The following is a 144,179-nucleotide window of genomic DNA, read 5'->3' on the forward strand; positions in this document are numbered from 1 at the left end:
GTAACTGGAAACGAATGCTTCAACATAGAAGAACGAAATTTGGGGAACCAAGTGGGCTTAGTGTTCTGATCATTACCAGAAAGTATTATCCAGTTTGGGTGAAAAAATATTTGCTGAGATTTCTGGAGACTTGTAATTTTTGGAAGCTTGGCAACCCCTTTCCATGAAAGTGTTTCTCGCCAGTCATTGCTTAGGGCTACATCAAGAGGAAACAAAACATAGAGATAGACCGTGAAACTGCTTTACTGTGTCAAGTTTCAAGAAGCTAGCACAAACCGTGTTTGATTTAGAGTTCCAAATAAATCTATCAATAGAGGAGAAAACAGAGAGAAAGGCCAAAATTCAAACTGCTACTGGAAACGAACGCTTCAACACAGAAGAATGAAATTTGGGGAACCAAGTGGGCTTAGTGTACTGATCATTACCTGAAAGTGTCATCCACATTGGGTGAAAAAATATTTGCTGAGATTTCTGGAGACCCGTAATTTTTGGAAAATTGGCAACCTCTTTCAATGTAAGTGTTTCTCGCCAGTTACTGCATAGGGCTACATCAAGAGGAAACAAAACATAAAGATAGAACGTGAAACTGCTTTACTGTGTCAAGTTTCAAGAAGCTAGCACAAACCGTGTTTGATTTAGAGTTCTAAATACATCTGTCAATATAGGAGAAAACAGAGTGAAACGACAAAATGCAAACTGATAGTGGAAACGAACGTTTCAACATAGAAGAACGAAATTTGGGGAACCAAGTGGGCTTAGTGTACTGATCATTACTGAAAGTATCATCCAGTTTGGGTGAAAAAATATTTGCTGAGATTTCTGGAGACTCGTAATTTTTGGAAGCTTGCAACCCCTTTCAATGAAAGTGTTTCTCGCCAGTCACTGCTTAGGGCTACATGAAAAGGAAAAAAAAACATAGAGTCAGAATGTGAAACTGCTTTACTGTGTCAAGTTTCAAGAAACTAGCACAAACCGTGTTTGATATAGAGTTCCAAATACATCTATCAATATAGGAGAAAACAGAGTGAAACGCCAAAATGCAAACTGATAGTGGAAACGAACGCTTCAACATAGAAGAACGAAATTTGGGGAACCAAGTGGGCTTAGTGTTCAGATCATTACCTGAAAGTATCATCCAGTTTGGTTGAAAAAATATTTGCTGAGATTTCTGGACACTCTTAATTTTTGGAGACTTGCAACCCCTTTCAATGAAAGTGTTTCTCGCCACTCACTGCTTAGCGCTACATGAAAAGGAATAATACATAGAGTTAGAATGTGAAACTGCTTTAATGTGTCAAGTTTCAAGAAACTAGCACAAACCGTGTTTGATTTAGAGTTCCAAATACATCTGTCAATATAGGAGAAAACAGAGTGGAACGCCAAATGCAAACTGATAGTGGAAACGAACGATTCAACATAGAAGAACGATATTTGGGGAACCAAGTGGGCTTAGTGTACTGATCATTACCTGAAAGTATCATTCAGTTTTGGTGAAAAAATATTTGCTGAGATTTCTGGGGACTCGTAATTTTTGGAAGCTTGGCAACCCCTTTCCATGAAAGTGTTTCTCGCCAGTCACTGCTTAGGGCTACATGAAAAGGAAACAAAACATAGAGATAGACCATGAAACTGCTTTACTGTGTCAAGTTTTTAGAAGCTACCACAAACCGTGTTTGATTTAGAGTTCCAAATACATCTATCAATATAGGAGAAAACAGAGTGAAACGACAAAATGCAAACTGTTACTGGAAATGAACGCTTCAACATTGAAGAACGAAATTTGGGGAACGAAGTGGGCTTCGTGTTCTGATCATTACCTGACAGTACCATCCAGTTTTGGTGAAAAAATATTTGATGAGATTTCTGGAGACTCGTAATTTTTGGAATCTTTGCAACCCCTTTCCATGAAAGTGTTTCTCGCAAGACACTGCTTAGGGCTACATGAAAAGGAAACAAAACATAGATTTAGAATGTGAAACTGCTTTACTGTGTCAAGTTTCAAGAAGCTACCACTAACCGTGTTTGACTTAGAGTTCCAAATACATCTATCAATATAGGAGAAAACAGAGTGAAATGCCAGAATGCAAACTGTTACTGGAAACGAACGCTTCAACATAGAAGAACGAAATTTGGGGAACCAAGTGGGCTTCGTGTTCTGATAATTACCTGAAAGTATCATCCAGTTTTGGTGAAAAAATATTTGCTGAGATTTCTGGAGACTCGTAATTTTTGGAAGCTTGGCAACCCCTTTCCATGAAAGTTTTCTCGCAAGACACTGCTTAGGGCTACAAGAAAAGGAAACAAAACATAGATTTAAAATGTGAAACTGCTTTACTGTGTCAAGTTTCAAGAAGCTACCACAAACCGTGTTTGATTTAGAGTTCCAAATACATCTATCAATATAGGAGAAAACAGAGTGAAATGCCAGAATGCAAACTGTTACTGGAAACGAACGCTTCAACATAGAAGAACGAAATTTGGGGAACCATGTGGGCTTAGTGTACTGATCATTACCTGAAAGTGTCATCCAGTTTGGGTGAAAAAATATTTGCTGAGATTTCTGGAGACACGTAATTTTTGGAAAATTGGCAACCCCTTTCCATGAAAGTGTTTCTCGCCAGTCACTGCTTAGGCCTACATCAAGAGGAAACAAAACATAGAGATAGAACATGAAACTGCTTTACTGTGTTAATTTTCAAGAAGCTAGCACAAACCGTGTTTGATTTAGAGTTCCAAATACATCTATCATTATAGGAGAAAACAGAGTGAAACGCCAAAATTCAAACTGTTACTGGAAACGAACGCTTCAACATAGAAGAACGAAATTTGGGGAACCAAGTGGGCTTAGTGTACTGATCTTTACCTGAAAGTATCATCCAGTTTGGGTGAAAAAATATTTGCTGAGATTTCTGGAGACTCGTAATTTTTGGAAGCTTGGCAACCACTTTCAATGAAAGTGTTTCTCCCCAGTCACTGCTTTGGGCTATATCAAGAGGAAACAAAACATAGAGATAGACCGTGAAACTGTTTTACTGTGTCAAGTTTGAAGAAGCTAGCACAAACCATGTTTGATTTAGAGTTCCAAATACATCTATCAATATAGGAGAAAACAGAGAGAAAGACCAAAATTCAAACTGCTACTGGAAACGAACGCGTCAACACAGAAGAACGAATTTTGGGGAACCAAGTGGGCTTAGTGTACTGATCATTACCTGAAAGTATCATCCAGTTTTGGTGAAAAAATATTTGCTGAGATTTCTGGAGACTCGTAATTTTTGGAAGCTTGGCAACCCCTTTCCATGACAGTGTTTCTCGCAAGACACTGCTTAGGGCTACAAGAAAAGGAAACAAAACATAGATTTAAAATGTGAAACTGCTTTACTGTGTCAAGTTTCAAGAAGCTACCACAAACCGTGTTTGATTTAGAGTTCCAAATACATCTATCAATATAGGAGAAAACAGAGTGAAATGCCAGAATGCAAACTGTTACTGGAAACGGACGCTTCAACATAGAAGAACGAAATTTGGGGAACCATGTGGGCTTAGTGTACTGATCATTACCTGAAAGTGTCATCCAGTTTGGGTGAAAAAATATTTGCTGAGATTTCTGGAGACCCGTAATTTTTGGAAAATTGGCAACCTCTTTCCATGAAAGTGTTTCTCGCCAGTCACTGCTTAGGGCTACATCAAGAGGAAACAAAACATAGAGATAGAACGTGAAACTGCTTTACTGTGTCAAGTTTCAAGAAGCTAGCACAAACCGTGTTTGATTTAGAATTCCAAATACATCTATCAATATAGGAGAAAACAGAGTGAAACGCCAAAATGCAATCTGATAGTGGAAACGAACGCTTCAACATAGAAGAACGAAATTTGGGGAACCAAGTGGGCTTAGTGTACTGATCTTTATCTGAAAGTATCATCCAGTATGGGTGAAAAAATATTTGCTGAGATTTCTGGAGACTCGTAATTTTTGGAAGCTTGGCAACCCCTTTCCATGAAAGTTTTCTCGCAAGACACTGCTTAGGGCTACAAGAAAAGGAAACAAAACATAGATTTAAAATGTGAAACTGCTTTACTGTGTCAAGTTTCAAGATGCTACCACAAACCGTGTTTGATTTAGAGTTCCAAATACATGTATCAATATAGGAGAAAACAGAGTGAAACACCAAAATGCAAACTGTTACTGGAAACAAACGCTTCAACATAGAAGAACGAAATTTGGGGAACCAAGTGGGCTTCGTGTTCTGATCATTACCTGAAAGTATCATGCAGTTTTGGTGAAAAAATATTTGCTGAGATTTCTGGAGACTCGTAAATTTTGGAAGCTGGCAACCCCTTTCCATGAAAGTGTTTCTCGCAAGACACTGCTTAGGGCTACATGAAAAGGAAACAAAACATAGATTTAGAATGTGAAACTGCTTTACTGTTTCAAGTTTCAAGAAGCTAGCACAAACCGTGTTTGATTTAGAGTTCCAAATACATCTATCAATATAGGAGAAAACAGAGTGAAATGCCAGAATGCAAACTATTACTGGAAACGAACGCTTCAACATAGAAGAACGAAATTTGGGGAACCAAGTGGGCTTAGTGTTCTGATCATTACCTGAAAGTATCATCCAGTTTGGGTGAAAAAATATTGGCTGAGATTTCTGGAGTCTCATAATTTTTGGAAGCTTGGCAACCCCTTTCCATGAAAGTGTTTCTCGCCAGTCACTGCTTAGGGCTACATCAAGAGGAAACAAAACATAGAGATAGAACGTGAAACTGCTTTACTGTGTCAAGTTTCAAGAAGCTAGCTCAAACCGTGTTTGATTTAGGGTTCCAAATACATCTATCAATATAGGAGAAAACAGAGTGAAATGCCAGAATGCAAACTGTTACTGGAAACGAACGCTTCAACATAGAAGAACGAAATTTGGGGAACCAAGTTTGCTTAGTGTTGTGATCATTACCTGAAAGTATCATCCAGTTTGGGTGAAAAAATATTTGCTGAGATTTCTGGAGACTCGTAATTTTTGGAAGCTTCACAACCCCTTTCCATGAAAGTGTTTCTCGCCAGTCACTGCTTAGGGCTATATCAAGAGGAAACAAAACATGGAGATAGACCGTGAAACTGCTTTACTGTGTTACGTTTCAAGAAGCTAGCACAAACCGTGTTTGATTTAGAGTTCCTAATATATCTATCAATATAGGAGAAAACAGAGAGAAAGGCCAAAATTCAAACTGCTACTGGAAACGAACGCTTCAACACAGAAGAACGAAATTTGGGGAACCAAGTGGGCTTAGTGTGCTGATCATTACCTGAAAGTGTCATCCAGTTTAGGTGAAAAAATATTTGCTGAGATTTCTGGAGACACGTAATTTTTGGAAAATTGGCAACCTCTTTCCATGAAAGTGTTTCTGGTCAGTCACTGCTTAGGCCTACATCAAGAGGAAACAAAACATAGAGATAGAACGTGAAACTGCTTTACTGTGTCAACTTTCAAGAAGCTAGCACAAACCCTGTTTGATTTAGAGTTCCAAATACATCTATCTTTATAGGAGAAAACAGAGTGAAACGCCAAAATTCAAACTGTAACTGGAAACGAATGCTTCAACATAGAAGAACGAAATTTGGGGAACCAAGTGGGCTTAGTGTTCTGATCATTACCAGAAAGTATTATCCAGTTTGGGTGAAAAAATATTTGCTGAGATTTCTGGAGACTTGTAATTTTTGGAAGCTTGGCAACCCCTTTCCATGAAAGTGTTTCTCGCCAGTCATTGCTTAGGGCTACATCAAGAGGAAACAAAACATAGAGATAGACCGTGAAACTGCTTTACTGTGTCAAGTTTCAAGAAGCTAGCACAAACCGTGTTTGATTTAGAGTTCCAAATAAATCTATCAATAGAGGAGAAAACAGAGAGAAAGGCCAAAATTCAAACTGCTACTGGAAATGAACGCTTCCACACAGAAGAATGAAATTTGGGGAACCAAGTGGGCTTAGTGTACTGATCATTACCTGAAAGTGTCATCCACATTGGGTGAAAAAATATTTGCTGAGATTTCTGGAGACCCGTAATTTTTGGAAAATTGGCAACCTCTTTCAATATAAGTGTTTCTCGCCAGTTACTGCTTAGGGCTACATCAAGAGGAAACAAAACATAAAGATAGAACGTGAAACTGCTTTACTGTGTCAAGTTTCAAGAAGCTAGCACAAACCGTGTTTGATTTAGAGTTCTAAATACATCTGTCAATATAGGAGAAAACAGAGTGAAACGACAAAATGCAAACTGATAGTGGAAACGAACGCTTCAAATTGAGGAACGAAATTTGGGGAACCAAGTGGGCTTAGTGTACTGATCATTACTGAAAGTATCATCCAGTTTGGGTGAAAAAATATTTGCTGAGATTTCTGGAGACTCGTAATTTTTGGAAAATTGGCAACCTCTTTCCATGAAAGTGTTTCTGGTCAGTCACTGCTTAGGCCTACATCAAGAGGAAACAAAACATAGAGATAGAACGTGAAACTGCTTTACTGTGTCAACTTTCAAGAAGCTAGCACGAACCCTGTTTGATTTAGAGTTCCAAATACATCTATCTTTATAGGAGAAAACAGAGTGAAACGCCAAAATTCAAACTGTAACTGGAAACGAATGCTTCAACATAGAAGAACGAAATTTGGGGAACCAAGTGGGCTTAGTGTTCTGATCATTACCAGAAAGTATTATCCAGTTTGGGTGAAAAAATATTTGCTGAGATTTCTGGAGACTTGTAATTTTTGGAAGCTTGGCAACCCCTTTCCATGAAAGTGTTTCTCGCCAGTCATTGCTTAGGGCTACATCAAGAGGAAACAAAACATAGAGATAGACCGTGAAACTGCTTTACTGTGTCAAGTTTCAAGAAGCTAGCACAAACCGTGTTTGATTTAGAGTTCCAAATACATCTATCAATATAGGAGAATACAGAGTAAAATGCCAAAATTCAAACTGCTACTGGAAACGAACGCTTCCACACAGAAGAATGATTTTTGGGGAACCAAGTGGGCTTAGTGTACTGATCATTACCTGAAAGTGTCATCCACATTGGGTGAAAAAATATTTGCTGAGATTTCTGGAGACCCGTAATTTTTGGAAAATTGGCAACCTCTTTCAATGTAAGTGTTTCTCACAAGTTACTGCTTAGGGCTACATCAAGAGGAAACAAAACATAAAGATAGAACGTGAAACTGCTTTACTGTGTCAAGTTTCAAGAAGCTAGCACAAACCGTGTTTGATTTAGAGTTCTAAATACATCTATCAATATAGGAGAAAACAGAGTGAAACGCCAGAATTCAAACTGTAACTGGAAACGAACGCTTCAAATTGAGGAACGAAATTTGGGGAACCAAGTGGGCTTAGTGTACTGATCATTACTGAAAGTATCATCCAGTTTGGGTGAAAAAATATTTGCTGAGATTTCTGGAGACTCGTAATTTTTGGAAGCTTGCAACCCCTTTCAATGAAAGTGTTTCTCGCCAGTCACTGCTTAGGGCTACATGAAAAGGAAAAAAAAACATAGAGTCAGAATGTGAAACTGCTTTACTGTGTCAAGTTTCAAGAAACTAGCACAAACCGTGTTTGATATAGAGTTCCAAATACATCTATCAATATAGGAGAAAACAGAGTGAAACGCCAAAATGCAAACTGATAGTGGAAACGAACGCTTCAACATAGAAGAACGAAATTTGGGGAACCAAGTGGGCTTAGTGTTGTGATCATTACCTGAAAGTATCATCCAGTTTGGGTGAAAAAATATTTGCTGAGATTTCTGGAGACTCGTAATTTTTGGAAGCTTCACAACCCATTTCAATGAAAGTGTTTCTCGCCAGTCACTGCTTAGGGCTACATGAAAAGGAAAAAAAAACATAGAGTCAGAATGTGAAACTGCTTTACTGTGTCAAGTTTCAAGAAACTAGCACAAACCGTGTTTGATATAGAGTTCCAAATACATCTATCAATATAGGAGAAAACAGAGTGAAACGCCAAAATGCAAACTGATAGTGGAAACGAACGCTTCAACATAGAAGAACGAAATTTGGGGAACCAAGTGGGCTTAGTGTTCAGATCATTACCTGAAAGTATCATCCAGTTTGGTTGAAAAAATATTTGCTGAGATTTCTGGACACTCTTAATTTTTGGAGACTTGCAACCCCTTTCAATGAAAGTGTTTCTCGCCACTCACTGCTTAGCGCTACATGAAAAGGAATAATACATAGAGTTAGAATGTGAAACTGCTTTAATGTGTCAAGTTTCAAGAAACTAGCACAAACCGTGTTTGATTTAGAGTTCCAAATACATCTGTCAATATAGGAGAAAACAGAGTGGAACGCCAAATGCAAACTGATAGTGGAAACGAACGATTCAACATAGAAGAACGATATTTGGGGAACCAAGTGGGCTTAGTGTACTGATCATTACCTGAAAGTATCATTCAGTTTTGGTGAAAAAATATTTGCTGAGATTTCTGGGGACTCGTAATTTTTGGAAGCTTGGCAACCCCTTTCCATGAAAGTGTTTCTCGCCAGTCACTGCTTAGGGCTACATGAAAAGGAAACAAAACATAGAGATAGACCATGTAACTGCTTTACTGTGTCAAGTTTTTAGAAGCTACCACAAACCGTGTTTGATTTAGAGTTCCAAATACATCTATCAATATAGGAGAAAACAGAGTGAAACGACAAAATGCAAACTGTTACTGGAAATGAACGCTTCAACATTGAAGAACGAAATTTGGGGAACGAAGTGGGCTTCGTGTTCTGATCATTACCTGACAGTATCATCCAGTTTTGGTGAAAAAATATTTGCTGAGATTTCTGGAGACTCGTAATTTTTGGAAGCTTTGCAACCCCTTTCCATGAAAGTGTTTCTCGCAAGACACTGCTTAGGGCTACATGAAAAGGAAACAAAACATAGATTTAGAATGTGAAACTGCTTTACTGTGTCAAGTTTCAAGAAGCTACCACTAACCGTGTTTGATTTAGAGTTCCAAATACATCTATCAATATAGGAGAAAACAGAGTGAAATGCCAGAATGCAAACTGTGACTGGAAACGAACGCTTCAACATAGAAGAACGAAATTTGGGGAACCAAGTGGGCTTCGTGTTCTGATAATTACCTGAAAGTATCATCCAGTTTTGGTGAAAAAATATTTGCTGAGATTTCTGGAGACTCGTAATTTTTGGAAGCTTGGCAACCCCTTTCCATGAAAGTTTCCTCGCAAGACACTGCTTAGGGCTACAAGAAAAGGAAACAAAACATAGATTTAAAATGTGAAACTGCTTTACTGTGTCAAGTTTCAAGAAGCTACCACAAACCGTGTTTGATTTAGAGTTCCAAATACATCTATCAATATAGGAGAAAACAGAGTGAAACACCAAAATGCAAACTGTTACTGGAAACAAACGCTTCAACATAGAAGAACGAAATTTGGGGAACCAAGTGGGCTTCGTGTTCTGATCATTACCTGAAAGTATCATCCAGTTTTGGTGAAAAAATATTTGCTGAGATTTCTGGAGACTCGTAAATTTTGGAAGCTGGCAACCCCTTTCCATGAAAGTGTTTCTCGCAAGACACTGCTTAGGGCTACATGAAAAGGAAACAAAACATAGATTTAGAATGTGAAACTGCTTTACTGTGTCAAGTTTCAAGAAGCTAGCACAAACCGTGTTTGATTTAGAGTTCCAAATACATCTATCAATATAGGAGAAAACAGAGTGAAATGCCAGAATGCAAACTATTACTGGAAACGAACGCTTCAACATAGAAGAACGAAATTTGGGGAACCAAGTGGGCTTAGTGTTCTGATCATTACCTGAAAGTATCATCCAGTTTGGGTGAAAAAATATTGGCTGAGATTTCTGGAGTCTCATAATTTTTGGAAGCTTGGCAACCCCTTTCCATGAAAGTGTTTCTCACCAGTCACTGCTTAGGGCTACATCAAGAGGAAACAAAACATAGAGATAGAACGTGAAACTGCTTTACTGTGTCAAGTTTCAAGAAGCTAGCTCAAACCGTGTTTGATTTAGGGTTCCAAATACATCTATCAATATAGGAGAAAACAGAGTGAAATGCCAGAATGCAAACTGTTACTGGAAACGAACGCTTCAACATAGAAGAACGAAATTTGGGGAACCAAGTTTGCTTAGTGTTGTGATCATTACCTGAAAGTATCATCCAGTTTGGGTGAAAAAATATTTGCTGAGATTTCTGGAGACTCGTAATTTTTGGAAGCTTCACAACCCCTTTCCATGAAAGTGTTTCTCGCCAGTCACTGCTTAGGGCTATATCAAGAGGAAACAAAACATGGAGATAGACCGTGAAACTGCTTTACTGTGTTACGTTTCAAGAAGCTAGCACAAACCGTGTTTGATTTAGAGTTCCTAATATATCTATCAATATAGGAGAAAACAGAGAGAAAGGCCAAAATTCAAACTGCTACTGGAAACGAACGCTTCAACACAGAAGAACGAAATTTGGGGAACCAAGTGGGCTTAGTGTGCTGATCATTACCTGAAAGTGTCATCCAGTTTAGGTGAAAAAATATTTGCTGAGATTTCTGGAGACACGTAATTTTTGGAAAATTGGCAACCTCTTTCCATGAAAGTGTTTCTGGTCAGTCACTGCTTAGGCCTACATCAAGAGGAAACAAAACATAGAGATAGAACGTGAAACTGCTTTACTGTGTCAACTTTCAAGAAGCTAGCACAAACCCTGTTTGATTTAGAGTTCCAAATACATCTATCTTTATAGGAGAAAACAGAGTGAAACGCCAAAATTCAAACTGTAACTGGAAACGAATGCTTCAACATAGAAGAACGAAATTTGGGGAACCAAGTGGGCTTAGTGTTCTGATCATTACCAGAAAGTATTATCCAGTTTGGGTGAAAAAATATTTGCTGAGATTTCTGGAGACTTGTAATTTTTGGAAGCTTGGCAACCCCTTTCCATGAAAGTGTTTCTCGCCAGTCATTGCTTAGGGCTACATCAAGAGGAAACAAAACATAGAGATAGACCGTGAAACTGCTTTACTGTGTCAAGTTTCAAGAAGCTAGCACAAACCGTGTTTGATTTAGAGTTCCAAATAAATCTATCAATAGAGGAGAAAACAGAGAGAAAGGCCAAAATTCAAACTGCTACTGGAAACGAACGCTTCCACACAGAAGAATGAAATTTGGGGAACCAAGTGGGCTTAGTGTACTGATCATTACCTGAAAGTGTCATCCACATTGGGTGAAAAAATATTTGCTGAGATTTCTGGAGACCCGTAATTTTTGGAAAATTGGCAACCTCTTTCAATGTAAGTGTTTCTCGCCAGTTACTGCTTAGGGCTACATCAAGAGGAAACAAAACATAAAGATAGAACGTGAAACTGCTTTACTGTGTCAAGTTTCAAGAAGCTAGCACAAACCGTGTTTGATTTAGAGTTCTAAATACATCTGTCAATATAGGAGAAAACAGAGTGAAACGACAAAATGCAAACTGATATTGGAAACGAACGCTTCAAATTGAGGAACGAAATTTGGGGAACCAAGTGGGCTTAGTGTACTGATCATTACTGAAAGTATCATCCAGTTTGGGTGAAAAAATATTTGCTGAGATTTCTGGAGACTCGTAATTTTTGGAAAATTGGCAACCTCTTTCCATGAAAGTGTTTCTGGTCAGTCACTGCTTAGGCCTACATCAAGAGGAAACAAAACATAGAGATAGAACGTGAAACTGCTTTACTGTGTCAACTTTCAAGAAGCTAGCACAAACCCTGTTTGATTTAGAGTTCCAAATACATCTATCTTTATAGGAGAAAACAGAGTGAAACGCCAAAATTCAAACTGTAACTGGAAACGAATGCTTCAACATAGAAGAACGAAATTTGGGGAACCAAGTGGGCTTAGTGTTCTGATCATTACCAGAAAGTATTATCCAGTTTGGGTGAAAAAATATTTGCTGAGATTTCTGGAGACTTGTAATTTTTGGAAGCTTGGCAACCCCTTTCCATGAAAGTGTTTCTCGCCAGTCATTGCTTAGGGCTACATCAAGAGGAAACAAAACATAGAGATAGACCGTGAAACTGCTTTACTGTGTCAAGTTTCAAGAAGCTAGCACAAACCGTGTTTGATTTAGAGTTCCAAATAAATCTATCAATAGAGGAGAAAACAGAGAGAAAGGCCAAAATTCAAACTGCTACTGGAAACGAACGCTTCCACACAGAAGAATGAAATTTGGGGAACCAAGTGGGCTTAGTGTACTGATCATTACCTGAAAGTGTCATCCACATTGGGTGAAAAAATATTTGCTGAGATTTCTGGAGACCCGTAATTTTTGGAAAATTGGCAACCTCTTTCAATGTAAGTGTTTCTCGCCAGTTACTGCTTAGGGCTACATCAAGAGGAAACAAAACATAAAGATAGAACGTGAAACTGCTTTACTGTGTCAAGTTTCAAGAAGCTAGCACAAACCGTGTTTGATTTAGAGTTCTAAATACATCTGTCAATATAGGAGAAAACAGAGTGAAACGACAAAATGCAAACTGATAGTGGAAACGAACGCTTCAAATTGAGGAACGAAATTTGGGGAACCAAGTGGGCTTAGTGTACTGATCATTACTGAAAGTATCATCCAGTTTGGGTGAAAAAATATTTGCTGAGATTTCTGGAGACTCGTAATTTTTGGAAGCTTGCAACCCCTTTCAATGAAAGTGTTTCTCGCCAGTCACTGCTTAGGGCTACATGAAAAGGAAAAAAAAACATAGAGTCAGAATGTGAAACTGCTTTACTGTGTCAAGTTTCAAGAAACTAGCACAAACCGTGTTTGATATAGAGTTCCAAATACATCTATCAATATAGGAGAAAACAGAGTGAAACGCCAAAATGCAAACTGATACTGGAAACGAACGCTTCAACATAGAAGAACGAAATTTGGGGAACCAAGTGGGCTTAGTGTTGTGATCATTACCTGAAAGTATCATCCAGTTTGGGTGAAAAAATATTTGCTGAGATTTCTGGAGACTCGTAATTTTTGGAAGCTTCACAACCCCTTTCCATGAAAGTGTTTCTCGCCAGTCACTGCTTAGGGCTATATCAAGAGGAAACAAAACATGGAGATAGACCGTGAAACTGCTTTACTGTGTTACGTTTCAAGAAGCTAGCACAAACCGTGTTTGATTTAGAGTTCCTAATATATCTATCAATATAGGAGAAAACAGAGAGAAAGGCCAAAATTCAAACTGCTACTGGAAACGAACGCTTCAACACAGAAGAACGAAATTTGGGGAACCAAGTGGGCTTAGTGTGCTGATCATTACCTGAAAGTGTCATCCAGTTTGGGTGAAAAAATATTTGCTGAGATTTCTGGAGACACGTAATTTTTGGAAAATTGGCAACCTCTTTCCATGAAAGTGTTTCTGGTCAGTCACTGCTTAGGCCTACATCAAGAGGAAACAAAACATAGAGATAGAACGTGAAACTGCTTTACTGTGTCAACTTTCAAGAAGCTAGCACAAACCCTGTTTGATTTAGAGTTCCAAATACATCTATCTTTATAGGAGAAAACAGAGTGAAACGCCAAAATTCAAACTGTAACTGGAAACGAATGCTTCAACATAGAAGAACCAAATTTGGGGAACCAAGTGGGCTTAGTGTTCTGATCATTACCAGAAAGTATTATCCAGTTTGGGTGAAAAAATATTTGCTGAGATTTCTGGAGACTTGTAATTTTTGGAAGCTTGGCAACCCCTTTCCATGAAAGTGTTTCTCGCCAGTCATTGCTTAGGGCTACATCAAGAGGAAACAAAACATAGAGATAGACCGTGAAACTGCTTTACTGTGTCAAGTTTCAAGAAGCTAGCACAAACCGTGTTTGATTTAGAGTTCCAAATAAATCTATCAATAGAGGAGAAAACAGAGAGAAAGGCCAAAATTCAAACTGCTACTGGAAACGAACGCTTCAACACAGAAGAATGAAATTTGGGGAACCAAGTTGGCTTAGTGTACTGATCATTACCTGAAAGTGTCATCCACATTGGGTGAAAAAATATTTGCTGAGATTTCTGGAGACCCGTAATTTTTGGAAAATTGGCAACCTCTTTCAATGTAAGTGTTTCTCGCCAGTTACTGCTTAGGGCTACATCAAGAGGAAACAAAACATAAAGATAGAACGTGAAACTGCTTTACTGTGTCAAGTTTCAAGAAGCTAGCACAAACCGTGTTTGATTTAGAGTTCTAAATACATCTGTCAATATAGGAGAAAACAGAGTGAAACGACAAAATGCAAACTGATAGTGGAAACGAACGTTTCAACATAGAAGAACGAAATTTGGGGAACCAAGTGGGCTTAGTGTACTGATCATTACTGAAAGTATCATCCAGTTTGGGTGAAAAAATATTTGCTGAGATTTCTGGAGACTCGTAATTTTTGGAAGCTTGCAACCCCTTTCAATGAAAGTGTTTCTCGCCAGTCACTGCTTAGGGCTACATGAAAAGGAAAAAAAACATAGAGTCAGAATGTGAAACTGCTTTACTGTGTCAAGTTTCAAGAAACTAGCACAAACCGTGTTTGATATAGAGTTCCAAATACATCTATCAATATAGGAGAAAACAGAGTGAAACGCCAAAATGCAAACTGATAGTGGAAACGAACGCTTCAACATAGAAGAACGAAATTTGGGGAACCAAGTGGGCTTAGTGTTCAGATCATTACCTGAAAGTATCATCCAGTTTGGTTGAAAAAATATTTGCTGATATTTCTGGACACTCTTAATTTTTGGAGACTTGCAACCCCTTTCAATGAAAGTGTTTCTCGCCACTCACTGCTTAGCGCTACATGAAAAGGAATAATACATAGAGTTAGAATGTGAAACTGCTTTAATGTGTCAAGTTTCAAGAAACTAGCACAAACCGTGTTTGATTTAGAGTTCCAAATACATCTGTCAATATAGGAGAAAACAGAGTGGAACGCCAAATGCAAACTGATAGTGGAAACGAACGATTCAACATAGAAGAACAATATTTGGGGAACCAAGTGGGCTTAGTGTACTGATCATTACCTGAAAGTATCATTCAGTTTTGGTGAAAAAATATTTGCTGAGATTTCTGGGGACTCGTAATTTTTGGAAGCTTGGCAACCCCTTTCCATGAAAGTGTTTCTCGCCAGTCACTGCTTAGGGCTACATGAAAAGGAAACAAAACATAGAGATAGACCATGAAACTGCTTTACTGTGTCAAGTTTTTAGAAGCTACCACAAACCGTGTTTGATTTAGAGTTCCAAATACATCTATCAATATAGGAGAAAACAGAGTGAAACGACAAAATGCAAACTGTTACTGGAAATGAACGCTTCAACATTGAAGAACGAAATTTGGGGAACGAAGTGGGCTTCGTGTTCTGATCATTACCTGACAGTATCATCCAGTTTTGGTGAAAAAATATTTGCTGAGATTTCTGGAGACTCGTAATTTTTGGAATCTTTGCAACCCCTTTCCATGAAAGTGTTTCTCGCAAGACACTGCTTAGGGCTACATGAAAAGGAAACAAAACATAGATTTAGAATGTGAAACTGCTTTACTGTGTCAAGTTTCAAGAAGCTACCACTAACCGTGTTTGACTTAGAGTTCCAAATACATCTATCAATATAGGAGAAAACAGAGTGAAATGCCAGAATGCAAACTGTTACTGGAAACGAACGCTTCAACATAGAAGAACGAAATTTGGGGAACCAAGTGGGCTTCGTGTTCTGATAATTACCTGAAAGTATCATCCAGTTTTGGTGAAAAAATATTTGCTGAGATTTCTGGAGACTCGTAATTTTTGGAAGCTTGGCAACCCCTTTCCATGAAAGTTTTCTCGCAAGACACTGCTTAGGGCTACAAGAAAAGGAAACAAAACATAGATTTAAAATGTGAAACTGCTTTACTGTGTCAAGTTTCAAGAAGCTACCACAAACCGTGTTTGATTTAGAGTTCCAAACACATCTATCAATATAGGAGAAAACAGAGTGAAATGCCAGAATGCAAACTGTTACTGGAAACGAACGCTTCAACATAGAAGAACGAAATTTGGGGAACCATGTGGGCTTAGTGTACTGATCATTACCTGAAAGTGTCATCCAGTTTGGGTGAAAAAATATTTGCTGAGATTTCTGGAGACACGTAATTTTTGGAAAATTGGCAACCTCTTTCCATGAAAGTGTTTCTCGCCAGTCACTGCTTAGGCCTACATCAAGAGGAAACAAAACATAGAGATAGAACATGAAACTGCTTTACTGTGTTAAGTTTCAAGAAGCTAGCACAAACCGTGTTTGATTTAGAGTTCCAAATACATCTATCATTATAGGAGAAAACAGAGTGAAACGCCAAAATTCAAACTGTTACTGGAAACGAACGCTTCAACATAGAAGAACGAAATTTGGGGAACCAAGTGGGCTTAGTGTACTGATCTTTACCTGAAAGTATCATCCAGTTTGGGTGAAAAAATATTTGCTGAGATTTCTGGAGACTCGTAATTTTTGGAAGCTTGGCAACCACTTTCAATGAAAGTGTTTCTCCCCAGTCACTGCTTTGGGCTATATCAAGAGGAAACAAAACATAGAGATAGACCGTGAAACTGCTTTACTGTGTCAAGTTTGAAGAAGCTAGCACAAACCATGTTTGATTTAGAGTTCCAAATACATCTATCAATATAGGAGAAAACAGAGAGAAAGACCAAAATTCAAACTGCTACTGGAAACGAACGCGTCAACACAGAAGAACGAATTTTGGGGAACCAAGTGGGCTTAGTGTACTGATCATTACCTGAAAGTATCATCCAGTTTTGGTGAAAAAATATTTGCTGAGATTTCTGGAGACTCGTAATTTTTGGAAGCTTGGCAACCCCTTTCCATGACAGTGTTTCTCGCAAGACACTGCTTAGGGCTACAAGAAAAGGAAACAAAACATAGATTTAAAATGTGAAACTGCTTTACTGTGTCAAGTTTCAAGAAGCTACCACAAACCGTGTTTGATTTAGAGTTCCAAATACATCTATCAATATAGGAGAAAACAGAGTGAAATGCCAGAATGCAATCTGTTACTGGAAACGGACGCTTCAACATAGAAGAACGAAATTTGGGGAACCATGTGGGCTTAGTGTACTGATCATTACCTGAAAGTGTCATCCAGTTTGGGTGAAAAAATATTTGCTGAGATTTCTGGAGACCCGTAATTTTTGGAAAATTGGCAACCTCTTTCCATGAAAGTGTTTCTCGCCAGTCACTGCTTAGGGCTACATCAAGAGGAAACAAAACATAGAGATAGAACGTGAAACTGCTTTACTGTGTCAAGTTTCAAGAAGCTAGCACAAACCGTGTTTGATTTAGAATTCCAAATACATCTATCAATATAGGAGAAAACAGAGTGAAACGCCAAAATGCAATCTGATAGTGGAAACGAACGCTTCAACATAGAAGAACGAAATTTGGGGAACCAAGTGGGCTTAGTGTACTGATCTTTATCTGAAAGTATCATCCAGTATGGGTGAAAAAATATTTGCTGAGATTTCTGGAGACTCGTAATTTTTGGAAGCTTGGCAACCACTTTCAATGAAAGTGTTTCTCGCCAGTCACTGCTTTGGTCTATATCAAGAGGAAACAAAACATAGAGATAGACCGTGAAACTGCTTTACTGTGTCAAGTTTGAAGAAGCTAGCACAAACCATGTTTGATTTAGAGTTCCAAATACATCTATCAATATAGGAGAAAACAGAGAGAAAGACCAAAATTCAAACTGCTACTGGAAACGAACGCGTCAACACAGAAGAACGAAATTTGGGGAACCAAGTGGGCTTAGTGTAGTGATCATTACCTGAAAGTGTCATCCAGTTTGGGTGAAAAAATATTTGCTGAGATTTCTGGAGACCCGTAATTTTTGGAAAATTGGCAACCTCTTTCCATGAAAGTGTTTCTCGCCAGTCACTGCTTAGGGCTATATCAAGAGGAAACAAAACATAGAGATAGACCGTGAAACTGCTTTACTGTGTCAAGTTTCAAGAAGCTAGCACAAACCGTGTTTGATTTAGAGTTCCAAATACATCTATCAATATAGGAGAAAACAGAGTGAAACGCCAAAATGCAAACTGATAGTGGAAACGAACGCTTCAACATAGAAGAACGAAATTTGGGGAACCAAGTGGGCTTAGTGTACTGATCATTACTGAAAGTATCATCCAGTTTGGGTGAAAAAATATTTGCTGAGATTTCTGGAGACTCATAATTTTTGGAAGCTTGGCAACCCCTTTCAATGAAAGTGTTTCTCGCCACTCACTGCTTAGGGCTACATGAAAAGGAAATAAAACATAGAGTTAGAATGTGAAACTGATTTAATGTGTCATGTTTCAAGAAACTAGCACAAACCGTGTTTGATTTAGAGTTCCAAATACATCTATCAATATAGGAGAAAACAGAGTGAAATGCCAAATGCAAACTGATAGTGGAAACGAACGCTTCAACATAGAAGAATGAAATTTGGGGAACCAAGTGGGCTTAGTGTACTGATCAATACCTGAAAGTATCATCCAGGTTGGGTGAAAAAATATTTGCTGAGATTTCTGGAGACTCGTAATTTTTGGAAGCTTGAAACCCCTTTCAATGAAAGTGTTTCTCGCCACTCACTGCTTAGGGCTACATGAAAAGGAAACAAAACATAGAGTTAGAATGTGAAACTCCTTTACTGTGTCAAGTTTCAAGAAGCTAGCACAAACCGTGTTTGATTTAGAGTTCCAAATACATCTATCAATATAGGAGAAAACAGAGTGAAACGCCAAAATGCAAACTGTTACTGGAAACGAACGCTTCAATATAGAAGAACGAAATTTGGGGAACCAAGTGGGCTTAGTGTTCTGATCATTACTGAAAGTATCATCCAGTTTGGGTGAAAAAATATTTGCTGAGATTTCTGGAGACTCGTAATTTTTGGAAGCTTGGCAACCCCTTTCCATGAAACTGTTTCTCGCCAGTCACTGCTTAGGGCTACATGAAAAGGAAACAAAACATAGAGTTAGAATGTGAAACTGCTTTACTGTGTCAAGTTTCAAGAAGCTACCACAAACCTTGTTTGATTTAGAGTTCCAAATACATCTATCAATATAGGAGAAAACAGAGTGAAACACCAAAATGCAAACTGTTACTGGAAACAAACGCTTCAACATAGAAGAACGAAATTTGGGGAACCAAGTGGGCTTCGTGTTCTGATCATTACCTGAAAGTATCATCCAGTTTTGGTGAAAAAATATTTGCTGAGATTTCTGGAGACTCGTAAATTTTGGAAGCTGGCAACCCCTTTCCATGAATGTGTTTCTCGAAAGACACTGCTTAGGGCTACATGAAAAGGAAACAAAACATAGATTTAGAATGTGAAACTGCTTTACTGTGTCAAGTTTGAAGAAGCTAGCACAAACCGTGTTTGATTTAGAGTTCCAAATACATCTATCAATATAGGAGAAAACAGAGTGAAATGCCAGAATGCAAACTATTACTGGAAACGAACGCTTCAACATAGAAGAACGAAATTTGGGGAACCAAGTGGGCTTAGTGTTCTGATCATTACCTGAAAGTATCATCCAGTTTGGGTGAAAAAATATTTGCTGAGATTTCTGGAGACACGTAATTTTTGGAAAATTGGCAACCACTTTCCATGAAAGTGTTTCTCGCCAGTCACTGCTTAGGCCTACATCAAGAGGAAACAAAACATAGAGATAGAACATGAAACTGCTTTACTGTGTTAAGTTTCAAGAAGCTAGCACAAACCGTGTTTGATTTAGAGTTCCAAATACATCTATCATTATAGGAGAAAACAGAGTGAAACGCCAAAATTCAAACTGTTACTGGAAACGAACGCTTCAACATAGAAGAACGAAATTTGGGGAACCAAGTGGGCTTAGTGTACTGATCTTTACCTGAAAGTATCATCCAGTTTGGGTGAAAAAATATTTGCTGAGATTTCTGGAGACTCGTAATTTTTGGAAGCTTGGCAACCACTTTCAATGAAAGTGTTTCTCCCCAGTCACTGCTTTGGGCTATATCAAGAGGAAACAAAACATAGAGATAGACCGTGAAACTGCTTTACTGTGTCAAGTTTGAAGAAGCTAGCACAAACCATGTTTGATTTAGAGTTCCAAATACATCTATCAATATAGGAGAAAACAGAGAGAAAGACCAAAATTCAAACTGCTACTGGAAACGAACGCGTCAACACAGAAGAACGAATTTTGGGGAACCAAGTGGGCTTAGTGTACTGATCATTACCTGAAAGTATCATCCAGTTTTGGTGAAAAAATATTTGCTGAGATTTCTGGAGACTCGTAATTTTTGGAAGCTTGGCAACCCCTTTCCATGACAGTGTTTCTCGCAAGACACTGCTTAGGGCTACAAGAAAAGGAAACAAAACATAGATTTAAAATGTGAAACTGCTTTACTGTGTCAAGTTTCAAGAAGCTACCACAAACCGTGTTTGATTTAGAGTTCCAAATACATCTATCAATATAGGAGAAAACAGAGTGAAATGCCAGAATGCAATCTGTTACTGGAAACGGACGCTTCAACATAGAAGAACGAAATTTGGGGAACCATGTGGGCTTAGTGTACTGATCATTACCTGAAAGTGTCATCCAGTTTGGGTGAAAAAATATTTGCTGAGATTTCTGGAGACCCGTAATTTTTGGAAAATTGGCAACCTCTTTCCATGAAAGTGTTTCTCGCCAGTCACTGCTTAGGGCTACATCAAGAGGAAACAAAACATAGAGATAGAACGTGAAACTGCTTTACTGTGTCAAGTTTCAAGAAGCTAGCACAAACCGTGTTTGATTTAGAATTCCAAATACATCTATCAATATAGGAGAAAACAGAGTGAAACGCCAAAATGCAATCTGATAGTGGAAACGAACGCTTCAACATAGAAGAACGAAATTTGGGGAACCAAGTGGGCTTAGTGTACTGATCTTTATCTGAAAGTATCATCCAGTATGGGTGAAAAAATATTTGCTGAGATTTCTGGAGACTCGTAATTTTTGGAAGCTTGGCAACCACTTTCAATGAAAGTGTTTCTCGCCAGTCACTGCTTTGGTCTATATCAAGAGGAAACAAAACATAGAGATAGACCGTGAAACTGCTTTACTGTGTCAAGTTTGAAGAAGCTAGCACAAACCATGTTTGATTTAGAGTTCCAAATACATCTATCAATATAGGAGAAAACAGAGAGAAAGACCAAAATTCAAACTGCTACTGGAAACGAACGCGTCAACACAGAAGAACGAAATTTGGGGAACCAAGTGGGCTTAGTGTAGTGATCATTACCTGAAAGTGTCATCCAGTTTGGGTGAAAAAATATTTGCTGAGATTTCTGGAGACCCGTAATTTTTGGAAAATTGGCAACCTCTTTCCATGAAAGTGTTTCTCGCCAGTCACTGCTTAGGGCTATATCAAGAGGAAACAAAACATAGAGATAGACCGTGAAACTGCTTTACTGTGTCAAGTTTCAAGAAGCTAGCACAAACCGTGTTTGATTTAGAGTTCCAAATACATCTATCAATATAAGAGAAAACAGAGTGAAACACCAAAATGCAAACTGTTACTGGAAACGAACGCTTCAACATAGAAGAACGAAATTTGGGGAACCAAGTGGGCTTAGTGTACTGATCATTACTGAAAGTATCATCCAGTTTGGGTGAAAAAATATTTGCTGAGATTTCTGGAGACTCATAATTTTTGGAAGCTTGGCAACCCCTTTCAATGAAAGTGTTTCTCGCCACTCACTGCTTAGGGCTACATGAAAAGGAAATAAAACATAGAGTTAGAATGTGAAACTGATTTAATGTGTCATGTTTCAAGAAACTAGCACAAACCGTGTTTGATTTAGAGTTCCAAATACATCTATCAATATAGGAGAAAACAGAGTGAAATGCCAAATGCAAACTGATAGTGGAAACGAACGCTTCAACATAGAAGAATGAAATTTGGGGAACCAAGTGGGCTTAGTGTACTGATCAATACCTGAAAGTATCATCCAGGTTGGGTGAAAAAATATTTGCTGAGATTTCTGGAGACTCGTAATTTTTGGAAGCTTGAAACCCCTTTCAATGAAAGTGTTTCTCGCCACTCACTGCTTAGGGCTACATGAAAAGGAAACAAAACATAGAGTTAGAATGTGAAACTCCTTTACTGTGTCAAGTTTCAAGAAGCTAGCACAAACCGTGTTTGATTTAGAGTTCCAAATACATCTATCAATATAGGAGAAAACAGAGTGAAACGCCAAAATGCAAACTGTTACTGGAAACGAACGCTTCAATATAGAAGAACGAAATTTGGGGAACCAAGTGGGCTTAGTGTTCTGATCATTACTGAAAGTATCATCCAGTTTGGGTGAAAAAATATTTGCTGAGATTTCTGGAGACTCGTAATTTTTGGAAGCTTGGCAACCCCTTTCCATGAAACTGTTTCTCGCCAGTCACTGCTTAGGGCTACATGAAAAGGAAACAAAACATAGAGTTAGAATGTGAAACTGCTTTACTGTGTCAAGTTTCAAGAAGCTACCACAAACCTTGTTTGATTTAGAGTTCCAAATACATCTATCAATATAGGAGAAAACAGAGTGAAACACCAAAATGCAAACTGTTACTGGAAACAAACGCTTCAACATAGAAGAACGAAATTTGGGGAACCAAGTGGGCTTCGTGTTCTGATCATTACCTGAAAGTATCATCCAGTTTTGGTGAAAAAATATTTGCTGAGATTTCTGGAGACTCGTAAATTTTGGAAGCTGGCAACCCCTTTCCATGAATGTGTTTCTCGAAAGACACTGCTTAGGGCTACATGAAAAGGAAACAAAACATAGATTTAGAATGTGAAACTGCTTTACTGTGTCAAGTTTGAAGAAGCTAGCACAAACCGTGTTTGATTTAGAGTTCCAAATACATCTATCAATATAGGAGAAAACAGAGTGAAATGCCAGAATGCAAACTATTACTGGAAACGAACGCTTCAACATAGAAGAACGAAATTTGGGGAACCAAGTGGGCTTAGTGTTCTGATCATTACCTGAAAGTATCATCCAGTTTGGGTGAAAAAATATTGGCTGAGATTTCTGGAGTCTCATAATTTTTGGAAGCTTGGCAACCCCTTTCCATGAAAGTGTTTCTCGCCAGTCACTGCTTAGGGCTACATCAAGAGGAAACAAAACATAGAGATAGAACGTGAAACTGCTTTACTGTGTCAAGTTTCAAGAAGCTAGCTCAAACCGTGTTTGATTTAGGGTTCCAAATACATCTATCAATATAGGAGAAAACAGAGTGAAATGCCAGAATGCAAACTGTTACTGGAAACGAACGCTTCAACATAGAAGAACGAAATTTGGGGAACCAAGTGGGCTTAGTGTTGTGATCATTACCTGAAAGTATCATCCAGTTTGGGTGAAAAAATATTTGCTGAGATTTCTGGAGACTCGTAATTTTTGGAAGCTTCACAACCCCTTTCCATGAAAGTGTTTCTCGCCAGTCACTGCTTAGGGGTATATCAAGAGGAAACAAAACATGGAGATAGACCGTGAAACTGCTTTACTGTGTCACGTTTCAAGAAGCTAGCACAAACCGTGTTTGATTTAGAGTTCCTAATATATCTATCAATATAGGAGAAAACAGAGAGAAAGGCCAAAATTCAAACTGCTACTGGAAACGAATGCTTCAACACAGAAGAACGAAATTTGGGGAACCAAGTGGGCTTAGTGTGCTGATCATTACTTGAAAGTGTCATCCAGTTTGGGTGGAAAAATATTTGCTGAGATTTCTGGAGACCCGTAATTTTTGAAAAATTGGCAACCTCTTTCCATGAAAGTGTTTCTTGCCAGTCACTGCTTAGGGCTAAATCAAGAGGAAACAAAACATATAGATAGAACCTGATACTGGTTTACTGTGTCAAGTTTCAAGAAGCTAGCATAAACCGTGTTTGATTTAGAGTTCCAAATACATCTATCAATATAGGAGAAAACAGAGTGAAACGCCAAAATGCAAACTGTTACTGGAAACGAACGCTTCAACATAGAAGAACGAAATTTGGGGAACCAAGTGGGCTTCGTGTTCTGATCATTACCTGAAAGTATCATCCAGTTTTGGTGAAAAAATATTTGCTGAGATTTCTGGAGACTCGTAATTTTTGGAAGCTTGGCAACCCCTTTCCATGAAAGTGTTTTTCGCAAGACACTGCTTAGGGCTACATGAAAAGGAAACAAAACATAGATTTAGAATGTGAAACTGCTTTACTGTGTCAAGTTTCAAGAAGCTACCACAAACCGTGTTTGATTTAGAGTTCCAAATACATCTATCAATATAGGAGAAAACAGAGTGAAATGCCAGAATGCAAACTATTACTGGAAACGAACGCTTCAACATAGAAGAACGAAATTTGGGGAACCAAGTGGGCTTAGTGTTCTGATCATTACCTGAAAGTATCATCCAGTTTGGGTGAAAAAATATTGGCTGAGATTTCTGGAGTCTCATAATTTTTGGAAGCTTGGCAACCCCTTTCCATGAAAGTGTTTCTCGCCAGTCACTGCTTAGGGCTACATCAAGAGGAAACAAAACATAGAGATAGAACGTGAAACTGCTTTACTGTGTCAAGTTTCAAGAAGCTAGCTCAAACCGTGTTTGATTTAGGGTTCCAAATACATCTATCAATATAGGAGAAAACAGAGTGAAATGCCAGAATGCAAACTGTTACTGGAAACGAACGCTTCAACATAGAAGAACGAAATTTGGGGAACCAAGTGGGCTTAGTGTTGTGATCATTACCTGAAAGTATCATCCAGTTTGGGTGAAAAAATATTTGCTGAGATTTCTGGAGACTCGTAATTTTTGGAAGCTTCACAACCCCTTTCCATGAAAGTGTTTCTCGCCAGTCACTGCTTAGGGGTATATCAAGAGGAAACAAAACATGGAGATAGACCGTGAAACTGCTTTACTGTGTCACGTTTCAAGAAGCTAGCACAAACCGTGTTTGATTTAGAGTTCCTAATATATCTATCAATATAGGAGAAAACAGAGAGAAAGGCCAAAATTCAAACTGCTACTGGAAACGAATGCTTCAACACAGAAGAACGAAATTTGGGGAACCAAGTGGGCTTAGTGTGCTGATCATTACTTGAAAGTGTCATCCAGTTTGGGTGGAAAAATATTTGCTGAGATTTCTGGAGACCCGTAATTTTTGAAAAATTGGCAACCTCTTTCCATGAAAGTGTTTCTTGCCAGTCACTGCTTAGGGCTAAATCAAGAGGAAACAAAACATATAGATAGAACCTGATACTGGTTTACTGTGTCAAGTTTCAAGAAGCTAGCATAAACCGTGTTTGATTTAGAGTTCCAAATACATCTATCAATATAGGAGAAAACAGAGTGAAACGCCAAAATGCAAACTGTTACTGGAAACGAACGCTTCAACATAGAAGAGCGAAATTTGGGGAACCAAGTGGGCTTCGTGTTCTGATCATTACCTGAAAGTATCATCCAGTTTTGGTGAAAAAATATTTGCTGAGATTTCTGGAGACTCGTAATTTTTGGAAGCTTGGCAACCCCTTTCCATGAAAGTGTTTTTCGCAAGACACTGCTTAGGGCTACATGAAAAGGAAACAAAACATAGATTTAGAATGTGAAACTGCTTTACTGTGTCAAGTTTCAAGAAGCTACCACAAACCGTGTTTGATTTAGAGTTCCAAATACATCTATCAATATAGGAGAAAACAGAGTGAAATGCCAGAATGCAAACTGTTACTGGAAACGAACGCTTCAACATAGAAGAACAAAATTTGGGGAACCATGTGGGCTTAGTGTACTGATCATTACCTGAAAGTGTCATCCAGTTCGGGTGAAAAAATATTTGCTGAGATTTCTGGAGACACGTAATTTTTGGAAAATTGGCAACCTCTTTCAATGAAAGTGTTTCTCGTCAGTCACTGCTTAGGGCTACATCAAGAGGAAACAAAAGATAGAGATAGAACGTGAAACTGCTTTACTGTGTCAAGTTTCAAGAAGCTAGCACAAACCCTGTTTGATTTAGAGTTCCAAATACATCTATCATTATAGCAGAAAACAGAGTGAAACGCCAAAATTCAAACTCTTACTGGAAACGAACGCTTCAACATAGAAGAACAAAATTTGGGGAACCAAGTGGGCTTAGTGTTCTGATCATTACTTGAAAGTATTATCCAGTTTGGGTGAAAAAATATTTGCTGAGATTTCTGGAGAATCGTAATTTTTGGAAGCTTGGCAACCCCTTTCCATGAAAGTGTTTCTCGCAAGACACTGCTTAGGGCTATATGAAAAGGAAACAAAACATAGATTTAGAATGTGAAACTGCTTTACTGTGTCAAGTTTCAAGAAGCTAGGACAAACCGTGTTTGATTTAGAGTTCCAAATACATCTATCAATATAAGAGAAAACAGAGTGAAACACCAAAATGCAAACTGTTACTGGAAACGAACGCTTCAACATAGAAGAACGAAATTTAGGGAACCAATTGGGCTTAGTGTTCTGATCATGACCTGAAAGTATCATCCAGTTTGGGTGAAAAAATATTTGTTGAGATTTCTGGAGACTCGTAATTTTGGGAAGCTTCGCAACCCCTTTCAATGAAAGTGTTTCTCCCCAGTCACTGCTTAGGGCTATATCAAGAGGAAACAAAACATAGAGATATACCGTGAAACTGCTTTACTGTGTCAAGTTTCAAGAAGCTAGCACAAAACGTGTTTGATTTAGAGTTCCAAATACATCTATCAATATAGGAGAAAACAGAGTGAATCGCCAAAATGCAAACTGATAGTGGAAACGAACACTTCAACATAGAAGAACGAAATTTGGGGAACCAAGGGGGCTTAGTGTTCTGATCATTACCTGAAAGTATCATCCAGATTGGGTGAAAAAATATTTGCAGAGGTTTCTGGAGACTCGTAATTTTTGGAAGCTTGGCAACCCCTTTCCATGAAAGTGTTTCTCGCCAGTCACTGCTTAGGGCTACATCAAGAGGAAACAAAATATAGAGATAGAACGTGAAACTGCTTTACTGTGTCACGTTTCAAGAAGCTAGCACAAACCGTGTTTGATTTAGAGTTCCATATACATCTATCAATATAGGAGAAAACAGAGTGAAACGCCAAAATTCAAACTGTTACTGGAAACGAACGTTTCAACATAGAAGAACGAAATTTGGGGAACCAAGTGGGCTTAGTGTACTGATCATTACCTAAAAGTATCATCAAGTTTGGTTGAAAAAATATTTGCTGAGATTTCTGGAGACTCGTAATTTTTGGAAGCTTGCAAACCCTTTCAATGAAAGTGTTTCTTGCCAGTCACTGCTTAGGGCTACATGAAAAGGAAACAAAACATAGAGTTAGAATGGAAAACTGCTTTACTGTGTCAAGTTTCAAGAAACTAGCACAAACCGTGTTTGATTTAGAGTTCCAAATACATCTATCAATATAGGAGAAAACAGAGTGAAACGCCAAAATACAAACTGTTACTGGAAACGAACGCTTCAACATAGAAGAAAGTAATTTGGGGAACCAAGTGGGCTTAGGGTACTGATCATTATCTGAAAGTATCATCCAGTTTGGGTGAAAAAATATTTGCTGAGATTTCTGGAGACCCGTAATTTTTGGAAGCTTGGCAATCCCTTTCCATGAAAGTGTTTCTCGCCAGTAACTGCTTAGGGCTACATGAAAAGGAAACAAAACATAGAGTAAGAATGTGAAACTGCTTTACTGTGTCTAGTTTCAAGAAGCTAGCACAAACCGTGTTTGATTTAGAGTTCCAAATAAATCTATCAATATAGGAGAAAAGAGAGAAAGGCCTAAATTCAAACTGCTACTGGAAACGAACACTTCAACACAGAAGAACGAAATTTGGGGAACTAAGTGGGCTTAGTGTACTGATCATTACCTGAAAGTGTCATCCAGTATGGGTGAAAAAATATTTGCAGAGATTTCTGGAGATACGTAATTTTTGGAAAATTGGCAACATCTTTTTTTGAAAGTGTTTCTCTCCAGTCAGTGCTTAGGGCTACATCAAGAGGAAACAAAACATAAAGATAGAACGTGAAACTGCTTTACTGTGTCAAGTTTCAAGAAGCTAGCACAAACCGTGTTTGATTTAGAGTTCCAAGTACATCTATCAGTATAGGAGAATACAGAGTGAAACGCCAAAATTCAAACTGTTACTGGAAACGAACGCTTCAACATAGAAGAACGAAATTTGGGGAACCAAGTGGGCTTAGTGTACTGATCATTACCTGAAAGTATCATCCAGTTTGCGTGAAAAAATATTTGCTGAGATTTCTGGAGACTCACAATTTTTGGAAGCTTGGCAACCCCTTTCAATGAAAGTGTTTCTCGCCAGTCACTGCTTACGTCTATATCAAGAGAAAACAAAACATAGAGATAGACCGTGAAACTGCTTTACTGTGTCAAGTTTTTAGAAGCTACCACAAACCGTGTTTGATTTAGAGTTCCAAATACATCTATCAATATAGGAGAAAACAGAGTGAAACGACAAAATGCAAACTGTTACTGGAAATGAACGCTTCAACATTGAAGAACGAAATTTGGGGAACGAAGTGGGCTTCGTGTTCTGATCATTACCTGACAGTATCATCCAGTTTTGGTGAAAAAATATTTGCTGAGATTTCTGGAGACTCGTAATTTTTGGAATCTTTGCAACCCCTTTCCATGAAAGTGTTTCTCGCAAGACACTGCTTAGGGCTACATGAAAAGGAAACAAAACATAGATTTAGAATGTGAAACTGCTTTACTGTGTCAAGTTTCAAGAAGCTACCACTAACCGTGTTTGACTTAGAGTTCCAAATACATCTATCAATATAGGAGAAAACAGAGTGAAATGCCAGAATGCAAACTGTTACTGGAAACGAACGCTTCAACATAGAAGAACGAAATTTGGGGAACCAAGTGGGCTTCGTGTTCTGATAATTACCTGAAAGTATCATCCAGTTTTGGTGAAAAAATATTTGCTGAGATTTCTGGAGACTCGTAATTTTTGGAAGCTTGGCAACCCCTTTCCATGAAAGTTTTCTCGCAAGACACTGCTTAGGGCTACAAGAAAAGGAAACAAAACATAGATTTAAAATGTGAAACTGCTTTACTGTGTCAAGTTTCAAGAAGCTACCACAAACCGTGTTTGATTTAGAGTTCCAAATACATCTATCAATATAGGAGAAAACAGAGTGAAATGCCAGAATGCAAACTGTTACTGGAAACGAACGCTTCAACATAGAAGAACGAAATTTGGGGAACCATGTGGGCTTAGTGTACTGATCATTACCTGAAAGTGTCATCCAGTTTGGGTGAAAAAATATTTGCTGAGATTTCTGGAGACACGTAATTTTTGGAAAATTGGCAACCTCTTTCCATGAAAGTGTTTCTCGCCAGTCACTGCTTAGGCCTACATCAAGAGGAAACAAAACATAGAGATAGAACATGAAACTGCTTTACTGTGTTAAGTTTCAAGAAGCTAGCACAAACCGTGTTTGATTTAGAGTTCCAAATACATCTATCATTATAGGAGAAAACAGAGTGAAACGCCAAAATTCAAACTGTTACTGGAAACGAACGCTTCAACATAGAAGAACGAAATTTGGGGAACCAAGTGGGCTTAGTGTACTGATCTTTACCTGAAAGTATCATCCAGTTTGGGTGAAAAAATATTTGCTGAGATTTCTGGAGACTCGTAATTTTTGGAAGCTTGGCAACCACTTTCAATGAAAGTGTTTCTCCCCAGTCACTGCTTTGGGCTATATCAAGAGGAAACAAAACATAGAGATAGACCGTGAAACTGCTTTACTGTGTCAAGTTTGAAGAAGCTAGCACAAACCATGTTTGATTTAGAGTTCCAAATACATCTATCAATATAGGAGAAAACAGAGAGAAAGACCAAAATTCAAACTGCTACTGGAAACGAACGCGTCAACACAGAAGAACGAATTTTGGGGAACCAAGTGGGCTTAGTGTACTGATCATTACCTGAAAGTATCATCCAGTTTTGGTGAAAAAATATTTGCTGAGATTTCTGGAGACTCGTAATTTTTGGAAGCTTGGCAACCCCTTTCCATGACAGTGTTTCTCGCAAGACACTGCTTAGGGCTACAAGAAAAGGAAACAAAACATAGATTTAAAATGTGAAACTGCTTTACTGTGTCAAGTTTCAAGAAGCTACCACAAACCATGTTTGATTTAGAGTTCCAAATACATCTATCAATATAGGAGAAAACAGAGTGAAATGCCAGAATGCAATCTGTTACTGGAAACGGACGCTTCAACATAGAAGAACGAAATTTGGGGAACCATGTGGGCTTAGTGTACTGATCATTACCTGAAAGTGTCATCCAGTTTGGGTGAAAAAATATTTGCTGAGATTTCTGGAGACCCGTAATTTTTGGAAAATTGGCAACCTCTTTCCATGAAAGTGTTTCTCGCCAGTCACTGCTTAGGGCTACATCAAGAGGAAACAAAACATAGAGATAGAACGTGAAACTGCTTTACTGTGTCAAGTTTCAAGAAGCTAGCACAAACCGTGTTTGATTTAGAATTCCAAATACATCTATCAATATAGGAGAAAACAGAGTGAAACGCCAAAATGCAATCTGATAGTGGAAACGAACGCTTCAACATAGAAGAACGAAATTTGGGGAACCAAGTGGGCTTAGTGTACTGATCTTTATCTGAAAGTATCATCCAGTATGGGTGAAAAAATATTTGCTGAGATTTCTGGAGACTCGTAATTTTTGGAAGCTTGGCAACCACTTTCAATGAAAGTGTTTCTCGCCAGTCACTGCTTTGGTCTATATTAAGAGGAAACAAAACATAGAGATAGACCGTGAAACTGCTTTACTGTGTCAAGTTTGAAGAAGCTAGCACAAACCATGTTTGATTTAGAGTTCCAAATACATCTATCAATATAGGAGAAAACAGAGAGAAAGACCAAAATTCAAACTGCTACTGGAAACGAACGCGTCAACACAGAAGAACGAAATTTGGGGAACCAAGTGGGCTTAGTGTAGTGATCATTACCTGAAAGTGTCATCCAGTTTGGGTGAAAAAATATTTGCTGAGATTTCTGGAGACCCGTAATTTTTGGAAAATTGGCAACCTCTTTCCATGAAAGTGTTTCTCGCCAGTCACTGCTTAGGGCTATATCAAGAGGAAACAAAACATAGAGATAGACCGTGAAACTGCTTTACTGTGTCAAGTTTCAAGAAGCTAGCACAAACCGTGTTTGATTTAGAGTTCCAAATACATCTATCAATATAGGAGAAAACAGAGTGAAACGCCAAAATGCAAACTGATAGTGGAAACGAACGCTTCAACATAGAAGAACGAAATTTGGGGAACCAAGTGGGCTTAGTGTACTGATCATTACTGAAAGTATCATCCAGTTTGGGTGAAAAAATATTTGCTGAGATTTCTGGAGACTCATAATTTTTGGAAGCTTGGCAACCCCTTTCAATGAAAGTGTTTCTCGCCACTCACTGCTTAGGGCTACATGAAAAGGAAATAAAACATAGAGTTAGAATGTGAAACTGATTTAATGTGTCATGTTTCAAGAAACTAGCACAAACCGTGTTTGATTTAGAGTTCCAAATACATCTATCAATATAGGAGAAAACAGAGTGAAATGCCAAATGCAAACTGATAGTGGAAACGAACGCTTCAACATAGAAGAATGAAATTTGGGGAACCAAGTGGGCTTAGTGTACTGATCAATACCTGAAAGTATCATCCAGGTTGGGTGAAAAAATATTTGCTGAGATTTCTGGAGACTCGTAATTTTTGGAAGCTTGAAACCCCTTTCAATGAAAGTGTTTCTCGCCACTCACTGCTTAGGGCTACATGAAAAGGAAACAAAACATAGAGTTAGAATGTGAAACTCCTTTACTGTGTCAAGTTTCAAGAAGCTAGCACAAACCGTGTTTGATTTAGAGTTCCAAATACATCTATCAATATAGGAGAAAACAGAGTGAAACGCCAAAATGCAAACTGTTACTGGAAACGAACGCTTCAATATAGAAGAACGAAATTTGGGGAACCAAGTGGGCTTAGTGTTCTGATCATTACTGAAAGTATCATCCAGTTTGGGTGAAAAAATATTTGCTGAGATTTCTGGAGACTCGTAATTTTTGGAAGCTTGGCAACCCCTTTCCATGAAACTGTTTCTCGCCAGTCACTGCTTAGGGCTACATGAAAAGGAAACAAAACATAGAGTTAGAATGTGAAACTGCTTTACTGTGTCAAGTTTCAAGAAGCTACCACAAACCTTGTTTGATTTAGAGTTCCAAATACATCTATCAATATAGGAGAAAACAGAGTGAAACACCAAAATGCAAACTGTTACTGGAAACAAACGCTTCAACATAGAAGAACGAAATTTGGGGAAACAAGTGGGCTTCGTGTTCTGATCATTACCTGAAAGTATCATCCAGTTTTGGTGAAAAAATATTTGCTGAGATTTCTGGAGACTCGTAAATTTTGGAAGCTGGCAACCCCTTTCCATGAATGTGTTTCTCGAAAGACACTGCTTAGGGCTACATGAAAAGGAAACAAAACATAGATTTAGAATGTGAAACTGCTTTACTGTGTCAAGTTTGAAGAAGCTAGCACAAACCGTGTTTGATTTAGAGTTCCAAATACATCTATCAATATAGGAGAAAACAGAGTGAAATGCCAGAATGCAAACTATTACTGGAAACGAACGCTTCAACATAGAAGAACGAAATTTGGGGAACCAAGTGGGCTTAGTGTTCTGATCATTACCTGAAAGTATCATCCAGTTTGGGTGAAAAAATATTGGCTGAGATTTCTGGAGTCTCATAATTTTTGGAAGCTTGGCAACCCCTTTCCATGAAAGTGTTTCTCGCCAGTCACTGCTTAGGGCTACATCAAGAGGAAACAAAACATAGAGATAGAACGTGAAACTGCTTTACTGTGTCAAGTTTCAAGAAGCTAGCTCAAACCGTGTTTGATTTAGGGTTCCAAATACATCTATCAATATAGGAGAAAACAGAGTGAAATGCCAGAATGCAAACTGTTACTGGAAACGAACGCTTCAACATAGAAGAACGAAATTTGGGGAACCAAGTGGGCTTAGTGTTGTGATCATTACCTGAAAGTATCATCCAGTTTGGGTGAAAAAATATTTGCTGAGATTTCTGGAGACTCGTAATTTTTGGAAGCTTCACAACCCCTTTCCATGAAAGTGTTTCTCGCCAGTCACTGCTTAGGGGTATATCAAGAGGAAACAAAACATGGAGATAGACCGTGAAACTGCTTTACTGTGTCACGTTTCAAGAAGCTAGCACAAACCGTGTTTGATTTAGAGTTCCTAATATATCTATCAATATAGGAGAAAACAGAGAGAAAGGCCAAAATTCAAACTGCTACTGGAAACGAATGCTTCAACACAGAAGAACGAAATTTGGGGAACCAAGTGGGCTTAGTGTGCTGATCATTACTTGAAAGTGTCATCCAGTTTGGGTGGAAAAATATTTGCTGAGATTTCTGGAGACCCGTAATTTTTGAAAAATTGGCAACCTCTTTCCATGAAAGTGTTTCTTGCCAGTCACTGCTTAGGGCTAAATCAAGAGGAAACAAAACATATAGATAGAACCTGATACTGGTTTACTGTGTCAAGTTTCAAGAAGCTAGCATAAACCGTGTTTGATTTAGAGTTCCAAATACATCTATCAATATAGGAGAAAACAGAGTGAAACGCCAAAATGCAAACTGTTACTGGAAACGAACGCTTCAACATAGAAGAACGAAATTTGGGGAACCAAGTGGGCTTCGTGTTCTGATCATTACCTGAAAGTATCATCCAGTTTTGGTGAAAAAATATTTGCTGAGATTTCTGGAGACTCGTAATTTTTGGAAGCTTGGCAACCCCTTTCCATGAAAGTGTTTTTCGCAAGACACTGCTTAGGGCTACATGAAAAGGAAACAAAACATAGATTTAGAATGTGAAACTGCTTTACTGTGTCAAGTTTCAAGAAGCTACCACAAACCGTGTTTGATTTAGAGTTCCAAATACATCTATCAATATAGGAGAAAACAGAGTGAAATGCCAGAATGCAAACTATTACTGGAAACGAACGCTTCAACATAGAAGAACGAAATTTGGGGAACCAAGTGGGCTTAGTGTTCTGATCATTACCTGAAAGTATCATCCAGTTTGGGTGAAAAAATATTGGCTGAGATTTCTGGAGTCTCATAATTTTTGGAAGCTTGGCAACCCCTTTCCATGAAAGTGTTTCTCGCCAGTCACTGCTTAGGGCTACATCAAGAGGAAACAAAACATAGAGATAGAACGTGAAACTGCTTTACTGTGTCAAGTTTCAAGAAGCTAGCTCAAACCGTGTTTGATTTAGGGTTCCAAATACATCTATCAATATAGGAGAAAACAGAGTGAAATGCCAGAATGCAAACTGTTACTGGAAACGAACGCTTCAACATAGAAGAACGAAATTTGGGGAACCAAGTGGGCTTAGTGTTGTGATCATTACCTGAAAGTATCATCCAGTTTGGGTGAAAAAATATTTGCTGAGATTTCTGGAGACTCGTAATTTTTGGAAGCTTCACAACCCCTTTCCATGAAAGTGTTTCTCGCCAGTCACTGCTTAGGGGTATATCAAGAGGAAACAAAACATGGAGATAGACCGTGAAACTGCTTTACTGTGTCACGTTTCAAGAAGCTAGCACAAACCGTGTTTGATTTAGAGTTCCTAATATATCTATCAATATAGGAGAAAACAGAGAGAAAGGCCAAAATTCAAACTGCTACTGGAAACGAATGCTTCAACACAGAAGAACGAAATTTGGGGAACCAAGTGGGCTTAGTGTGCTGATCATTACTTGAAAGTGTCATCCAGTTTGGGTGGAAAAATATTTGCTGAGATTTCTGGAGACCCGTAATTTTTGAAAAATTGGCAACCTCTTTCCATGAAAGTGTTTCTTGCCAGTCACTGCTTAGGGCTAAATCAAGAGGAAACAAAACATATAGATAGAACCTGATACTGGTTTACTGTGTCAAGTTTCAAGAAGCTAGCATAAACCGTGTTTGATTTAGAGTTCCAAATACATCTATCAATATAGGAGAAAACAGAGTGAAACGCCAAAATGCAAACTGTTACTGGAAACGAACGCTTCAACATAGAAGAACGAAATTTGGGGAACCAAGTGGGCTTCGTGTTCTGATCATTACCTGAAAGTATCATCCAGTTTTGGTGAAAAAATATTTGCTGAGATTTCTGGAGACTCGTAATTTTTGGAAGCTTGGCAACCCCTTTCCATGAAAGTGTTTTTCGCAAGACACTGCTTAGGGCTACATGAAAAGGAAACAAAACATAGATTTAGAATGTGAAACTGCTTTACTGTGTCAAGTTTCAAGAAGCTACCACAAACCGTGTTTGATTTAGAGTTCCAAATACATCTATCAATATAGGAGAAAACAGAGTGAAATGCCAGAATGCAAACTGTTACTGGAAACGAACGCTTCAACATAGAAGAACAAAATTTGGGGAACCATGTGGGCTTAGTGTACTGATCATTACCTGAAAGTGTCATCCAGTTCGGGTGAAAAAATATTTGCTGAGATTTCTGGAGACACGTAATTTTTGGAAAATTGGCAACCTCTTTCAATGAAAGTGTTTCTCGTCAGTCACTGCTTAGGGCTACATCAAGAGGAAACAAAAGATAGAGATAGAACGTGAAACTGCTTTACTGTGTCAAGTTTCAAGAAGCTAGCACAAACCCTGTTTGATTTAGAGTTCCAAATACATCTATCATTATAGCAGAAAACAGAGTGAAACGCCAAAATTCAAACTCTTACTGGAAACGAACGCTTCAACATAGAAGAACGAAATTTGGGGAACCAAGTGGGCTTAGTGTTCTGATCATTACTTGAAAGTATTATCCAGTTTGGGTGAAAAAATATTTGCTGAGATTTCTGGAGAATCGTAATTTTTGGAAGCTTGGCAACCCCTTTCCATGAAAGTGTTTCTCGCAAGACACTGCTTAGGGCTATATGAAAAGGAAACAAAACATAGATTTAGAATGTGAAACTGCTTTACTGTGTCAAGTTTCAAGAAGCTAGGACAAACCGTGTTTGATTTAGAGTTCCAAATACATCTATCAATATAAGAGAAAACAGAGTGAAACACCAAAATGCAAACTGTTACTGGAAACGAACGCTTCAACATAGAAGAACGAAATTTAGGGAACCAATTGGGCTTAGTGTTCTGATCATGACCTGAAAGTATCATCCAGTTTGGGTGAAAAAATATTTGTTGAGATTTCTGGAGACTCGTAATTTTGGGAAGCTTCGCAACCCCTTTCAATGAAAGTGTTTCTCCCCAGTCACTGCTTAGGGCTATATCAAGAGGAAACAAAACATAGAGATATACCGTGAAACTGCTTTACTGTGTCAAGTTTCAAGAAGCTAGCACAAAACGTGTTTGATTTAGAGTTCCAAATACATCTATCAATATAGGAGAAAACAGAGTGAATCGCCAAAATGCAAACTGATAGTGGAAACGAACACTTCAACATAGAAGAACGAAATTTGGGGAACCAAGGGGGCTTAGTGTTCTGATCATTACCTGAAAGTATCATCCAGATTGGGTGAAAAAATATTTGCAGAGGTTTCTGGAGACTCGTAATTTTTGGAAGCTTGGCAACCCCTTTCCATGAAAGTGTTTCTCGCCAGTCACTGCTTAGGGCTACATCAAGAGGAAACAAAATATAGAGATAGAACGTGAAACTGCTTTACTGTGTCACGTTTCAAGAAGCTAGCACAAACCGTGTTTGATTTAGAGTTCCATATACATCTATCAATATAGGAGAAAACAGAGTGAAACGCCAAAATTCAAACTGTTACTGGAAACGAACGTTTCAACATAGAAGAACGAAATTTGGGGAACCAAGTGGGCTTAGTGTACTGATCATTACCTAAAAGTATCATCAAGTTTGGTTGAAAAAATATTTGCTGAGATTTCTGGAGACTCGTAATTTTTGGAAGCTTGCAAACCCTTTCAATGAAAGTGTTTCTTGCCAGTCACTGCTTAGGGCTACATGAAAATGAAACAAAACATAGAGTTAGAATGGAAAACTGCTTTACTGTGTCAAGTTTCAAGAAACTAGCACAAACCGTGTTTGATTTAGAGTTCCAAATACATCTATCAATATAGGAGAAAACAGAGTGAAACGCCAAAATACAAACTGTTACTGGAAACGAACGCTTCAACATAGAAGAAAGTAATTTGGGGAACCAAGTGGGCTTAGGGTACTGATCATTATCTGAAAGTATCATCCAGTTTGGGTGAAAAAATATTTGCTGAGATTTCTGGAGACCCGTAATTTTTGGAAGCTTGGCAATCCCTTTCCATGAAAGTGTTTCTCGCCAGTAACTGCTTAGGGCTACATGAAAAGGAAACAAAACATAGAGTAAGAATGTGAAACTGCTTTACTGTGTCTAGTTTCAAGAAGCTAGCACAAACCGTGTTTGATTTAGAGTTCCAAATAAATCTATCAATATAGGAGAAAAGAGAGAAAGGCCTAAATTCAAACTGCTACTGGAAACGAACACTTCAACACAGAAGAACGAAATTTGGGGAACTAAGTGGGCTTAGTGTACTGATCATTACCTGAAAGTGTCATCCAGTATGGGTGAAAAAATATTTGCAGAGATTTCTGGAGATACGTAATTTTTGGAAAATTGGCAACATCTTTTTTTGAAAGTGTTTCTCTCCAGTCAGTGCTTAGGGCTACATCAAGAGGAAACAAAACATAAAGATAGAACGTGAAACTGCTTTACTGTGTCAAGTTTCAAGAAGCTAGCACAAACCGTGTTTGATTTAGAGTTCCAAGTACATCTATCAGTATAGGAGAATACAGAGTGAAACGCCAAAATTCAAACTGTTACTGGAAACGAACGCTTCAACATAGAAGAACGAAATTTGGGGAACCAAGTGGGCTTAGTGTACTGATCATTACCTGAAAGTATCATCCAGTTTGCGTGAAAAAATATTTGCTGAGATTTCTGGAGACTCACAATTTTTGGAAGCTTGGCAACCCCTTTCAATGAAAGTGTTTCTCGCCAGTCACTGCTTACGTCTATATCAAGAGAAAACAAAACATAGAGATAGACCGTGAAACTGCTTTACTGTGTCAAGTTTCAAGAAGCTAGCACAAACCCTGTTTGATTTAGAGTTCCAAATACATCTATCAATATAGGAGAAAACAGAGTGAATCGCCAAAATGCAAACTGATAGTGGAAACGAACGTTTCAACATAGAAGAACGAAATTTGGGGAACCAAGTGGGCTTAGTGTACTGATCATTACCTGAAAGTATCATCCAGTTTGGGTGAAAAAATATTTGCTGAGATTTCTGGAGACTCGTAATTTTTGGAAGCTTGGCAACCCCTTTCAATGAAAGTGTTTCTCGCCAGTCACTGCTTAGGGCTATATCAAGAGGAAACAAAACATAGAGATAGACCATGAAACTGCTTTACGGTGTCAAGTTTGAGAAGCTAGCACAAACCATGTTTGATTTAGAGTTCCAAATACATCTATCAATATAGAAGAAAACAGAGAGAAAGGCCAAAATTCAAAATGCTACTGGAAACAAACGCTTCAACACAGAAGAACGAAATTTGGGGAACCAAGTGGGCTGAGTTTATAATCATAACCTGAAACTGTCATCCAGTTTGGGTGAAAAAATATGTGCTGAGATTTCTGGAGACCCGTAATTTTTGGAAAATTGGCAACCCCTTTCCATTAAAGTGTTTCTCGCCAGTCACTGCTTAGGGCTACATCAAGAGGAAACAAAACATAGAGATAGACCGTGAAACTGCTTTACTGTCTCAAGATTCAAGAAGCTAGCACAAGCCGTGTTTCATTTAGAGTTCTAAATACATCTATCAATATAGGAGAAAACAGAGTGAAATGCCAGAATGCAAACTGTTACTGGAAACGAACGCTTCAACATAGAAGAACGTAATTTGGGGTACCAAGTGGGCTTCGTGTTCTGATCATTACCTGAAAGTATCATCCAGTTTTGGTGAAAAAATATTTGCTCAGATTTCTGGAGACTCGTAATTTTTGGAAGCTTGGCAACCCCTTTCCATGAAAGTGTTTCTCGCCAGTAACTGCTAAGGGCTACATGAAAAGGAAACAAAACATAGAGTTAGAATATGAAACTGCTTTACTGTGTCAAGTTTCAAGAAGCTACCACAAACCGTGTTTGATTTAGAGTTCCAAATACATCTATCAATATAGGAGAAAACAGAGTGAAATGCCAGAATGCAAACTGATAGTGGAAACGAACGCTTCAACAAAGAAGAACGAAATTAGGGGAACCAAGTGGGCTTAGTGTTCTGATCATTACCTAAAAGTATCATCCAGTTTGGTTGAAAAAATATTTGCTGAGATTTCTGGAGACTCGTAATTTTTGGAAGCTTGCAACCCCTTTCAATTAAAGTGTTTCTCGCCAGTCACTTCTTAGGGCTACATCAAGAGGAAAGAAAACGTGAAGATAGAACGTGAAACTGCTTTATTGTGTCAAGTTTCATGAAACGAGCACAAACCGTGTTTGATTTAGAGTTCCAAATACATCTATCAATATAGGAGAAAACAGAGTGAATCGCCAAAATTCAAACTATTACTGGACACCACCGCTTCAACATAGAAGAACGAAATTTGGGGAACCAAGTGGGCTTAGTGTACTGATCATTACCTGAAAGAATCATCCAGTTTGGGTGAAAAAATATTTGCTGAAATTTCTGGAGACTCGTAATTTTTGGAAGCTTGCAACCCCTTTCCATGAAAGTGTTTCTCGCCAGTCACTGCTTACGGCTACATGAAAAAGAAACAAATCATAGAGTTAGAATGTGAAACTACTTTACTGTGTCAAGTTTCAAGAAACTAGCACAAACCGTGTTTGATTTAGAGTCACAAATACATCTATCAATATAGGAGAAAACAGAGTGAAACGCCAAAATGCCAACTGACAGTGGAAACAAACGCTTCAACATAGAAGAACGAAATTTGGGGAACCTATTGGGCTTAGTGTTCTGATCATTACATGAAAGTATCATCCAGTTTGGGTGAAAAAATATTTGCTGAGATTTCTGGAGACTCGTAATTTTTGGAAGCTTGGCAACCCCTTTCCATGAAAGTGTTTCTCGCCAGTCACTGCTTAGGGCTACATCAAGAGGAAACAAAACATCGATATAGAACGTGAAACTGCTTTACAGTGTCAAGTTTCAAGAAACTAGCAAAAACCGTGTTTGATTTAGAGTTCCAAATACATCTATCAATATAGGTGAAAACAGAGTGAAATGCCAAAATGCAAACTGATAGTGGAAACGAACGCTTCAACACAGAAGAACGAAATTTGGGGAACCAAGTGCGCTTAGTGTACTGATCATTACCTGAAAGTATCATCCAGTTTGGGTGAAAAAAAATTTGCTGAGATTTCTGGAGACTCGTAATTTTTGGAAGCTTGGCAACCCCTTTCCATGAAAGTGTTTCTCGCCAATCACTGCTTAGAGCTACATCAAGAGGAAACAAAACATAGAGAGAGAACGTGAAACTGCTTTACTGTGTCAAGTTTCAAGAAGCTAGCACAAACCGTGTTTGATTTAGAGTTCCAAATACATCAATCAAATTAGGAGAAAACAGAGTGAAACGCCAAAATTCAAACTGTTACTGGAAACGAACGATTCAACATAGAAGAACGAAATTCGCGGAACCAAGTGGGCTTAGCATTCTGATCATTACCTAAAAGTATCATCCAGTTTGGTTGAAAAAATATTTGCTGAGATTTCTGGAGACTCGTAATTTTTGGAAGCTTGCAACCCCTTTCAATGAAAGAGTTTCTCACCAGTCACTTCTTAGGGCTACATGAAAAGGAAACAAAACATGGAGTTAGAATGTGAAACTGCTTTACTGTGTCAAGTTTCAGGAAACTAGAACAAACCGTGTTTGATTTAGAGTTCCAAATACATCTATCAATATAGGAGAAAACAGAGTGAAACGCCAAAATTCAAACTGTTACTGGAAACGAACGCTTCAACATAGAAGAACGAATTTTGGGGAACCAAGTGGGCTTAGTGTTCTGATAATTACCTGAAAGTATCATCCACTTTGGGTGAAAAAATATTTGCTGAGATTTTTTGGAGACTCATAATTTTTGGAAGCTTGGCAACCCCTTTCCATGAAAGTGTTTCTCGCCAGTCACTGCTTAGGGCTACATCAAGAGGAAACAAAACATAGAGATAGAACGTGAAACTGCTTTACTGTGTCAAGTTTCAAGAAGCTAGCACAAACCGTGTTTGATTTAGGGTTCCAAATACATCTATCAATATAGGAGAAAACAGAGTGAAATTCCAGAATGGAAACTGTTACTGGAAACGAACGCTTCAACATAGAAGAACGAAATTTGGGGAACCAAGTGGGCTTAGTGTACTGATCATTACCTAAAAGTATCATCCAGTTTGGTTGAAAAAATATTTGCTGAAATTTCTGGAGACTCGTAATTTTTGGAAGCTTGCAACCCCTTTCAATGAAAGTGTTTCTCGCCAGTCACTGCTTACGGCTACATGAAAAGGAAACAAAACATAGAGTTAGAATGGGAAGCTGCTTTAGTGTGTCAAGTTTCAAGAAGCTAGCACAAACCGTGTTTGATTTAGAGTTCCAAATACATCTATCAATATAGGAGAAAAGAGAGTAAAACGCCAAAATTCAAACTGTTACTAGAAACGAACACTTCAACATAGAAGAACGAAATTTGGGGAACCAAGTGGGCTTAGTGTACTGATCAGTACCTGAAAGTATCATCCAGTTTGGGTGAAAAAATATTTGCTGAGATTTCTGGAGAGTTGTAATTTTTAAAAGCTTGGCACCCCCTTTCAATGAAAGTGTTTCTCACCAGTTACTGCTTAGGGCTATATCAAGAGGAAACAAAACATAGAGATAGACCATGAAACTGCTTTACTGTGTCAAGTTTCAAGAAGCTAGCACAAACCCTCTTTGATTTAGAGTTCCAAATACATCTATCAATATAGGAGAAAACAGAGTGAAACGCCAAAATGCAAACTGATAGTGGAAACGAACGCTTCACCATAGAAAACGAAATTGGGGAACCAAGTGGGCTTAGTCTACTGATCATTACCTGAAAGTATCATCCCGTTTGGGTGAAAAAATATTTGCTGAGATTTCTGGAGACTTGTAATTTTTGGAAGCTGGCAACCCCTTTCAATGAAAGTGTTTCTCGCCAGTCACTGCTTAGGGCTATATCAAGAGGAAACAAAACATAGAGATAGACCGTGAAACTGCTTTACTGTGTCAAGTTTGAGAAGCTCGCACAAATCGTGTTTTATTTAGAGTTCCAAATACATCTATCATTATAGGAGAAAACAGAGAGAAAGGCAAAATTCAAACTGCTACAGGAAATGAACGCTTCAACACAGAAGAACGAAATTTGGGGAACCAAGTGGGCTTCGTTTATAATCATTACCTGAAAGTGTCATCCAGTTTGGGTGAAAAAATATTTGCTGAGATTTCTGGAGACCCGTAATTTTTGGAAAATTGGCAACCCCTTTCCATGAAAGTGTTTCTCAACAGTCACTGCTTAGGGCTACATCAAGAGGAAACAAAACATAGTGATAGACCGTGAAACTGCTTTACTTTGTCAAGTTTCAAGAAGCCAGCACAAACCGTGTTTGATTTAGAGTTCCAAATACATCTCTCAATATAGGAGAAAACAGAGTGAAATGCCAGAATGCAAACTGTTACTGGAAACGAACGCTTCAACATAGAAGAACGTAATTTGGGGAACCAAGTGGGCTTCGTGTTCTGATCATTACCTGAAAGTATCATCCAGTTTGGGTGAAAAAATATTTGCTGAGATTTCTGGAGACTCGTAATTTTTGGAAGCTTGGCAACCCCTTTCCATGAAAGTGTTTCTCGCCAGTTACTGCTTAGGGCTACATGAAAAGGAAACAAAACATAGAGTTAGAATGTGAATCTGCTTTACTGTGTCAAGTTTCAAGAAGCTAGCACAAACCGTGTTTGATTTAGAGTTCCAAATACATCTATCAATATAGGAGAAAACAGAGAGAAAGGCCTAAATTCAAACTGCTACTGGAAACGAACGCTTCAACACAGAAGAACGAAATTTGGGGAAGCAAGTGGGCTTAGTGTACTGATCATTACCTGAAAGTGTCATCCAGTATGGGTGAAAAAATATTTGCTGAGGTTTCTGGAGACACGTAATTTTTGGAAAATTGGCAACATCTTTCCTTGAAAGTGTTTCTCGCCAGTCACTGCTTAGGGCTACATCAAGAGGAAACAAAACATAAAGATAGAACGTGAAACTGCTTTACTCTGTCAAGTTTCAAGAAGCTAGCACAAACCGTGTTTGATTTAGAGTTCCAAGTACATCTATCAATATAGGAGAATACAGAGTGAAACGCCAAAATTCAAACTGTTACTGGAAACGAACGCTTCAACATAGAAGAACGAAATTTGGGGAACCAAGTGGGCTTAGTGTTCAGATCATTACCTAAAAGTATCATCCAGTTTCGTTGAAAAAATATTTGCTGAGATTTCTGGAGACTCGTAATTTTTGGAAGCTTGCAACCCCTTTCAATGAAAGTGTTTCTCGCCAGTCACTGCTTAGGGCTACATGAAAAGGAAACAAAACATAGAGTTAGACTGTGAAACTGCTTTACTGTGTCAAGTTTCAAGAAGCTAGCACAAACCGTGTTTGATTTAGAGTTCCAAATACATCTATCAATATAGGAGAAAACAGAGTGAAATGCCAGAATGCAAACTGTTACTGGAAACGAACGTTTCAACATAGAAGAACGTAATTTGGGGAACCAAGTGGGCTTCGTGTTCAGATCATTACCTAAAAGTATCATCCAGTTTGGTTGAAAAAATATTTGCTGAGATTTCTGGAGACTCGTAATTTTTGGAAGCTTGGCAACCCCTTTCAATGAAAGTGTTTCTCGCCATTCACTGCTTAGGGCTATAGCAAGAGGAAACAAAACATATAGAAAGACCGTGAAACTGCTTTACTGTGTCAAGTTTGAGAAGCTTGCACAAACCTTGTTTGATTTACAGTTCCAAATACATCTATCAATATAGGAGAAAACAGAGAGAAAGGCCAAAATTCAACCTGCTACTGGAAACGAACGTTTCTACACAGAAGAACGAAATTTGGGGAACCAAGTGGGCTTAGTTAATAATCATTACCTGAAAGTGTCATCAAGTTTGTGTGAAAAAATATTTGGTGAGATTTCTGGAGACCCGTAATTTTTGGAAAATTGGCAACACCTTTCCATGAAAGTGTTTCTCGCCAGTCACTGATTAGGGCTACATCAAGAGGAAACAAAACATAGAGATAGACCTTGAAACTGTATTACTGTGTCAAGTTTCAAGAAGCTAGCACAAACCGTGTTTGATTTAGAGTTCCAAATACATCTATCAATATAGGAGAAAACAGAGTGAAATGCCAGAATGCAAACTGTTACTGGAAACGAACGCTTCAACATAGAAGAACGTAATTTGGGGAACCAAGTGGGCTTCGTGTTCTGATCATTACCTGAAAGTATCATCCAGTTTGGGTGAAAAAATATTTGCTGAGATTTCTGGAGACTCGTAATTTTTGGAAGCTTGGCAATCCCTTTCCATGAAAGTGTTTCTCGCCAGTAACTGCTTAGGGCTACATGAAAAGGAAACAAAACATAGAGTTAGAATGTGAAACTGCTTTACTGTGTCTAGTTTCAAGAAGCTAGCACAAACCGTGTTTGATTTAGAGTTCCAAATAAATCTATCAATATAGGAGAAAACAGAGAGAAAGGCCTAAATTCAAACTGCTACTGGAAACGAACACTTCAACAAAGAAGAACGAAATTTGGGGAACCAAGTGGGCTTAGTGTACTGATCATTACCTGAAAGTGTCATCCAGTATGGGTGAAAAAATATTTGCTGAGATTTCTGGAGACTCGTAATTTTTGGAAAATTGGCAACATCTTTTTTTGAAAGTGTTTCTCTCCAGTCAGTGCTTAGGGCTACATCAAGAGGAAACAAAACATAAAGATAGAACGTGAAACTGCTTTACTGTGTCAAGTTTCAAGAAGCTAGCACAAACCGTGTTTGATTTAGAGTTCCAAGTACATCTATCAATATAGGAGAATACAGAGTGAAACGCCAAAATTCAAACTGTTACTGGAAACGAACGCTTCAACATAGAAGAACGAAATTTGGGGAACCAAATGGGCTCAGTGTACTGATCATTACCTGAAAGTATCATCCAGTTTGGGTGAAAAAATATTTGCTGAGATTTATGGAGACTTCTAATTTTTGGAAGCTTGGAAACCCCTTTCAATGAAAGTGTTTCTCGCCAGTCACTGCTTAGGGCTATATCAAGAGGAAACAAAACATAGAGATAGACCGTGAAACTGCTTTACTGTGTCAAGTTTCAAGAAGCTACCACAAACCGTGTTTGATTTAGAGGTCCAAATACATCTATCAATATAGGAGAAAACAGAGTGAAATGCCAGAATGCAAACTGTTACTGGAAACGAACGCTTCAACATAGAAGAACGAAATTAGGGGAACCAAGTGGGCTTAGTGTTCTGATCATTACCTAAAAGTATCATCCAGTTTGGTTGAAAAAATATTTGCTTAGATTTCTGGAGACTCGTAATTTTTGGAAGCTTGCAACCCCTTTCAATTAAAGTGTTTCTCGCCAGTCACTGCTTAGGGCTACATCAAGAGGAAAGAAAACGTGAAGATAGAACGTGAAACTGCTTTATTGTGTCAAGTTTCATGAAACTAGCACAAACCGTTTTTGATTTAGAGTTCCAAATACATCTATCAAGATAGGAGAAAACAGAATGAAACGCCAAAATGCATACTGATAGTGGAAACGAAGGCTTCAACATAGAAGAACGAAATTTGGGGAACCAAATGGGATTAGATAATAATCATTACCTGAACGTGTTATCCAGTTTGGGTGAAAAAATATTTGCTGAGATTTCTGGAGACCCGTAATTTTTGGAAAATTGGCAACCCCTTTCCATGAAAGTGTTTCTCGCCAGTCACTGCTTAGGGCTACATGAAGAGGAAACAAAACATAGAGATAGACCGTGAAACTGCTTTACTGTGTCAAGTTTCAAGAAGCTAGCACAAACCGTGTTTGATTTAGATTTCCAAATACATCTATCAATATGGGAGAAAACAGAGTGAAATGCCAAAATGCAAACTGATAGTGGAAACGAATGCTTCAACATAGAAGAACGAAATTTGGGGAACCAAGTGGGCTTAGTGTACGCTTCATTACCTGAAAGTGTCATCCAGTTTTGGTGAAAAAATATTTGCTGAGATTTCTGGAGACACGTAATTTTTGGAAAATTGGCAACATCTTTCCTTGAAAGTGTTTCTCGCTAGTCACTGCTTAGGGCTACATCAAGAGGAAACAAAACATAAAGATAGAACCTGAAACTGCTTTACTGTGTCAAGTTTCAAGAAGCTAGCACAAACCGTGTTTGATTTAGAGTTCCAAGTACATCTATCAATATAGGAGAAAACAGAGTGAAAAGCCAAAATTCAAACTGTTACTGGAAACGAACGCTTCAACATAGAAGAACGAAATTCAAGGAACCAAGTGGGCTTAGTGTTCAGATCATTACCTAAAAGTATCATCCAGTTTGGTTGAAAAAATATTTGCTGAGATTTCTGGAGACTCGTAATTTTTGGAAGCTTGGAAACCCCTTTCCATGAAAGTGTTTCTCGCCAGTCACTGCTTAGGGCTACATCAAGAGGAAACAAAACATAGAGATAGAACGTGAAACTGCTTTACTGTGTCAAGTTTCAAGAAGCTAGCACAAACCGTGTTTGATTTAGAGTTCCAAATACATCTATCAATATAAGAGAAAACAGAGTGAAACGCCAAAATTCAAACTGTAACTGGAAACGAACGCTTCAACATAGAAGAACGAAATTTGGGGAACCAAGTGGGCTTAGTATACTGATCATTACCTAAAAGTATCATCCAGTTTGTGTGAAAAAATATTTGCTGAGATTTCTGGAGACTTGTAATTTTTGGAAGCTTGGCAACCCCTTTCAATGAAAGTGTTTCTCGCCAGTCACTGCTTAGGGCTATATCAAGAGGAAACAAAACATAGAGATAGACCGTGAAACTGCTTTACTCTGTCAAGTTTAAAGAAGCTAGCACAAACCGTGTTTGATTTAGAGTTCCAAATACATCTATCAATATAGGAGAAAACAGAGTGAAATGCCAGAATGCAAACTGTTACTGGAAACGAACGCTTCAACATAGAAGAACGAAATTAGGGGAACCAAGTTGGCTTAGTGTTCTGATCATTACCTAAAAGTATCATCCAGTTTGGTTGAAAAAATATTTGCTGAGATTTCTGGAGACTCGTAATTTTTGGAATCTTGCAACCCCTTTCAATTAAAGTGTTTCTCGCCAGTCACTGCTTAGGGCTACATCAAGAGGAAAGAAAACGTGAAGATAGAACGAGAAACTGCTTTAGTGTGTCAAGTTTCATGAAACTAGCACAAACCGTTTTTGATTTAGAGTTCCAAATACATCAATCAAGATAGGAGAAAACAGAATGAAACACCAAAATGCAAACTGATAGTGGAAACGAAGGCTTCAACATAGAAGAACGATATTTGGGGAACCAAATGGGATTAGTTAATAATCAGTACCTGAACGTGTTATCCAGTTTGGGTGAAAAAATATTTGCTGAGATTTCTGGAGACCCTTAATTTTTGGAAAATTGGCAACCCCTTTCCATGAAAGTGTTTCTCGCCAGTCACTGCTTAGGGCTACATGAAGAGGAAACAAAACATAGAGATAGACCGTGAAACTGCTTTACTGTGTCAAGTTTCAAGAAGCTAGCACAAACCGTGTTTGATTTAGAGTTCCAAATACATCTATCAATATAGGAGAAAACAGAGTGAAATGCCAAAATGCAAACTGATAGTGGAAACGAATACTTCAACATAGAAGAACGAAATTTGGGGAACCAAGTGGGCTTAGTGTACTCTTCATTACCTGAAAGTGTCCTCCAGTTTGGGTGAAAAAATATTTGCTGAGATTTCTGGAGACACGTAATTTTTGGAAAATTGGCAACATCTTTCCTTGAAAGTGTTTCTCGCCAGTCACTGCTTAGGGCTACATCAAGAGGAAACAAAACATAAAGATAGAACGTGAAACTGCTTTACTGTGTCAAGTTTCAAGAAGCTAGCACAAACCGTGTTTGATTTAGAGTTCCAAGTACATCTATCAGTATAGGAGAAAACAGAGTGAAACGCCAAAATTCAAACTGTTACTGGAAACGAATACTTCAACATAGAAGAACGAAATTTGGGGAACCAAGTGGGCTTAGTGTTCATATCATTACCTAAAAGTATCATCCAGTTTGGTTGAAAAAATATTTGTTGAGATTTCTGGAGACTCGTAATTTTTTGAAGCTTGCAACCCCTTTCAATGAAAGTGTTTCTCGCCAGTCACTGCTTAGGGCTATAAGAAAAGGAAACAAAACATAGAGTTAGAACGTGAAACTGCTTTACTGTGTCAAGTTTCAAGAAACTAGCACAAACCGTATTTGATTTACACTTCCAAATACTTCTATCAATATAGGAGAAAACAGAGTGAAACGCCAAACTGCAAACTGATAGTGGAAACGAACGCTTCAACATAGAAGAACGAAATTTGGGGAACCAAGCGGGCTTAGTGTACTGATCTTTACCTGAAAGTATCATCCAGTTTGGGTGAAAAAATATTTGCTGAGATTTCTGGAGACTCGTAATTTTTGGAAGCGTGGCAACCACTTTCAATGAAAGTGTTTCTCGCCAGTCACTGCTTAGGGCTATATCAAGAGGAAACAAAACATAGAGATAGACCATGAAACTGCTTTACTGTGTCAAGTATGAAGAAGCTAGCACAAACCGTGTTTGATTTAGAGTTCCAAATACATCTATCAATATAAGAGAAAACAGAGAGAAAGGCCAAAATTCAAACTGCTACTGGAAATGAACGCTTCAACACAGAAGAACGAAATTTGGGGAACCAAGTGGGCTTATTGTACTGATCATTACCTGAAAGTGTCATCCAGTTTGGGTGAAAAAATATTTGCTGAGATTTCTGGAGACCCGTAATTTTTAGAAAATTGGCAACCTCTTTCCATGAAATTGTTTCTCGCCAGTCACTGCTTAGGGCTACATCAAGAGGAAACAAAACGTAAAGATAGAACTTGAAACTGCTTTACTGTGTCAAGTTTCAAGAAGCTAGCACAAACCGTGTTTGATTTAGAGTTCCAAATACATCTATCAATATAGGAGAAAACAGAGTGAAACGCCAAATGCAAACTGTTACTGGAAACGAACGCTTCAACATAGAAGAACGAAATTTGGGGAACCAAGTGGGCTTAGTGTTCAGATCATTACCTAAAAGTATCATCCAGTTTGGTTGAAAAAATATTTGCTGAGATTTCTGAAGACTCTTAATTTTTGGAAGCTTGCAACCCCTTTCAATGAAAGTGTTTCTCGCCACTCACTGCTTAGGGCTACATGAAAAGGAAATAAAACATAGAGTTCGAATGTTAAACTGCTTTAATGTGTGAAGTTTCAAGAAAGTAGCAGAAACCGTGTTTGATTTAGAGTTCCAAATACATCTATCAATATAGGAGAAAACAGAGTGAAACGCCAAATGCAAAATGATAGTGGAAACGAACGCTTCAACATAGAAGAACGAAATTTGGGGAACCAAGTGGGCTTAGTGTACTGATCATTACCTGAATGTGTCATCCAGTTTTGGTGAAAAAATATTTGCTGAGATTTCTGGAGACTCGTAATTTTTGGAAAATTGGCAACCCCTTTCCATGAAAGTGTTTCTCGCCAGTCACTGCTTAGGGCTACATCAAGAGGAAACAAAACATAGAGATAGACCGTGAAACTGCTTTACTGTGTCAAGTTTCAAGAAGCTAGCACAAACCGTGTTTGATTTAGAGTTCCAAATACATCTATCAATATAGGAGAAAACAGAGAGAAAGGCCTAAATTCAAACTGCTACTGGAAACGAACGCTTCAACACAGAAGAACGAAATTTGGGGAACCAAGTGGGCTTAGTTTATAATCATTACCTGAAAGTGTCATCCAGTTTGGGTGAAAAAATATTTGCTGAGATTTCTGGAGACATGTAATTTTTGGTAAATTGGCAACCTCTTTCCATGAAAGTGTTTCTCGCCAGTCACTGCTTAGGGCTATATCAAGAGGAAACAAAACATAAAGATAAAACGTGAAACTGCTTTACTGTGTCAAGTTTCAAGAAGCTAGCACAAACCGTATTTGATTTACAGTTCCGAATACATCTATCAATATAGGAGAAAACAGAGTGAAACGCAAAACTGCAAACTGATAGTGGAAACGAACGCTTCAACATAGAAGAACGAAATTTGGGGAACCAAGTGGGCTTAGTGTACTGATCTTTACCTGAAAGTATCATCCAGTTTGGGTGAAAAAATATTTGCTGAGATTTCTGAAAACTCGTAATTTTTGAAAGCTTGGCAACCACTTTCAATGAAAGTGTTTCTCGCCAGTCACTGCTTAGGACTATATCAAGACGAAACAAAACATAGAGATAGAACGTGAAACTGCTTTGCTGTGTCAAGTTTGAAGAAGCTAGCACACACCGTGTTTGATTTAGAGTTCCAAATACATCTATCAATATAGGAGAAAACAGAGAGAAAGGCCTAAATTCAAACTGCTACTGGAAACGAACGCTTCAACACAGAAGAACGAAATTTGGGGAACCAAGTGGGCTTAGTTTATAATCATTACCTGAAAGTGTCATCCAGTTTGGGTGAAAAAATATTTGCTGAGATTTCTGGAGACATGTAATTTTTGGTAAATTGGCAACATCTTTCCATGAAAGTGTTTCTCGCGATGCACTGCTTAGGGCTACATCAAGAGGAAACAAAACTTAAAGATAGAATGTGAAACTGCTTTACTGTGTCAAGTTTCAAGAAGCTAGCACAAACCGTGTTTGATTTAGAGTTCCAAATACATCTATCAATATAGGAGAAAACAGAGTGAAACACCAGAATTCAAACTGTAACTGGAAACGAACGCTTCAACATAGAAGAACGAAATTTGGGGAACCAAGTGGGCTTAGTATACTGATCATTACTTAAAAGTATCATCGAGTTTGGGTGAAAAAATATTTGCTGAGATTTCTGGAGACTCGTAATTTTTGGAAGCTTGCAACCCCTTTCAATGAAAGTGTTTCTCGCCAGTCACTGCTTAGGGCTACATGAAAAGGAAACAAAACATAGAGTTAGAACGTGAAACTGCTTTACTGTGTCAAGTTTCAAGAAACTAGCACAAACCGTATTTGATTTACAGTTCCGAATACATCTATCAATATAGGAGAAAACAGAGTGAAACGCCAAACTGCAAACTGAGTGTGGAAACGAATGCTTCAACAAAGAAGAACGAAATTTGGGGAACCAAGTGGGCTTAGTGTACTGATCTTTACCTGAAAGTATCATCCAGTTTGGGTGAAAAAATATTTGCTGAGATTTCTGAAAACTCGTAATTTTTGGAAGCTTGGCAACCCCTTTCAATGAAAGTGTTTCTCGCCAGTCACTGCTTAGGGCTATATCAAGAGGAAACAAAACATAGAGATAGACCGTGAAACTGCTTTACTGTGTCAAGTTTCAAGAAGCTAGCACAAACCGTGTTTGATTTAGAGTTCCAAATACATCTATCAATATAGGAGAAAACAGAGTGAAATGCCAAAATGCAAACTGATAGTGGAAACGAATGCTTCAACATAGAAGAACGAAATTTGGGGAACCAAGTGGGCTTAGTGTACGCTTCATTACCTGAAAGTGTCATCCAGTTTGGGTGAAAAAATATTTGCTGAGATTTCTGGAGACACGTAATTTTTGGAAAATTGGCAACATCTTTCCTTGAAAGTGTTTCTCGCTAGTCACTGCTTAGGGCTACATCAAGAGGAAACAAAACATAAAGATAGAACCTGAAACTGCTTTACTGTGTCAAGTTTCAAGAAGCTAGCACAAACCGTGTTTGATTTAGAGTTCCAAGTACATCTATCAATATAGGAGAAAACAGAGTGAAACGCCAAAATTCAAACTGTTACTGGAAACGAACGCTTCAACATAGAAGAACGAAATTTGGGGAACCAAGTGGGTTTAGTGTTCAGATCATTACCTAAAATATCATCCAGTTTGGTTGAAAAAATATTTGCTGAGATTTCTGGAGACTCGTAATTTTTGGAAGCTTGGAAACCCCTTTCCATGAAAGTGTTTCTCGCCAGTCACTGCTTAGGGCTACATCAAGAGGAAACAAAACATAGAGATAGAACGTGAAACTGCTTTACTGTGTCAAGTTTCAAGAAGCTAGCACAAACCGTGTTTGATTTAGAGTTCCAAATACATCTATCAATATAAGAGAAAACAGAGTGAAACGCCAAAATTCAAACTGTAACTGGAAACGAACGCTTCAACATAGAAGAACGAAATTTGGGGAACCAAGTGGGCTTAGTATACTGATCATTACCTAAAAGTATCATCCAGTTTGGGTGAAAAAATATTTGCTGAGATTTCTGGAGACTTGTAATTTTTGGAAGCTTGGCAACCCCTTTCAATGAAAGTGTTTCTCGCCAGTCACTGCTTAGGGCTATATCAAGAGGAAACAAAACATAGAGATAGACCGTGAAACTGCTTTACTGTGTCAAGTTTCAAGAAGCTAGCACAAACCGTGTTTGATTTAGAGTTCCAAATACATCTATCAATATAGGAGAAAACAGAGTGAAATGCCAGAATGCAAAGTGTTACTGGAAACGAACGCTTCAACATAGAAGAACGAAATTAGGGTAACCAAGTTGGCTTAGTGTTCTGATCATTACCTAAAAGTATCATCCAGTTTGGTTGAAAAAATATTTGCTGAGATTTCTGGAGACTCGTAATTTTTGGAAGCTTGCAACCCCTTTCAATTAAAGTGTTTCTCGCCACTTACTGCTTAGGGCTACATCAAGAGGAAAGAAAACGTGAAGATAGAACGTGAAACTGCTTTATTGTGTCAAGTTTCATGAAACTAGCAAAAACCGTTTTTGATTTAGAGTTCCAAATACATCTATCAAGATAGGAGAAAACAGAATGAAACGCCAAAATGCAAACTGATAGTGGAAACGAAGGCTTCAACATAGAAGAACGAAATTTGGGGAACCAAATGGGATTAGTTAATAATCATTACCTGAACGTGTTATCCAGTTTGGGTAAAAAAATATTTGCTGAGATTTCTGGAGACCCGTAATTTTTGGAAAATTGGCAACCCCTTTCCATGAAAGTGTTTCTCGCCAGTCACTGCTTAGGGCTACATGAAAAGGAAACAAAACATAGAGATAGACCGTGAAACTGCTTTACTGTGTCAAGTTTCAAGAAGCTAGCACAAACCGTGTTTGATTTAGAGTTCCAAATACATCTATCAATATAGGAGAAAACAGAGTGAAATGCCAAAATGCAAACTGATAGTGGAAACGAATACTTCAACATAGAAGAACGAAATTTGGGGAACCAAGTGGGCTTAGTGTACTCTTCATTACCTGAAAGTGTCCTCCAGTTTGGGTGAAAAAATATTTGCTGAGATTTCTGGAGACACGTAATTTTTGGAAAATTGGCAACATCTTTCCTTGAAAGTGTTTCTCGCTAGTCACTGCTTAGGGCTACATCAAGAGGAAACAAAACATAAAGATAGAACGTGAAACTGCTTTACTGTGTCAAGTTTCAAGAAGCTAGCACAAACCGTGTTTGATTTAGAGTTCCAAATACATCTATCAATATAGGAGAAAACAGAGTGAAACACCAAAATGCAAAATGATAGTGGAAACGAACGCTTCAACATAGAAGAACGAAATTTGGGGAACCAAGTGGGCTTAGTGTTCAGATCATTACCTAAAAGTATCATCCAGTTTGGTTGAAAAAATATTTGCTGAGATTTCTGGAGACTCGTAATTTTTGGAAGCTTGGAAACCCCTTTCCATGAAAGTGTTTCTCGCCAGTCACTGCTTAGGGCTACATCAAGAGGAAACAAAACATAGAGATAGAACGTGAAACTGCTTTGCTGTGTCAAGTTTCAAGAAGCTAGCACAAACCGTGTTTGATTTAGAGTTCCAAATACATCTATCAATATAGGAGAAAACAGAGTGAAACACCAAAATGCAAAATGATAGTGGAAACGAACGCTTCAACATAGAAGAACGAAATTTGGGGAACCAAGTGGGCTTAGTGTACTGATCATTAATTGAAACTATCATCCAGTTTGGGTGAAAAAATATTTGCTGAGATTTCTGGAGACTCGTAATTTTTTGAAGCTTGCAACCCCTTTCAATGAAAGTGTTTCTCGCTAGTCACTGCTTAGGGCTATATGAAAAGGAAACAAAACATAGAGTTAGAACGTGAAACTGCTTTACTGTGTCAAGTTTCAAGAAACTAGCACAAACCGTATTTGATTTACACTTCCAAAAACTTCTATCAATATAGGAGAAAACAGAGTGAAACGCCAAACTGCAAACTGATAGTGGAAACGAACGCTTCAACATAGAAGAACGAAATTTGGGGAACCAAGCGGGCTTAGTGTACTGATCTTTACCTGAAAGTATCATCCAGTTTGGGTGAAAAAATATTTGCTGAGATTTCTGGAGACTCGTAATTTTTGGAAGCTTGGCAACCACTTTCAATGAAAGTGTTTCTCGCCAGTCATTGCTTAGGGCTATATCAAGAGGAAACAAAACATAGAGATAGACCATGAAACTGCTTTACTGTGTCAAGTTTGAAGAAGCTAGCACAAACCGTGTTTGATTTAGAGTTCCAAATAAATCTATCAATATAAGAGAAAACAGAGAGAAAGGCCAAAATTCAAACTGCTACTGGAAATGAACGCTTCAACACAGAAGAACGAAATTTGGGGAACCAAGTGGGCTTATTGTACTGATCATTACCTGAAAGTGTCATCCAGTTTGGGTGAAAAAATATTTGCTGAGATTTCTGGAGACCCGTAATTTTTGGAAATTTGGCAACCTCTTTCCATGAAATTGTTTCTCGCCAGTCACTGCTTAGGGCTACATCAAGAGGAAACAAAACATAAAGATAGAACTTGAAACTGCTTTACTGTGTCAAGTTTCAAGAAGCTAGCACAAACCGTGTTTGATTTAGAGTTCCAAATACATCTATCAATATAGGAGAAAACAGAGTGAAACGCCAAATGCAAACTGTTACTGGAAACGAACGCTTCAACATAGAAGAATGAAATTTGGGGAATCAAGTGGGCTTAGTGTTCAGATCATTACCTAAAAGTATCATCCAGTTTGGTTGAAAAAATATTTGCTGAGATTTCTGAAGACTCTTAATTTTTGGAAGCTTACAACCCCTTTCAAAGAAAGTGTTTCTCGCCACTCACTGCTTAGGGCTACATGAAAAGGAAATAAAACATAGAGTTAGAATGTGAAACTGCTTTAATGTGTGAAGTTTCAAGAAAGTAGCAGAAACCGTGTTTGATTTAGGGTTCCAAATACATCTATCAATATAGGAGAAAACAGAGTGAAACGCCAAATGCAAAATGATAGTGGAAACGAACGCTTCAACATAGAAGAACGAAATTTGGGGAACCAAGTGGGCTTAGTGTACTGATCATTACCTGAATGTGTCATCCAGTTTTGGTGAAAAAATATTTGCTGAGATTTCTGGAGACTCGTAATTTTTGGGAAATTGGCAACCCCTTTCCATGAAAGTGTTTCTCGCCAGTCACTGCTTAGGGCTACATCAAGAGGAAACAAAACATAGAGATAGACCGTGAAACTGCTTTACTGTGTCAAGTTTCAAGAAGCTAGCACAAACCGTGTTTGATTTAGAGTTCCAAATACATCTATCAATATAGGAGAAAACAGAGTGAAATGCCAGAATGCAAACTGTTACTGGAAACGAACGCTTCAACATAGAAGAACGTAATTTGGGGAACCAAGTGGGCTTAGTGTACTGATCATTACCTGAAAGTATCATCCAGTTTTGGTGGAAAAATATTTGCTGAGATTTCTGGAGACTCGTAATTTTTGGAAGCTTGGCAACCCTTTCCATGAAAGTGTTTCTCGCCAGTCACTGCTTAGGGCTACATCAATAGGAAACAAAACGTAGAGATAGACCGTGAAACTGCTTTACTGTGTCAAGTTTCAAGAAGCTAGCACAAACTGTGTTTGATTTAGAGTTCCAAATACATCTATCATTATAGGAGAAAACAGAGTGAAATGCCAAAATGCAAACTGATAGTGGAAACGAACGCTTCAACATAGAAGAACGAAATTTGGGGAAACAAGTGGGCTTAGTGTACTCATCATTACCTGAAAGTATCATCCAGTTTGGGTGAAAAAATATTTGCTGAGATTTCTGGAGACACGTAATATTTGAAGCTTGGCAACCCCTTTCCATGAAAGTGTTTCTCGCCAGTCACTGCTTAGGGCTATATCAAGAGGAAAAAAAACATAGAGATAGACCGTGAAACTGCTTTACTGTGTCAAGTTTCAAGAAGCTAGCAAAAACCGTGTTTTATTTAGAGTTCCAAATACATCTATCTATATAGGACAAAACAGAGAGAAAGGCCTAAATTCAAACTGCTACTGGAAACGAATGCTTCAACACAGAAGAACCAATTTTGGGGAACCAAGTTGGCTTAGTATACTGATCATTACCTGAAAGTATCATCCAGTTTGGGTGAAAAAATATTTGCTGACATTTCTGGAGACTCGTAATTTTTGGAAGCTTGCAACCCCTTTCAATGAAAGTGTTTCTCGCCAGTCACTGTTTAGGGCTACATGAAAAGGAAACAAAACATAGAGTTAGAACCTGAAACTGCTTTACTGTGTCAAGTTTCAAGAAACTAGCACAAACCGTATTTGATTTACAGTTCCGAATACATCTATCAATATAGGAGAAAACAGAGTGAAACGCCAAACTGCAAACTGATAGAGGAAACGAACGCTTCAACAAAGAAGAACGAAATTTGGGGAACCAAGTGGGCTTAGTGTACTGATCTTTACCTGAAAGTATCATCCAGTTTGGGTGAAAAAATATTTGCTGAGATTTCTGAAAACTCGTAATTTTTGAAAGCTTGGCAACCACTTTCAATGAAAGTGTTTCTCGCCAGTCACTGCTTAGGGCTATATCAAGAGGAAACAAAACATAAAGATAAAACGTGAAACTGCTTTACTGTGTCAAGTTTCAAGAAGGTAGCACAAACCGTATTTGATTTACAGTTCCGAATACATCTATCAATATAGGAGAAAACAGAGTGAAACGCCAAACTGCAAACTGATAGTGGAAACGAACGCTTCAACATAGAAGAACGAAATTTGAGGAACCAAGTGTGCTTAGTGTACTGATCTTTACCTGAAAGTACCATCCAGTTTGGGTGAAAAAATATTTGCTGAGATTTCTGGAGACTCGTAATTTTTGGAAAATTGGCAACCCCTTTCCATGAAAGTGTTTCTCGCCAGTCACTGCTTAGGGCTACATCAAGAGGAAACAAAACATAGAGATAGACCGTGAAACTGCTTTACTGTGTCAAGTTTGAAGAAGCTATCACAAACCGTGTTTGATTTAGAGTTCCAAATACATCTATCTATATAGGACAAAACAGAGAGAAAGGCCTAAATTCAAACTGTTACTGGAAACAAACGCTTCAACACAGAAGAACGAAATTTGGGGAACCAAGTGGGCTTAGTTTATAATCATTACCTGAAAGTGTCATCCAGTTTGGGTGAAAAAATATTTGCTGAGATTTCTGGAGACATGTAATTTTTGGTAAATTGGCAACCTCTTTCCATGAAAGTTTTTCTCGCCAGGCACTGCTTAGGGCTACATCAAGAGGAAACAAAACATAAAGATAGAATGTGAAACTGCTTTACTGTGTCAAGTTTCAAGAAGCTAGCACAAACCGTGTTTGATTTAGAGTTCCAAATACATCTATCAATATAGGAGAAAACAGAGTGAAACGCCAGAATTCAAACTGTAACTGGAAACGAACGCTTCAACATAGAAGAACGAAATTTGGGGAACCAAGTGGGCTTAGTATACTGATCATTACTTAAAAGTATCATCCAGTTTGGGTGAAAAAATATTTGCTGACATTTCTGGAGACTCGTAATTTTTGGAAGCTTGCAACCCCTTTCAATGAAAGTGTTTCTCGCCAGTCACTGCTTAGGGCTACATGAAAAGGAAACAAAACATAGAGTTAGAACGTGAAACTGCTTTACTGTGTCAAGTTTCAATAAACTAGCACAAACCGTATTTGATTTACACTTCCAAATACTTCTATCAATATGGGAGAAAACAGAGTGAAACGCCAAACTGCAAACTGATAGTGGAAACGAACGCTTCAACAAAGAAGAACGAAATTTGGGGAACCAAGTGGGCTTAGTGTACTGATCTTTACCTGAAAGTATCATCCAGTTTGGGTGAAAAAATATTTGCTGAGATTTCTGAAAACTCGTAATTTTTGAAAGCTTGGCAACCACTTTCAATGAAAGTGTTTCTCGCCAGTCACTGCTTAGGGCTATATCAAGAGGAAACAAAACATAAAGATAAAACGTGAAACTGCTTTACTGTGTCAAGTTTCAAGAAGCTAGCACAAACCGTATTTGATTTACAGTTCCGAATACATCTATCAATATAGGAGAAAACAGAGTGAAACGCCGAACTGCAAACTGATAGTGGAAACGAACGCTTCAACATAGAAGAACGAAATTTGAGGAACCAAGTGGGCTTAGTGTACTGATCTTTACCTGAAAGTATCATCCAGTTTGGGTGAAAAAATATTTGTTGAGATTTCTGAAAACTCGTAATTTTTGAAAGCTTGGCAACCACTTTCAATGAAAGTGTTTCTCGCCAGTCACTGCTTAGGACTATATCAAGAGGAAACAAAACATAGAGATAGAACGTGAAACTGCTTTACTGTGTCAAGTTTGAAGAAGCTAGCACACACCGTGTTTGATTTAGAGTTCCAAATACATCTATCAATATAGGAGAAAACAGAGAGAAAGGCCAAAATTCAAACTGCTACTGGAAAAGAACGCTTCAACATAGAAGAACGAAATTTGGGGAACCAAGTGGGCTTAGTGTACTGATCATTACCTGAAAGTATCATCTAGTTTGGGTGAAAAAATATTTGCTGAGATTTTTGGAGACTCACAATTTTTGGAAGCTTGGCAACCCCTTTCAATGAAAGTGTTTCTCACCAGTCACTGCTTAGGGCTATATCAAGAGGAAACAAAACATAGAGATAGACCGTGAAACTGCTTTACTGTGTCAAGTTTCAAGAAGCTAGCACAAACCGTGTTTGATTTAGAGTTCCAAATACATCTATCAATATAGGAGAAAACAGAGTGAAATGCCAAAATGCAAACTGATAGTGGAAACGAATGCTTCAACATAGAAGAACGAAATTTGGGGAACCAAGTGGGCTTAGTGTACGCTTCATTACCTGAAAGTGTCATCAAGTTTGGGTGAAAAAATATTTGCTGAGATTTCTGGAGACACGTAATTTTTGGAAAATTGGCAACATCTTTCCTTGAAAGAGTTTCTCGCTAGTCACTGCTTAGGGCTACATCAAGAGGAAACAAAACATAAAGATAGAACCTGAAACTGCTTTACTGTGTCAAGTTTCAAGAAGCTAGCACAAACCGTGTTTGATTTAGAGTTCCAAGTACATCTATCAATATAGGAGAAAACAGAGTGAAACGCCAAAATTCAAACTGTTACTGGAAACGAACGCTTCAACATAGAAGAACGAAATTTGGGGAACCAAGTGGGCTTAGTATACTGATCATTACCTAAAAGTATCATCCAGTTTGGGTGAAAAAATATTTGCTGAGATTTCTGGAGACTCGTAATTTTTTGAAGCTTGCAACCCCTTTCAATGAAAGTGTTTCTCGCCAGTCACTGCTTAGGGCTATATGAAAAGGAAACAAAACATAGAGTTAGAACGTGAAACTGCTTTACTGTGTCAAGTTTCAAGAAACTAGCACAAACCGTATTTGATTTACACTTCCAAATACTTCTATCAATATAGGAGAAAACAGAGTGAAACGCCAAACTGCAAACTGATAGTGGAAACGAACGCTTCAACGTAGAAGAACGAAATTTGGGGAACCAAGCGGGCTTAGTGTACTGATCTTTACCTGAAAGTATCATCCAGTTTGGGTGAAAAAATATTTGCTGAGATTTCTGGAGACTCGTAATTTTTGGAAGCTTGGCAACCACTTTCAATGAAAGTGTTTCTCGCCAGTCACTGCTTAGGGCTATATCAAGAGGAAACAAAACATAGAGATAGACCATGAAACTGCTTTACTGTGTCAAGTTTGAAGAAGCTAGCACAAACTGTGTTTGATTTAGAGTTCCAAATACATCTATCAATATAGGAGAAAATAGAGTGAAACGCCAAATGCAAAATGATAGTGGAAACGAACGCTTCAACATAGAGAAAGAAATTTGGGGAACCAAGTGGGCTTAGTGTACTGATCATTACCTGAATGTGTCATCCAGTTTTGGTGAAAAAATATTTGCTGAGATTTCTGGAGACTCGTAATTTTTGGAAGCTTGGCAACCCTTTCCATGAAAGTGTTTCTCGCCAGTCACTGCTTAGGGCTATATGAAAAGGAAACAAAACATAGAGTTAGAACGTGAAACTGCTTTACTGTGTCAAGTTTCAAGAAACTAGCACAAACCGTATTTGATTTACACTTCCAAATACTTCTATCAATATAGGAGAAAACAGAGTGAAACGCCAAACTGCAAACTGATAGTGGAAACGAACGCTTCAACATAGAAGAACGAAATTTGGGGAACCAAGCGGGCTTAGTGTACTGATCTTTACCTGAAAGTATCATCCAGTTTGGGTGAAAAAATATTTGCTGAGATTTCTGGAGACTCGTAATTTTTGGAAGCTTGGCAACCACTTTCAATGAAAGTGTTTCTCGCCAGTCACTGCTTAGGGCTATATCAAGAGGAAACAAAACATAGAGAGAGACCATGAAACTCTTTTACTGTGTCAAGTTTGAAGAAGCTAGCACAAACCGTGTTTGATTTAGAGTTCCAAATACATCTATCAATATAAGAGAAAACAAAGAGAAAGGCCAAAATTCAAACTGCTACTGGAAATGAACGCTTCAACACAGAAGAACGAAATTTGGGGAACCAAGTGGGCTTATTGTACTGATCATTACCTGAAAGTGTCATCAAGTTTGGGTGAAAAAATATTTGCTGAGATTTCTGGAGACCCGTAATTTTTGGAAAATTGGCAACCTCTTTCCATGAAATTGTTTCTCGCCAGTCACTGCTGAGGGCTACATCATGAGGAAACAAAACATAAAGATAGAACTTGAAACTGCTTTACTGTGTCAAGTTTCAAGAAGCTAGCACAAACCGTGTTTGATTTAGAGTTCCAAATACATCTATCAATATAGGAGAAAACAGAGTGAAACGCCAAATGCAAACTGTTACTGGAAACGAACGCTTCAACATAGAAGAATGAAATTTGGGGAACCAAGTGGGCTTAGTGTTCAGATCATTACCTAAAAGTATCATCCAGTTTGGTTGAAAAAATATTTGCTGAGATTTCTGAAGACTCTTAATTTTTGGAAGCTTGCAACCCCTTTCAATGAAAGTGTTTCTCGCCACTCACTGCTTAGGGCTACATGAAAAGGAAATAAAACATAGAGTTAGAATGTGAAACTGCTTTAATGTGTGAAGTTTCAAGAAAGTAGCAGAAACCGTGTTTGATTTAGGGTTCCAAATACATCTATCAATATAGGAGAAAACAGAGTGAAACGCCAAATGCAAAATGATAGTGGAAACGAACGCTTCAACATAGAAGAACAAAATTTGGGGAACCAAGTGGGCTTAGTGTACTGATCATTACCTGAATGTGTCATCCAGTTTTGGTGAAAAAATATTTGCTGAGATTTCTGGAGACTCGTAATTTTTGGAAAATTGGCAACCCCTTTCCATGAAAGTGTTTCTCGCCAGTCACTGCTTAGGGCTACATCAAGAGGAAACAAAACATAGAGATAGACCGTGAAACTGCTTTACTGTGTCAAGTTTCAAGAAGCTAGCACAAACCGTGTTTGATTTAGAGTTCCAAATACATCTATCAATATAGGAGAAAACAGAGTGAAATGCCAGAATGTAAACTGTTACTGGAAACGAACGCTTCAACATAGAAGAACGTAATTTGGGGAACCAAGTGGGCTTAGTGTACTGATCATTACCTGAAAGTATCATCCAGTTTGGGTGAAAAAATATTTGCTGAGATTTCTGGAGACTCGTAATTTTTGGAAGCTTGGCAACCCTTTCCATGAAAGTGTTTCTCGCCAGTCACTGCTTAGGGCTACATCAATAGGAAACAAAACATAGAGATAGACCGTGAAACTGCTTTACTGTGTCAAGTTTCAAGAAGCTAGCACAAACCGTGTTTGATTTAGAGTTCCAAATACATCTATCAATATAGGAGAAAACAGAGTGAAATGCCAAAATGCAAACTGATAGTGGAAACGAACGCTTCAACATAGAAGAACGAAATTTGGGGAAACAAGTGGGCTTAGTGTACTCATCATTACCTGAAAGTATCATCCAGTTTGGGTGAAAAAATATTTGCTGAGATTTCTGGAGACACGTAATATTTGAAGCTTGGCCACCCCTTTCCATGAAAGTGTTTCTCGCCAGTCACTGCTTAGGGTTATATCAAGAGGAAAAAAAAAACATAGAGATAGACCGTGAAACTGCTTTACTGTGACAAGTTTCAAGAAGCTAGCAAAAACCGTGTTTTATTTAGAGTTCCAAATACATCTATCTATATAGGACAAAACAGAGAGAAAGGCCTAAATTCAAACTGCTACTGGAAACAAACGCTTCAACACAGAAGAACGAAATTTGGGGAACCAAGTGGGCTTAGTTTATAATCATTACCTGAAAGTGTCATCCAGTTTGGGTGAAAAAATATTTGCTGAGATTTCTGGAGACATGTAATTTTTGGTAAATTGGCAACCTCTTTCCATGAAAGTTTTTCTCGCCAGGCACTGCTTAGGGCTACATCAAGAGGAAACAAAACATAAAGATAGAATGTGAAACTGCTTTACTGTGTCAAGTTTCAAGAAGCTAGCACAAACCGTGTTTGATTTAGAGTTCCAAATACATCTATCAATATAGGAGAAAACAGAGTGAAACGCCAGAATTCAAACTGTAACTGGAAACGAACGCTTCAACATAGAAGAACGAAATTTGGGGAACCAAGTGGGCTTAGTATACTGATCATTACTTAAAAGTATCATCCAGTTTGGGTGAAAAAATATTTGCTGACATTTCTGGAGACTCGTAATTTTTGGAAGCTTGCAACCCCTTTCAATGAAAGTGTTTCTCGCCAGTCACTGCTTAGGGCTACATGAAAAGGAAACAAAACATAGAGTTAGAACGTGAAACTGCTTTACTGTGTCAAGTTTCAATAAACTAGCACAAACCGTATTTGATTTACACTTCCAAATACTTCTATCAATATAGGAGAAAACAGAGTGAAACGCCAAACTGCAAACTGATAGTGGAAACGAACGCTTCAACAAAGAAGAACGAAATTTGGGGAACCAAGTGGGCTTAGTGTACTGATCTTTACCTGAAAGTATCATCCAGTTTGGGTGAAAAAATATTTGCTGAGATTTCTGAAAACTCGTAATTTTTGAAAGCTTGGCAACCACTTTCAATGAAAGTGTTTCTCGCCAGTCACTGCTTAGGGCTATATCAAGAGGAAACAAAACATAAAGATAAAACGTGAAACTGCTTTACTGTGTCAAGTTTCAAGAAGCTAGCACAAACCGTATTTGATTTACAGTTCCGAATACATCTATCAATATAGGAGAAAACAGAGTGAAACGCCGAACTGCAAACTGATAGTGGAAACGAACGCTTCAACATAGAAGAACGAAATTTGAGGAACCAAGTGGGCTTAGTGTACTGATCTTTACCTGAAAGTATCATCCAGTTTGGGTGAAAAAATATTTGCTGAGATTTCTGGAGACTCGTAATTTTTGGAAGCTTGGCAACCACTTTCAATGAAAGTGTTTCTCGCCAGTCACTGCTTAGGGCTATATCAAGAGGAAACAAAACATAGAGATAGACCATGAAACTGCTTTACTGTGTCAAGTTTGAAGAAGCTAGCACAAACTGTGTTTGATTTAGAGTTCCAAATACATCTATCAATATAAGAGAAAACAGAGAGAAAGGCCAAAATTCAAACTGCTACTGGAAATGAACGCTTCAACACAGAAGAACGAAATTTGGGGAACCAAGTGGGCTTATTGTACTGATCATTACCTGAAAGTGTCATCCAGTTTAGGTGAAAAAATATTTGCTGAGATTTCTGGAGACCCGTAATTTTTGGAAAATTGGCAACCTCTTTCCATGAAATTGTTTTTCGCCAGTCACTGCTTAGGGCTACATCAAGAGGAAACAAAACATAAAGATAGAACTTGAAACTGCTTTACTGTGTCAAGTTTCAAGAAGCTAGCACAAACCGTGTTTGATTTAGAGTTCCAAATACATCTATCAATATAGGAGATAATAGAGTGAAACGCCAAATGCAAAATGATAGTGGAAACGAACGCTTCAACATAGAAGAACGAAATTTGGGGAACCAAGTGGGCTTAGTGTACTGATCATTACCTGAATGTGTCATCCAGTTTTGGTGAAAAAATATTTGCTGAGATTTCTGGAGACTCGTAATTTTTGGAAGCTTGGCAACCCTTTCCATGAAAGTGTTTCTCGCCAGTCACTGCTTAGGGCTACATCAATAGGAAACAAAACATAGAGACAGACCGTGAAACTGCTTTACTGTGTCAAGTTTCAAGAAGCTAGCACAAACCGTGTTTGATTTAGAGTTCCAAATACATCTATCAATATAGGAGAAAACAGAGTGAAATGCCAAAATGCAAACTGATAGTGGAAACGAACGCTTCAACATAGAAGAATGAAATTTGGGGAAACAAGTGGGCTTAGTGTACTCATCATTACCTGAAAGTATCATCCAATTTGGGTGAAAAAATATTTGCTGAGATTTCTGGAGACTCGTAATTTTTGGAAGCTTGGAAACCCCTTTCAATGAAAGTGTTTCTCGCCAGTCACTGCTTAGGGCTACATCAAGAGGAAACAAAACATAGAGATAGACCGTGAAACTGCTTTACTGTGTCAAGTTTCAAGAAGCTAGCAAAAACCGTGTTTTATTTAGAGTTCCAAATACATCTATCTATATAGGACAAAACAGAGAGAAAGGCCTAAATTCAAACTGCTACTGGAAACGAACGCTTCAACACAGAAGAACGAAATTTGGGGAACCAAGTGGGCTTAGTTTATAATCATTACCTGAAAGTGTCATCCAGTTTGGGTGAAAAAATATTTGCTGAGATTTCTGGAGAGATGTAATTTTTGGTAAATTGGCAACCTCTTTCCATGAAAGTGTTTCTCGCCAGGCACTGCTTAGGGCTACATCAAGAGGAAACAATACATAAAGATAGAATGTGAAACTGCTTTACTGTGTCAAGTTTCAAGAAGCTAGCACAAACCGTGTTTGATTTAGAGTTCCAAATACATCTATCAATATAGGAGAAAACAGAGAGAAACGCCAGAATTCAAACTGTAACTGGAAACGAACGCTTCAACATAGAAGAACGAAATTTGGGGAACCAAATGGGCTTAGTATACTGATCATTACTTAAAAGTATCATCCAGTTTGGGTGAAAAAATATTTGCTGACATTTCTGGAGACTCGTAATTTTTGGAAGCTTGCAACCCCTTTCAATGAAAGTGTTTCTCGCTAGTCACTGCTTAGGGCTACATGAAAAGGAAACAAAACATAGAGTTAGAACGTGAAACTGCTTTACTGTGTCAAGTTTCAAGAAACTAGCACAAACCGTATTTGATTTACAGTTCCGAATACATCTATCAATATAGGAGAAAACAGAGTGAAACGCCAAACTGCAAACTGATAGTGGAATCGAACGCTTCAACAAAGAAGAACGAAATTTGGGGAACCAAGTGGGCTTAGTGTACTGATCTTTACCTGAAAGTATCATCCAGTTTGGGTGAAAAAATATTTGCTGAGATTTCTGAAAACTCGTAATTTTTGAAAGCTTGGCAACCACTTTCAATGAAAGTGTTTCTCGCCAGTCACTGCTTAGGGCTATATCAAGAGGAAACAAAACATAAAGATAAAACGTGAAACTGCTTTACTGTGTCAAGTTTCAAGAAGCTAGCACAAACCGTATTTGATTTACAGTTCTGAATACATCTATCAATATAGGAGAAAACAGAGTGAAACGCCAAACTGCAAACTGATAGTGGAAACGAACGCTTCAACATAGAAGAACGAAATTTGAGGAACCAAGTGGGCTTAGTGTACTGATCTTTACCTGAAAGTATCATCCAGTTTGGGTGAAAAAATATTTCCTGAGATTTCTGAAAACTCGTAATTTTTGAAAGCTTGGCAACCACTTTCAATGAAAGTGTTTCTCGCAAGTCACTGCTTAGGACTATATCAAGAGGAAACAAAACATAGAGATAGAACGTGAAACTGCTTTACTGTGTCAAGTTTGAAGAAGCTAGCACACACCGTGTTTGATTTAGAGTTCCAAATACATCTATCAATATAGGAGAAAACAGAGAGAAAGGCCAAAATTCAAACTGCTACTGGAAACGAACGCACAACACAGAAGAACGAAATTTGGGGAACCAAGTGGGCTTAGTTTATAATCATTACCTGAAAGTGTCATCCAGTTTGGGTGAAAAAATATTTGCTGAGATTTCTGGAGACATGTAATTTTTGGTAAATTGGCAACCTCTTTCCATGAAAGTGTTTCTCGCCAGTCACTGCTTAGGGCTACATGAAAAGGAAACAAAACATAGAGTGAGTATGTGAAACTGCTTTACTGTGTCAAGTTTCAAGAAGCTAACACAAACCGTGTTTGACTTAGAGTTCCAAATACATCTATCAATATAGGAGAAAACAGAGTGAAATGCCTGAATGCAAACTGTTACTGGAAACGAACGCTTCAACATAGAAGAACGAAATTTGGGGAAGCAAGTGGGCTTAGTGTACTGATCAGTACCTGAACGTATCATCCAGTTTGGGTGAAAAAATATTTGCTGAGATTTCTGGAGACTCGTAATTTTTGGAAGATTGCAACCCTTTCGATGAAAGTGTTTCTCGCCAGTCACTGCTTAGGGCTACATGAAAAGGAAACAAAACATAGAGTTAGAACGTGAAACTGCTTTACTGTGTCAAGTTTCAAGAAACTAGCACAAACCGTGTTTGATTTAGAGTTCCAAATACATGTATCAATATAGGGGAAAACAGAGTGAAACACCAAAATGCAAATGATAGTGGAAACGAAAGCTTCAACATAGAAGAACTAAATTTGGGGAACCAAGTGGGCTTAGTGTTCTGATCATTACCTGAAAGTATCATCCAGTTTGGGTGAAAAAATATTTGCTGAGATTTCTGGAGACTCGTAATTTTTGGAAGCTTGGCAACCCCTTTCAATGAAAGTGTTTCTCGCCACTAACTGCTTAGGGCTACATGAAAAGGAAATAAAACATAGAGTTAGAATGTGAAACTGCTTTAATGTGTGAAGTTTCAAGAAACTAGCACAAACCGTGTTTGAATTAGAGTTCCAAATACATCTATCAATATAGGAGAAAACAGAGTGAAATGCCAGAATGCAAACTGTTACTGGAAACGAATGCTTCAACATAGAAGAACGAAATTTGGGGAACCAAGTGGGCTCAGTGTTCTGATCATTACCTAAAAGTATCATCCAGTTTGGTTAAAAAATATTTGCTGAGATTTCTGGAGACTCCTAATTTTTGGAAACTTGCAACCCCTTTCAATGAAAGTGTTTCTCGCCAGTCACTGCTTAGGGCTACATGAAAAGGAAAAAAAAAACATAGATTTAGAATGTGAAACTGCTTTACTGTGTCAAGTTTCAAGAAGCTACCACAAACTGTGATTTAGAGTTCCAAATACATCTATCAATATAGGAGAAAAGAGAGTGAAACGCTAAAATTCAAACTGTGACTGGAAACGAACGATTCAACATAGAAGAACGAAATTTGGGGAACCAAGTGGGCTTAGTGTACTGATCATTACCTGAAAGTATCATCCAGTTTGGGTGAAAAAATATTTGCTGAGATTTTTGGATACTCACAATTTTTGGAAGCTTGGCAACCCCTTTCCATGAAAGTGTTTCTCGCCAGTCACTGCTTAGGGCTACATCAAGAGGAAACAAAACATAGAGATAGACCGTGAAACTGCTTTACTGTGTCAAGTTTCAAGAAGCTAGCACAAACCGTGTTTGATTTAGAGTTCCAAAAACATCTATCAATATAGGAAAAACAGAGTGAAATGCCAGAATGCAAACTGTTACTGGAAACGAACGCTTCAACGTACAAGAACGTAATTTGGGGAACCAAGCGGGCTTCGTGTTCTGATCATTACCTGAAAGTATCATCCAGTTTTGGTGAAAAAATATTTGTTGAGATTTCTGGAGACTCGTAAATTTGGAGGCTTGGCAACCCTTTCCATGAAAGTGTTTCTCGCCAGTAACTGCTTAGGGCTACATGAAAAGGAAACAAAACATAGAGATAGAATGTGAAACTGCTTTACTGTGTCAAGTTTCAAGAAGCTACCACAAACCGTGTTTTGTTTAGAGTTCCAAATACATCTATCAATATAGGAGAAAAGAGAGTGAAACGCTAAAATTCAAACTGTGACTGGAAACGAACGCTTCAACATAGAAGAACGAAATTTGGGGAACCAAGTAAGCTTAGTGTACTGATCATTACCTGAAAGTATCATCCAGTTTGGGTGAAAAAATATTTGCTGAGATTTTTGGATACTCACAATTTTTGGAAGCTTGGCAACCCCTTTCAATGAAAGTGTTTCTCGCCAGTCACTGCTTAGGGCTATATCAAGAGGAAACAAAACACAGAGATAGACCGTGAAACTGCTTTACTGTGTCAAGTTTCAAGAAGCTTGCTCAAACCCTGTTTGATGTAGAGTTCCAAATACATCTATCAATATAGGAGAAAACAGAGTGAAACGCCAAAATGCAAACTGATAGTGGAAACGAACGTTTCAACATAGAAGAACGAAATTTGGGGAACCAAGTGGGCTTCGTGTTCTGATCATTACCTGAAAGTATCATCCAGTTTGGGTGAAAAAATATTTGCTGAGATTTCTGGAGACTTGTAATTTTTGGAAGATTGGCAACCCCTTTCAATGAAAGTGTTTCTCGCCAGTCACTGCTTAGGGCTATATCAAGAGGAAACAAAACATAGAGATAGACTGTGAAACTGCTTTACTGTGTCAAGTTTGAGAAACTAGCACAAACTGTGTTTGAATTAGAGTTCCAAATACATCTATCAATATAAAAGAAAACAGAGAGAAAGGCCAAAATTCAAACTGGTACTGGAAACCAACGCTTCAACACAGAAGAACGAAATTTGGGGAACCAAGTGGGCTTAGTTTATAATCATTACCTGAAAGTGTCATCCAGTTTGGGTGAAAAAATATTTGCTGAGATTTCTGGAGACCCGTAATTTTTGGAAAATTTGCAACCTCTTTCCGTGCAAGTGTTTCTCGCCAGTCACTGCTTAGGGATACATCAAGAGGAAACAAAACATAGAGATAGGCCATGAAACTGCTTTACTGTCTCAAGTTTCAAGAAGCTAGCACAAACCGTGTTTGATTTAGAGTTCCAAATACATCTATCAATATAGGAGAGAACAGAGTGAAATGCCAGAATGCAAACTGTTACTGGAAACGAATGCTTCAACATAGAAGAACGTAATTTGGGGAACCAAGTGGGATTCGTGTTCTGATCATTACCTGAAAGTATCATCCAGTTTGGGTGAGAAAATATGTGCTGAGATTTCTGGAGACTCGTAATTTTTGGAAGCTTCTAACCCCTTTCAATGAAAGTGTTTCTAGCCAGTCACTGCTTAGGGCTACATGAAAAGGAAACAAAACATAGTGTTAGAATGTGAAACTGCTTTACTGTGTCAAGTATCAAGAAACTAGCACAAACCGTGTTTGATTTAGAGTTGCAAATACATCTATCAATATAGGAGAAAACAGAGTGAAATGCCAAAATGCAAACTGATAGTGGAAACGAACGCTTCAACATAGAAGAACGAAATTTGGGGAAACAAGTGGGCTTAGTGTACTCATCATTACCTGAAAGTATCATCCAGTTTGGGTGAAAAAATATTTGCTGAGATTTCTGGAGACACGTAATATTTGAAGCTTGGCAACCCCTTTCCATGAAAGTGTTTCTCGCCAGTCACTGCTTAGGGCTATATCAAGAGGAAAAAAAACATAGAGATAGACCGTGAAACTGCTTTACTGTGTCAAGTTTCAAGAAGCTAGCAAAAACCGTGTTTTATTTAGAGTTCCAAATACATCTATCTATATAGGACAAAACAGAGAGAAAGGCCTAAATTCAAACTGCTACTGGAAACGAACGCTTCAACACAGAAGAACGAAATTTGGGGAACCAAGTGGGCTTAGTTTATAATCATTACCTGAAAGTGTCATCCAGTTTGGGTGAAAAAATATTTGCTGAGATTTCTGGAGACATGTAATTTTTGGTAAATTGTCAACCTCTTTCCATGAAAGTGTTTCTCGCCAGGCACTGCTTAGGGCTACATCAAGAGGAAACAAAACATAAAGATAGAATGTGAAACTGCTTTACTGTGTCAAGTTTCAAGAAGCTAGCACAAACCGTGTTTGATTTAGAGTTCCAAATACATCTATCAATATAGGAGAAAACAGAGTGAAACACGAGAATTCAAACTGTAACTGGAAACGAACGCTTCAACATAGAAGAACGAAATTTGGGGAACCAAGTGGGCTTAGTTTACTGATCATTACTTAAAAGTATCATCCAGTTTGGGTGAAAAAATATTTGCTGACATTTCTGGAGACTCGTAATTTTTGGAAGCTTGCAACCCCTTTCAATGAAAGTGTTTCTCGCCAGTCACTGCTTAGGGCTACATGAAAAGGAAACAAAACATAGAGTTAGAACGTGAAACTGCTTTACTGTGTCAAGTTTCAAGAAACTAGCACAAACCGTATTTGATTTACAGTTCCGAATACATCTATCAATATAGGAGAAAACAGAGTGAAACGCCAAACTGCAAACTGATAGTGGAATCGAACGCTTCAACAAAGAAGAACGAAATTTGGGGAACCAGGTGGGCTTAGTGCACTGATCTTTACCTGAAAGTATCATCCAGTTTGGGTGAAAAAATATTTGCTGAGATTTCTGAAAACTCGTAATTTTTGAAAGCTTGGCAACCACTTTCAATGAAAGTGTTTCTCGCCAGTCACTGCTTAGGGCTACATCAAGAGGAAACAAAACAAAGAGATAGACCGTGAAACTGCTTTACTGTGTCAAGTTTCAAGAAGCTAGCACAAACCGTGTTTGATTTAGAGTTCCAAAAACATCTATCAATATAGGAAAAACAGAGTGGAATGCCAGAATGCAAACTGTTACTGGAAACGAACGCTTCAACATACAAGATCGTAATTTGTGGAACCAAGTGGGCTTCGTGTTCTGATCATTACCTGAAAGTATCATCCAGTTTGGGTGAAAAAATATTTGTTGAGATTTCTGGAGACTCGTAAATTTGGAGGCTTGGCAACTCTTTCCATGAAAGTGTTTCTCACCAGTAACTGCTTAGGGCTACATGAAAAGTAAACAAAACATAGAGTTAGAATTTGAAACTACTTTACTGTGTCAAGTTTCAAGAAGCTACCACAAACCGTGTTTGATTTAGAGTTCCAAATACTTCTATCAATATAGGAGAAAACAGAGTGAAATGCCAGAATGCAAACTGTTACTGGAAACGAATGCTTCAACATAGAAGAACGAAATTTGGGGAACCAAGTGGGCTCAGTGTTCTGATCATTACCTAAAAGTATCATCCAGTTTGGTTAAAAAATATTTGCTGAGATTTCTGGAGACTCCTAATTTTTGGAAACTTGCAACCCCTTTCAATGAAAGTGTTTCTCGCCAGTCACTGCTTAGGGCTACATGAAAAGGAAAAAAAACATAGATTTAGAATGTGAAACTGCTTTACTGTGTCAAGTTTCAAGAAGCTAGCACAAACTGTGTTTGATTTAGAGTTCCAAATACATCTATCAATATAGGAGAAAAGAGAGTGAAACGCTAAAATTCAAACTGTGACTGGAAACGAACGCTTCAACATAGAAGAACGAAATTTGGGGAACCAAGTGGGCTTAGTGTACTGATCATTACCTGAAAGTATCATCCAGTTTGGGTGAAAAAATATTTGCTGAGATTTTTGGATACTCACAATTTTTGGAAACTTGGCAACCCCTTTCAATGAAAGTGTTTCTCGCCAGTCACTGCTTAGGGCTATATCAAGAGGAAACAAAACACAGAGATAGACCTTGAAACTGCTTTACTGTGTCAAGTTTCAAGAAGCTTGCTCAAACCCTGTTTGATGTAGAGTTCCAAATACATCTATCAATATAGGAGAAAACAGAGTGAAACGCCAAATGCAAACTGATAGTGGAAACGAACGCTTTAACATAGAAGAACGAAATTTGGGGAACTAAGTGGGCTTAGTGTACTGATCATTACCTGAAAGTATCATCCAGTTTGGGTGAAAAAATATTTGCTGAGATTTCTGGAGACTCGTAATTTTTGGAAAATTGGCAACCCCTTTCCATGAAAGTGTTTCTCGCCAGTCACTGCTTAGGGCTACATCAAGAGGAAACAAAACATAGAGATAGACCGTGAAACTGCTTTACTGTGTCAAGTTTCAAGAAGCTAGCAGAAACCGTGTTTGATTTAGAGTTCCAAAAACATCTATCAATATAGGAAAATCAGAGTGAAATGCCAGAATGCAAACTGTTACTGGAAACGAACGCTTCAACGTACAAGAACGTAATTTGGGGAACCAAGCGGGCTTCGTGTTCTGATCATTACCTGAAAGTATCATCCAGTTAGGGTGAAAAAATATTTGCTGAGATTTCTGGAGACTTGTAATTTTTGGAAGCTTGGCAACCCCTTTCAATGAAAGTGTTTCTCGCCAGTCACTGCTTAGGGCTATATCAAGAGGAAACAAAACATAGAGATAGACTGTGAAACTGCTTTACTGTGTCAAGTTTGAGAAACTAGCACAAACTGTGTTTGAATTAGAGTTCCAAATACATCTATCAATATAAAAGAAAACAGAGAGAAAGGCCAAAATTCAAACTGCTACTGGAAACCAACGCTTCAACACAGAAGAACGAAATTTGGGGAACCAAGTGGGCTTAGTTTATAATCATTACCTGAAAGTGTCATCCAGTTTGGGTGAAAAAATATTTGCTGAGATTTCTGGAGACCCGTAATTTTTGGAAAATTGGCAACCTCTTTCCGTGAAAGTGTTTCTCGCCAGTCACTGCTTAGGGATACATCAAGAAGAAACAAAACATAGAGATAGACCATGAAACTGCTTTACTGTCTCAAGTTTCAAGAAGCTAGCACAAACCGTGTTTGATTTAGAGTTCCAAATACATCTATCAATATAGGAGAGAACAGAGTGAAATGCCAGAATGCAAACTGTTACTGGAAACGAATGCTTCAACATAGAAGAACGTAATTTGGGGAACCAAGTGGGATTCGTGTTCTGATCATTACCTGAAAGTATCATCCAGTTTGGGTGAAAAAATATGTGCTGAGATTTCTGGAGACTCGTAATTTTTGGAAGCTTCTAACCCCTTTCAATGAAAGTGTTTCTAGCCAGTCACTGCTTAGGGCTACATGAAAAGGAAACAAAACATAGTGTTAGAATGTGAAACTGCTTTACTGTGTCAAGTATCAAGAAACTAGCACAAACCGTGTTTGATTTAGAGTTCCAAATACATCTATCAATATAGGAGAAAACAGAGTGAAACGCCAAAATGCAAACTGATAGTGGAAACGAACGCTTCAGCATAGAAGAACGAAATTTGGGGAACCAAGGGAGCTTAGTATTCTGATCATTACCTGAAAGTATCATCCAGTTTGGGTGAAAAAATATTTGCTGAGATTTCTGAAGACTCTTAATTTTTGGAAGCTTGCAACCCCTTTCAATGAAAGTGTTTCTCGCCACTCACTGCTTAGGGCTACATGAAAAGGAAATAAAACATAGAGTTAGAATGTGAAACTGCTTTAATGTGTGAAGTTTCAAGAAAGTAGCAGAAACCGTGTTTGATTTAGAGTTCCAAATACATCTATCAATATAGGAGAAAACAGAGTGAAACGCCAAATGCAAAATGATAGTGGAAACGAACGCTTCAACATAGAAGAACGAAATTTGGGGAACCAAGTGGGCTTAGTGTACTGATCATTACCTTAAAGTATCATCCAGTTTTGGTGAAAAAATATTTGCTGAGATTTCTGGAGACTCGTAATTTTTGGAAGCTTGGCAACCCTTTCCATGTAAGTGTTTCTCGCCAGTCACTGCTTAGGGCTACATCAAGAGGAAACAAAACATAGAGATAGACCGTGAAACTGCTTTACTGTGTCAAGTTTCAAGAAGCTAGCACAAACCGTGTTTGATTTAGAGTTCCAAATACATCTATCAATATAGGAGAAAACAGAGTGAAATGCCAGAATGCAAACTGTTACTGGAAACGAACGCTTCAACATAGAAGAACGTAATTTGGGGAACCAAGTGGGCTTAGTGTACTGATCATTACCTGAAAGTATCATCCAGTTTTGGTGAAAAAATATTTGCTGAGATTTCTGGAGACTCGTAATTTTTGGAAGCTTGGCAACCCTTTCCATGTAAGTGTTTCTCGCCAGTCACTGCTTAGGGCTACATCAATAGGAAACAAAACATAGATATAGACCGTGAAACTGCTTTACTGTGTCAAGTTTCAAGAACCTAGCACAAACCGTGTTTGATTTAGAGTTCCAAATACATCTATCAATATAGGAGAAAACAGAGTGAAATGCCAAAATGCAAACTGATAGTGGAAACGAACGCTTCAACATAGAAGAACGAAATTTGGGGAAACAAGTGGGCTTAGTGTACTCATCATTACTGAAAGTATCATCCAGTTTGGGTGAAAAAATATTTGCTGAGATTTCTGGAGACACGTAATATTTGAAGCTTGGCAACCCCTTTCCATGAAAGTGTTTCTCGCCAGTCACTGCTTAGGGCTATATCAAGAGGAAAAAAAACATAGAGATAGACCGTGAAACTGCTTTACTGTGTCAAGTTTCAAGAAGCTAGCAAAAACCGTGTTTTATTTAGAGTTCCAAATACATCTATCTATATAGGACAAAACAGAGAGAAAGGCCTAAATTCAAACTGTTACTGAAAACGAACGCTTCAACACAGAAGAACGAAATTTGGGGAACCAAGTGGGCTTAGTTTATAATCATTACCTGAAAGTGTCATCCAGTTTGGGTGAAAAAATATTTGCTGAGATTTCTGGAAACATGTAATTTTTGGTAAATTGGCAACCTCTTTCCATGAAAGTGTTTCTCGCCATGCACTGCTTAGGGCTACATCAAGAGGAAACAAAACTTAAAGATAGAATGTGAAACTGCTTTACTGTGTCAAGTTTCAAGAAGCTAGCACAAACCGTGTTTGATTTAGAGTTCCAAATACATCTATCAATATAGGAGAAAACAGAGTGAAACACCAGAATTCAAACTGTAACTGGAAACGAACGCTTCAACATAGAAGAACGAAATTTGGGGAACCAAGTGGGCTTAGTATACTGATCATTACTTAAAAGTATCATCCAGTTTGGGTGAAAAAATATTTGCTGACATTTCTGAAGACTCGTAATTTTTGGAAGCTTGCAACCCCTTTCAATTAAAGTGTTTCTCGCCAGTCACTGCTTAGGGCTACATGAAAAGGAAACAAAACATAGAGTTAGAACGTGAAACTGCTTTACTGTGTCAAGTTTCAAGAAACTAGCACAAACCGTATTTGATTTACAGTTCCGAATACATCTATCAATATAGGAGAAAACAGAGTGAAACGCCAAACTGCAAACTGATAGTGGAAACGAACGCTTCAACAAAGAAGAACGAAATTTGGGGAACCAAGTGGGCTTAGTGTACTGATCTTTACCTGAAAGTATCATCCAGTTTGGGTGAAAAAATATTTGCTGAGATTTCTGAAAACTCGTAATTTTTGAAAGCTTGGCAACCACTTTCAATGAAAGTGTTTCTCGCCAGTCACTGCTTAGGGCTATATCAAGAGGAAACAAAACATAAAGATAAAACGTGAAACTGCTTTACTGTGTCAAGTTTCAAGAAGCTAGCACAAACCGTATTTGATTTACAGTTCCGAATACATCTATCAATATAGGAGAAAACAGAGTGAAACGCCAAACTGCAAACTGATAGTGGAAACGAACGCTTCAACATAGAAGAACGAAATTTGGGGAACCAAGTGGGCTTAGTGTACTGATCTTTACCTGAAAGTATCATCCAGTTTGGGTGAAAAAATATTTGCTGAGATTTCTGAAAACTCGTAATTTTTGAAAGCTTGGCAACCACTTTCAATGAAAGTGTTTCTCGCCAGTCACTGCTTAGGACTATATCAAGAGGAAACAAAACATAGAGCTAGACCGTGAAACTGCTTTACTGTGTCAAGTTTGAAGAAGCTAGCACACACCGTGTTTGATTTAGAGTTCCAAATACATCTATCAATATAGGAGAAAACAGAGAGAAAGGCCAAAATTCAAACTGCTACTGGAAAAGAACGCTTCAACATAGAAGAACGAAATTTGGGGAACCAAGTGGGCTTAGTGTACTGATCATTACCTGAAAGTATGATCCAGTTTGGGTGAAAAAATATTTGCTGAGATTTTTGGAGACTCACAATTTTTGGAAGCTTGGCAACCCCTTTCAATGAAAGTGTTTCTCGCCAGTCACTGCTTAGGGCTATATCAAGAGGAAAAAAAACATAGAGATAGACCGTGAAACAGCTTTACTGTGTCAAGTTTCAAGAAGCTAGCAAAAACCGTGTTTTATTTAGAGTTCCAAATACATCTATCAATATAGGACAAAACAGAGAGAAAGGCCTAAATTCAAACTGCTATTGGAAACGAACGCTTCAACACAGAAGAACGAAATTTGGGGAACCAAGTGGGCTTAGTTTATAATCATTACCTGAAAGTGTCATCCAGTTTGGGTGAAAAAATATTTGCTGAGATTCTGGAGATATGTAATTTTTGGTAAATTGGCAACCTCTTTCCATGAAAGTGTTTCTCGCCAGGCACTGCTTAGGGCTACATCAAGAGGAAACAAAACATAAAGATAGAACGTGAAACTGCTTTACTGTGTCAAGTTTCAAGAAGCTAGCACAAACTGTGTTTGATTTAGAGTTCCAAATTCATCTATCAATATAGGAGAAAAGAGAGTGAAACGCTAAAATTCAAAGTGTGACTGGAAACGAACGCTTCAACATAGAAGAACGAAATTTGGGGAACCAAGTGGGCTTAGTGTACTGATCATTACCTGAATGTATCATCCAGTTAGGGTGAAAAAATATTTGCTGAGATTTCTGGAGACTTGTAATTTTTGGAAGCTTGGCAACCCCTTTCAATGAAAGTGTTTCTCGCCAGTCACTGCTTAGGGCTATATCAGGAGGAAACAAAACATAGAGATAGACTGTGAAACTGCTTTACTGTGTCAAGTTTGAGAAACTAGCACAAACTGTGTTTGAATTAGAGTTCCAAATACATCTATCAATATAAAAGAAAACAGAGAGAAAGGCCAAAATTCAAACTGCTACTGGAAACCAACGCTTCAACACAGAAGAAAGAAATTTGGGGAACCAAGTGGGCTTAGTTTATAATCATTACCTGAAAGTGTCATCCAGTTTGGGTGAAAAAATATTTGCTGAGATTTCTGGAGACCCGTAATTTTTGGAAAATTGGCAACCTCTTTCCGTGAAACTGTTTCTCGCCAGTCACTGCTTAGGGATACATCAAGAGGAAACAAAACATAGAGATAGACCATGAAACTGCTTTACTGTCTCAAGTTTCAAGAAGCTAGCACAAACCGTGTTTGATTTAGAGTTCCAAATACATCTATCAATATAGGAGAAAACAGAGTGAAATGCCAGAATGCAAACTGTTACTGGAAACGAATGCTTCAACATAGAAGAACGTAATTTGGGGAACCAAGTGGGCTTAGTGTACTGATCATTACCTGAAAGTATCATCCAGTTTGGGTGAAAAAATATTTGCTGAGATTTCTGGAGACTCGTAATTTTTGGAAGCTTCTAACCCCTTTCAATGAAAGTGTTTCTAGCCAGTCACTGCTTAGGGCTACATGAAAAGGAAACAAAACATAGTGTTAGAATGTGAAACTGCTTTACTGTGTCAAGTATCAAGAAAATAGCACAAACCGTGTTTGATTTAGAGTTCCAAATACATCTATCAATATAGGAGAAAACAGAGTGAAACGCCAAAATGCAAACTGATAGTGGAAACGAACGCTTCAACATAGAAGAACGAAATTTGGGAAACAAGGGAGCTTCGTATTCTGATCATTACCTGAAAGTATCATCCAGTTTGGGTGAAAAAATATTTGCTGAGATTTCTGGAGACTCGTAATTTTTGGAAGCTTGGCAACCCCTTTCCATGAAACTGTTTCTCACCAGTCACTGCTTAGGGCTACATCAAGAGGAAACAAAACATAGAGACAGAACGTGAAACTGCTTTACTGTGTATAGTTTCAAGAAGGTAGGACAAACCGTGTTTGATTTAGAGTTCCAAATATATCTATCAATATAGGAGAAAACAGAGTGAATCGCCAAAATTCAAACTGTTACTGGAAACGAACGCTTCAACATAGAAGAACGAAATTTGGGGAACCAAGTGGGATTAGTGTACTGTTCATTACCTAAAAGTATCATCTAATTTGGTTGAAAAAATATTTGCTGAGATTTCTTGAGACTCGTAATTTTTGGAAACTTGGCAACCCCTTTCAATGAAAGTGTTTCTCGCCAGTCACTGCTTAGGGCTACATGAAAAGGAAATAAAACATAGAGTTAGAATGTGAAACTGCTTTAATGTGTCAAGTTTCAAGAAACTAGCACAAACCGTGTTTGATTTAGAGTTCTAAATACATCTATCAATATAGGAGAAAACACAGTGAAACGCCAAATGCAAACTGATAGTGGAAATGAACGCCTCAACATAGAAGAACGAAATTTGGGGAACCAAGTGGGCTTAGTGTACTGATCATTACCTGAAAGTAGCATCCAGTTTTGGTGAAAAAATATTTGCTGAGATTTCTGGAGACTCGTAATTTTTGGAAGCTTGGCAACCCCGTTCAATGAAAGTGTTTCTCGCCAGTCACTGCTTAGGGATACATCAAGAGGAAACAAAACATAGAGATAGACCATCAAACTGTTTACTGTCTCAAGTTTCAAGAAGCTAGCACAAACCGTGTTTGATTTAGAGTTCCAAATACATCTATCAATATAGGAGAAAACAGAGTGAAATGCCAGAATGCAAACTGTTACTGGAAACGAATGCTTCAACATACAAGAACGTAATTTGGGGAACCAAGTGGGATTCGTGTTCTGATCATTACCTGAAAGTATCATCCAGTTTGGGTGAAAAAATATGTGTTGAGATTTCTGGAAACTCGTAATTTTTGGAAGCTTCTAACCCCTTTCAATGAAAGTGTTTCTAGCCAGTCACTGCTTAGGGCTACATGAAAAGGAAACAAAACATAGTGTTAGAATGTGAAACTGCTTTACTGTGTCAAGCATCAAGAAACTAGCACAAACCGTGTTTGATTTAGAGTTCCAAATACATCTATCAATATAGGAGAAAACAGAGTGAAACGCCAAAATGCAAACTGATAGTGGAAACGAACGCTTCAACATAGAAGAATGAAATTTGGGGAACCAAGGGAGCTTAGTATTCTGATCATTACCTGAAAGTATCATCTAGTTTGGGTGAAAAAATATTTGCTGAGATTTCTGGAGACTCGTAATTTTTGGAAGCTTGGCAACCCCTTTCCATGAAACTGTTTCTCACCAGTCACTGCTTAGGGCTACATCAAGAGGAAACAAAACATAGAGACAGAACGTGAAACTGCTTTACTGTGTATAGTTTCAAGAAGGTAGGACAAACCGTGTTTGATTTAGAGTTCCAAATATATCTATCAATATAGGAGAAAACAGAGTGAATCGCCAAAATTCAAACTGTTACTGGAAACGAGCGCTTCAACATAGAAGAACGAAATTTGGGAAACCAAGTGGGATTAGTGTACTGTTCATTACCTAAAAGTATCATCTAATTTGGTTGAAAAAATATTTGCTGAGATTTCTTGAGACTCGTAATTTGTGGAAGCTTGGCAACCCCTTTCAATGAAAGTGTTTCTCGCCAGTCACTGCTTAGGGCTATATCAAGAGAAAACAAAACATAGAGATAGAACGTGAAACTGCTTTACTGTGTCAAGTTTCAAGAAGCTAGCACAAACTGTGTTTGATTTAGAGTTCCAAATACATCTATCAATATAGGAGAAAACAGAGTGGAACGCCAAAATTCAAACTGTTACTGGAAACAAACGCTTCAACACAGAAGAACGAAATTTGGGGAACCAAGTGGGCTTAGTGTACTGATCATTACCTGAAAGTATCATCCAGTTTGGGTGAAAAAATATTTGCTGAGATTTCTGGACACTCGTAATTTTTGGAAGCTTGGCAACCCCTTTCAATGAAAGTGTTTCTCGCCAGTCACTGCTTAGGGCTACATGAAAAGGAAACAAAACATAGAGTTAGAATGTGAAACTGCTTTACTGTGTCAAGTTTCAAGAAGCTAGAACAAACCGTGTTTGATTTAGAGTTCCAAATACATCTATCAATATAGGAGAAAACACAGAGAAAGTCCAAAATTCAAACTGTTACTGGGAACGAACCTTTCAACACAGAAAAACGAAATTTGGGGAACCAAGAGGGCTTAGTGTACTGATCATTAACTGAAAGTATCATCAAGTTTGGGTGGAAAAATATTTGCTGAGAATTCTGGAGACACGTAATTTTTGGAAAATTGGCAACCTCTTTCCATGAAAGTGTCTCTCCCCAGTCACTGCTTAGGGCTACATCAAGAGGAAACAAAACATAAAGATAAAACATGAAACTGCTTTACTGTGTCAAGTTTCAAGAAGCTAGCACAAACCGTGTTTGATTTAGAGTTCCAAATACATCTATCAATATAGGAGAAAACAGAGTGAAACGCCAAAATTCAAACTGTTACTGGAAACGAACGCTTCAACATAGAAGAACGAAATTTGGGGAACCAAGTGGGCTTAGTGTTCTGATCATTACCTAAAAGTATCATCCAGTTTGGTTGAAAAAATATTTGCTGAGATTTCTGGAGACTCGTAATTTTTGGAAGCTTCTAACCCCTTTCAATGAAAGTGTTTCTCGTCAGTCACTGCTTAGGGCTACATGAAAAGGAAACAAAACATAGTGTTAGAATGTGAAACTGCTTTACTGTGTCAAGTTTCAAGAAACTAGCACAAACCGTGTTTGATTTAGAGTTCCAAATACATCTATCAATATAGGAGAAAACAGAGTGAAACGCCAAAATGCAAACTGATAGTGGAAACATATGATTCAACATAGAAGAACGAAATTTAGGGAACCAAGTGGGCTTAGTGTTCTGATCATTACCTGAAAGTATCATCTAGTTTGGGTGAAAAAATATTTGCTGAGATTTCTGGAGACTCGTAATTTTTGGAAGCTTGGCAACCCTTTTCCATGAAAGTGTTTCTCGCCAGTCACTGCTTAGGGCTACATCAAGAGGATACAAAACATAGAGATAGAACGTGAAACTGCTTTACTGTGTCAAGTCTCAAGAAGCTAGCACAAACCGTGTTTGATTTAGAGCTCCAAATACATCTATCAATATAGGAGAAAACAGAGTGAATCGCCAAAATTCAAACTGTTACTGGATACGAACGCTTCAATATAGAAGAACGATATTTGGGGAACCAAGTGGGCTTAGTGTACTGTTTATTACCTAAAAAGTATCATCTAATTTGGTTGAAAAAATATTTGCTGAGATTTCTTGAGACTCGTAATTTTTGGAAGCTTGGCAACCCCGTTCAATGAAAGTGTTTCTCGCCAGTCACTGCTTAGGGCTATATCAAGAGAAAACAAAACATAGAGATAGAACGTGAAATTGCTTTACTGTGTCAAGTTTCAAGAAGCTAGCACAAACTGTGTTTGATTTAGAGTTCCAAATACATCTATCAATATAGGAGAAAACAGAGTGAAATGCCAAAATTCAAACTGTTACTGGAAATGAACGCTTCAACACAGAAGAACGAAATTTGGGGAACCAAGTGGGCTTAGTGTACTGATCATTACCTGAAAGTATCATCCAGTTTGGGTGAAAAAATATTTGCTGAGATTTTTGGACACTCGTAATTTTTGGAAGCTTGGCAACCCCTTTCAATGAAAGTGTTTCTCGCCAGTCACTGCTTAGGGCTACATGAAAAGGAAACAAAACATAGAGTTAGAATGTGAAACTGCTTTACTGTGTCAAGTTTCAAGAAGCTAGCACAAACCGTGTTTGATTTAGAGTTCAAAATACATGTATCAATATAGGGGAAAACAGAGAGAAAGTCCAAAATTCAAACTGTTACTGGGTACGAACGTTTCAACACAGAAAAACGAAATTTGGGGAACCACGAGGGCTTAGTGTACTGATCATTACCTGAAAGTATCATCAAGTTTGGGTGGAAAAATATTTGCTGAGAATTCTGGAGACACGTAATTTTTGGAAAATTGGCAACCTCTTTCCATGAAAGTGTTTCTCGCCAGTCACTGCTTAGGGCTATATCAAGAGGAAACAAAACATAGAGATAGACCCTGAAACTGCTTTAGTGTGTCAAGTTTCAAGAAGCTAGCAAAAACCGTGTTTTATTTAGAGTTCCAAATACATCTATCAATATAGGATAAAACAGAGAGAAAGGCCAAAATTCAAACTGTTACTGGAAATGAACGCTTCAACACAGAAGAACAAAATTTGGGGAACCAAGTGGGCTTAGTGTACTGATCATTACCTGAAAGTATCATCCAGTTTGGTTTAAAAAATATTTGCTGATATTTCTGGAGACTCGTAATTTTTGGAAGCTTCTAACCCCTTTCAATGAAAGTGTTTCTCGCCAGTCACGGCTTAGGGCTACATGAAAAGGAAAGAAAACGTAGTGTTAGAATATGAAACTGCTTTACTGTGTCAAGTTTCAACAAACTAGCACAAACCGTGTTTGAATTAGAGTTCCAAATACATCTATCAATATAGGAGAAAACAGAGTGAATCGCCAAAATTCAAACTGTTACTGGAAACGAACGCTTCAACATAGAAGAACGAAATTTGGGGAACCAAGTGGGCTTAGGGTACTGATCATTACCTAAAAGTATCATCCATTTTGGTTGAAAAAATATTTGCTGATATTTCTTGAGACTCGTAATTTTTGGAAGCTTGGCAACCCCTTTCAATGAAAGTGTTTCTCGCCAGTCACTTCTTAGGGCTATATCAAGAGGAAACAAAACATAGAGCTAGACCGTGAAACTGCTTTACTGTGTCAAGTTTCAAGAAGCTAGGACAAACCATGTTTGATTTAGAGTTCCAAATACATCTATCACTATAGGAGAAAACAGAGAGAAAGGCCAAAATTCAAACTGTTACTGGAAACGAACGCTTCAACACAGAAGAACGAAATTTGGGGAACCAAGTGGGCTTAGTGTACTGATCATTACCTGAAAGTATCATCCAGTTTGGGTGAAAAAATATTTGCTGAGTTTTCTGGAGACTCGTAATTTTTGGAAGCTTGGCAACCCCTTTCAATGAAAGTGTTTCTCGCCAGTCACTGCTTAGGGCTACATCAAGAGGATACAAAACATAGAGATAGAACGTGAAACTGCTTTACTGTGTCAAGTCTCAAGAAGCTAGCACAAACCGTGTTTGATTTAGAGCTCCAAATACATCTATCAATATAGGAGAAAACAGAGTGAATCGCCAAAATTCAAACTGTTACTGGATACGAACGCTTCAATATAGAAGAACGATATTTGGGGAACCAAGTGGGCTTAGTGTACTGTTTATTACCTAAAAAGTATCATCTAATTTGGTTGAAAAAATATTTGCTGAGATTTCTTGAGACTCGTAATTTTTGGAAGCTTGGCAACCCCGTTCAATGAAAGTGTTTCTCGCCAGTCACTGCTTAGGGCTATATCAAGAGAAAACAAAACATAGAGATAGAACGTGAAATTGCTTTACTGTGTCAAGTTTCAAGAAGCTAGCACAAACTGTGTTTGATTTAGAGTTCCAAATACATCTATCAATATAGGAGAAAACAGAGTGAAATGCCAAAATTCAAACTGTTACTGGAAACGAACGCTTCAACACAGAAGAACGAAATTTGGGGAACCAAGTGGGCTTAGTGTACTGATCATTACCTGAAAGTATCATCCAGTTTGGGTGAAAAAATATTTGCTGAGATTTTTGGACACTCGTAATTTTTGGAAGCTTGGCAACCCCTTTCAATGAAAGTGTTTCTCGCCAGTCACTGCTTAGGGCTACATGAAAAGGAAACAAAACATAGAGTTAGAATGTGAAACTGCTTTACTGTGTCAAGTTTCAAGAAGCTAGCACAAACCGTGTTTGATTTAGAGTTCCAAATACATGTATCAATATAGGGGAAAACAGAGAGAAAGTCCAAAATTCAAACTGTTACTGGGTACGAACGTTTCAACACAGAAAAACGAAATTTGGGGAACCACGAGGGCTTAGTGTACTGATCATTACCTGAAAGTATCATCAAGTTTGGGTGGAAAAATATTTGCTGAGAATTCTGGAGACACGTAATTTTTGGAAAATTGGCAACCTCTTTCCATGAAAGTGTTTCTCGCCAGTCACTGCTTAGGGCTATATCAAGAGGAAACAAAACATAGAGATAGACCCTGAAACTGCTTTAGTGTGTCAAGTTTCAAGAAGCTAGCAAAAACCGTGTTTTATTTAGAGTTCCAAATACATCTATCAATATAGGATAAAACAGAGAGAAAGGCCAAAATTCAAACTGTTACTGGAAATGAACGCTTCAACACAGAAGAACAAAATTTGGGGAACCAAGTGGGCTTAGTGTACTGATCATTACCTGAAAGTATCATCCAGTTTGGTTTAAAAAATATTTGCTGAGATTTCTGGAGACTCGTAATTTTTGGAAGCTTCTAACCCCTTTCAATGAAAGTGTTTCTCGCCAGTCACGGCTTAGGGCTACATGAAAAGGAAAGAAAACGTAGTGTTAGAATATGAAACTGCTTTACTGTGTCAAGTTTCAACAAACTAGCACAAACCGTGTTTGAATTAGAGTTCCAAATACATCTATCAATATAGGAGAAAACAGAGTGAATCGCCAAAATTCAAACTGTTACTGGAAACGAACGCTTCAACATAGAAGAATGAAATTTGGGGAACCAAGTGGGCTTAGGGTACTGATCATTACCTAAAAGTATCATCCATTTTGGTTGAAAAAATATTTGCTGATATTTCTTGAGACTCGTAATTTTTGGAAGCTTGGCAACCCCTTTCAATGAAAGTGTTTCTCGCCAGTCACTTCTTAGGGCTATATCAAGAGGAAACAAAACATAGAGCTAGACCGTGAAACTGCTTTACTGTGTCAAGTTTCAAGAAGCTAGGACAAACCATGTTTGATTTAGAGTTCCAAATACATCTATCACTATAGGAGAAAACAGAGAGAAAGGCCAAAATTCAAACTGTTACTGGAAACGAACGCTTCAACACAGAAGAACGAAATTTGGGGAACCAAGTGGGCTTAGTGTACTGATCATTACCTGAAAGTATCATCCAGTTTGGGTGAAAAAATATTTGCTGAGATTTCTGGAGACTCGTAATTTTTGGAAGCTTGGCAACCCCTTTCAATGAAAGTGTTTCTCGCCAGTCACTGCTTAGGGCTACATGAAAAGGAAACAAAACATAGAGTTAGAATGTGAAACTGCTTTACTGTGTCAAGTTTCAAGAAACTAGCACATACCGTGTTTGATTTAGAGTTCCAAATACATCTATCAATATAGGAGAAAACCGAGTGAAATGCCAGAATGCAAACTGTTACTGAAAACGAACGCTTCAACATAGAAGAACCAAATTTGGGGAACCAAGTGGGCTTAGTGTACTGATCATTACCTGAAAGTATCATCCAGTTTGGGTGAAAAAATATTTGCTGAGATTTCTTGAGACTCGTAATTTTTGGAAGCTTGGCAACCCCTTTCCATGAAAGTGTTTCTAGCCAGTCACTGCTTGGGGCTACATCAAGAGGAAACAAAACATAGAGATAGAACGTGAAACTGCTTTACTGTGTCAAGTTTCAAGAAGCTAGCACAAACCGTGTTTGATTTAGAGTCACAAATACATCTATCAATATAGGAGAATACAGAGTGAAACGCCAAAATTCAAACTGTTACTGGAGATGAACGCTTCAACATAGAAGAACGAAATTTGGGGAACCAAGTGGGCTTAGTGTTCTGATCATTACCTGAAAGTATCATCCAGTTTGGGTGAAAAATATTTGCTGAGATTTCTGGAGACGCCTAATTTTTGGAATCTTGGCAACACCTTTTCATGAAAGAGTTTCTCGCCAGTCACTGCTTAGAGCTACAACAAGAGGAAACAAAACATAGAGATATAACGTGAAACTTCTTTACTGTGTCAAGTTTCAAGAAGCTAGCACAAACCGTGTTTGATTTAGAGTTCCAAATACATCTATCAAATTAGGAGAAAACAGAGTGAAACGCCAAAATTCAAACTGTTACTGGAAAGTAACGCTTCAACATAGAAGAACGAAATTTGTGGAACAATGTGGGCTTCGTGTTCTGATCATTACCTAAAAGTATAATGCAGTTTGGTTGAAAAAATATTAGCTGAGATTTCTTGAGACTCGTAATTTTTGGAAGCTTGCAACCCCTTTCAATGAAAGTGATTCTCGCCAGTCACTGCTTAGGGCTACATGAAAAGGAAAAAAAAAAACATAGAGTTAGAATGTGAAACTGCTTTACTGTGTCAAGTTTCAAGGAACTAGCACAAACCGTGTTTGATTTAGAGTTCCAAATACATCTATCAATATAGGAGAAAACAGAGTGAAACGCCAAAATGCAAACTGATAGTGGAAACGAACTCTTCAACATAAAAGAATGAAATTTGGGAAACCAAGTGGGCTTAGGGTACTGATCATTATCTGAAAGTATCATACAGTTTGGGTGAAAAAATATTTGCTGAGATTTCTGGAGACTCGTAATTTTTGGAAGCTTGGCAACCCCTTTCCATGAAAGTGTTTCTCGCCAGTCACTGCTTAGGGCTACATCAAGAGGAAACAAAACATAGAGATAGAACGTGAAACTGCTTTACTGTGTCAAGTTTCAAGAAGCTAGCACAAACCGTGTTTGATTTAGAGTTCCAAATACATCTATCAATATAGGAGAAAACAGAGTGAATCGCCAAAATTCAAACTGTTACTGGACACCAACGCTTCTACATAGAAGAACGAAATTTGGGGAACCAAGTGGGCTTAGGGTACTGATCATTACCTGAAAGAATCATCCAGTTTGGGTGAAAAAATATTTGCTGAAATTTCTGGAGACTCGTAATTTTTGAAGCTTGCAACCCCTTTCAATGAAAGTGTTTCTCGCCAGTCACTGCTTACGGCTACATGAAAAGGAAACAAAACATAGAGTTAGAATGTGAAACTGCTTTACTGTGTCAAGTTTCAAGAAACTAGCACAAACCGTGTTTGATTTAGAGTTTCAAATACATTTATCAATATAGGAGAAAACAGAGAGAAAGTCCAAAATTCAACCTGTTACTGGAAATGAACGCTTCAACATAGAAGAACAAAATTTGGGGAACCAAGTGGGCTTAGTGTACTGATCATTACCTGAAAGTATCATTCAGTTTGGGAGAAAAAATATATGCTGAGATTTCTGGAGACTCGTAATTTTTGGAAGCTTGCAACCCCTTTCAATGAAAGTGTTTCTCGCCAGGCACTGCTTAGGGCTACATGAAAAGGAAACAAAACATAGAGTTAGAATATGAAACTGCTTTAGTGTGTCAAGTTTCAAGAAGCTAGCACAAACCGTGTTTGATTTAGAGTTCCAAATATATCTATCAATATAGGAGAATACAGAGTGAAACGCCAAAATTCAAACTGTTACTAGAAACAAACGCTTCAACATAGAAGAACGAAATTTGGGGAACCAAGTGGGATTAGTGTACTGATCATTACCTGAAAGTATCATCCAGTTTGGTTGAAAAAATATTTGCTGAGATTTCTGGAGACTCGTAATTTTTGGAAGCTTGCAACCCATTTCAATTAAAGTGTTTCTCGCCAGTCACTGCTTAGGGCTACAAGAAAAGGAAACAAAACATAGAGTTAGAATGTGAAACTGCTTTTCTGTGTCAAGTTTCAAGAAGCTAGCACAAACCGTGTTTGATTTACAGTTCCAAATACATCTATCAATATAGGAGAAAACAGAGTGAAATTCCAGAATGGAAACTGTTACTGGAAACGAACGCTTTAACATAGAAGAACGAAATTTGGGGAACCAAGTGGGCTTAGTGTACTGATCATTACCTGAAAGTATCATCCAGTTTGGGTGAAAAAATATTTGCTGAGATTTCTGGAGACACGTAAATTTTGGAAAATTGGCAACCTCTTTCCATGAAAGTGTTTCTCGCCAGTCACTGCTTAGTGGTATAACAAGAGGAAACAAAACATAAAGATAGAACGTGAAACTGCTTTACTGTGTCAAGTTTCAAGAAGCTAGAACAACTCGTGTTTGATTTAGAGTTCCAAATACATCTATCAATAAAGGAGAAAACAGAGTGAAATGCCAAAATGCAAACTGATAGTGGAAACGAACGCTTCAAGATAGAAGAACGAAATTTGGGGAACCAAGTGGGCTTAGTGTTCTGATCATTACCTGAAAGTATCATCCAGTTTGGTTGAAAAAATATTTGCTGAGATTTCTGGAGACTCGTAATTTTTGGAAGCTTCTAACCCCTTTCAATGAAAGTGTTTCTCGCCAGTCACTGCTTAGGGCTACATGAAAAGGAAACAAAACATAGTGTTAGAATGTGAAACTGCTTTACTGTGTCAAGTTTCAAGAAACTAGCACAAACCGTGTTTGATTTAGAGTTCCAAATACATCTATCAATATAGGAGAAAACAGAGTGAAACGCCAAAATGCAAACTGATAGTGGAAACGAATGATTCAACATAGAAGAATGAAATTTGGGGAACCAAGTGGGCTTAGTGTTCTGATCATTACCTGAAAGTATCATCTAGTTTGGGTGAAAAAATATTTGCTGAGATTTCTGGAGACTCGTAATTTTTGGAAGCTTGGCAACCCTTTTCCATGAAAGTGTTTCTCGCCAGTCACTGCTTAGGGCTACATCAAGAGGATACAAAACATAGAGATAGAACGTGAAACTGCTTTACTGTGTCAAGTCTCAAGAAGCTAGCACAAACCGTGTTTGATTTAGAGTTCCAAATACCTCTATCAATATAGGAGAAAACAGAGTGAATCGCCAAAATTCAAACTGTTACTGGATACGAACGCTTCAACATAGAAGAACGATATTTGGGGAACCAAGTGGGCTTAGTGTACTGTTTATTACCTAAAAGTATCATCTAATTTGGTTGAAAAAATATTTGCTGAGATTTCTTGAGACTCGTAATATTTGGAAGCTTGGCAACCCCGTTCAATGAAAGTGTTTCTCGCCAGTCACTGCTTAGGGCTATATCAAGAGAAAACAAAACATAGAGATAGAACGTGAAACTGCTTTACTGTGTCAAGTTTCAAGAAGCTAGCACAAACTGTGTTTGATTTAGAGTTCCAAATACATCTATCAATATAGGAGAAAACAGAGTGAAATGCCAAAATTCAAACTGTTACTGGAAACGAACGCTTCAACACAGAAGAATGAAATTTGGGGAACCAAGTGGGCTTAGTGTACTGATCATTACCTGAAAGTATCATCCAGTTTGGGAGAAAAAATATTTGCTGAGATTTTTGGACACTCGTAATTTTTGGAAGCTTGGCAACCCCTTTCAATGAAAGTGTTTCTCGCCAGTCACTGCTTAGGGCTACATGAAAAGGAAACAAAACATAGAGTTAGAATGTGAAACTGCTTTACTGTGTCAAGTTTCAAGAAGCTAGAACAAACCGTGTTTGATTTAGAGTTCCAAATACATGTATCAATATAGGGGAAAACAGAGAGAAAGTCCAAAATTCAAACTGTTACTGGGAACGAACGTTTCAACACAGAAAAACGAAATTTGGGGAACCAAGAGGGCTTAGTGTAGTGATCATTACCTGAAAGTATCATCAAGTTTGGGTGGAAAAGTATTTGCTGAGAATTCTGGAGACACGTAATTTTTGGAAAATTGGAAACCTCTTTCCATGAAAGTGTTTCTCGCCAGTCACTGCTTAGGGCTATATCAAGAGGAAACAAAACATAGAGATAGACCGTGAAACTGCTTTAGTGTGTCAAGTTTCAAGAAGCTAGCACAAACCGTGTTTGATTTAGAGTTCCAAATACATCTATCAATATAGGAGAAAACAGAGTGAAACGCCAAAATGCAAACTGATAGTGGAAACGAACGCTTCAACATAAAAGAACGAAATTTGGGGAACCAAGTGGGCTTAGTGTACTGATCATTACCTGAAAGTATTACCCAGTTTGGGTGAAAAAATATTTGCTGAGATTTCTGGAGACTCGTAATTTTTGGAAGCTTGGCAACCCCTTTCTATGAAAGTGTTTCTCGCCAGTCACTGCTTAGGGCTACATCAAGAGGAAACACAACATAGAGATAGAACGTGAAACTGCTTTACTGTGTCAAGTTTCAAGAAGCTAGCACAAACCGTGTTGATTTAGAGTTCCAAATACATCTGTCAATATAGGAGAAAACAGAGTGAAACGCCAAAATGCAAACTGATAGTGGAAACGAACTATTCAACATAGAAGAACGAAATTTGGGGAACCAAGTGGGCTTAGTGTACTGATCATTACCTGAAAGTATCATCCAGTTTGGGTGAAAAAATATTTGCTGAGATTTCTGGAGACTCGTAATTTTTGGAAGCTTGGCAACCCCTTTCCATGAAAGTGTTTCTCGCCAGTCACTGCTTAGGGCTACATCAAGAGGAAACAAAACATAGAGATAGAACGTGAAACTGCTTTACTGTGTCAAGTTTCAAGAAGCTAGCACAAACCGTGTTTGATTTAGAGTTCCAAATACATCTATCAATATAGGAGAAAACAGAGTGAAACGCCAAAATTCAAACTGTTACTGCAAACGAACGCTTCAACATAGAAGAACGAAATTTGGGGAACCAAGTGGGCTTAGAGTACTGATCATTACCTAAAAGTATCATCCAGTTTGGTTGAAAAAATATTTGCTGAGATTTCTGGAGACTCGTAATTTTTGGAAGCTTGCAACCCCTTTCAATGAAAGTGTTTCTTGCCAGTCACTGCTTAGGGCTACATGAAAAGGAAACAAAACATAGATTTAGAATGTGAAACTGCTTTACTTTGTCAAGTTTCAAGAAACTAGCACAAACCGTGTTTGATTTAGAGTTCCAAATACATCTATCAATATAGGAGAAAACAGAGTGAAACGCCATAATGAAAACTGATAGTGAAAACGAACGCTTCAAAGTAGAAGAACGAAATTTGGGGAACCAAGTGGGCTTAGTGTACTGATCATTACCTGAAAGTATCATCCAGTTTGGGTGAAAAAATATTTGCTGAGATTTCTGGAGACACGTAATTTTTGGAAAATTGGCAACCTCTTTCCATGAAAGTGTTTCTCGCCAGTCACTGCTTAGGGCTACATCAAGAGGAAACAAAACATAAAGATAGAAGTTGAAACTGCTTTACTGTGTCAAGTTTCAAGAAGCTAGCACAAACCGTGTTTGATTTAGAGTTCCAAATACATCTATCAATATAGGAGAAAACAGAGTGAAACGCCAAAATTCAAACTGTTACTGGAAACGAATGCTTCAACATAGAAGAATGAAATTTGGGAAACTAAGTGGGCTTAGTGTTCTGATCATTACCTGAAAGTATCATCCAGTTTGGGTGAAAAAATATTTGCTGAGATTTCTGGAGACTCGTAGTTTTTGGAAGCTTGGCAACCCGTTTCTATGAAAGTGTTTCTCGCCAGTCACTGCTTAGGGCTACATGAAAAGGAAACAAAACATAGAGTTAGAATCTGAAACTGCTTTACTGTGTCAAGTTTCAAGAAACTAGCACAAAACGTGTTTGATTTAGAGTTCCAAATACATCTATTAATATATGAGAAAACAGAGTGAAAGTCAAAATGCAAACTGATAGTGGAAATGAACGCTTCAACATAGAAGAACGAAATTTGGGGAAAAAAGTGGGCTTAGTGTACTGATTATTACCTGAAAGTATCATCCAGTTTCGGTGAAAAAATATTTGCTGAGATTTCTGGAGACTCGTAATTTTTGGAAGCTTGGCAACCCCTTTCCATAAGTGTTTCTCACCAGTCACTGCATAGGGCTACATCAAGAGGAAACAAAACATAGAGATAGAACGTGAAACTGCTTTACTGTGTCAAGTTTCAAGAAGCTAGCACAAACCGTGTTTGATTTAGAGTTCCAAATACATCTATCAATATAGGAGAAAACAGAGTGAAACACCAAAATTCAAACTGTTACTGGAAACGAACGCTTCAACATAGAAGAACGAAATTTGGGGAACCAAGTGGGCTTAGTGTACTGATCATTACCTGAAAGTATCATCCAGTTTGGTTGAAAAAATATTTGCTGAGATTTCTGGAGACTCGTAATTTTTGGAAGCTTGCAACCCCTTTCAATGAAAGTGTTTCTCGCCAGTCACGGCTTAGGGCTACTTGAAAAGGAAAAAAAAAAACATAGAGTTAGAATGTGAAACTCATTTACTGTGTCACGTTTCAAGAAACTAGCACAAACCGTGTTTGATTTAGAGTTCCAAATACATCTATCCATATAGGAGAAAACAGAGTGAAACGCCAAAATGCAAACTTATACTGGAAAAGAACGCTTCAACATACAAGAACGAAATTTGGGGAACCAAGTGGGCTTAGTGTTGTGATCATTATGTAAAACTATCATCCAGTTTGGTTGAAAAAATATTTGCTGAGATTTCTGGAGACACGTAATTTTTGGAAAATTGGCAACCTCTTTCCATGAAAGTGTTTCTCGCCAGTCACTGCTTAGGGCTACAGGAAAAGGAAACAAAATAGAGAGTTAGAATGTGAAACTGCTTTACTGTGTCAAGTTTCAAAAAGCTAGCACAAACCGTGTTAGATTTAGAGTTCCAAATACATCTATCAATATAGAAGAAAACAGAGTGAAACGCCAAAATTGAAACTGTTACTGGAAACGAACGCTTCAACATACAAGAATGAAATTTGGGGAACCAAGTGGGATTAGTGTACTGATCATTACCTGAAAGTATCATCAAGTTTGGGTGAAAAAATATTTGCTGAGATTTCTGGAGACTTGTAATTTTTGGAAGCTTGCAACCCCTTTCAATGAAAGTGTTTCTCGCCAGTCACTGCTTAGGGATACATGAAAAGGAAACAAAACATAGAGTTAGAATGTGAAACTGCTTTACTGTGTCAAATTTCAAGAAACTAGCACAAACCGTGTTTGATTTAGAGTTCCAAATACATCTATCAATATAGGAGAAAACAGAGTGAAATGCCAAAATTCAAACTGATAGTGGAAACGAACGCTTCAACATAGAAGAACGAAATTTGGGGAACCAAGTGGGCTAAGTGTACTGATCATTACCTGAAGGTATCATCCAATTTGGGTGAAAAAATATTTTCTGAGATTTCTGGAGACTCGTAATTTTTGGAAGCTTGGCAACCCCTTTCCATGTAAGTGTTTCTCGCCAGTCACTGCTTAGGGCTACATCAAGAGGAAACAAAACATAGAGATAGAACGTAAAACTGCTTTACTGTGTCAAGTTTCAAGAGGCTAGCACAAACCGTGTTTGATTTAGAGTTCCAAATACATCTATCAATATAGGAGAAAACAGAGTGAAACGCCAAAATGCAAACTGTTACTGGAAACGAACGCTTCAATATAGAAGAACGAAATTTGGGGAACCAAGTTGGCTTAGTGTACTGATCATTACCTGAAAGTATCAATCAGTTTGGGTGAAAAAATATTTGCTGAGATTTCTGGAGACACGTAATTTTTGGAAAATTGGCAACCTCATTCCATTAAAGTGTTTCTCGCCAGTCACTGCTTAGGGATACATCAAGAGAAAACAAAACATAAAGATAGAAGTTGAAACTGCTTTACTGTGTCAAGTTTCAAGAAGCTAGCACAAACCGTGTTTGATTTACAGTTCCAAATACATCTATCAATATAGGAGAAAACAGAGTGAAACGCCAAAATGCAAACTGATAGTGGAAACGAACGCTTCAACATAGAAGAACGAAATTTGGGGAACCAAGTGGGCTTAGTGTACTGATCACTACCTGAAAGAAACATATAGTTTGGGTGAAAAAATATTTGCTGATATTTCTGGAAACTCGTAATTTTTGGAAGCTTGCAACCCCTTTCAATGAAAGTGTTTCTCACCAGTCACTGCTTAGGGCTACATGAAAAGGCAACAAAACATAGAGATAGAATGTGAAACTGCTTTACTGTGTCAAGTTTCAAGAAGCTAGTACAAACCGTGTTTGATTTAGAGTTCCAAATACATCTATCAATATAGGAGAAAACAGAGTGAAATGCCAGAATGGAAAGTGTTACTGGAAACGAACGCTTCAACATAGAAGAAGGAAATTTGGGGAACCAAGTGGGCTTAGTGTACTGATCATTAATTGAAAGTATCATCCAGTTTGGGTGAAAAAATATTTGCTGAGATTTCTGGAGACTCGTAATTTTTGGAAAATTGGCAACCTCTTTCCATGAAAGTGTTTCTCGCCAGTCACTGCTTAGGGCTACAGGAAAAGGAAACAAAACAGAGAGTTAGAATGTGAAACTGCTTTACTGTGTCAAGTTTCAAGAAGCTAGCACAAACCGTGTTTGATTTAGAGTTCCAAATACATCTATCAATATAGAAGAAAACAGAGTGAAACGCCAAAATTCAAACTGTTACTGGAAACGAACGCTTCAACATACAAGAATGAAATTTGGGGAACCAAGTGGGATTAGTGTACTGATCATTACCTGAAAGTATCATCAAGTTTGGGTGAAAAAATATTTGCTGAGATTTCTGGAGGCTCGCAATTTTTGGAAGCTTGCAACCCCTTTCAATGAAAGTGTTTCTCGCCAGTCACTGCTTAGGGCTACATGAAAAGGAAACAAAACATAGAGTTAGAATGTGAAACTGCTTTACTGTGTCAAGTTTCAAGAAACTAGCACAAACCGTGTTTGATTTAGAGTTCCAAATACATCTATCAATATAGGAGAAAACAGAGTGAAACACCAAAATTCAAACTGTTACTGGAAACGAACGCTTCAACATAGAAGAACGAAATTTGGGGAACCAAGTGGGCTTAGTGTACTGATCATTACCTGAAAGTATCATCCAGTTTGGGTTAAAAAATATTTGCTGAGATTTCTGGAGACTCGTAATTTTTGGAAGCTTGCAACCCCTTTCAACGAAAGTGTTTCTCGCCAGTCACCGCTTAGGGCTACTTGAAAAGGAAAAAAAAAAACATAGAGTTAGAATGTGAAACTCATTTACTGTGTCACGTTTCAAGAAACTAGCACAAACCGTGTTTGATTTAGAGTTCCAAATACATCTATCCATATAGGAGAAAACAGAGTGAAACGCCAAAATGCAAACTTATACTGGAAAAGAACGCTTCAACATAGAAGAACGAAATTTGGGGAACCAAGTGGGCTTAGTGTTGTGATCATTATGTAAAACTATCATCCAGTTTGGTTGAAAAAATATTTGCTGAGATTTCTGGAGACACGTAATTTTTGGAAAATTGGCAACCTCTTTCCATGAAAGTGTTTCTCGCCAGTCACTGCTTAGGGCTACAGGAAAAGGAAACAAAATAGAGAGTTAGAATGTGAAACTGCTTTACTGTGTCAAGTTTCAAGATGCTAGCACAAACCGTGTTAGATTTAGAGTTCCAAATACATCTATCAAAATAGAAGAAAACAGAGTGAAACGCCAAAATTCAAACTGTTACTGGAAACGAACGCTTCAACATACAAGAATGAAATTTGGGGAACCAAGTGGGATTAGTTTACTGATCATTACCTGAAAGTATCATCAAGTTTGGGTGAAAAATATATTTGCTGAGATTTCTTGAGACTCGCAATTTTTGGAAGCTTGCAACCCCTTTCAATGAAAGTGTTTCTCGCCAGTCACTGCTTAGGGATACATGAAAAGGAAACAAAACATAGAGTTAGAATGTGAAACTGCTTTACTGTGTCAAGTTTCAAGAAACTAAAACAAACCGTGTTTGATTTAGAGTTCCAAATACTTCTATCCATATAGGAGAAAACAGAGTGAAACGCCAAAATGCAAACTTATACTGGAAAAGAACGCTTCAACATAGAAGAACGAAATTTGGGGTACCAAGTGGGCTTAGTGTTGTGATCATTACATAAAACTATCATCCAGTTTGGTTGAAAAAATATTTGCTGAGATTTCTGGAGACACGTAATTTTTGGAAAATTGGCAACCTCTTTCCATGAAAGTGTTTCTCTCCAGTCACTGCTTAGGGCTACAGGAAAAGGAAACAAAATAGAGAGTTAGAATGTGAAACTGCTTTACTGTGTCAAGTTTTAAGAAGCTAGCACAAACCGTGTTAGATTTAGAGTTCCAAATACTTCTATCAAAATAGAAGAAAACAGAGTGAAACGCCAAAATTCAAACTGTTACTGGAATCGAACGCTTCAACATACAAGAATGAAATTTGGGGAACCAAGTGGGATTAGTGTACTGATCATTACCTGAAAGTATCATCAAGTTTGGGTGAAAAAATATTTGCTGAGATTTCTGGATACTCGCAATTTTTGGAAGCTTGCAACCCCTTTCAATGAAAGTGTTTCTCGCCAGTCACTGCTTAGGGATACATGAAAAGGAAACAAAACATAGAGTTAGAATGTGAAACTGCTTTACTGTGTCAAGTTTCAAGAAACTAGCACAAACCGTGTTTGATTTAGAGTTCCAAAGACATCTATCAATATAGGAGAAAACAGAGTGAAATGCCAAAATTCAAACTGATAGTGGAAACGAACGCTTCAACATAGAACGAAATTTGGGGAACCAAGTGGGCTAAGTGTACTGATCATTACCTGAAAGTATCATCAAATTTGGGTGAAAAAATATTTTCTGAGATTTCTGGAGACTCGTAATTTTTGGAAGCTTGGCAACCCCTTTCCATGTAAGTGTTTCTCGCCAGTCACTGCTTAGGGCTACATCAAGAGGAAACAAAACATAGAGATAGAACGTGAAACTGCTTTACTGTGTCTAGTTTCAAGAGGCTAGCACAAACCGTGTTTGATTTAGAGTTCCAAATACATCTATCAATATAGGAGAAAACAGAGTGAAACGCCAAAATGCAAACTGTTACTGGAAACGAACGCTTCAACATAGAAGAACGAAATATGGGTAACCAAGTGGGCTTAGTGTACTGATCATTACCTGAAAGTATCAATCAGTTTGGGTGAAAAAATATTTCCTGAGATTTCTGGAGACACGTAATTTTTGGAAAATTGGCAACCTCATTCCATGAAAGTGTTTCTCGCCAGTCACTGCTTAGGGATACATCAAGAGAAAACAAAACATAAAGATAGAAGTTGAAACTGCTTTGCTGTGTCAAGTTTCAAGAAGCTAGCAGAAACCGTGTTAGATTTACAGTTCCAAATACATCTATCAATATAGGAGAAAACAGAGTGAAACGCCAAAATGCAAACTGATAGTGGAAACGAACGCTTCAACATAGAAGAACGAAATTTGGGGAACCAAGTGGGCTTAGTGTTGTGATCAATACGTAAAACTATCATCCAGTTTGGTTGAAAAAATATTTGCTGAGATTTCTGGAGACTCGTAATTTTTGGAAGCTTGCAACCCCTTTCAATGAAAGTGTTTCTCGCCAGTCACTGCTTAGGGCTATATCAAGAGGAAACAAAACATAGAGACAGACCGTGAAACTGCTTTACAGTGTCAAGTTTCAAGAATCTAGCACAAACCGTGTTTGATTTACAGTTCCAAATACATCTATCAATATAGGAGAAAACAGAGAGAAAGGCCAAAATTCAAACTGTTACTGGAAACGAACGCTTCAACACAGAAGAACGAAATTTGGGGAACCAAGTGGGCTTAGTGTACTGATCATTACCTGAAAGTATCATCCAGTTTGGGTGAAAAAATATTTGCTGAGATTTCTGGAGACACGTAATTTTTGGAAAATTGGCAACCTCTTTCCATTAAAGTGTTTCTCGCCAGTCACTGCTTAGGGGTACATCAAGAGGAAACAAAACATAAAGACAGAACCTGAAACTGCTTTACTGCGTCAAGTTTCAAGAAGCTAGCACAAAGCGTGTTTGATTTAGAGTTGCAAATCCATCTATCAATATAGGAGAAAACAGAGTTAAATTCCAGAATGCAAACTGTTACTGGAAACGAACGCTTCAACATAGAAGAACGAAATTTGGCGAAGCAAGTGGGCTTAGTGTTCTGATCATTACCTGAAAGTATCATCCAGTTTGGGTGAAAAAATATTTGCTGAGATTTCTGGAGACTCGTAATTTTTGGAAGCTTGCAACCTCTTTCCATGAAAGTGTTTCTCGCCAGTCACTGCTTAGGGCTACATCAAATAAAACACAACATAGAGATAGAACGTGAAACTGCTTTACTCTGTCAAGTTTCAAGAAGCTAGTACAAACCATGTTTTATTTAGAGTTCCAAATACATCTGTCAATATAGTAGAAAACAGAGGGAAACGCCAAAATGCAAACTGATAGTGGAAACGAATACTTTAACATAGAAGATCGAAATTTGGGGAACCAAGTGGGCTTAGTGTACTCTTCATTACCTGAAAGTGTCCTCCAGTTTGGGTGAAAAAATATTTGCTGAGATTTCTGGAGACTCGTAATTTTTGGAAGCTTGCAACCCCTTTCAATGAAAGTGTTTCTCGCCAGTCACTGCTTAGGGCTATATGAAAAGGAAACAAAACATAGAGTTAGAATGTGAAACTGATTTACTTGTCACGTTTCAAGAAACTAGCACAAACCGTGTTTGATTTAGAGTTCCAAATACATCAATATAGGAGAAAACAGAGTGAAACGCCAAAATGCAAACTGATAGTGAAAACGAACGCTTCAACATAGAAGAACGAAATATGGGTAACCAAGTGGGCTTAGTGTACTGATCATTACCTGAAAGTATCATCCAGTTTGGGTGAAAAAATATTTGCTGAGATTTCTGGAGACACATAATTTTTGGAAAATTGGCAACCTCATTCCATGAAAGTGTTTCTCGCCAGTCACTGCTTAGGGGTACATCAAGAGAAAACAAAACATAAAGATAGAAGTTGAAACTGCTTTACTGTGTCAAGTTTCAAGAAGCTAGCACAAACCGTGTTTGATTTACAATTCCAAATACATCTATCAATATAGGAGAAAACAGATTGAAACGCCAAAATGCAAACTGATAGTGGAAACGAACAGTTCAACATAGAAGAACGAAATTTGGGGAACCAAGTGGGCTTAGTGTACTGATCATTACCTGAAAGTATCATCCAGTTTGGGTGAAAAAATATTTGCTGAGATTTCTGGAGACTCGTAATTTTTGGAAGCTTCCACCCCTTTCAATGAAAGTGTTTCTCGGCAGTCACCGCTTAGGGCTACTTGAAAAGGAAAAAAAACATAGAGTTAGAATGTGAAACTCATTTACTGTGTCACGTTTCAAGAAACTAGCAAAAACCGTGTTTGATTTAGAGTTCCAAATACATCTATCAATATAGGAGAAAACAGAGTGAAACGCCAAAATGCAAACTGATAGTGGAATCGAATGCTTCAACATAGAAGAACGAAATTTGGGGAACCAAGTGGGCTTAGTGTACTGATCATTACCTGAAAGTATCATCCAGTTTGGGTGAAAAAATATTTGCTGAGAACCTGGAGACTCGTAATTTTTTGAAGCTTGCAACCCCTTTCAATGAAAGTGTTTCTCGCCAGTCACTGCTTAGGGCTACATGAAAAGGAAACAAAACATAGAGATAGAACCTGAAACTGCTTTACATTGTCATGTTTCAAGAAGCTAGCACAAAACGTGTTTGATTTAGAGTTCCAAATAAATCTATCAATATAGGAGAAAACAGAGTGAAACGCCAAAATTTAAACTGTTACTGGAAACGAACGCTTCAACATAGAAGAACAAAATTTGGGGAACCAAGTGGGCTTAGTGTTGTGATCATTACGTAAAACTATCATCCAGTTTGTTTGAAAAAATATTTGCTGAGATTTCTGGAGACTCGTAATTTTTGGAAGCTTGCAACCCCTTTCAATGAAAGTGTTTCTCGCCAGTCACTGCTTAGGGCTATATCAAGAGGAAACAAAACATAGAGACAGACCGTGAAACTGCTTTACAGTATCAAGTTTCAAGAATCTAGCACAAAGCATGTTTGATTTAGAGTTGCAATTCCATCTATCAATATAGGAGAAAACAGAGAGAAAGGCCAAAATTCAAACTGTTACTGGAAACGAACGCTTCAACACAGAAGAACGAAATTTGGGGAACCAAGTTGGCTTAGTGTACTGATCATTACCTGAAAGTATCATCCAGTTTGGGTGAAAAAATATTTGCTGAGATTTCTGGAGACACGTAATTTTTGGAAAATTGGCAACCTCTTTCCATTAAAGTGTTTCTCGCCAGTCACTGCTTAGGGGTACATCAAGAGGAAACAAAACATAAAGATAGAACCTGAAACTGCTTTACTGTGTCAAGTTTCAAGAAGCTAGCACAAAGCGTGTTTGATTTAGAGTTGCAATTCCATCTATCAATATAGGAGAAAACAGAGTGAAATGCCAGAATGCAAACTGTTACTGGAAACGAACGCTTCAACATAGAAGAACGAAATTTGGCGAAGCAAGTGGGCTTAGTGTTCTGATCATTACATGAAAGTATCATCCAGTTTGGGTGAAAAAATATTTGCTGAGATTTCTGTCGCACATCAAATAAAACACAACATAGACATAGAACGTGAAACTGCTTTACTCTGTCAAGTTTCAAGAAGCTAGTACAAACCATGTTTGATTTAGAGTTCCAAATACATCTGTCAATATAGTAGAAAACAGAGGGAAACGCCAAAATGCAAACTGATAGTGGAAACGAACGCTTCAACACAGAAGAACGAAATTTGGGGAACCAAGTGGGCTAAGTGTACTGATCATTACCTGAAAGTATCATCCAATTTGGGTGAAAAAATATTTTCTGAGATTTCTGGAGACTCGTAATTTTTGGAAGCTTGGCAACCCCTTTCCATTTAAGTGTTTCTCGCCAGTCACTGCTTAGGGCTACATCAAGAGGAAACAAAACATAGAGATAGAACGTGAAACTGCTTTACTGTGTCAAGTTTCAAGAAACTAGCACAAACCGTGTTTGATTTAGAGTTCCAAATACATCTATCAATATAGGAGAAAACAGAGTGAAACGCCAAAATGCAAACTGTTACTGGAAACGAACGCTTCAATATAGAAGAACAAAATTTGGGGAACCAAGTTGGCTTAGTGTACTGATCATTACCTAAAAGTATCATCCAGTTTGTTTGAAAAAATATTTGTTGTGATTTCTGGAGACTCGTAATTTTTGGAAGCTTGCAACCTCTTTCAATGAAAGTGTTTCTCGCCAGTCACTGCTTAGGGCTACATGAAAAGGAAACAAAACATAGAGTTAGAATGTGAAACTGCTTTACTGTGTCAAGTTTCAAGAAACTAGCCAAACCGTGTTTGATTTAGAGTTCCAAATACACCTATCAATATAGGAGAAAACAGTGTGAAACGCCAAAATGCAAACTGTTACTGGAAACGAACGCTTCAGTATAGAAGAACGAAATTTGGGGAACCAAGTGGGCTTAGTGTACTGATCATTACCTAAAAGTATCATCCAGTTTGGTTGAAAAAATATTTGCTGAGATTTCTGGAGACTCGTAATTTTTGGAAGCTTGCAACCCCTTTCAATGAAAGTGTTTCTCGCCAGTCACCGCTTAGGGCTACTTGAAAAGGAAAAAAAAACATAGAGTTAGAATGTGAAACTCATTTACTGTGTCACGTTTCAAGAAACTAGCACAAACCGTGTTTGATTTAGAGTTCCAAATACATCTATCAATATAGGAGAAAACAGAGTGAAACGCCAAAATGCAAACTGATAGTGGAAATGAACGCTTCAACATAGAAGAACGAAATTTGGGGAACCAAGTGGGCTTAGTGTACTGATCATTACCTGAAAGCATCATCCAGTTTGGGTGAAAAAATATTTGCTGAGATTTCTGGAGACTCATAATTTTTGGAAGCTTGCAACCCCTTTCAATGAAAGTGTTTCTCGCCAGTCACTGCTTAGGGCTATATCAAGAGGAAACAAAACATAGAGATAGACCGTGAAACTGCTTTACAGTGTCAAGTTTCAAGAATCTAGCACAAACCGTGTTTGATTTACAGTTCCAAATACATCTATCAATATAGGAGAAAACAGAGAGAAAGGCCAAAATTCAAACTGTTACTGGAAACGAACGCTTCAACACAGAAGAACGAAATTTGGGGAACCAAGTTGGCTTAGTGTACTGATCATTACCTGAAAGTATCATCCAGTTTGGGTGAAAAAATATTTGCTGAGATTTCTGGAGACACGTAATTTTTGGAAAATTGGCAACCTCTTTCCATGAAAGTGTTTCTCGCCAGTCACTGCTTAGGGGTACATCAAGAGGAAACAAAACATAAAGATAGAACCTGAAACTGCTTTACTGTGTCAAGTTTCAAGAAGCTAGCACAAAGCGTGTTTGATTTAGAGTTGCAATTCCATCTATCAATATAGGAAAAAACAGAGTGAATGCCAGAATGCAAACTGTTACTGGAAACGAACACTTCAACATAGAAGAACGAAATTTGGCGAAGCAAGTGGGCTTAGTGTTCTGATCATTACCTGAAAGTATCATCCAGTTTGGGTGAAAAAATATTTGCTGAGATTTCTGTCGCACATCAAATAAAACACAACATAGAGATAGAACGTGAAACTGCTTTACTCTGTCAAGTTTCAAGAAGCTAGTACAAACCATGTTTGATTTAGATTTCCAAATATATCTGTCAATATAGTAGAAAACAGAGGGAAACGCCAAAATGCAAACTGATAGTGGAAACGAACGCTTCAACATAGAAGAACGAAATTTGGTGAACCAACTGGGCTTAGTGTAATTATCATTACCTGAAAGTATCATCCAGTTTGGGTGAAAAAATATTTGCTGAGATTTCTAGAGACTCGTATTTTTTGGAAGCTTGCAACCCCTTTCAATGAAAGTGTTTCTCGCCAGTCACTGCTTAGGGCTACATGAAAAGGAAACAAAACATAGAGTTAGAATGTGAAACTGATTTACTTGTCACGTTTCAAGTAACTAGCACAAACTGTGTTTGATTTAGAGTTCCAAATACATCTATCAATATAGGAGAAAACAGAGTGAAACGCAAAAATGCAAACTGATAGTGAAAACGAACGCTTCAACATAGAAGAACGAAATATGGGTAACCAAGTGGGCTTAGTGTACTGATCATTACCTGAAAGTATCATCCAGTTTGGGTGAAAAAATATTTGCTGAGATTTCTTGAGACACGTAATTTTTGGAAAATTGGCAACCTCATTCCATGAAAGTGTTTCTCGCCAGTCACTGCTTAGGGGTACATCAAGAGAAAACAAAACATAAAGATATAAGTTGAAACTGCTTTACTGTGTCAAGTTTCAAGAAGCTAGCACAAACCGTGTTTGATTTACAGTTCCTAATACATCTATCAATATAGGAGAAAACAGAGTGAAACGCCAAAATGCAAACTGATAGTGGAAACGAACGCTTCAACATAGAAGAACGAAATTTGGGGAACCAAGTGGGCTTAGTGTACTGATCATTACCTGAAAGTATCATCCAGTTTGGGTGAAAAAATATTTGCTGAGATTTCTGGAGACTCATAATTTTTGGAAGCTTGGCAACCCCTTTCCATGAAAGTGTTCTCGCCAGTCACTGCTTAGAGCTACCTCAAGAGGAAACACAACATAGAGAGAGAACGTGAAACTGCTTCACTGTGTCAAGTTTCAAGAAGCTAGCACAAACCGTGTTGATTTAGAGTTCCAAATACATCTATCAATATAGGAGAAAACAGAATGTAACGCCAAAATGCAAACTGATAGTGGAACCGAACTATTCAACATAGAAGAACGAAATTTGGGGAACCAAGTGGGCTTAGTGTACTGATCACTACCTGAAACTATCATCCAGTTTGGGTGAAAAAATATTTGCTGAAATTTCTGGAGACTCGTAATTTTTGGAAGCTTGCAACCCCTTTCAATGAAAGTGTTTCTCGCCAGTCACTGCTTAGGGCTACATGAAAAGGAAACAAAACATAGAGTTAGAATGTGAAACTGCTTTACTGTGTCAAGTTTCAAGAAACTAGCACAAACCGTGTTTGATTTAGAGTTCCAAATACATCTATCAATATAGGAGAAAACAGAGTGAAACACCAAAATTCAAACTGTTACTGGAAATGAACGCTTCAACATAGTAGAATGAAATTTGGGGAACCAAGTGGGATTAGTGTACTGATCATTACCTGAAAGTATCATCAAGTTTGGGTGAAAAAATATTTGCTGAGATTTCTGGAGACTCGCAATTTTTGGAAGCTTGCAACCCCTTTCAATGAAAGTGTTTCTCGCCAGTCACTGCTTAGGGCTACATGAAAAGGAAACAAAACATAGAGTTAGAATGTGAAACTGCTTTACTGTGTCAAGTTTCAAGAAACTAGCACAAACCGTGTTTGATTTAGAGTTCCAAATACATCTATCAATATAGGAGAAAACAGAGTGAAACGCCAAAATGCAAACTGATAGTGGAAACGAACGCTTCAATTTAGAAGAACGAAATTTGGGGAACCAAGTGGGCTTAGTGTTCTGATCATTACCTGAAAGTATCATCCAGTTTGGGTGAAACAAGATTTGCTAAGATTTCTGGAGACTCGTAATTTTTGGAAGCTTGGAAACCCCTTTCCATGAAAGTGTTTCTGGCCAGTCACTGCTTAGAGCTACACCATGAGGAAACACAACATAGAGATAGAACGTGAAACTGCTTTACTGTGTCAAGTTTCAAGAAGCTAGCACAAACCGTGTTGATTTAGAGTTCCAAATACTTCTATCAATATAGGAGAAAACAGAGTGAAACACCAAAATGCAAACTGATAGTGGAAACGAACTCTTCAACATAGAAGAACGAAATTTGGGGAACCAAGTGGGCTTAGTGTACTGATGATTAACTGAAAGTATCATCCAGTTTGGGTGAAAAAATATTTGCTGAGATTTCTGGAGACTCGTAATTTTTGGAAGCTTGCAACCCCTTTCAATGAAAGTGTTTCTCGCCAGTCACCGCTTAGGGCTACTTGAAAAGGAAACAAAACATAGAGTTAGAATGTGAAACTCATTTACTGTGTCACATTTCAAGAAACTAGCACAAACCGTGTTTGATTTAGAGTTTCAAATACATCTATCAATATAGGAGAAAACAGAGTGAAACACCAAAATGCAAACTGATAGTGGAAACGAACGCTTCAACATAGAAGAACGAAATTTGGGGAACCAAGTGGGCTTAGTGTACTGATCATTAATTGAAACTATCATCCAGTTTGGGTGAAAAAATATTTGCTGAGATTTCAGGAGACTCGTAATTTTTGGAAAATTGGCAACCTCTTTCCATGAAAGTGTTTCTCGCCAGTCACTGCTTAGGGATACAGGAGAAGGAAACAAAACAGAGAGTTAGAATGTGAAACTGCTTTACTGTGTCAAGTTTCAAGAAGCTAGCACAAACCTTGTTTGATTTAGAGTTCCAAATACATCTATCAATATAGAAGAAAACAGAGTGAAACGCCAAAATTCAAACTGTTACTGGAAACAAAGCTTCAAAATACACTAATGAAATTTGGGGAACCAAGTGGGCTTAGTGTTCTAATCATTACCTGAAAGTATCATCAAGTTTGGGTGAAAAAATATTTGCTGAGATTTCTGGAGATTCGCAATTTTTGGAAGCTTGCAACCCCTTTCAATGAAAGTGTTTCTCGCCAGTCACTGCTTAGGGCTACATGAAAAGGAAACAAAACATAGAGTTAGAATGTGAAACTGCTTAACTGTGTGAAGTTTCCAGAAGCTAGCACAAACCGTGTTTGATTTAGAGTTCCAAATACATCTTTCAATATAGGAGAAAACAGAGTGAAATGCCAAAATTCAAACTGATAGTGGAAACGAACGCTTCAACATAGAAGAACGAAATTTGGGGAACCAAGTGGGCGAAGTGTACTGATCATTACCTGAAAGTATCATCCAATTTGGGTGAAAAAATATTTTCTGAGATTTCTGGAGACTCGTAATTTTTGGAAGCTGGGCAACGCCTTTCCATGTAAGTGTTTCTCGCCAGTCACTGCTTAGGGCTACATGAAAAGGAAACAAAACATAGAGTTAGAATGTGAAACTCATTTACTGTGTCACGTTTCAAGAAACTAGCACAAACCGTGTTTGATTTAGAGTTCCAAATACATCTATCAATATAGGAGAAAACAGAGTGAAACGCCAAAATGCAAACTGATAGTGGAAACGAACGCTTCAACATAGAAGAACGAAATTATGGGAACCAAGTTGGCTTAGTGTACTGATCATTACCTAAAACTATCATCCAGTTTGGTTGAAAAAATATTTGCTGAGATTTCTGTTGACTCGTAATTTTTGGAAGCTTGCAACCTCTTTCAATGAAAGTGTTTCTCGCCAGTCACTGCTTAGGGCTACAAAAAAAGGAAACAAAACATAGAGTTAGAATGTGAAACTGCTTTACTGTGTCAAGTTTCAAGAAACTAGCCAAATCGTGTTTGATTTAGAGTTCCAAATACACCTATCAATATAGGAGAAAACAGAGTGAAACGCCAAAATGCAAACTGTTACTGGAAACGAAAGCTTCAATATAGAAGAACAAAATTTGGGGAACCAAGTGGGCTTAGTGTACTGATCATTACCTAAAAGTATCATCCAGTTTGGGTGAAACAATATTTGCTGAGATTTCTGGAGTCTCGTAATTTTTGGAAGCTTGCAACCCCTTTCAGTGAAAGCGTTTCTCGCCAGTCACCGCTTAGGGCTACATGAAAAGGAAACAAAACATAGAGTTAGAATGTGAAACTCATTTACTGTGTCACGTTTCAAGAAACTAGCACAAACCGTGTTTGATTTAGAGTTCCAAATACATCTATCAATATAGGAGAAAACAGAGTGAAACGCCAAAATGCAAACTGATAGTGGAAACGAACGCTTCAACATAGAAGAACGAAATTTGGGGAACCAAGTGGGCTTAGTGTTCTGATCATTACCTGAAAGTATCATCCAGTTTGGGTGAAACAATATTTGCTGAGATTTCTGGAGACTCGTAATTTTTGGAAGCTTGGCAAGCTCTTTCCATGAAAGTGTTTCTCGCCAGTCACCGCTTAGGGCTACTTGAAAAGGAAACAAAACATAGAGTTAGAATGTGAAACTCATTTACTGTGTCACGTTTCCAGAAACTAGCACAAACCGTGTTTGATTTAGAGTTCCAAATACATCTATCAATATAGGAGAAAAGAGAGTGAAATGCCAAAATGCAAACTGATAGTGGAAACGAACGCTTCAACATAGAAGAACGAAATTTGGGGAACCAAGTGGGCTTAGTGTACTGATCATTAATTGAAAGTATCATCCAGTTTGGGTGAAAAAATATTTGCTGAGATTTCTGGAGACACGTAATTTTTGGAAAATTGGCAACCTCTTTCCATTAAAGTGTTTCTCGCCAGTCACTGCTTAGGGGTACATCAAGAGGAAACAAAACATAAAGATAGAAACTGAAACTGCTTTACTGTGTCAAGTTTCAAGAAGCTAGCACAAAGCGTGTTTGATTTAGAGTTGGAAATCCATCTATCAATATAGGAGTAAACAGAGTGAAATGCCAGAATGCAAACTGTTACTGGAAACGAACGCTTCAACATAGAAGAACGAAATTTGGGGAACCAAGTGGGCTTAGTGTACTGATCATTAATTGAAAGTATCATCCAGTTTGGGTGAAAAAATATTTGCTGAGATTTCTGGAGACTCGTAATTTCTGGAAGCTTGGAATCCCCTTTCCATGAAAGTGTTTCTCGCCAGTCACTGCTTAGGGCTACATCAAGAGGAAACACAACATAGAGATAGAACGTGAAACTGCTTTACTGTGTCAAGTTTCAAGAAGCTAGCACAAACCGTGTTGATTTAGAGTTCCAAATACATCTATCAATATAGGAGAAAACAGAGTGAAACACCAAAATGCAAACTGATAGTGGAAACGAACTCTTCAACATAGAAGAACGAAATTTGGGGAACCAAGTGGGCTTAATGTACTGATCATTACCTGAAAGTATCATCCAGTTTGGGTGAAAAAATATTTGCTGAGATTTCTGGAGACTCGTAATTTTTGGAAGCTTGCAACCCCTTTCAATGAAAGTGTTTCTCGCCAGTCACTGCTTAGGGCTACATGAAAAGGAAACAAAACATAGAGATAGAATGTGAAACTGCTTTACTGTGTCAAGTTTCAAGAAGCTAGCACAAACCGTGTTTGATTTAGAGTTCCAAATACATCTATCAATATAGGAGAAAACAGAGTGAAACGCCAAAATGCAAACTGTTACTGGAAACGAACGCTTCAATATAGAAGAACGAAATTTGGGGAACCAAGTGGGCTAGGTGTACTGATCATTACCTGAAAGTATCATCCAGTTTGGGTGAAAAAATATATGCTGAGATTTCTGGAGACACGTAATTTTTGGAAAATTGGCAACCTCTTTCCATGAAAGTGTTTCTCACCAGTCACTGCTTAGGGTTACATCAAGAGGAAACAAAACATAAAGATAGAACGTAAAACTGCTTTACTGTGTCAAGTTTTAAGAAGCTAGCACAAATCGTGTTTGATTTAGAGTTCCAAATACATCTATCAATATAGGAGAAAACAGAGTGAAACGCCAAAATGCAAACTGATAGTGGAAACAAACTCTTCAACATAGAAGAACGAAATTTGGGGAACCAAGTGGGCTTAGTGTACTGATCATTACCTGAAAGTATCATCCAGTTTGGGTCAAAAAATATTTGCTGAGATTTCTGGAGACTCGTCATTTTTGGAAGCTTGCAACCCCTTTCAATGAAAGTGTTTTCGCCAGTCACTGCTTAGGGCTACATGAAAAGGAAAGAAAACATAGAGACAGACCGTGAAACTGCTTTACTGTGTCAAGTTTCAAGAAGCTAGCACAAACCGTGTTTGATTTAGAGTTCCAAACACATCTATCAATATAGGAGAAAACAGAGTGAAATGCCAGAATAGTAACTGTTACTGGAAAGAACGCTTCAACATAGAAGAATGAAATTTGTGGAACCAAGTGGGATTAGTGTACTGATCATTACCTGAAAGTATCATCCAGTTTGGGTTAAAAAATATTTGCTGAGATTTCTGGAGACTCGTAATTTTTGGAAGCTTGCAACCCCTTTCAATGAAAGTGTTTCTCGCCAGTCAATGCTTAGGGCCACATGAAAAGGAAACAAAACATAGAGTTAGAATGTGAAACTGCTTTACTCTGTCAATTTTCAAGAAGCTAGCACAAACCGTGTTTGATTTAGAGTTGCAAGTACATCTGTCAGTATAGGAGAAAACAGAGTGAAACGCCAAAATGCAAACTGATAGTGGAAACGAACGCTTCAACATAGAAGAACGAAATTTGGGGAACCCAGTGGGCTTACTGTTCTGATCATTACATGAAAGTATCATCCAGTTTCGGTGAAAAAATATTTGCTGAGATTTCTGGAGACTCGTAATTTTTGGAAGCTTGGCAACCCCTTTCCATGAAAGTGTTTGTCGCCAGTCACTGCTTAGGGGTACATCAAGAGGAAACACAACATAGAGATAGACCGTGAAACTGCTTTACTGTTTCAAGTTTCAAGAAGCTAGCACAAACCATGTTTGATTTAGAGTTCCAAATACATCTATCAATATAGGAGAAAACAGAGTGAAACGCCAAAATGCAAACTGATAGTGGAAACGAACGCTTCAACATAGAAGAACGAAATTTGGGGAACCCAGTGGGCTTACTGTTCTGATCATTACCTGAAAGTATCATCCAGTTTCGGTGAAAAAATATTTGCTGAGATTTCTGGAGACTCGTAATTTTTGGAAGCTTGGCAACCCCTTTCCATGAAAGTGTTTCTGGCCAGTCACTGCTTAGGGCTAAATCAAGAGGAAACACGACATAGAGATAGAACGTGAAACTGCTTTACTGTGTCAAGTTTCAAGAAGCTAGCACAAACCGTGTTGATTTACAGTTTCATATACTTCTATCAATATAGGAGAAAACAGATTGAAACGCCAAAATGCAAACTGATAGTGGAAACGAACTTTTCAACATAGAAGAACGAAATTTGGGGAAGCAATTGGGCTTAGTGTACTGATCATTACCTGAAAGTATCATCCAGTTTGGGTGAAAAAATATTTGCTGAGATTTCTGGAGACTCGTAATTTTTTGAAGCTTGCAACCCCTTTCAATGAAAGTGTTTCTCGCCAGTCACTGCTTAAGGCTACATGAAAATGAAACAAAACATAGAGTTAGAATGTGAAGCTGCTTTACTGTGTCAAGTTTCAAGAAACTAGCACAAACCGTGTTTGATTTAGAGTTACAAATACATCTATCAATATAGGAGAAAACAGAGTGAAATGCCAGAATGGAAATTGTTACTGGAAACGAACGCTTCAACATAGAAGAACGAAATTTGGGGAACCAAATGGGCTTAGTGTACTGATCATTACCTGAAAGTATCATCCAGTTTGGGTGAAAAAATATTATTCAGATTTCTGGAGACTCGTAATTTTTGGAAGCTTGAAACCTCTTTCAATGAAAGTGTTTCTAGCCAGTCACTGCTTAGGGCTACATGAAAAGGAAACAAAACATAGAGTTAGAATGTGAAGCTGCTTTACTGTGTCAAGTTTCAAGAAAATAGCACAAACCGTGTTTGATTTAGAGTTACAAATACATCTATCAATATAGGAGAAAACAGAGTGAAACGCCAAAATGCAAACTGATAGTGGAAACGAAAGCTTCAACATAGAAGAACGAAATTTGGGGAACCAAGTGGGCTTTGTATACGGATCATTACCTGAAAGTATCATCCCGTTTGGGTGAAAAAATATTTGCTGAGATTTCTGGAGACCGTAATTTTTGGAAGCTTGGCAACCCCTTTCCATGAAAGTGTTTCTCGCCAGTCACTGCTTAGGGCTACATCAAGAGGAAACAAAACATAGAGTTAGAATCTGAAACTGCTTTACTGTATCAAGTTTCAAGAAGCTAGCACAAACCGTGTTGATTTAGAGTTCCAAATACATGTATCAATATAGGAGAAAACAGAGTGAAACGCCAAAATGCAAACTGATAGTGGAAACGAACTTTTCAACATAGAAGAATGAAATTTGGGGAACCAAGTGGGCTTAGTGTAGTGATTATTACCTGAAAGTATCATACAGTTTGGGTGAAAAAATATTTGCTGAGATTTCTGGAGACTCGTAATTTTTGGAGGCTTGCAACCCCTTTCAATGAAAGTGTTTCTCGCAGTCACTGCTTAAGGCTACATGAAAAGGAAACAAAACATAGAGTTACAATGTGAAGCTGCTTTACTGTGTCAAGTTTCAAGAAACTAGCACAAACCGTGTTTGATTGAGAGTTACAAATACATCTATCAATACAGGAGAAAACAGAGTGAAATGCCAGAATGGAAACTGTTACTGGAAACGAACGCTTCAACATAGAAGAACGAAATATGGGGAACCAAGTGGGCTTAGTGTACTGATCATTACCTGAAAGTATCATCCAGTTTGGGTGAAAAAAATATTTGCTGAGATTTCTGGAGACTCGTAATTTTTGGAAGCTTGCAACCCCTTTAAATGAAAGTGTTTCTCGCCAGTCACTGCTTCGGGCTACATGAAAAGGAAACAAAACATAGAGTTAGAATGTGAAACTGCTTTACTGTGTCAAGTTTCAAGAAGCTAGCACAAACCGTGTTTGATTTAGAGTTCCAAATACATCTATCAATATAGGAGAAAACAGAGTGAAACGCCAAAATTCAAACTGTTACTGGAAACCAACGCTTCAACATAGAAGAACGAAATTTGGGGAACCAAGTGGGCTTAGTGTTCTGATCATTACCTAAAAGTATCATCCAGTTTGGGTGAAAAAAATATTTGCTGAGATTTCTGGAGACACGTAATTTTTGGAAAATTTGCAACCTCTTTCCATGGAAGTGTTTCTCGCCAGTCACTGCTTAGGGGTACATCAAGAGGAAACAAAATATAAAGGGAGAACTTGAAACTGCTTTACTGTGTCAAGTTTCAAGAAGCTAGCACAAAGCGTGTTTGATTTAGAGTTACAAATACATCTATCAATATAGGAGAAAACAGAGTGAAATGCCAGAATGCAAACTGTTACTGGAATCGAACGCTTCAAAATAGAAGAACAAAATTTGCGGAACCAAGTGGGCTTAGTGTTCTGATCATTACCTGAAAGTATCATCCAGTTTGGGTGAAAAAATATTTGCTGAGATTTCTGGAGACTCGTAATTTTTGGAGGCTTGGCAACCCCTTTCCATGGTAGTGTTTCTCGCCAGTCACTGCTTAGGGCTACATCAAGAGGAAACAATACATAGAGATAGAACGTGAAACTGCTTTACTGTGTCAAGCTTCAAGAAGCTAGCACAAACCGTGTTTGATTTAGAGTTCCAAATACATCTATCAATATAGGAGAAAACAGAGTGAAAGGCCAAAATTCAACCTGTTACTGGAAATGAACGCTTCAACATAGAAGAACAAAATTTGGGGAACCAAGTGGGCTTAGTGTACTGATCATTACCTGAAAGTATCATCCATTTTGGGTGAAAAAATATTTGCTGAGAATTCTGGAGACTCGTAATTTTTGGAAGCTTGCAACCCCTTTCAATGAAAGTGTTTCTCGCCAGTCACTGCTTAGGGCTACATCATGAGGAAACAAAACATAAAGATAGAACGTGAAACTGCTTTACTGTGTCAAGTTTCAAGAAGCTAGCACAAACCGTGTTTGATTTAGAGTTCCAAATACATCTATCAATATAGGAGAAAACAGAGTGAAACGCGAAAATGCAAACTGATAGTGGAAACGAACGCTTCAACATAGAAGAACGAAATTTGGGGAACCAAGTGGGCTTAGTGTACTGATCATTACCTGAAAGTATCATCCAGTTTGGGTGAAAAAATATTTGCTGAGATTTCTGGAGACAGGTAATTTTTGGAAGCTTGGCAACCCCTTTCCATGATAGTGTTTCTCGCCAGTCACTGCTTAGGGCTACATCAAGAGGAAACAATACATAGAGATAGAACGTGAAACTGCTTTACTGTGTCAAGTTTCAAGAAGCTAGCACAAACCGTGTTTGATTTAGAGTTCCAAATACACCTATCAATATAGGAGAAAACAGAGTGAAATGCCAGAATGGAAACTGTTACTGGAAATGAACGCTTCAACATAGAAGAACGAAATTTGGGGAACCAAGTGGGCTTAGTGCACTGATCATTAACTAAAAGTATCATCCAGTTTGGGTGAAAAAATATTTGCAGAGATTTCTGGAGACTCGTAATTTTTGGAAGCTTGCAACCCCTTTCAATGAAAGTGTTTCTCGCCAGTCACTGCTTAGGGCTACATGAAAAGGAAACAAAATATAGATTTAGAATGTGAAACTGGTTTACTGTGTCAAGTTTCAAGAAGCTAGCACAAACCGTGTTTGATTTAGAGTTCCAAATACATCTATCAATATAGGAGAAAACAGAGTGAAACTCCAAAATTCAAACTGTTACTGGAAACCAACGCTTCAACATAGAAGAACGAAATTTGGGGAACCAAGTGGGATTAGTGTACTGATCATTACCTAAAAGTATCATCCAGTTTGGTTGAAAAAATATTTGCTGAGATTTCTGGAGACTCGTAATTTTTGGAAGCTTGCAACCCCTTTCAATGAAAGTGTTTCTCGCCAGTCTCTGCTTAGGGCTACATGAAAAGGAAACAAAACGTAGAATTAGAATGTGAAGCTGCTTTACTGTGTCAAGTTTCAAGAAACTAGCACAAACCGTGTTTGATTTAGAGTTACAAATACATCTATCAATATAGGAAAAACAGAGTGAAACGCCAAAATGCAAACTGATAGTGGAAACGAACGCTTCAACATAGAAGAACGAAATTTGGGGAACCAAGTGGGCGTAGTGTACTGATCATTACCTGAAAGTATCATCCAGTTTGGGTGAAAAAATATTTGCTGAGATTTCTGGAGACTCGTAATTTTTGGAAGCTTGCAACCCCTTTCAATGAAAGTGTTTCTCGCCAGTCACTGCTTAGGGGTACATCAAGAGTAAACAAAACATAAAGATAGAAGTTGAAACTGGTTTACTGTGTCAAGTTTCAAGAAGCTAGCACAAACCGTGTTTGATTTACAGTTCCAAATACATCTATCAATATAGGAGAAAACAGAGTGAAACGCCAAAATGCAAACTGATAGTAGAAACGAACACTTCAACATAGAAGAACAAAATTTGGGGAACCAAGTGGACTTAGTGTACTGATTATTACCTGAAAGTATCATCCAGTTTGGGTGAAAAAATATTTGCTGAGATTTCTGGAGACTCGTAATTTTTGGAAGCTTGGCAACCCCTTTCAATGAAAGTTTTCTCGCCAGTCACTGCTTAGGGCTATATCAATAGGAAACAAAACCTAGAGACAGAACATGAAACTGCTTTACTCTGTCAAGTTTAAAGAAGCTAGCACAAACCGTGTTTGATTTAGAGTTCCAAATACATCTATCAATATAGGAGAAAACAGAGTGAAATGCCAGAATGGAAACTGGTACTGGAAACGAACGCTTCAACATAGAAGAACGAAATTTGGGGAACCAAGTGTGCTTAGTGTACTGATTATTACCTGAAAGTATCATCCAGTTTGGGTGAAAAAATATTTGCTGAGATTTCTGGAGACTCGTAATTTTTGGAAGCTTGGCAACCCCTTTCAATGAAAGTTTTCTCGCCAGTCACTGCTTAGGGCTATATCAATAGGAAACAAAACCTAGAGACAGAACATGAAACTGCTTTACTGTGTCAAGTTTCAAGAAGCTAGCACAAACCGTGTTTGATTTAGAGTTCCAAATACATCTATCAATATAGGAGAAAACAGAGTGAAATTCCAGAATGGAAACTGTACTGGAAACGAACGCTTCAACATAGAAGAACGAAATTTGGGGAACCAATTGGGCTTACTGTACTGATCATTACCTGAAAGTATCATCCAGTTTGGGTGAAAAAATATTTGCTGAGATTTCTGGAGACTCGTAATTTTTGGAAGCTTGCAACCCCTTTCCATGAAAGTGTTTCTCGCCAGTCACTGCTTAGGGCTACATGAAAAGGAAACAAAACATAGAGTTAGAATGTGAAACTGCTTTACTGTGTCAAGTTTCAAGAAGCTAGCACAAACCGTGTTTGATTTAGAGTTCCAAATACATCTATCAATATAGGAGAAAACAGAGTGAAACGCCAAAATTCAAACTGTTACTGGAAACAAACGCTTCAACATAGAAAAACGAAATTTAAGGAACCAAGTGGGATTAGTGTACTGATCATTACCTAAAAGTATCATCCAATTTGGTTGAAAAAATATTTGCTGAGATTTCTGGAGACTCGTAATTTTTGGAAGCTTGCAACCCCTTTCAATGAAAGTGTTTCTCGCCAGTCACTGCTTAAGGCTACATGAAAAGGAAACAAAACATAGAGTTAGAATGTGAAACTTCTTTACTGTGTCAAGTTTCAAGAAACTAGCACAAACTGTGTTTGATTTAGAGTTACAAATACATCTATCAATATAGGAGAAAACAGAGTGAAACGCCAAAATGCAAACTAATAGTGGAAACGAACGCTTCAATATAGAAGAACAAAAAATGGGGAACCAAGTGGGCTTAGTGTACTGATCATTACCTGAAAGTATCATCCAGTTTGGGTGAAAAAATATTTGCTGAGATTTCTGGAGACTCGTAATTTTTGGAAGCTTGGCACCCATTTCAATGAAAGTGTTTCTCTCCAGTTACTGCTTAGGGCTATATCAAGAGGAAACAAAACATAGAGACAGACCGTGAAACTGCTTTACTAGGTCAAGTTTCAAGAACCTAGCACAAACCGTGTTTGATTTAGAGTTCCAAATACATCTATCAATATAGGAGAAAACAGAGAGAAAGGCCAAAATTCAAACTGTTACTGGAAACGAACGCTTCAACACAGAAGAACGAAATTTGGGGAACCAAGTTGGCTTAGTATACTGATCATTACCTGAATGTCTCACCCATTTGGGTGAAAAAATATTTGCTGAGATTTCTGGAGACACGTAATTTTTGGAAAATTTGCAACCTCTTTCCATGAAAGTGTTTCTCGCCAGTCACTGCTTAGGGGTACATCAAGAGGAAACAAAACATAAAGATAGAATGTGAAACTGCTTTACTGTGTCAAGTTTCAAGAAGCTAGCACAAACCGTGTTTGATTTAGAGTTCCAAATACATCTATCAATATAGGAGAAAGCAGAGTGAAATGCCAGAATGCAAACTGTTACTGGAAACGAACGCTTCAACGTAGAAGAATGAAATTTGGGGAACCAAGTGGGCTTAGTGAACTAATCATTACCTGAAAGTATCATCCAGTTTGGTTGAAAAAATATTTGCTGAGATTTCTGGAGACTCGTAATTTTTGGAAGCTTGCAACCCCTTTCAATGAAAGTGTTTCTCGCCAGTCACTGCTTAGGGCTACATGAAAAGGAAACAAAACATAGAGTTAGAATGTGAAACTGCTTTACTGTTTCAAGTTTCAAGAAGTAGCACAAACCGTGTTTGATTTAGAGTTCCAAATACATCTATCAATATAAGAGAAAACAGAGTGAAATGCCAGAATGGAAACTGTTACTGGAAACGAACGCTTCAACATAGAAGAACGAAATTTGGGGAACCAAGTGGGCTTAGTGTACTGATCATTACCTAATAGTATCATCCAGTTTGGTTGAAAAAATATTTGCTGAGATTTCTGGAGACTCGTAATTTTTGGAAGCTTGCAACCCCTTTCAATGAAAGTGTTTCTCACCAGTCACTGCTTAAGGCTACATGAAAAGGAAACAAAATATAGAGTTACAATGTGAAGCTGCTTTACTGTGTCAAGTTTCAAGAAGCTAGCACAAACCGTGTTTGATTTAGAGTTCCAAATACATCTATCAATATAGGAGATAACAGAGTGAAATGCCAGAATGGAAACTGTTACTGGAAACGAACGCTTCAACATAGAAGAACGAAATTTGGGGAACCAATGGGCTTAGATAACTGATCATTACCTGAAAGTATCATCCAGTTCTGGTGAAAAATATCTTCTGAGATTTCTGGAGACTCGTAATTTTGGAAGCTTGCAAACCCTTTCAATGAAAGTGTTTCTCGCCAGTCACTTCTTAGGGCTACATGAAAAGGAAACAAAACATAGAGTAAGAATGTGAAACTGCTTTACTGTGTCAAGTTTCAAGAAGCTAGCACAAACCGGGTTTGATTTAGAATTCCAAATACATCTATCAATATAGGAGAAAACAGAGTTAAACGCCAAAATGCAAACTGATAGTGGAAAAGAACGCTACAACATAGTAGAACGAAAAATGGGGAACCAAGTGGGCTTCATGTACTGATCATTACCTGAAAGTATCATCCAGTTTGGATGAAAAAATATTTGCTGAGATTTCTGGAGACTCGTAATTTTTGGAAGCTTATCACCCCTTTCAATGAAAGTGTTTCTCGCCAGTCACTGCTTAGGGCTATATCAAGAGGAAACAAAACATAGAGACAGACCGTGAAACTGCTTTACTGGGTCGAGTTTCAAGAAGCTAGCACAAACCGTGTTTGATTTAGAGTTCCAAATACATCTATCTATATAGGAAAAAACAGAGAGAAAGGCCAAAATTCAAACTGTTACTGGAAACGAATGCTTCAACACAGAATAACGAAATTTGGGGAACCAAGTTGGCTTAGTATACTGATCATTACCTGAAAGTATCATCAGTTTGGGTGAAAAAATATTTGCTGAGATGTCTGGAGACACGTAATTTTTGGAAAATTTGCAACCTCTTTCCATGAAAGTGTTTCTCGCCAGTCACTGCTTAGGGGTACGTGCAAAGGAAACAAAACATAAAGATAGAACGTGAAACTGCTTTACTGAGTCAAGTTTCAAGAAGCTAGCACAAACCGTGTTTGATTTAGAGTTCCAAATATATCTATCAATATATTAGAAAACAGAGTGAAATGCCAGAATGGAAACTGGTACTGGAAACGAACGCTTCAACATAGAAGAACGAAATTTGGGGAACCAAGTGTGCTTAGTGTACTGATCATTACCTGAAAGGATCATCCAGTTTGGGTGAAAAAATATTTGCTGAAATTTTTGGAGACTCGTAATTTTTGGAAGCTTGCAACCCCTTTCAATGAAAGTGTTTCACGCCAGTCACTGCTTACGGCTATATGAAAAGGAAACAAAACATAGAGTTAGAATGTGAAACTGCTTTACTGTGTCAAGTTTCAGGAAGCTAGCACAAACCGTGTTTGATTTAGAGTTCCAAATACATCTATCAATATAGGAGAAAACAGAGTGAAACGCCAAATTGCACACTGATAGTGGAAATGAACTCTTCAACATAGAAGAACGAAATTTGGGGAACCAAGTGGGCTTAGTGTACTGATCATTACCTGAAAGTGTCATCCCGTTTGGGTGAAAAAATATTTTCTGAGATTTCTGGAGACTCGTAATTTTTGGAAGCTTGCAACCCCTTTCAATGAAAGTGTTTCTCGCCAGTCACTGCTTAGGGCTACATGAAAAGGAAACAAAACATAGAGTCAGAATGTGAAACTGCTTTACTGTGTCAAGTTTCAAGAAGCTAGCACAAACCGTGTTTGATTTAGAGTTCCAAATACATCTATCAATATAGGAGAAAACAGAGTGAAACGCCAAAATTCAAACTGTTACTGGAAACAAACGCTTCAACATAGAAGAACGTAATTTGGGGAACCAAGTGGGATTAGTGTACTGATCATTACCTGAAATATCATCCAGTTTGGGTGAAAAAATATTTGCTGAGAATTCTGGAGACTCGTTTTTTTGGAAGCTTGCAACCCCTTTCAATGAAAGTGTTTCTCGCCAGTCACTGCTTAAGGCTACATGAAAAACAAAGAAAACATAGATTTAGAATATGAAGATGCTTTACTGTGGCAAGTTTCAAGAAACTAGCACAAACCGTGTTTGATTTAGAGTTACAAATACATCTATCAATATAGAAGAAAACAGAGTGAAACGCCAAAATGCAAACTGATAGTGGAAACGAACGCTTCAATATAGAAGAACGAAATTTGGGGAACCAAGTGGGCTTAGTGTAGTGATCATTACCTGAAAGTGTTATCCAGTTTGGGTGAAAAAATATTTGCTGAGATTTCTGGAGACTCGTAATTTTTGGAAGCTTGGCACCCCTTTCAATGAAAGTGTTTCTCTCCAGTTACTGCTTAGGGCTATATCAAGAGGAAACAAAACATAGAGACAGACCGTGAAACTGCTTTACTACGTCAAGTTTCAAGAAGCTAGCACAAAGCGTGTTTGATTTAGAGTTCCAAATACATCTATCAATATAGGAGAAAACAGAGTGAAATGCCAGAATGCAAACTGTTACTGGAAACGAACGCTTCAACATAGAAGAACGAAATTTGGGGAACCAAGTGGGCTTAGTGTACTGATCATTACCTGAAAGTATCATCCAGTTTGGGTGAAAAAATATTTGCTGAGATTTCTGGAGACTCGGAATTTTGGAAGCATGCAACACCTTTCAATGAAAGTGTTTCTCGCCAGTCACTGCTTAGGGGTACATCAAGAGGAAACAAAACATAGAGTTAGAATGTGAAACTGCTTTACTGTGTCAAGTTTCAAGAAGCTAGCACAAAGCGTGTTTGATTTAGAGTTCCAAATACATCTATCAATATAGGAGAAATCAGTGTGAAATGCCAGAATTGAAACTGTTACTGGAAACGAACGCGTCAACATAGAAGAACGAAATTTGGGGACCCAAGTGGGCTTAGTGTACTGATGATTACCTGAAAGTATCATCCAGTTTGGGTGAAAAAATATTTGCTGAGATTTCTGGAGACTCGTAATTTTTGGAAGCTTGCAACCCCTTTCAATGAAAGTGTTTCTCACCAGTCACTGCTTAGGGCCACATGAAAAGGAAACAAAACATAGAGTTAGAATGTGAAACTGCTTTACTGTGTCAAGTTTCAAGAAGCTAGCACAAACCGTGTTTGATTTAGAGTTCCAAATACATCTATCATTATAGGAGAAAACAGAGAGAAAGGCCAAAATTCAAACTGTTACTGGAAACAAACGCTAAAACACAGAAGAACGAAATTTGGTGAACCAAGTTTCTTAGTATACTGATCATTACCTGAAAGTATCATCCAGTTTGGGTGAAAAAATATTTGCTGAGATTTCTGGAGACACCTAATTTTTGGAAAATTTGTAACCTCTTTCCATGAAAGTGTTTCTCGCCAGTCACTGCTTAGGGGTACATCAAGAGGAAACAAAATATAAAGATAGAACGTGAAACTGCTTTACTGTGTCAAATTTCAAGAAGCTAGCACAAAGCGTGTTTGATTTAGAGTTCCAAATACATCTATCAATATAGGAAAAAACAGAGTGAAATGCCAGAATGCAAACTGTTACTGGAAACGAACGCTTCAACATAAAAAAACGAAATTTGAGGAACCAAGTGGGGTTAGTGTTCTGATCATTACCTGAAAGTATCATCCAGTTTGGGTGAAAAAATATTTGCAGAGATTTCTGGAGACTCATAATTTTTGGAGGCTTGGCAACCCCATTCAATGAAAGTGTTTCTCGCCAGTCACTGCTTAGGGCTATATCAAGAGGAAACAAAACATAGAGACAGACCGTGAAACTGCTTTACTGGGTCAAGTTTCAAGAAGCTAGCACAAACCGTGTTTGGCTTAGAGTTCCAAATACATCTATCAATAGAGGAGAAAACAGAGTGAAACGCCAAAATGCAAACTGATAGTGGAAACGAACGCTTCAACATAGAAGAATGAAATTTGGGGAACCAAGTGGGCTTAGTGTACTGATCATTACCTGAAAGTATCATCCAGTTTGGGTGAAAAAATATTTGCTGAGATTTCTGGAGACACGTAATTTTTGGATTATTTGCAACCTCTTTCCATGAAAGTGTTTCTCGCCAGTCACTGTTTAGGGGTACATCAAGAGGAAACAAAACATAAAGATAGAACGTGAAACTGCTTTACTGGGTCAAGTTTCAAGAAGCTAGCACAAAGCGTGTTTGATTTAGTGTTCCAAATACATCTATCAATATAGGAGAAAACAGAGTGAAATGCCAGAATGCAAACTCTTACTGGAAACGAACGCTTCAACATAGAAGAAGGAAATTTGGGGAACCAAGTGGGCTTAGTGTTCTGATCATTACCTGAAAGTATCATCCAGTTTGGGTGAAAAAATATTTGCTGACATGTCTGGAGACTCGTAATTTTTGGAAGCTTGGCAACCCCTTTCAATGAAACTGTTTCTTGCCAGTCACTGCTTAGGGCAATAAGAAAAGGAAACAAAACAAAGAGTTAGAATGTGAAACTGCTTTACTGTGTCAAGTTTCAAGAAGCTAGCACAAACCGTGTTTGATTTAGAGTTCCAAATACATCTATCAATATAGGAGAAAACAGAGTGAAACGCCAAAATTCAAACTGTTACTGGAAACGAACGCTTCAACATAGAAGAATGAAATGGGGAACCATGTGGGATTAGTGTTCTGATCATTACCTGAAAGTATCATCCAGTTTGGGTGAAAAAAATATTTGCTGAGATTTCTGGAGACTCGTAATTTTTGGAAGCTTCTAACCCCTTTCCATGAAAGTGTTTCTCGCCAGTCACTGCTTAGGGCTACATCAAGAGGAAACAAAACATAGAGTTAGAATGTGAAGCTGCTTTACTGTGTTAAGTTTCAAGAAGCTAGCACAAACCGTGTTTGATTTAGAGTTCCAAATACATCTATCAATATAGGAGAAAACAGAGTGAAACGCCAAAATGCAAACTGATAGTGGAAACGAATGCTTCAACATAGAAGAACGAAATTTGGGGAACCAAGTGGGCTCAGTGTACTGATAATTACCTGAAAGTATCATCCAGTTTGGGTGAAAAAATATTTGCTGAGACTTCTGGAGACTCGTAATTTTTGGAAGCTTGCAACCCCTTTCAATGAAAGTGTTTCTCGCCAGTCACTGCTTAGGGCTATATCAAGAGGAAGCAAAACATAGAGACAGACCATGAAACTGCTTTACTGGGTCAAGTTTCAAGAAGCTAGCACAAACCGTGTTTGATTTAGAGTTCCAAATACATCTATAAATATAGGAGAAAACAGAGAGAAAGGCCAAAATTTAAACTGTTACTGGAAACGAACGCTTCAACACAGAAGAACGAAATTGGGGAACCAAGTTGGCTTAGTATACTGATCATTACCTGAAAGTATCATCCAGTTTGGGTGAAAAAATATTTGCTGAGATATCTGGAGACACGTAATTTTTGGATTATTTGCAACCTCTTTCCATGAAAGTGTTTCTCGCCAGTCACTGTTTAGGGGTACATCAAGAGGAAACAAAACATAAAGATAGAACGTGAAACTGCTTTACTGGGTCAACTTTCAAGAAGCTAGCACAAAGCGTGTTTGATTTAGTGTTCCAAATACATCTATCAATATAGGAGAAAACAGAGTGAAATGCCAGAATGCAAACTGTTACTGGAAACGAACGCTTCAACATAGAAGAACGAAATTTGGGGAACCAAGTGGGATTAGTGTTCTGATCATTACCTGAAAGTATCATCGAGTTTGGGTGAAAAAATATTTGCTGAGATTTCTGGAGACTCGTAATTTTTGGAAGCTTGGCAACCCCTTTCAATGAAAGTGTTTCTTGCCAGTCACTGCTTAGGGCTATAAGAAAAGGAAACAAAACATAGAGTTAGAATGTGAAACTGCTTTACTGTGTCAAGTTTCAAGAAGCTAGCACAAACCGTGTTTGATTTAGAGTTCCAAATACATCTATCAATATAGGAGAAAACAGAGGGAAATGCCAGAATGCAAACTGTTACTGGAAACGAACGCTTCAACATAGAAGAACGAAATTTGGGGAACCAAGTGGGCTTAGTGTTCTGATCATCTCCTGAAAGTATCATCCAGTTTGGGTGAAAAAATATTTGCTGAGACTTTTGGAGACTCGTAATTTTTGGAAGCTTGCAACCCCTTTCAATGAAAGTGTTTCTCGCCAGTCACTGCTTAGGGCTACATGAAAAGGAAAAGAAACATGAAGTTAGAATGTGAAACTGCTTTACTGTGTTAAGTTTCAAGAAACTAGCACAAACCGTGTTTGATTTAGAGTTCCAAATACATCTATCAATATAGGAGAAAACAGAGTGAAATGCCAGAATGCAAACTGATAGTGGAAACGAACGCTTCAACATAGAAGAACGAAATTTGGGGAACCATGTGGGCTTAGTGTACTGATCATTACCTGAAAGTATCATCCAGTTTGGGTGAAAAAATATTTGCTGAGATTTCTGGAGACTCGTAATTTTTGGAAGCTTGCAACCCCTTTCAATGAAAGTGTTTCTCGCCAGTCACTGCTTAGGGCTACATCAAGAGGAAACAAAACATAGAGTTAGAATGTGAAGCTGCTTTACTGTGTCAAGTTTCAAGAAGCTAGCACAAACCGTGATTGATTTAGAGTTCCAAATACATCTATCAATATAGGAGAAAAGAGATTGAAACGCCAAAATGCAAACTGATAGTGGAAACGAACGCTTCAACATAGAAGAACGAAATTTGGGGAACCATGTGGGCTTAGTGTACTGATCATTACCTGAAAGTATCATCCAGTTTGGGTGAAAAAATATTTGCTGAGATTTCTGGAGACTCGTAATTTTTGGAAGCTTGCAACCCCTTTCAATGAAAGTGTTTCTCGCCAGTCACTGCTTAGGGCTACATGAAAAGGAAACAAAACATAGAGATAGAATGTGAAACTGCTTTACTGTTTCAAGTTTCAAGAAGTAGCACAAACCGTGTTTGATTTAGAGTTCCAAATACATCTATCAATATAAGAGAAAACAGAGTGAAATGCCAGAATGGAAACTGTTACTGGAAACGAACGCTTCAACTTAGAAGAACGAAATTTGGGGAACCAAGTGGGCTTAGTGTACTGATCATTACCTGAAAGTATCATCCAGTTTGGGTGAAAAAATATTTGCAGAGATTTCTGGAGACTCATAATTTTTGGAGGCTTGGCAACCCCTTTCAATGAAAGTGTTTCTCGCCAGTCACTGCTTAGGGCTATATCAAGAGGAAACAAAACATAGAGACAGACCGTGAAACTGCTTTACTGGGTCAAGTTTCAAGAAGCTAGCACAAACCGTGTTTGGTTTAGAGTTCCAAATACATCTATCAATAGAGGAGAAAACAGAGTGAAACGCCAAAATGCAAACTGATAGTGGAAACGAACGCTTCAACATAGAAGAATGAAATTTGGGGAACCAAGTGGGCTTAGTGTACTGATCATTACCTGAAAGTATCATCCAGTTTGGGTGAAAAAATATTTGCTGAGATTTCTGGAGACACGTAATTTTTGGATTATTTGCAACCTCTTTCCATGAAAGTGTTTCTCGCCAGTCACTGTTTAGGGGTACATCAAGAGGAAACAAAACATAAAGATAGAACGTGTAACTGCTTTACTGGGTCAAGTTTCAAGAAGCTAGCACAAAGCGTGTTTGATTTAGAGTTCCAAATACATCTATCAATATAGGAGAAAACAGAGTGAAATGCCAGAATGCAAACTGTTACTGGAAACGAACACTTCAACATAGAAGAACGAAATTTGGGGAACCAAGTGGGCTTAGTGTTCTGATCATTACCTGAAAGTATCATCCAGTTTGGGTGAAAAAATATTTGCTGACATGTCTGGAGACTCGTAATTTTTGGAAGCTTGGCAACCCCTTTCAATGAAACTGTTTCTTGCCAGTCACTGCTTAGGGCAATAAGAAAAGGAAACAAAACATAGAGTTAGAATGTGAAACTGCTTTACTGTGTCAAGTTTCAAGAAGCTAGCACAAACCGTGTTTGATTTAGAGTTCCAAATACATCTATCAATATAGGAGAAAACAGAGTGAAACGCCAAAATTCAAACTGTTACTGGAAACGAACGCTTCAACATAGAAGAATGAAATGGGGAACCATGTGGGATTAGTGTTCTGATCATTACCTGAAAGTATCATCCAGTTTGGGTGAAAAAAATATTTGCTGAGATTTCTGGAGACTCGTAATTTTTGGAAGCTTCTAACCCCTTTCCATGAAAGTGTTTCTCGCCAGTCACTGCTTAGGGCTACATCAAGAGGAAACAAAACATAGAGTTAGAATGTGAAGCTGCTTTACTGTGTTAAGTTTCAAGAAGCTAGCACAAACCGTGTTTGATTTAGAGTTCCAAATACATCTATCAATATAGGAGAAAACAGAGAGAAAGGCCAAAATTCAAACTGTTACTGGAAACGAACGCTTCAACACAGAAGAACGAAATTTGGGTAACCAAGTTGGCTTAGTATACTGATCATTACCTGAAAGTATCATCCAGTTTGGGTGAAAAAATATTTGCTGAGATTTCTGGAGACACGTAATTTTTGGAAAATTTGCAACCTCTTTCCATGAAAGTGTTTCTCGCCAGTCACTGCTTAGGGGTACATGAAAAGGAAACAAAACATAAAGATAGAACGTGAAACTGCTTTACTGTGTCAAGTTTCAAGAAGCTAGCACAAAGCTTTTTTGATTTAGAGTTCCAAATACTTCTATCAATATAGGAGAAAACAGAGTGAAATGCCAGAATGCAAACTGTTACTGGAAACGAACGCTTCAACATAGAAGAACGAAATTTGGGGAACCAAGTGGGCTTAGTGTACTTATCATTACCTGAAAGTATCATCCAGTTTGGGTGAAAAAATATTTGCTGAGATTTCTGGAGACTCGTAATTTTTGGAAGCTTGCAACCCCTTTCAATGTAAGTGTATCTCGCCAGTCACTGCTTAGGACTACATGAAAAGGAAACAAAACATAGAGTTAGAATGTGAAACTGCTTTACTGTGTCAAGTTTCAAGAAGCTAGCACAAACCGTGTTTGATTTAGAGTTCCAAATACATCTATCAATATAGGAGAAATCAGTGTGAAATGCCAGAATTGAAACTGTTACTGGAAACGAACGCGTCAACATAGAAGAACGAAATTTGGGGACCCAAGTGGGCTTAGTGTACTGATGATTACCTGAAAGTATCATCCAGTTTGGGTGAAAAAATATTTGCTGAGATTTCTGGAGACTCGTAATTTTAGGAAGCTTGCAACCCCTTTCAATGAAAGTGTTTCTCACCAGTCACTGCTTAGGGCCACATGAAAAGGAAACAAAACATAGAGTTAGAATGTGAAACTGCTTTACTGTGTCAAGTTTCAAGAAGCTAGCACAAACCGTGTTTGATTTAGAGTTCCAAATACATCTATCATTATAGGAGAAAACAGAGAGAAAGGCCAAAATTCAAACTGTTACTGGAAACAAACGCTAAAACACAGAAGAACGAAATTTGGTGAACCAAGTTTCTTAGTATACTGATCATTACCTGAAAGTATCATCCAGTTTGGGTGAAAAAATATTTGCTGAGATTTCTGGAGACACCTAATTTTTGGAAAATTTGTAACCTCTTTCCATGAAAGTGTTTCTCGCCAGTCACTGCTTAGGGGTACATCAAGAGGAAACAAAATATAAAGATAGAACGTGAAACTGCTTTACTGTGTCAAATTTCAAGAAGCTAGCACAAAGCGTGTTTGATTTAGAGTTCCAAATACATCTATCAATATAGGAAAAAACAGAGTGAAATGCCAGAATGCAAACTGTTACTGGAAACGAACGCTTCAACATAAAAAAACGAAATTTGAGGAACCAAGTGGGGTTAGTGTTCTGATCATTACCTGAAAGTATCATCCAGTTTGGGTGAAAAAATATTTGCAGAGATTTCTGGAGACTCATAATTTTTGGAGGCTTGGCAACCCCATTCAATGAAAGTGTTTCTCGCCAGTCACTGCTTAGGGCTATATCAAGAGGAAACAAAACATAGAGACAGACCGTGAAACTGCTTTACTGGGTCAAGTTTCAAGAAGCTAGCACAAACCGTGTTTGGTTTAGAGTTCCAAATACATCTATCAATAGAGGAGAAAACAGAGTGAAACGCCAAAATGCAAACTGATAGTGGAAACGAACGCTTCAACATAGAAGAATGAAATTTGGGGAACCAAGTGGGCTTAGTGTACTGATCATTACCTGAAAGTATCATCCAGTTTGGGTGAAAAAATATTTGCTGAGATTTCTGGAGACACGTAATTTTTGGATTATTTGCAACCTCTTTCCATGAAAGTGTTTCTCGCCAGTCACTGTTTAGGGGTACATCAAGAGGAAACAAAACATAAAGATAGAACGTGAAACTGCTTTACTGGGTCAAGTTTCAAGAAGCTAGCACAAAGCGTGTTTGATTTAGTGTTCCAAATACATCTATCAATATAGGAGAAAACAGAGTGAAATGCCAGAATGCAAACTGTTACTGGAAACGAACGCTTCAACATAGAAGAAGGAAATTTGGGGAACCAAGTGGGCTTAGTGTTCTGATCATTACCTGAAAGTATCATCCAGTTTGGGTGAAAAAATATTTGCTGACATGTCTGGAGACTCGTAATTTTTGGAAGCTTGGCAACCCCTTTCAATGAAACTGTTTCTTGCCAGTCACTGCTTAGGGCAATAAGAAAAGGAAACAAAACATAGAGTTAGAATGTGAAACTGCTTTACTGTGTCAAGTTTCAAGAAGCTAGCACAAACCGTGTTTGATTTAGAGTTCCAAATACATCTATCAATATAGGAGAAAACAGAGTGAAACGCCAAAATTCAAACTGTTACTGGAAACGAACGCTTCAACATAGAAGAATGAAATGGGGAACCATGTGGGATTAGTGTTCTGATCATTACCTGAAAGTATCATCCAGTTTGGGTGAAAAAAATATTTGCTGAGATTTCTGGAGACTCGTAATTTTTGGAAGCTTCTAACCCCTTTCCATGAAAGTGTTTCTCGCCAGTCACTGCTTAGGGCTACATCAAGAGGAAACAAAACATAGAGTTAGAATGTGAAGCTGCTTTACTGTGTTAAGTTTCAAGAAGCTAGCACAAACCGTGTTTGATTTAGAGTTCCAAATACATCTATCAATATAGGAGAAAACAGAGTGAAACGCCAAAATGCAAACTGATAGTGGAAACGAATGCTTCAACATAGAAGAACGAAATTTGGGGAACCAAGTGGGCTCAGTGTACTGATAATTACCTGAAAGTATCATCCAGTTTGGGTGAAAAAATATTTGCTGAGACTTCTGGAGACTCGTAATTTTTGGAAGCTTGCAACCCCTTTCAATGAAAGTGTTTCTCGCCAGTCACTGCTTAGGGCTATATCAAGAGGAAGCAAAACATAGAGACAGACCATGAAACTGCTTTACTGGGTCAAGTTTCAAGAAGCTAGCACAAACCGTGTTTGATTTAGAGTTCCAAATACATCTATAAATATAGGAGAAAACAGAGAGAAAGGCCAAAATTTAAACTGTTACTGGAAACGAACGCTTCAACACAGAAGAACGAAATTGGGGAACCAAGTTGGCTTAGTATACTGATCATTACCTGAAAGTATCATCCAGTTTGGGTGAAAAAATATTTGCTGAGATATCTGGAGACACGTAATTTTTGGATTATTTGCAACCTCTTTCCATGAAAGTGTTTCTCGCCAGTCACTGTTTAGGGGTACATCAAGAGGAAACAAAACATAAAGATAGAACGTGAAACTGCTTTACTGGGTCAACTTTCAAGAAGCTAGCACAAAGCGTGTTTGATTTAGTGTTCCAAATACATCTATCAATATAGGAGAAAACAGAGTGAAATGCCAGAATGCAAACTGTTACTGGAAACGAACGCTTCAACATAGAAGAACGAAATTTGGGGAACCAAGTGGGATTAGTGTTCTGATCATTACCTGAAAGTATCATCGAGTTTGGGTGAAAAAATATTTGCTGAGATTTCTGGAGACTCGTAATTTTTGGAAGCTTGGCAACCCCTTTCAATGAAAGTGTTTCTTGCCAGTCACTGCTTAGGGCTATAAGAAAAGGAAACAAAACATAGAGTTAGAATGTGAAACTGCTTTACTGTGTCAAGTTTCAAGAAGCTAGCACAAACCGTGTTTGATTTAGAGTTCCAAATACATCTATCAATATAGGAGAAAACAGAGGGAAATGCCAGAATGCAAACTGTTACTGGAAACGAACGCTTCAACATAGAAGAACGAAATTTGGGGAACCAAGTGGGCTTAGTGTTCTGATCATCTCCTGAAAGTATCATCCACTTTGGGTGAAAAAATATTTGCTGAGACTTTTGGAGACTCGTAATTTTTGGAAGCTTGCAACCCCTTTCAATGAAAGTGTTTCTCGCCAGTCACTGCTTAGGGCTACATGAAAAGGAAACGAAACATGAAGTTAGAATGTGAAACTGCTTTACTGTGTTAAGTTTCAAGAAACTAGCACAAACCGTGTTTGATTTAGAGTTCCAAATACATCTATCAATATAGGAGAAAACAGAGTGAAATGCCAGAATGCAAACTGATAGTGGAAACGAACGCTTCAACATAGAAGAACGAAATTTGGGGAACCATGTGGGCTTAGTGTACTGATCATTACCTGAAAGTATCATCCAGTTTGGGTGAAAAAATATTTGCTGAGATTTCTGGAGACTCGTAATTTTTGGAAGCTTGCAACCCCTTTCAATGAAAGTGTTTCTCGCCAGTCACTGCTTAGGGCTACATCAAGAGGAAACAAAACATAGAGTTAGAATGTGAAGCTGCTTTACTGTGTCAAGTTTCAAGAAGCTAGCACAAACCGTGATTGATTTAGAGTTCCAAATACATCTATCAATATAGGAGAAAAGAGATTGAAACGCCAAAATGCAAACTGATAGTGGAAACGAACGCTTCAACATAGAAGAACGATATTTGGGGAACCAAGTGGGCTCAGTGTAATGATCATTACCTGAAAGTATCATCCAGTTTGGGTGAAAAAATATTTGCTGAGACTTCTGGAGACTCGTAATTTTTGGAAGCTTGCAACCCCTTTCAATGAAAGTGTTTCTCGCCAGTCACTGTTTAGGGCTATATCAAGAGGAAGCAAAACATAGAGACAGACCATGAAACTGCTTTACTGGGTCAAGTTTCAAGAAGCTAGCACAAACCGTGTTTGATTTAGAGTTCCAAATACATCTATAAATATAGGAGAAAACAGAGAGAAAGGCCAAAATTTAAACTGTTACTGGAAACGAACGCTTCAACACAGAAGAACGAAATTGGGGAACCAAGTTGGCTTAGTATACTGATCATTACCTGAAAGTATCATCCAGTTTGGGTGAAAAAATATTTGCAGAGATTTCTGGAGACACGTAATTTTTGGATTATTTGCAACCTCTCTTTATGAAAGTGTTTCTCGCCAGTCACTGTTTAGGGGTACATCAAGAGTAAACAAAACATAAAGATAGAACGTGAAACTGCTTTACTGGGTCAAGTTTCAAGAAGCTAGCACAAAGCGTGTTTGATTTAGTGTTCCAAATACATCTATCAATATAGGAGAAAACAGAGTGAAATGCCAGAATGCAAACTGTTACTGGAAACGAACGCGTCAACATAGAAGAACGAAATTTGGGGAACCAAGTGGGATTAGTGTTCTGATCATTACCTGAAAGTATCATCGAGTTTGGGTGAAAAAATATTTGCTGATATTTCTGGAGACTCGTAATTTTTGGAAGCTTGGCAACCCCTTTCAATGAAAGTGTTTCTTGCCAGTCACTGCTTAGGGCTATAAGAAAAGGAAACAAAACATCGAGTTAGAATGTGAAACTGCTTTACTGTGTCAAGTTTCAAGAAGCTAGCACAAACCGTGTTTGATTTAGAGTTCCAAATACATCTATCAATATAGGAGAAAACAGAGTGAAACGCCAAAATTCAAAATGTTACTGGAAACGAACGCTTCAACATAGAAGAATGAAATTTGGGGAACCAAGTGGGCATAGTGTTCTGATCATTACCTGAAAGTATCATCCAGTTTGGGTGAAAAAATATTTGCTGAGATTTCTGGAGATTCGTAATTTTTGGAAGCTTGGAACCCCTTTCCATGAAAGTGTTTCTCGCCAGTCACTGCGTAGGTCTACATCAAGAAAAAACAAAACATAGAGATAGAAGGTCAAACTGTTTACTGTGTCAAGTTTCAAGAAGCTAGCACAAACCGTGTTTGATTTAGAGTTCCAAATACATCTATCAATATAGGAGAAAACAGAGTGAAATGCCAGAATGGAAACTGTTACTGGAAACGAACGCTTCAACATAGAAGAACAAAATTTGGGGAACCAAGTGGACTTAGTGTACTGATCATTACCGGAAATTATCATCCAGCTTGGGTGAAAAAATATTTGCTGAGATTTCTGGAGACTCGTAATTTTTGGAAGCTTGCAACCCCTTTCAATGAAAGTGTTTCTCGCCAGTCACTGCTTAGGGCTACAAGAAAAGGAAACAAAACATAGAGTTAGTATGTGAAACTGCTTTACTGTGTGAAGTTTCATGAAGCTAGCACAAACCATGTTTGATTTAGAGTTTCAAATACATCTATCAATATAGGAGAAAACAGAGGGAAATGCCAGAATGCAAACTGTTACTGGAAACGAACGCTTCAACATAGAGGAATGGAATTTGGGGAACCAAGTGGGCTCAGTGTCCTGATCATTTCCTGAAAATATCATCCAGTTTGGGTTAAAAAATATTTGCTGAGATTTCTGGAGACACGTAATTATTGGAAGCTTGCAACCCCTTTCAATGAAAGTGTTTCTCGCCAGTCACTGCTTAGGGATACATCAAGAGGAAACAAAACATAGAGTTAGTATGTGAAACTGCTTTACTGTGTGAAGTTTCATGAAGCTAGCACAAACCATGTTTGATTTAGAGTTCCAAATACATCTATCAATATAGCAGAAAACAGAGTGAAACGCGAAAATTCAAACTGATAGTGGAAACGAACGCTTCAACATAGAAGAACGAAATTTGGGGAAGCAAGTGGGCTTAGTGTACTGATCATTACCTGAAAGTATCATCCAGTTTGGGTGAAAAAATATTTGCTGACATGTCTGGAGACTCGTAATTTTTGGAAGCTTGCAACCCCTTTCAATGAAAGTGTTTCTCGCCAGTCACTGCTTAGGGCTACATGAAAAGGAAATGAAACATAGAGATAGAACCTGAAACTGCTTTACTCTGTCAAGTTTCAAGAAGCTAGCACAAACCGTGTTTGATTCAGAGTTCCAAATACATCCATCAATATAGGAGAAAACAGAGTGAAATGCCAAAATTCAAACTGTTACTGGAAACGAACGCTTCAATATAGAAGAACGTAATTTGGGGAACCAAGTGGGATTAGTGTACTGATCATTACCTGAAATATCATCCAGTTTGGGTGAAAAAATATTTGCTGAGATTTCTGGAGACACGTAATTTTTGGAAAATTTGCAACCCCTTTCAATGAAAGTGTTTCTTGCCAGTCACTGCTTAGGGCTATAAGAAAAGGAAACAAAACATAGTGTTAGAATGTGAAACTGCTTTACTGGGTCAAGTTTCAAGAAGCTAGCACAAAGCGTGTTTGATTTAGTGTTCCAAATACATCTATCAATATAGGAGAAAACAGAGTGAAATGCCAGAATGCAAACTGTTACTGGAAACGAACGCTTCAACATAGAAGAACAAAATTTGGGGAACCAAGTGGGCTTAGTGTTCTGATCATTACCTGAAAGTATCATCAGTTTGGGTGAAAAAATATTTGCTGAGATTTCTGGAGACTCATAATTTTTGGAAGCTTGGAACCCCTTTCCATGAAAGTGTTTCTCCAGTCACTGCTTAGGGCTACATCAAGAGGAAACAAAACATAGAGATAGAACATCAAACTGTTTACTGTGTCAAGTTTCAAGAAGCTAGCACAAACCGTGTTTGATTTAGAGTTCCAAATACATCTATCAATATAGGAGAAAACAGAGTGAAACGCCAAAATTTAAACTGTTACTGGAAACGAACGCTTCAACATAGAAGAATGAAATTTGGGGAACCATGTGGGATTAGTGTTCTGATCATTACCTGAAAGTATCATCCAGTTTGGGTGAAAAAAATATTTGCTGAGATTTCTGGAGACTCGTAATTTTTGGAAGCTTGGAACCCCTTTCCATGAAAGTGTTTCTCGCCAGTCACTGCTTAGGGCTACATCAAGAGGAAACAAAACATAGAGATAGAACATCAAACTGTTTACTGTGTTAAGTTTCAAGAAGCTAGCACAAACCGTGTTTGATTTAGAGTTCCAAATACATCTATCAATATAGGAGAAAACAGAGTGAAATTCCAGAATGCAAACTGTTACTGGAAACGAACGCTTCAACATAGAAGAACAAAATTTGGGGAACCAAGTGGGCTTAGTGTACTGATCATTACCTGAAATTATCATCCAGCTTGGGTGAAAAAATATTTGCTGAGATTTCTGGAGACTCGTAATTTTTGGAAGCTTGCAACCCCTTTCAATGAAAGTGTTTCTCGCCAGTCACTGCTTAGGGATACATCAAGAGGAAACAAAACATAGAGTTAGTATGTGAAACTGCTTTACTGTGTGAAGTTTCATGAAGCTAGCACAAACCATGTTTGATTTAGAGTTCCAAATACATCTATCAATATAGGAGAAAACAGAGGGAAATGCCAGAATGCAAACTGTTACTGGAAACGAACGCTTCAACATAGAGGAACAGAATTTGGGGAACCAAGTGGGCTCAGTGTACTGATCATTTCCTGAAAGTATCATCCAGTTTGGGTGAAAAAATATTTGCTGAGATTTCTGGAGACTTGTAATTTTTGGAAGCTTGCAACCGTTTCAATATAAGTGTTTCTCGCCAGTCACTGCTTAGGGCTACATGAAAAGGAAACAAAACATAGCGTTAGAATGTGAAACTGCTTTACTGTGTCAAGTTTCAAAAAGCTAGCACAAAGTGTGTTTGATTTAGAGTTCCAAATACATCTATCAATATAGGAGAAAACAGAGTGAAATGCCAGAATGCAAACTGTTACTGGAAACGAACGCTTCAACATAGAAGAACGAAATTTGGAGAACCAAGTGGGCATTGTGTTCTGATCCTTACCTGAAAGTATCATCCAATTTGGGTGAAAAATTATTTGCTGAGACTTCTGGAGACTCGTAATTTTTGGAAGCTTGCAACCCCTTTCAATGAAAGTGTTTCTCGCCAGTCACTGCTTAAGGCTACATGAAAAGGAAACGAAACATAGAGTAAGAATGTGAAACTGCTTTACAGTGTCAAGTTTCAAGAAACTAGCACAAACCATGTTTGATTTAGAGTTCCAAGTACATCTATCAATATAGGAGAAAACAGAGTGAAACGCCAAAATGCAAACTGATAGTGGAAACGAACGCTTCAAAATAGAAGAACGAAATTTGGGGAACCATGTGGGCTTAGTGTACTGATCATTACCTGAAAGTATCATCCAGTTTGGGTGAAAAAATATTTGCTGATATTTCTGGAGACGCGTAATTTTTGGAAGCTTGCAACCCCTTTCACTGAAAGTGTTTCTCGCCAGTCACTGCTTAGGGCTACATGAAAAGGAAACAAAACATAGAGTTAGAATATGGAACTGCTTTACTGTATCACGTTTCAAGAAGCTAGCACAAACCGTGTTTGATTTAGAGTTCCAAATACATCTATCAATATAGGAGAAAACAGAGTGAAATGCCAGAATTCAAACTGATAGTGGAAACGAACGCTTCAACATAGAAGAACGAAATTTGGGGAACCATGTGGGCTTAGTGTACTGATCATTACCTGAAAGTATCATCCAGTTTGGGTGAAAAAATATTTGCTGAGATTTCTGGAGACTCGTAATTTTTGGAAGCTTGCAACCCCTTTCAATGAAAGTGTTTCTCGCCAGTCACTGCTTAGGGCTACATAAAAAGGAAATGAAACATAGAGTTAGAATGTGAAACTGCTTTACTGTGTTAAGTTTCAAGAAACTAGCACAAACCGTGTTTGATTTAGAGTTCCAAATACATCTATCAATATAGGAGAAAACAGAGTGAAATGCCAGAATTCAAACTGATAGTGGAAACGAACGCTTCAACATAGAAGAACGATATTTGGGGAACCAAGTGGGCTCAGTGTACTGATCATTACCTGAAAGTATCATCCAGTTTGGGTGAAAAAATATTTGCTGAGACTTCTGGAGACTCGTAATTTTTGGAAGCTTGCAACCCCTTTCAATGAAAGTGTTTCTCGCCAGTCACTGTTTAGGGCTATATCAAGAGGAAGCAAAACATAGAGACAGACCATGAAACTGCTTTACTGGGTCAAGTTTCAAGAAGCTAGCACAAACCGTGTTTGATTTAGAGTTCCAAATACATCTATAAATATAGGAGAAAACAGAGAGAAAGGCCAAAATTTAAACTGTTACTGGAAACGAACGCTTCAACACAGAAGAACGAAATTGGGGAACCAAGTTGGCTTAGTATACTGATCATTACCTGAAAGTATCATCCAGTTTGGGTGAAAAAATATTTGCAGAGATTTCTGGAGACACGTAATTTTTGGATTATTTGCAACCTCTCTTTATCTAAGTGTTTCTCGCCAGTCACTGTTTAGGGGTACATCAAGAGGAAACAAAACATAAAGATAGAACGTGAAACTGCTTTACTGGGTCAAGTTTCAAGAAGCTAGCACAAAGCGTGTTTGATTTAGTGTTCCAAATACATCTATCAATATAGGAGAAAACAGAGTGAAATGCCAGAATGCAAACTGTTACTGGAAACGAACGCGTCAACATAGAAGAACGAAATTTGGGGAACCAAGTGGGATTAGTGTTCTGATCATTACCTGAAAGTATCATCGAGTTTGGGTGAAAAAATATTTGCTGATATTTCTGGAGACTCGTAATTTTTGGAAGCTTGGCAACCCCTTTCATTGAAAGTGTTTCTTGCCAGTCACTGCTTAGGGCTATAAGAAAAGGAAACAAAACATCGAGTTAGAATGTGAAACTGCTTTACTGTGTCAAGTTTCAAGAAGCTAGCACAAACCGTGTTTGATTTAGAGTTCCAAATACATCTATCAATATAGGAGAAAACAGAGTGAAACGCCAAAATTCAAAATGTTACTGGAAACGAACGCTTCAACATAGAAGAATGAAATTTGGGGAACCAAGTGGGCATAGTGTTCTGATCATTACCTGAAAGTATCATCCAGTTTGGGTGAAAAAATATTTGCTGAGATTTCTGGAGATTCGTAATTTTTGGAAGCTTGGAACCCCTTTCCATGAAAGTGTTTCTCGCCAGTCACTGCGTAGGTCTACATCAAGAAAAAACAAAACATAGAGATAGAAGGTCAAACTGTTTACTGTGTCAAGTTTCAAGAAGCTAGCACAAACCGTGTTTGATTTAGAGTTCCAAATACATCTATCAATATAGGAGAAAACAGAGTGAAATGCCAGAATGGAAACTGTTACTGGAAACGAACGCTTCAACATAGAAGAACAAAATTTGGGGAACCAAGTGGGCTTAGTGTACTGATCATTACCGGAAATTATCATCCAGCTTGGGTGAAAAAATATTTGCTGAGATTTCTGGAGACTCGTAATTTTTGGAAGCTTGCAACCCCTTTCAATGAAAGTATTCTCGCCAGTCACTGCTTAGGGCTACAAGAAAAGGAAACAAAACATAGAGTTAGTATGTGAAACTGCTTTACTGTGTGAAGTTTCATGAAGCTAGCACAAACCATGTTTGATTTAGAGTTTCAAATACATCTATCAATATAGGAGAAAACAGAGGGAAATGCCAGAATGCAAACTGTTACTGGAAACGAACGCTTCAACATAGAGGAATGGAATTTGGGGAACCAAGTGGGCTCAGTGTCCTGATCATTTCCTGAAAATATCATCCAGTTTGGGTGAAAAAATATTTGCTGAGATTTCTGGAGACACGTAATTATTGGAAGCTTGCAACCCCTTTCAATGAAAGTGTTTCTCGCCAGTCACTGCTTAGGGATACATCAAGAGGAAACAAAACATAGAGTTAGTATGTGAAACTGCTTTACTGTGTGAAGTTTCATGAAGCTAGCACAAACCATGTTTGATTTAGAGTTCCAAATACATCTATCAATATAGGAGAAAACAGAGGGAAATGCCAGAATGCAAACTGTTACTGGAAACGAACGCTTCAACATAGAAGAACGAAATTTGGGGAACCAAGTGGGCTTCGTGTTCTGATCATTTCCTGAAAGTATCATCCAGTTTGGGTGAAAAAATATTTGCTGAGACTTTTGGAGACTCGTAATTTTTGGAAGCTTGCAACCCCTTTCAATGAAAGTGTTTCTCGCCAGTCACTGCTTAGGGTTACATAAAAAGGAAATGAAACATAGAGTTAGAATGTGAAACTGCTTTACTGTGTTAAGTTTCAAGAAACTAGCACAAACCGTGTTTGATTTAGCGTTCCAAATACATCTATCAATATAGGAGAAAACAGAGTGAAATGCCAGAATTCAAACTGATAGTGGAAACGAACGCTTCAACATAGAAGAACGAAATTTGGGGAACCATGTGGGCTTAGTGTACTGATCATTACCTGAAAGTATCATCCAGTTTGGGTGAAAAAATATTTGCTGAGATTTCTGGAGACTCGTAATTTTTGGAAGCTTGCAACCCCTTTCAATGAAAGTGTTTCTCGCCAGTCACTGCTTAGGGCTACATGAAAAGGAAACAAAGCCTAGAGTTAGAATTTGAAACTGCTTTACTGTGTCAAGTTTCAAGAAGCTAGCACAAACCGTGTTTGATTTAGAGTTCCAAATACATCTATTAATATAGGAGAAAGCAGAGTGAAATGCCAGAATGCAAACTGTTACTGGAAACGAACGCTTCAACATAGAAGAACGAAATTTGGGGAACCAATGGGCTTAGTGTACTGATCATTACCTGAAAGTATCATCCAGTTTGGGTGAAAAAATATTTGCTGAGATTTCTGGAGACTCGTAATTTTTGGAAGCTTGGCAACCCCTTTCAATGAAAGTGTTTCTCGCCAGTCACTGCTTAGGGCTATATCAAGAGGAAACAAAGCATAGAGTTAGAATGTGAAACTGCTTTACTGTGTCAAGTTTTAAGAAGCTAGCACAAAACGTGTTTGATTTAGAGTTCCAAATACATCTATCAATATAGGAGAAAACAGAGTGAAATGCCAAAATTCAAACTGTTACTGGAAACGAACGCTTCAATATAGAAGAACGTAATTTGGGGAACCAAGTGGGATTAGTGTACTGATCATTACCTGAAATATCATCCAGTTTGGGTGAAAAAATATTTGCTGAGATTTCTGGAGACACGTAATTTTTGGAAAATTTGCAACCCCTTTCCATGAAAGTGTTTCTCGCCAGTCACTGCTTAGGGGTACATCAAGAGGAAACAAAACATAAAGGTAGAACGTGAAACTGCTTTACTGTGTCAAGTTTCAAGAAGCTAGCACAAAGCGTGTTTGATTTAGAGTTCCAAATATATCTATCAATATAGGAGAAAACACAGTGAAATGCCAGAATGCAAACTGTTACTGGAAACGAACGCTTCAGCATAGAAGAACGAAATTTGGGGAACCAAGTGGGCTTTGTTTTCTGATCTTTACCTGAAAGTATCATCCAGTTTGGGTGAAAAAATATTTGCTGAGATTTCTGGAGACTCGTAATTTTTGGAAGCTTGGCAACCCCTTTCCATGAAAGTGTTTCTTGCCAGTCACTGCTTAGGGCTACATCAAGAGGAAACAAAACATAGAGTGCCAGGGATCCCAAAAGCCAACGGTGTGACCCCGGAGATCCAGGCTGTCTGATACACGCGGCCTGCCCCGAGGCTACAGAAGGCGTGGCTCTGCAGAGAAGGGGTTAACCAGTCAGCAGGGAATTATGTGGCTGCGACAAGGTGGTATCCCACCAGCCAAGCCCAAGACTGCACTGACCCCCGGGCTGAGTTCGGGATTGCAGTCGGGGAAGGAAGCCGGTAAGGCCCGCCCCCCACAAGGGACACTCCGCTAAGGCAAACAGTGGCCACCATCTTAGAGGGCTGAAGTACCCACCGCCACTCTCTTACAGATTGCAGCAACAAAACAGGTGTGTGTGACCCAGCCCAACCCCCAAACTTTGGGGGATTTCGCATAAAATCTCTCCTAGACTTTCAGGGGGAGGCAGTATCAGAGTGAGCCTGCATAAAGACTAAAGGGGAGCTAGAGGCACCTGACGCTCAACCCCCCCTCCCATCAGTGGACAAAACAAAAGCTGCCTAGCCAGCGCTGGGGGAGGGGCAAGCAGAAAAAATCAAAACCATAGAGTGCCGGGGATCCCAAAAGCCAACGGTGTGACCCCGGAGATCCAGGCTGTCTGATACGCGCGGCCTGCCCCGAGGCTACAGAAGGCGTGGCACCGCAGAGAAGGCGTTAACCAGTTAGCAGGGAATTAAGTGGCTGCGACACGGTGGTATCCCACCAGCCAAGCCCAAGCCCGCACTGACCCCCGGGCTGAGTTCGGGATTGCAGTCGGGGAAGGAAGCCGGTAAGGCCCCGCCCCCCACAAGGGACACTCCGCTAAGGCAAACAGCGACCACCATCTTAGAGGGCTGAAGTACCCACCGCCACTCTCCGACAGATTGCAGCAACAAAACAGGTGTGTGTGACCCAGCCCAGCCCCCAAACTTATGGGGATTTCGCATAAAATCTCTCCTAGACTTTCAGGGGGAGGCAGTATCAGAGTGAGCATGCATAAAGACTAAAGGGGAGCTAGAGGCACCTGACCCTCAACCCCCCCTCTCATCAGCGGACAAAACAAAGGCAAACAGCGGCCACCATCTTAGAGAGCTGAAGTATCCACTGCCACTCTCCCACAGATTGCAACAAAACAGGCCCAGAGTATAGCTTGAACTGCCGAGAACCATCACTGAGGGGAAATCTGGTCTAGCAGGAGAACCCAAGCCTAGCAGGAGAGAACAGGAGACTAGAGGCAAGGCTCTCGTGACTGGGCAGCTGTAAACTGCAGGCCCGCCGGCGACAGTTCATCCACTGCCATTGTAACTGGGCGGTAGGAGAACGCCCTCCCGCTGGCGATGGATCACCTGCCCACGGCCTGAGATACTGGGCGGCGGGAGTCTGCCTGCCTGCCACGACCGGGTGCTGAAACCAAACAGAGACAGTCCACTCACACCCCCCCATTAGGGCACCCCGGCAAGGAGACTGGGGCACGGCATAGCAGAGTAGTGTCGTCACTGGAGCTCGGACGTCGGAATTCCTTCCCAGCAGAATCCACGTTAGCAGGCATAGTTCAACAACACAAAGGAGAGACATCAGAGTAATACAGAAACAAAACAAATCTATAGAAGAGAGCAGAAACACGACAATCAAAAAGAACTTGAAAGTAACGTGGACAACATGAGAAAACAAGGGAAAAAAGGATTTCAAACAATGCAAGACAACTCAATTCTACAAGAGGACATAGAAACTTCAGAAACAGGGATATGGAAAGAACTCAGGGGATACCTAACTCGAATGGAAAGGAATATTAGAGAAGACATGAGACAGCAAGTCCAAGAAATAAAAGTATATTTTGAAAATGAATTAAATAAACAAATTCAAATGGCAAAGAACGAGATCTACCAGGAGATAGAAATCTTAAAAAAAAATCAAACAATAATCCTAGAATTGCAGGAAACTATAAGCCAAATTAAAAACTCAAACGAGAATATTACAAATAGACTTGATCAAGTAGAAGTCAGAACATCAGATAATGAAGACAAGGTTTATCAACTTGAAAAGAATATAGTCAACACAGAAAAGATGCTTAAATCCCACGAACAATCTATTCAAGAGTTATGGGATGTCATAAAAAAACCAAATCTGAGAGTCATAGGGATAGAAGAAGGCACAGAGTTTCAAACCAAAGGAATGGACAACATATTAAATGAAATAATTCTAGAAAAATTCCCAGAGATGAAAGATGGAATGGATTGCCAAATCCTGGAAGCCTACAGGACCCCAAACATTCAAAACCATAATAGACCAACCCCAAGACATATAATTATGAAGATAGCCAACGTACAGAACAAGGAGAGAATATTAAAAGCTACGAGAGAAAAGAGGCAGATTACTTTCAGGGGTAAACCAATTAGGTTAACGACCGATTTCTCATCACAAACTTTGAAAGCGAGAAGATCCTGGAATAATGTATTTCAAACGCTGAAAAATAATGGATTCCAACCAAGAATACTATATCCAGCAAAATTGAGCTTCAAATTTGACAATGAAATTAAAATCTTTCATGATAAACAAAAGCTAAAAGAATTTGCAGCAAGAAAACCAGCTCTGCAAAGCATTTTGAACAAAACACTACAAGAAGAGGAATTGAAAAATAGTGCCCAAAACTAACAGCAGGAGGTATCTCAGTAAAGGGGGAGGAAAACAACCAAAAAGCAAAACTAGCCAAACTAAAATAAATAAATAAAGAAGCATGACTGGAAATACAAATCATATCTCAATTGTAACCTTAAATGTTAATGGCCTAAATTCACCAATCAAGAGACATAGGCTAGTAACCTGGATCAAAAAAACAAATCCAACAATATGCTGCCTTCAGGAGACTCATATGATAGGAAAAGATATACACAGGCTGAAGGTAAAAGGTTGGGAAAAATCATACCACTAATATGGCCCTCGGAAGCAAGCAGGAGTGGCCATACTCATATCGAATAAAATCAACTTCAAACCTAAGTTAATCAAGAAGGATAAAGAAGGTCACTATATACTGTTAAAAGGAACCATCCACCAACAAGACATAACAATCATCAACTTGTATGCACTAAACAATGGAGCTGCAACGTTCATAAAACAAACTCTCCTCAAGTTCAAGAGTCAAATAGACCACAACACAATAATTATGGGTGACTTCAACACACCGCTCTCGCCATTAGACAGATCCTCTAGACAAAAGCTGAATAAAGAAAATATAGAACTCAACAGCACAATCAATAACCTAGACTTAACCGACATATATAGAATATATCAACCATCATCAAGGGGATACACGTTCTTCTCAGCAGCACATGGATCCTACTCAAAGATAGACCATATATTATGCCATAAGGCAACTCTTAGTAATTATAAGGGTGTGGAGATAATACCATGCACCATATCTGACCATAATGGAATGAAATTGGAAATCAATGATAAAAGAAGGAAGGAAAAATCCTACATCACATGGAAAATGAACAATATATTATTGAATGATCAATGGGTTGTAGAAGACATAAAGGAGGAGATGAAAAAATTCTTAGAGTCAAATGACAACACAGACACAACATACCAGAATCTATGGGACACAATGAAAGCAGTTTTAAGAGGGAAATTCATTTCTTGGAGTTCTTACCTCAAAAAAAGAAAAAACCAACAGATAAATGAACTCACACAACACCTCAAAAACCTAGAAAAGGAAGAGCAAAACAACAGCAAATATAGTAGAAGACAAGAAATAATTAAAATTAGAGCAGAAATCAACGAAATTGAAACAAAAGAAACCATTGAAAAGATAGATAAAACTAAAAGTTGGTTCTTTGAAAAAATAAATAAGATAGACAAGCCCTTAGCCATGCTAACGAAAAGAAGAAGAGAGAGAACTCAAATTACTAACATATGGGATGAAAAAGGCAATATCACAACAGACACTACAGAAATACAGAAGATAATTAGAAAGTATTTTGAAACCCTATATTCCAATATAATAGAAGATAATGAAGATATCGATAAATTTCTTAAGGCATATGATTTGCCCAGATTGAGAGAGGAAGACACACACAATTTAAACAGACCAATAACAAAAGAAGAAATAGAAGAAGCCATCAAAAGACTACCAACTAAGAAAAGCCCTGGACCAGATGGCTATACAGCGGAGTTCTACAAAACCTTCAAAGAAGAATTAATACCAATACTTTTCAAGCTATTTCAAGAAATAGAAAAAGAAGGAGCTCTTCCAAATTCATTCTATGAGGCCAACATCACTTTGATCCCAAAACCAGACAAAGATACTTCAAAGAAAGAAAACTACAGACCAATATCTCTAATGAAGTTGGATGCAAAAATTCTCAATAAAATTCTGGCGAATCGAATACAAAAACATATCAGAAAACTTGTGAACCATGATCAAGTAGGATTCATTCCTGGGATGCAAG

Source organism: Spermophilus citellus (assembly GCF_964194105.1).
Source record: "Spermophilus citellus genome assembly, chromosome: 4".
Taxonomy (NCBI): domain Eukaryota; kingdom Metazoa; phylum Chordata; class Mammalia; order Rodentia; family Sciuridae; genus Spermophilus; species Spermophilus citellus.